General features: G+C 42.6%; 1 protein-coding gene across 9 annotated transcripts; it reads left to right on the top strand.

The window, feature by feature from the left end:
* Nucleotides 1–38456: 38456 nt before the first annotated feature.
* On the top strand, nucleotides 38457–140502 carry LOC144667943 (zinc finger protein 652-like). 9 transcript variants are annotated; one of them, XM_078529570.1, is made up of 7 exons: nucleotides 53263–53364; nucleotides 95980–96143; nucleotides 97259–98484; nucleotides 112629–112776; nucleotides 127387–127502; nucleotides 129624–129768; nucleotides 139343–140502. In XM_078529570.1, the coding sequence occupies exons 3-7, from the start codon at nucleotides 97333–97335 to the stop codon at nucleotides 139822–139824; spliced, it is 2043 nt and encodes a 680-aa protein (XP_078385696.1). In that variant the 5' UTR covers nucleotides 53263–53364; nucleotides 95980–96143; nucleotides 97259–97332; the 3' UTR covers nucleotides 139825–140502. The 9 variants fall into 9 exon arrangements, with proteins under 9 accessions (XP_078385700.1, XP_078385697.1, XP_078385702.1 ...); XM_078529574.1 differs by lacking the exons at nucleotides 53263–53364; nucleotides 95980–96143 and adding an exon at nucleotides 38457–38601; XM_078529571.1 differs by lacking the exons at nucleotides 53263–53364; nucleotides 95980–96143 and adding an exon at nucleotides 51155–51272.
* The last annotated feature ends 3677 nt before the right edge of the window (nucleotides 140503–144179 follow it).

Here is a 144179-nt window from a genome sequence, read left to right as displayed (position 1 = left end):
ATTTTTTCCGTCTTTAATTAGGTTGTTAAAAGTAACACTGATCTCCCTGAGGCAGCACTTTGCTGCAGGGAGATCTGTACGCTCTTTCACGCACATGCGCAAAAGAGTGCACTCCCAGCTCAGGGAATTCCCCCCACCCGCACAGGGAGCGCACAGCGCTTCCCAATGGACATCATGCTGGGCGGGCCTTAATTGGCGTAAAATGGTGGCGCGCCCCCAACTTGGGGTGTCGATCGGGAACCCGCCCACTCGCGTCCGCTCCCACATACCCACCCCCACAGGGGGGAAAACGCTGCCCATAGTGTCCAACATTAAAAGTGATTCCGCAATTAGACAACATTTGCTAAACAATCCTGATTATGCTAAGAATTACACTGACTACCAATTTAAGATTATCAGTTGGGCTCACAGTGTGGTGCGCTTACGTGTGCTAGAAGCTACATATATTCACACACAGGGTCCTGTCATTTGCTGACAGAAGGAGGATATCCATGCATTGTGTCTTTTTCAACTAAGCAAAAGCTTGGGGGACAGACATTCTCTGGTTCATTCCCATTGCTGTGCCTTGACCAAATGGAGTCGACCTGCCTGATTGGAATTTAAACAGAAGTGTGTCAGTTAACTGTTCCCTGGTGCACTCTTCATGGCAACACCTCTACCAATCAGAGTCCTCTTGCAAATCAATCAGCACTCTCTTCTCAAGCAGTATAAACTGTTGTTCCCTTTACATTTGGTATTCTTGCAAATCTGTCCTGATGAGTGCAAGACAAAAAGCTTTGACGGCATGTCTCTTTTTCATCAGTACTTTAGATAGTTTTGCAAACTGAAAATGCGGCTTATTCCAATGTACATCACTTGAATTTAGTGGCAAGTTAAGGTACATAATAACATTAATTAGCATGATCGTATCCATCCTCTCAACAAATGGAAACTCTCATGTTTTTCAAAGTCTAAGTGATTTGTTTTACTCACAGTTGTACAAACATGAAGTACCATTTTGTTACAGCATGTGTTCTCTCAATTTGTTTCATTAATTTTCATTAAATTCTTCCATAAAGTGTTGTCATTTTCAATTATGCACAGATGAATGAACAGAACATTATATTGGAGTTGTGACTCTCTGAATTAAACTGGAAAAGGAAAATTGACTTTAATGGAAGCAGATGACAGTATTTTTCTCCCCATCTCACATGTACAAGTATCATCCTGCAGAATGTTATGCAACTGGGCTGAGCGAACTTCCATCCTGGGGATGATTCCTTGAGTAACAAGTTCTCCCAAAGCTCAACAAGTAACTCATAGTTCTCTAAAGTAGAAGAAGGTGACACTTTTCTCTATTTTTCAAATGTAATGACTTACATTAACAATCCTACACAAGATAATTCCTTTTCTACAAGCCTCGTTTTGCCAGAAAATTCAATCATAAAGTGCATCATTGTTCAACTGAGTTCTGACTTCACCTGCCATTAGTAAACATGCACTTACCTGTGAGGGTTGTTGGATATTGAGCAAGAAAAGAAAAACCATTCAATAGGTCCTTTCCCTCACCCAGAGATAATGGCCTGAATCTTGTGGTTAAAAATAATGACGAGACTATCAGCACTTACCATTATTAAGGAATAAATTGGACAGCAACTTCTGCCATCCGCGCAAACACAGTTAAATACAGGACTCAGAAGGTTACTGCGCAAGTTATCCTGCTCCTTCAGCTTTCTTGAAACACTATCTCTCTAAGAGACACAGCATTGAAGCACACTCATTGGCGTGTTGTCACTGAACTTACCCATGAGGTGCCTACTAAACTCATCAGAAAAAGCTATAACTTGTCCATTCTAGTGTAAGTACTCTTAACATTGTGATAAGTCTTAATGACAATCAAACAACCTCTCTGTCACTGAAAATTAACTTTTATAAAAGTGGAATCTCATTCCTTCAGATTTAAATTATTGTTGGAAATTTTTAAAAATAAAAAAATGTATTATTTTTAAAATATCTATTTCTATCTCTTTATCTCTCTCTCTTAAACCCATTTTTCTTTCCCTCTGTTTATTTTGTTTTCTGTACATGATTTGGCATGAATTAAATATTCAAACTTACACTTACTAGCTTTGGAAGTCAGTCAGCAAGTGTGAGTGTGATGAATCACTGGTGACATTCATTTGCCGCTGAATGCAAAAACCGAGCCATTGAAGACAATTGTCACCTAAGAACCACCCCTTGCCCCATTCTCGCTTTCCATCACCACTTGAATTAGACAAATTAGTCAGGACTAATACTGAACCAAAGAAGTTTCACATCTCTGTGCACAGTACCACTTTTTTGTCTTGGGGACTTTAATTGTGTCTAATTATTGCCCCTATTTAATTTCATAAACAAAATTTATTCATGTGTTTGGTTACTTTTGGCCTCACTGAGAAGAAAGAAAATCTTCCATTTATACAGCACATTACATGACCTTAGGATGTCTCAAACTGCTTTATAGTCAATTAAATACTTTTGCAACACAGTCACTGTTGCAATGTAGGAAACACAGCTTAGAGCAGCTCCACAAACAGCAATGAGATGATGACTGGATAATCTATTTTAGTGATGTTGGTTGAGTGATAAATATTGACCGTGACACTGGGAAGAAGTCCCCTTCCCTCCTTTAAATAGTTCCATGTCTCATCTGGAAGACCACATCTCCAACTTTGCAGTGCACTGTACTCCTTCAGTACTGCACTGAAAGGTTAACATACATTATGTGCTCAAGACTCTGGAGTGTGTCTTGAACACACGGCTATCTGGCTCAGTGACTCAGGTCCTACCACTGAACCATGGCTGACACTTGCATCAGAAAGCAAACTAAATGTGAACACTTCTGTTTCTGAACAAGTCAGTGCATCACTTGGCATTCTAGGCCACACAGTGACTGTGCTAACATAATTTATGAACATGGTTGGATTCAACTGAAATCGGAAATATCACTTTGGGTTTTAAAATAGCAAAACATAATGTGCAAGTGAAAGTCCTGAATCTCCTTGAACTCCCTAAATATTACAAGTTTTTAAAAAATGTTAAAACAAAGGAGCTAACTAACTGCTATTGAGGATAGGCTGAACAATAGCACTATTGCTATTATTTTTAAATGCTTACCCTTGTTTACAAATACCTCCATGGCATTTCCTCCCTATGTCTGTAACCTATACCACTGCAGCCCTCCAAAATCCCTGCACTCTTCAAATGTTGGCCTCTTACCTAACCCTAATTATTTTACCAATCCCTAATTTTAAATGTAACACCAGTAGCAGCTGTGCTTTCAGCTGCCTAGGCGCGAAGGACCAGATTTCCCTCCTTAAACCTGACCACATCTTCCTTTAAGATGCTCCTTAAAACCTACCACTTTGACCAAGCTCCCTGTCTTAACATCTTAAGTAGCTCATTGCCAAATTCTGTTTCTCAACTATGCCGTGCAGAGCTTTGGAATGTTTCACCGCATTAAAGTGTTATATAAATGCAAGATGTTGTTGTATTGTAGTTAATCCTGTAAATGAATAAATAAAAAAAATTATTGGCCTTAGGATCTAGTCGAATCTGTTTTTTGTTTGGGGGGTGGGTTTTTTGTTTGGCTGGGGGTGCATTTATTGCCCATCCCTAGCTGCCCTTTAGGAAGTTGTGGTGAGCAGCCTTCTTGAACTGCTGCAGTCCAATTGGTGTATGTACACCCATAGTGCTGTTAGGAAGGGAGTTCCAGGCTTTTGACCCAGTGGCAGTGAAGGAAAGACGATATAGTCCCAAGTCAGGATGGTGAGTGGCTTGGAGGGGAACTTCCAGGTGGTGGTGTTCCCATGCATCTGCTGTCCTTGTCCTACTGGGCAGTAGAGTTCGCAGGGTTATAAGGTACTGTTGAAGGAGCCTTGGTGAGTTGCTCCAGTGCATCTTGTAGATAGTACATACTGCTGCCACTGTGCATTGGTGGTGAAGGGAATGAATGTTTATTGTGGTGGGTGGGGCTGCCAATCAAGTGGGTTGCTTTGTCCTGGATGGTGTTGAGCTTCTTGAGTGTTATTGGAGCCACACTCATCCAGGCAAGTGAAGGGTATTCCATCACACTCCTGACCTGTGCCTTACATCCTACAGTGGACAGGATCTGGGGAGTCAGGAGGTGAGTTACTCTCCACAGAATTCCCAGCCTCTGACCTGCTCCTGTAGCCACAGTATTTATATGGCTAGTCCAGTTCAGTTTCTGGTCAATGGTAAACACCAGGATTTTGATAGTGGGGGATTCAGCAATGGTAATGCCATTGATTGTCAAAGGGAGATGGTTAGATTCTCTCTTGTTGGAGATGGTCATTGCCTGGAACTTGTGTGGCGCGAATGTTACTTGCCACTTGTCAGCCCAAGCCTGGATGTTGTCCAGGTCTTGCTGCATTTGGACATGGACTGCTTCAGTATCTGAGGAGTTGTGAATGGTGCTGAACATTGTGCAATCTTCAGTGAACATCCCCACTTCTGACCTTATGGTGAAGGGAAGGTCATTGATGAAGCAGCTGAAGATGGTTGGACCTAGGACACTACCCTAAGGAACTCCTGCAGCCATGCCCTGGGACTGAGATGATTGACCTCAGACAACTACAACCATTTTCCTTTGTGCTGGGTATGACTCCAACCATGGAGAGCTTTCCCCTCCAGTTTTGCTAGAGCTTTTCAATGCCATACTCCGTCAAATACTGCCTTGATATCAAGGGAAGTCACTCTCAGCTCACCTTTTGAGTGGACGAAGGCTGTAATGAGGTCAGGAGCTGAGTGGCCCTGGTGGATCCCAAATTGAGTGTCAGTGAGCAAGTTATTGCTGGGTAAGTGCCTCTTGATAGCACTATCGATTACCCTCTTCCGTCACTTTGCTGATGATCAAGAGTAGACTGGTGGGGGCAATAATTAGCCAGGTTGGATATGTCATGCTTTTTGTGGACAGGCCATACATGGGCAATTTTCCACATTTCCAGGTAGATGCCAGTGTTGTAGCTGTACTGGAACAGCTGGTCTAGGGATACGGCTAGTTCTGGAGCACATCTTCAGCAATATTGCCGGAATGTTGTCAGAGCCCATAGCCTTTGCAATATCCAGTGCCTTCAGCTGTTTATTGATGTCACGTTGAGTGAATAAAATTGGCTGAAGACTGGCATCAGTGATGCTGGGGACCTCAGGAGGAGACTGAGATGGATCATCCACTCAGCACTTCTGGCTGAAGATTGTCGCAAATGCTTCAGCCCTGTCTTTTGCACTGATGTGCTGGGCTCCTCCATCATTGAGGTTGCATATATTTGTGAAGCCTCCTCCTCCTGTTAGTTGCTTAATTGTCCACCATCATTCACAACTGGGTGTGGTAGGACAGTAGAGCTTAGATCTGATCCATTGGTTGTGTGATTGCTTAGCTCTATCGCATGCTGCTTCTGCTTTTTGACAAGTAGTCCTGGCTGTAGCTTCATCAGGTTGACGCCTCATTTTTAGGTATGCCTGGTGCTGCTCCTGGCATGCCCTCCTGCACTCTTCATTGAACCAAGGTTTATCCCCCAGCTTGATGGTAATGGTAGAGTTGGGTTATTCCAGGCCATGAGGTTACAGATTGTGGATGAATACAATTCTGCTGTTTCTGATGGCCCGCAGTGCCTCATGGATACTCAGTTTTGAGGTGCTAGATCTGTTCAAAATCTATCCTATTTAGCACGGTGGTAGTGCCACACAACACGATGGAGGGTATCCTCAATGTGAAGATGGGATTTCGCCTCCTCAAGAACTGTGCGGTAGTCACTGCTACCAATACTGTCATGGGCAGATGCACCTGTGAAATGTAGTTTGGTGAGGAAGAGGTCAGGTACATGTTACTGTCTTGTTGGGTCCCTCACCACCTGCCGCAGACGCAGCCTATCATCAATGTCCTTTTGGATTCAACCAATTTGAGCTTCTCTTGCTGATGGACATTGAACACCCCACACAGTGTACATTCTGTGTCCTTGCCACACTCAGTGCTTCTTCAAAGTGGTGTTCAACATGGAGGAGTACTGGTTCATTAGCTAAAGGGGGAGGCGGGGGGGTGCAATGTTGGGGGAAGTGGTCACTGGTAATCAACAGGAGGTTTCCTTGCCCGTATTTGACCTGTCATGAGACTTCAAGACTTCATGGGGTCCAAAGTCAATGCTGGGGACTCCAAGGGCAACTCCCTCCTGTATAGCACTGTATAGCACCTTGATGCCACCTTTGGTGAGTCTGTCCTGGCGATGGGGCATACCCAGGGATAGTGATGGTGGTGTCTGGGACATTGGTCAGGATTTTCCAGCCCCGCAAACGGTGGGCATCAATTGACTTTTGGCCGCTCTCCAAATTTTCCCATCCCACCCGTGACGATGCCCGGCACAGGTGGGACCAGAAAATCCCACTCATTGGCTGCAAGGTATGATTATATCAGGCTGTTGTTTGAATAGACCGTGGGGCAGCTTGCCCAGTTTTGGCACAAGCCCCAAAATTTTATTATGCCATTTTGCAATGCCATCAAGTCTAGATGTGCCATTGTTGTTTCCAGTGTCTAGGTTGATGCTGGGTTGTCTGTCCAGTTTCATTCCTTATTGACTTTTCTGTAGCAGTTTGATAAAACTGAGCGGCTTGTTAGGCCATTTCAGAGGGCATTAAAGAGTCAACTACATTGCTGTGGTCCAGACCAGCTAAAGACGGCAGATTTCCTTCCCTAATAGACATTAGCGAACCAAATGGGTGTTTACAAAAATCAACAATGGTTTCAAGGTCACCATTACTGAGACTAGCTTTTATTTCCAGATTTATTAATTGAATTTAAATTCCACCAGCTGACAAGGTGTCCCCCTTGTCCCCAGAGCATTAACCTGGGCCTCTAGATTGCTAGTCCAGTGACATTACAACTACACCACCACCTCCTAAAAAGCTACAGTTATTTCAAGTTAACTTATGGAATCTAGGTGGAATCACTGTTTGTTTTAGAGTTCCAGAAAGTCCTTTCAAGTTCATTTGGTAAACAAAAGGTTTCTGGTGCAAATATTTCTTCTGAATTGTTTTTAATATTGAAGTATTAAAGCACAAAGATTAAATCAAATTCTCTCTTTTTTAATTAGTCTACTCTAAAAAAAAACCAGGAAGTGTTAAATGGGCCCAAACCCGAAGAAGGATGACAAAATAATTCTATACTTTTAACTTCTAACAAACATCTTTTCTCAATCAGAAGCAACTGAAGCTCATTTTGAATACAAAGTGCCAGTTAGTTTATCTGCAATTATAATTACCATTACACATATTTAACGTCAATGACAGTTGTCATATTTTTACACATGTGAATGAATGATCATCAGAAGGCAAGGTTTAACACACAGCTGCTACATTCCGCTAAGGGTACATCTATTACTGGTACTGTGTTACCTATTGCAGCTGCTACAGTTGGCAAGGAAAGTGAGGTTTAATTGTCTAATCCATCTTATCATCCTAATGACTGCATTTGGAGCACATACAAAACACAGTTGTATTACAAAGCTTGTTTCTAGCACAGATAGGTATTTTACTTCAGCTTCTCGTTGTTTCATTTAATACTTTGGATTTGCAATTTAGAAAGAGTAGAGGTTGTTCTCCTATGACTGATCCATATTAGATTGAGTAAGAGACAAATGTACCTCAACAACATGTAGCATTTCAGTTGCAAACATTCCAATTTATGACATTGTATAAACCATTGTTGCAGAGCAACATACTGATTTCCTTGAAACTTTTCAGTAAAAGAATCTTTAAACCGTTACAACAATATTTGGTTTGTAGAACAGAAATACCTGCCATTTCACCTCCCGCCAGAGTGTATTATAATTTGTGATTATTGTTAAGTTCAGTTGTGTTCAGGGCAGTTCTTTAATAGCACCAAACGTGACTACCTGGATCTCCTGTAATATTTACCACCGATTGCAATAATCATCACTAATTCATACTTTCCTTGTAACATTCAATTCAGTCCTAATGGAACACTGTACACCAATTCAGGTAATTGTTAAGTGGTGGAGATGACTAAAAAATTAACAACAGTATTTTCTGTTTTAGATAAATTCAAACTCTATGTAGGGTATTTAGTCAGAATTGAAGCTGGACTAAATAAGACTACTAAGACACTCAATGCTCTTAGTATGCCTGTGAGTTCAAAAATGTCTCACACGAGCGTTTTCATTGGACACTGAAGATTCACAGTAGTTGAAATGGGAAAGAACGGAAACTCTGTCATCATCTTTTTCTGAATACAGTGTCTACAAGTTACTGCTCTTGACTGAGTAGCTTGCGTGTCTATGTGATGTTTTTATTTTACCGAAGATTTTATCACTGATATTTGTCACAAGCTTAATGACTACCTGGATTCATCTTATCTAATGGTAACTGTGCTAATTGTTCTTATGTTCCCATCAATTTTATGTTATGGGTTCATTTCAGAAGGGGTGGGTCACAGCGCATTGCCCATGTTGCAATGTTCAGTTGTATCCAGCTCACAGGTGCTGTCATCGTATGGAAGGATTTGATTTGTATAACGCCTACAGACCAATGAGCAATAGTTGGCTAGCCAGCCATCTGTGCTATAAAGCAATTGTGAGCTTTCCATTGGTTCTGAGAGCAATGGACTATGCATATATAGGATTTGTAAGGGCTTGCCAAATTCAGAACCTGCTATCCATTACAGTAGCAGTGGGGGTGACGTTGCACTTGGTCTCAGTGTCTTCTAGCTAAAACAAAAGGGTAAACTAACTACGGTTCTACTTTAGATCACTACTTCATTAACTCTGCTGTAAAATATTCATGTCACCTCAAACAAAATCAGGATTGGGCTCAGCTGTGATGCCCACCACTATTTGCTCACATAGCCTGAGGGTGTGCTGCACTGCCAGAGCTGCCATCTTTTGGATGAGATGCAAGGTCCCTTCTGCCCTTTCAGATTGCCATTAAAGATCATACGCCATTATTCAAAGAAGAGCAAAGGGAGTTCTCCGCAATATCCTGGCCAATATTTTCCCTCAATCACCATAACTAAACCAGTTACCTGGTCATAATTAGATGGCTGTTTGTGCACAAGCAATGTTGATGTACTTAATTTGGCTGCCACGTTTCCTGAATTACAGAAGTGTGTCACTGAAAAAGTACTTAATTGGCTGTAAAGCACCTTGGGGCATCCTGAGGCCATGATGGGTATTATGTCAATGTTAAGTCCTTTCTTTTCCTTTTAAGCTATTGCCTCATGCACGAAGAATAGCCACTTTGTACCAGAGGACTACAGATATCATGAAGTATGGTAGCATCGTAGTTATCTTACTGGATTAGTAAAACATAGGCCTGGGCTGGGGCTTTCTGGCCTCATCGTGGTGGGACCCGCCACGAAGATTCAGCAGCCCAACCAAACCTCCATTGACTTTCAGCCGGACCAGACAATCCTGGTGACAGGGGGGCTGGAAAATCCCACCCCCTGGACTATTGATCTGGGGGCATGAGTACAAATCATACCAGCTTCCAAATCCTTCCAGCTAAGGAATTTAAATTCAATTGATTATGTAAATCTGGAATTAAAAAGCTAATGTTAGTAATGGTGACCAAACTACCAGATCTTCTAAAAATTCATCTGGTTCATTAATGCCCTCAAGGGACGGAAATATGCCATCCTTACCCGTGTTACCTACATGTAACCTACAATGTGGTTAACTCTTAATTGCCCACTGAAATCCCTAGCAAGCCTCTCAGTTGCATTCGAGGAGGCACCTCACCACCACCTCTCAAAGGTGATTATGGATGGGTTTTAAATGTTGTCCTTCCAATGTGCACACATCTAATAAATTAATTTTAAAAATTCCCCAGTTTGAGTCCCTAACTTCAGCATTGGAGTGAAATAAAGGGGAGAATTTGGCAAAGATGAACTAAAACATGGTATTGAAGCATATTTGAAATACAACTATTTGAGCCTGTGATTAACCACCTTCCATTAAAACTAATATTTTTGCTGCATTTATATCCCCTCCCACAGATGCCCTTGAATGAATTACAAGCTGGAACCTGTAAGGAATTCAGGTGAGTACATATATATATAGACTAACAGAGAGGGTTGAATAATCTCTCCGCTTCCACTGTTTAAGTTCCTCTGGCTCCAGGAATGCATTTTCACGCTAACTAATTATTAGTTTAAACTACCACAGCCCATCACATCTCTACCCTTTGCTCTTCACAGTGAGCACTGGAGCACATACTTGGTTTTCAAATTCCTGGATTTCTCTGAACATCAAGGGTACACTTCTGCATTGGACTGTGTAAGCCACAGCTGCTGTGTCTCAGTTGTTTGATTTGTAAATAACTTTGATCAGTTTATGGTCCTTCCCCCACTGCTGTTGTTAGATGAGCCTGTGACTAGCCACTGGTTTTACTGGTTTTTCAGCTTCAGCTGCAGTTGTAGCTAAAATTTCACACTCCTGGGCGAGGGTGCATTTTGCTGCTGCTTCTGGATCTTATTGACCCAACTTTGGCAACATTTTGTTTTTTTTCCCCACAACTGATTCAGCACATCACCTTCTTCATTCCCGCAGAGATAACCTACATGTGCAATAAGTAGCTTCTAAATTTCAATAACCACACCTGCCTCCAAACTTGGACAATAGTTTGTCAATGCTTTATGCTGACTCCACCCCATCTATGTCAATTTTATCCCACCATGGAACACCTGACTTTAATTTTGGACTCCTTCCAATCGTGAACTCTCTGTTTCTTATTTACTACCAGGATATATTGTCATATTTTTTCACAATATTATTGTAGGTTTATAGATGGTTCTGTCTGCGTGACTGATTTAATTAGACTAGAGACGCTTAGGCTATAAGGTTGAAATGATCATAAGGGTTGGGTGTAAAGAAGTTTTTTGAAATAGAGATGCATAATCTAGGATGAAGGTTCCACAGATAGGGCGTGAAGTAAATTTGTATTTTTAGATATGTGAAGGGGTTGTTTGATTTCCAAAGGGATGGTGTAATGTTTACAACTAACAAGATAATTGAGGCAAAGCAATACGCTTATTTTTCCCAAAAGTGCTGACCAAAATGATGACATGAAAGATTTTTGTATTAGGGAAAAGTAAATTATCCAAAGACATGTAGAACAATGGGACATTTACACATTAAATAACAAAGAACAAACACAGAACAAAGAAAAGTACAGCACAGGAACAGGCCCTTCGGCCCTCCAAGCCTGCGCCGATCATATAGCCCGTCAACTAAAACATTTTGCACTTCCGGGGACCGTATCCCTCTATTCCCATCCTATTTATGTATTTGTCAAGCTGCCTCTTAAACACCACTATCGTACCTGCTTTCACCACCTCCTCTGGCAGCGAATTCCAGGCACTCACTAACATCTGCGTAAAAAACTTGTCCCGCACATCTCCTCTATAGTTTTCTCCTCTCACCTTAAATCTATGTCCCCTAGTAATTGATTCTTCCACCCTGGGAAAAAGCTTCTGACTATCTATTCTGTCCATGCCACTCATAATTTTGTAAACTTCTATCAAGTCGCCCCTCAATCTCCGTCGCTCTAGTGAGAACAATCTGAGTTTCTCCAACCTCTCCTCATAGCTAATAACCTCCAGACCAGGCAGCATCCTGGTAAACCTCCTCTGCACCCTCTCCAATGCCTCCATATCCTTCTGGTAATGTGGCGACCAGAATTACGCGCAATATTCCAAGTGTGGCCTAACCAAGGTTCTATACAGCTGCAGCATGACTTCCCAGCTTTTATACTCAATACTCCTGCCAACGAAGGCAAGCATGCCATATGCCTTCCTAACTACCTTATCCACCTGCGTTGCCACTTTCAGTGACCTGTGGACCTGTACACCCAGATCCTTCTGCCCGTCAATGCATTTAAGGGTTCTGCCGTTTACTGTATAATTCCTGCCTGTATTAGACCTTCCAAAATGCATTACCTCACATTTATCCGGATTAAACTCCATCTGCCATTTCTCCGCCCAAGCCTCCAACCGATCTATATCCCGTTGTATCCTTTGACAATCCTCTTCACTATCTGCAACTCCTCCAGCCTTAGTGTCATCTGCAAACTTACTAATTAGCCCAGTTACATTTTCCTCCAAATCATTTATGTATACTACCAACAGCAAAGGTCCCAGCACTGATCCCTGCGGAACTCCACTAGTCACAGCTCTCCATTCAGAAAAGCACCCTTCCACTGCTACCCTCTGTCTTCTATGACCAAGCCAATTCTGTATCCATCTTGCCAGCTCACCTCTGATCCCGTGCGACTTTACCTACAAAATGGCTACAAATTGCACATGCTAGTTTAGCTACTGGGAGGGCTGTGGCGATGAGCATTTTTATTTAGGTGTTTAATTTACAGACCATTCGCATTGGAAGAAGCATTTAAAAGTTCTGTAACTGCAAAAGCAACTGAGTGTCAGGTATGACAACAACTTCAAAAATTGAGAAAATGTAGTGAAATGAAAGTAAAATCAGTACTACGTGGGGTTAGAATGCTTTCCTTTCATACCGAGATCCAAATTAAAATTCAGATCAGTATATCCATCTCCTCACTCAGCTCGTTCGAAGTCATGAGCCAATCCCTACCCAGCACATATCTGTTGCAGAAATAACTTATTAAATCTGCATGAAGGGTGCTACTAAAAGGAAAATAAAAGACATGTCACACTACCAGCAAGGTGACTCTTTTAATAGTAAAAACAAAGTGCTGGAAAAACTCAGGTCTGGTAGCACCTGTGAAGAGATGTCGAGTCCAATATGACTCTTCTTCTGAAGAGAGGCAGAAATGTGATGGGTTTCAAGCTTTTAAAAAAGGGGGAAGGGTCAGGTAGAACAAAAAGGAAGGTCAGGGGTAGGTTAGAGGGCACGAGACCGAGCAACAAAGATATCATGGGGAAAAAAGGCTGTGAGTGGCAATAACTGTAGTAAAGAAACAAGCATTGGTCCAGCACAAGTGTCAATAGCAGAACAAAGGGCAACAGCGCATGAAAGCAAAAACACGAAAACAAGATGCAGACCGGCACTTGGCAAAAAGAAATCAAAATGGAGGGCAGAGTTCACAGTCTGAACCTGCCGAACCCAATGCTGAGTCCAGAAGGATGCGAGGCGTCCAACCGGAAGATGAGGTGCTGTTCCTCAAGCCCGCAGCGGGCCCCACTGGAACACCGCAGCAAGCCAAAGGCAGAAATGTGAGCATGATAGCAAGGTGATGAGTTAAAATGGCAAGCAACCAGAAGGCCGGGGCGCTTGTGGACCAAGCGGAGCCTCCCCGCAAAGCGATCACCCAGCCCCTGCCCTGTCTCCCCAGTGCCGTGGAGACCACACTATGATCAGCGAACACAGTATCGCGAATCGAAACCAGTACGAGGAAAGCGCTGCTCCACCTGGACGGAGTGTTTGGGGTCATGGACAGTGAGGAGATCAAAGGGTGTCACACCTCCTGCAAGTGCATGGAAAGGAAGGGAAGTGTTGGATCTGGATCACGAGAAGGTGAGAAAAGGGTGGAAATTGGGAATAAAGTTGATGAGTTTTTCCAGTTCCGGACTAGCAAAGAAAACAGCACCGATACATTTATCTATGTACCGGAGAAAGGGCTGGGGGAGGCAGCCCGAGTAGGATTAGAACAAGGAATGCTTCACATACCCCAAATAAAAACAGGCATAGAGCCCATACAGGTACCCATAGCCACACCTCTTACCTGCAGGAAATGAGACCAGGTAAAGGAGAAATTGTTCAATAAGAGAACGGGTTCAGCCAGGTGGAGGGTGGTGGTGGTGGATGGGGACTGCTTGGGCCTCCATTCAAGCAAACAGAGAGCCAGCCGATTGTCCTGGTGGGGGATGGAGATACACAGAGATTGGACATCTATAGTGAAGAGGTGTTGGTTAGGGGCAGGAAGCTTACTTGTACTTCTTTCAATTTAGTCTACTGTATTCGCAGCTCAAAACGTGGTCTCCTCTACATCACGGAGACCAAACAGAATCCGGGTGACCATTTTGCACAACAACTCCGCTCAGTCCAGAAATGCGACCCCGGCCCTCCGGCTGCTTGCCACCCCAATTCACCACCCGGTTCTCGGCTTGCTTCAATGTTCCAGCGAAGCCCAATGCAAGAATGAGGAACAGCACCCCATCTCACAACCAGACACCCCACATCCTTCCGGGCCAACACTTGATTCCAACCAACCCAGAACATGAACTCCATCCCCACTCTATCTTTTTTGCCAAGTGCCAGTCCGCAACACGTTCCCATGCCCCTGCCCCCACACACAGCCGCCCTCCACTCTGCCACCAACACCCACCCAAGACCAACGCCTGCCCCCTTAACAAAAGCCACCACCATTTACTTTGCCTTTTTTCCCATGATATCCCTGCCATCCAATCTCTCCTGCCCTCTAATCTATCCCTCAGGTATATCACGCAAACTCATGAAGGCCGTCATTTTTGGCCCTGACAAAAGTGTCCAGCCTGCTTCAGATTACCCTCGAAGGGCAAGGTATCTCAAAGATTTGAGCAGCAACAGCAGCAGTAGCAACAAGAGTGGTATTCGCCACTAACAAGATGCTGCCGTCAAGTCAAAAAGACATTCTGCCTATCACACAAATGAGTAATGTGGTATATGAATTTCAGTGCCAGTGTGATGCTAGGTATGTAGGCCTCAGGACTGGTGGATTGCATCAAACAGCATGGCCTTTCTGCTGTTTGCAATGGGCAAGGTACAGATTGTACCCAACCAGCCTGTGCTTGCAAAACTCCAACTTTAGATATGATTCCACGATTGGACAACATTTACTAAATAATCCTCAGTGTGCTAAAAATTATGCTGACAACCAATTTAGGGTAGTCAGTCCGGCTCAGTGTGGCACAATTGCGTGTACTGGAAGCTACATAACATTAATACACAGGGCCCTGTTCTTTGCAGACAGAAAGAACATGTACACACATTGCGCCTGTTTCAGTTAAACAAAATAAGTGACAGCCATTCACTGGTTCATTCCTCAGGGCAATGCCTTGACCACAGTCAAGCTGCCTAGTTTAAATTTCAAACAATGCTTGGTAGTTAGCTGTCAGTCACCATTAACTGGCATTCTCCATGGCAACACCTCTACCAATCAGAGTGCGCTTGCCAACCAATCAGCACTCTTTTCTCATACAGTATAATGTTGTTGCTTCTCCTGACATTGGTATTCTTGAGATTGTCCTGATGAGTGCACGACGAAAAGCTTCAACAAAATGCCTTTTTTCAGCAATATTCAAACAAGCTCTCACTAATTTTATGCAATGCAGTTTGGAAAGTAAGAGCAAGTTGAGCTGTAAATTGAAGTTCATTAGCCAACATGCTGGGTTAGAAGGCACAATGGTACATGAGCAAATACCTGTTGACATCATGTTGCTCTCTGATGCAAACTCCATAAATGTATTATAATTTGGGAGGATGCTCTGGTCAGGCACGTCATCAACTCCACACCTAATATCAGCATCCTCACAGAGGTGCCGAAAACATGACATGGACACAAGGACAGCTTCAATGTCCGGACTCCACAGGAACGTGTAGAGCGCCACTTCCAGCTTTGTCTGTGCTTGACGACAAATGGGGATCCAGCTGCCAAGTGTGGCATTCTCCTTATTCTTCAGTAGATAGAGAGAAACATAGGCCTGAATTTTTCCCTCGTCGGGCGGGCTCAGCAAGAGCGGGTGAGGGCGGTCAGTGAGCCGACCGCCGCCCACGATCGGCTCCGCACCGCGATTTCACGCCTTGTGTGGATCGTGAGAGATAGTGCTGACCACTACCTGTGCAGTCGGGGGGTGGGGGGAAGAACTGGCCTGGTGTGCACTTCAGAGCGCTTCAGTCTCCCTGAGGCATGGAGCTGTCTCAGGGAGGTTGAAGCGCTTTTAAAAAAAATAAATAAAGACATGAAAAATTTAACGAAACATGTCCCCTCATGTGACTGTTAAATGAGATGGGACATGTTTTTATTTTCAAAATAAAGTTTTTATTTAATTTGTATTAGTTTTAGGAAACCTCGTCCCGCTCGTGGATGAGGTTTCCTAAAAAATGTAAAGGCCGCTTGGCCTTTTTGCCTGCCCGCCGACTGTTAGGTTGGACGGGCAGCGTAAATTTCAAGCTAATTAGCTTGTAAATGGCCTTAATAGGCCTTTCAATTATCAACGGGTGCGCAGCCAACTCTGGCGCGCAACCATTGAACGAAATGTCGCACGAGTGTGCGATGACGTCAGGACACATGCCTGACATCATCGCGTGTCATATTACATTCGGGCGTATCAGGCATATGCCCACACACCAAAGGTAAAATTCTGGCCATATATAAAGAAGGATAGAAGGCTATTTGGGGATATGGCCATGTAAAATCTTAAAAGGTACACAGTGTGAAACAGATTTGGGAAAAGCCTCTAGCCACTCTCTGAAGAATTGCTGCTCCAGTAACTAAAGTTGTGTTAAAAGCCTTTGGAATCCTTGTCCTTCCTGACCTGTCTTCAGCCTTTGACATGGTTAACCACACTATTCCCAGTAACATCTCTCCACTGTCATCCAGCTGGTTACGATTGCACTCACCTGGTTCCAATATTACCTACCCAGTAATAGCCAGAGAATCACCTCTAATGGCTCTCCTACCACTCCCACTCCATTACCTCTGGTGTCAGCCAAGGATCTATCTTTGGCCCTCTCCTATTTCTCATCTACATGCTGCCCTTTGACAACATTATCCAAAAACATAGTACAAGTTTCTGAATGTATACTGGCAACACACAACTCGCCTCACACCATCTCGCTCAACCCCTCCACTATTTCTAAATTGTCAGACTGCTTGTCCATACTGGAGAAGCAGAAATTTCCTCAAACAAAATATTTGGAAGACTGGAGACATTCACTTTGATACACATCACCTAGCCACCGACTCCCCCACTCTCCCTTGCACCTCTGTGAGACTGAGCCAAACCATTCACAACCTTGCTGTTGTATTTGACCCTGCAATGAACTTCCATCCTTGTCATCACTAAGACCACCTATTTCTACCACTGGGACATCAGCTGACGTTGCCCATGCCTCAGCTCATCTGCTGCTGAAACTTTCATACCTGGTTTTGTTACCACTAGACTTGACCATTCTAATGCACCCTGGCTAGCCTCTCCATTCTACTCTCCATAAATTTGAGGTTATTGAAAACTCTGCTGCCCGTGTCCTAACTTGCACCAAATCCTGTTCATGAATCACCCCTGGTTAAGCAATGCCTTGATTTTTAAATTCTCACCCTTGTTTTCAAACCCTTTCAAGGCCTCATTCCTCCCGCTTCTGGGATCTCCTCCAGCCCTATAACCCTCCTGATTGCCTGTGCACTTCCAATTCTGACTCTTGAACATTCTTCAATTGCTCCACCATCAGTGGCCATGCCTTTATTTGTGTTATGACTGCAGCTGATGTTATTTGCTGAGCGAGCCAAATCCCAGAGGGCAACTTGTCTTACTGAGCATAACTTTTTTTTGTACTTTGAAAACAAGGGGGAAACTATTAATCCCAGAAGCATAGAATCCCAGTAACACTTTTAGGATTTTAAAATTAAGATTTATTAACATGAAGAAAAAGAATTAAACACACATGTTTAAAATTAAACAGTTAAACAGTCTTACATAACCTTCCGCCCAAAAAACCCAATTGCTCAGACCACACAAATAAACTATTTGGCAATAGTTCCCTTACAGATTTTAACCATAAAAACCCAATCGTCTTACCCAAGGCAAAACTGCTGTCACTTTAGTAAAGTATACTACACGACTTCTCACTCTCCTCCATTCTGCTGTAGGAAACCCAGAAAGAAAGGTTCAGAAACAGACTGCATTCTGAAAACAAAGACTTCTCTGGCTTGAAATGGATGGCTGCTTTCAATTCACAATTTTTCTCAGCACCGAGTTGATCTCAGGACATCACCCCCATACGACCAACACAACTCACCGTCTTTCTTTAAATATCCTTTTCCCCTTTGATTTTAGATTCCATTGTCCAAAGCATCTCTTTGAACTCAGTTTTTCCAAAATATAAAAATCCTTCATGTCTTCCTATTGCCTCCGCTTTTGGATAAAATAAAATTGAATAACTTGCCCTTGTTTACTTGTGAAACCTTTGTAAGTTGTAAAAGTTCCTTGATGCTTCTAAACTCCCTTTGAAATTTAACAAGTCCTCACCTATCACCTAATGCAAATTTTAAAACCCAACCTATATATTTGTACATTCAACTTCACCATAGCCTCTATTACAAATGCATGAATCCTGCACTTATATCTTTCATCTTTCTACTCCCACAGACAAACTGTCTTTACTAACCTACCCCCAGTTTAATTATACACACACACACACACACACACACACCCTTCTTTAGAGAATACCACCATATTCCCAAAAGTATGAAAAAAAGTAACATCTATCATCACAATTTGTCAAGGCCTTAGTTCTGGAATTCCCTCCATAAACCTCTTCTCTCTACATGTCTTTCCTCCTTTATACACTGGTTAAAACCTATCTCTTTGACCAAGCTTTTGGTCATCTTCCCACATAGCTCTTTGTGTGGCTTAATGTCAGGTCATATTTGATAACATTCCTGTGAGGCACCTTGGGACATTTTACTTCAGTGAAGGTGGTATTAATGCAAGTTGTTGGTGTTGGTGTTGTTAGTAACAGTGTCAGCCCCAAATTCTGGCAGCAATACTGTTATATAAACAAGGCTTTACTAGAGCAGCACTGAACCTTACTTCATGGTGTGCCTCTTGCAGGCAGCAAATATGGGCAGAATTTTCTGCCTGTCGGGCGGACGGGCCCGACCCAATCTTCGGTGGGCAGGGAGCCGATCCCCCCTGGCGAAGCAGGCCGCACCACCATTTTACATGGGCAAGCTAATTAAGGCCTGCCCAATGTGACGTCTAGCGGGAAGCGCTATGCGCTCCTTGTGTGGGCGGGGGGGGATTCCCTAAAAGCGAGAGTGCGCTCTTGCGCTCTTGCTTACATGCGCACGAAAGAACGCATATCTCCCTGAGGCTAAGTGCAGCCTCAGGGAGATCGCTTCCACTTTCAAAACTAATAAAAATTGAGAAAATAAAAATCCCTAACATGTCCCCTCAATGTCACATGAGTTGGGACATGTTCATAATTTACAGAATAACTTAATTAAAATTTTTAAAACCCTGCATGAAACCTCATCCCGCTGCTGGATGAGGTTTCATGTTTTCTCTATTTGCCGCCGGGGCTCCTGGCCTACCCGTCAACCTTAAGGTTGGACGGGCAGGTCCTTTAATTGGTTAAATGATCCTGTCAATGGCCTCCATTGACCCTTGACAGGTCGGCGGGCCCGCAGCTGATTTTGCTGCGCCCCCACCTTCCTGAAAATTTAAATGGGGCGGGATGACGTCGGGAGTTCCGCCCGGTGACATCCCACGTCATTTTACATGTCGGAGAGCGGGCCCCGCCCCCTGCTCGCCGACGGCAAAATTCTGCCCTATGAGTGACCGCCATCAGTGTTTTCTAAGATACCTGGCACATTTGGTACATGGGGATATGGGAGAATCTTCACACCCAGAAAATTAAGATTGTGATCGTGACTTTCTGCAACTTGCACAAGCATGATTTTGTCTCCTTGCTTTTTCTTTGTCGGTACTGGGTAGCAATGTAAACTGGACAGATTCTCCAGCACTAAAAACCTCACAAAAAGCACTTCCATAGACAAAAAATGATAGCTTCCAGAAGATTCATTCCTGTGTGCTCTGCCCGAAGTCAGGTCCTTGGTTCATTACCTGTTTCATCCTGAGCCATTTTCTTGGCAGTTTTTGTCAGTGGTGGTTTCCCATTGCCTTCCACTCTCAGGGGCAGGGTGAGGAGGCAGTTCCCAAGTCTACCTTAGCTGGAATGGGCATCAAACCTGTGCTGTTGGTGTTATTCTGAACCACATGACAGCTCTCTAGCCAACAGGGCCAACTGGCCCATTCAGAAGTAAAGATCTTCCAATTCTGCAGTTAAAAAATCTAAGCTACTTACTTTATAGTGTTTGAACCTAAAGACAAGTCCTACAAGTCAATCAATAGCAAAAGGCACCTCAAACTAAGCTATGCCTAAGATAAAGGCGTTTGATCTGTTTAGCATCTTCATTACCCATTGACCAGGTCTGTCCATGAGTAATCAAAGATATCAATTACATTTTTTTCTTTCATTTCATTTTGTCAAGACAGTCCAGTATAATATTTCATATAAATCAAAGACATACATCGATAAAATAGCAATTTTAAAAACCCATGTTATTTTCCAAGGAAGAGTGGGGAGTTTGTACCTCACTAATACTTACACAAGACAAATGAACTAATTATTCATCTCCTTGCAATTTGTTGCATGCAAAATGGCTGTCCCATTTGTGTACTTAACCATGGTATTCAAAACTCTTTGGGATGTTTTGGTGATGTAATGTATAATGGGCCATGATTTGCTGCAGGAGTGCCATTCATGTGACTTGCGCTTGCATGTTAAAATTTTTATTTTCTTTGGATAGCAAGCTGCCAAAAGTGTGAGCTGATGGCATTGCAATGGGGGAAACCAGGCATCTAAAACCAGAGTGAACAGTTTCAAGGATTGTGAAATTAAGAATGCAAGGATGGAGACCAAAGAAAAAATTAGAGTGGATGAATTCTATGCTTTTCAGTTACAGAAAGAAAAATAGGGAGGGAAAGAAATATTAGATTCAAGAAAGAAAAGCTAAAGGAAAAAATGTAAATTTAAAATTTTACAGCTTTAAAATGTCCAACAACAATTAAAACCTGAAAGAATGAGACTGCACTCTTGTAATAGTTATTTTATAGTGCAAGAGAGGTTGATCAGCAGTAATTAACACTTAGCACATTTTTTAAAAATGATACTTTAACTGAAATGGCCAAGACTTAGCTTTTTGTGGCACATTTCATTTGTACCTGCTGAGCAACAATGGCAACTTGGCACTGCATTTCAACAGTGAATCAACAACAAGAAGTTAAGAAGTTAACAGCAGAGCCACCCATCTCAGACAAATGTTGAATTTCTGCATTTAAACAGGTATCAGTCTTCAGCTGAAGTTGCTGCAGCATTTGTACATAAATAACAGCAATTGCCATTAGCTTTACCATTATTTTGACAGCAAATTATGGGCCCAAAAGGCACTTTAATTGTGCAAGGTTTCCCTCTTTATTTCTATTTTTCTTTCAGTTTCTTTCTTTTCCAATTCAAACCAATAAAAACAAAGTGTGCATAACTTCGGTTCCTCCAAATTGACCTAGTATTACATTGCTTACATACGAGGTATTTAAATTCCCATTGCCAGGGTTTTGTCCTCGTCTGGCAGGCTCAGCGGGGGCGTGCGGGAGCAGTCGAGAAGCCGATCACCATCCAAGATCGGGCCGCAACCACAATTTCATGCTGGCAGGCCAATCAAGGCCTGCCCAGCGTGAAACACGTGCTGCAGCGCTCAGCACTGCCTGTGTGGGGGCGGGAGAGGGGTGAGCGGGGAACTTTGCACATGCGCGCAGGTGCGTACAGGAAAAGCTCCTGAGGCCTCAGGGAGATGAAGGTTTTTGAAAAATAAAAATAAAGAATTTTAAAATGTTAAAAAAAACACGTCCCCTCTTGCGACTCTGTCATGAGCGGGGACATATTATAAGTGACATTTAAACATTTTTACTTAATTTTTATTTGCTGTTGGAAACCTCATCCCACCCGGGGATGAGGTTTCCTAAAAAATCCAAAGGCCGCTTGGCCCTTTTCGCCTGCCTGCCAACCGCAAGATTGGATGGGCAGCGAAAAATTTAATTTAATTGGAACTTTGATGGCCTTAATAGGCCTGTTAATTGTCGGCGGACACACTGCCCACTCCTGCACGTGCGCGCCCACCCGCCAACCAAAATATCGCTCGAGTGCACAACGACATCGGGACGCTTGCCTGTTCAGGTCTGATGCACGCCCGCCTGACCAGCCAAAAATTCTGGCCCATGGTACAGACTGTATACATTTTATTGTAAAAAATGTATTCTGAATAGAAAATATTGAATATCACATAACATAAGTTACAAGCTCACATTTGAGAATGTGACACATAGTTAAATGAATGGTATAATTTTCGTGCATGTAGAACTTACTTGTCCTCAAATAACCTTTTGAAGTTCACTTTATTTTAAATGTATTCTTTGAAAATGCAGGTAAAATATATCAATATGTTTCTAAATCTGTAGGAATTGCTACTTACAACATCCTTTTACTCTTTTCAACTCATTTTTCACACTTTATTTCAACAACTTGTTAAATACATCAGCTATAAGTACTACCTACTAGATGACCACAATACTGACATAGACCCACATATAGGAGATATTTGGCGGTTACAGTCTCTAGATACTTTGCCTGAAAAATGCGGTCTCCTAATTTAGTTTCTTTTGTGGGTTTGTCTTTAAAAAGATTGTAGTTACATCACTGCTGTGGATGCTGTGCTTTTACAACATGGTTCCACAATTGTCTTGTTTGCATTTCCTCTGATACTTAGATGAAAGAAAAACTTAAATCATGGAAAGAGTTGCACCAACTTGTTTATCACACTTCAGTCACAACTGTGTTCTATAAACTTTAAATGTCTCAGATATCAAGTTACAGGAGGTGTTTTTTTCTGCTTTGGAAGCATAGTTGTTCTAAAAATAAACTCTACAGTTACTTATTCTCCACCTATACTAGGAAAGGTCTATTACCCATTGGAAGAAAATCACAAGGGCGCTACCCCCTTTAGCAGCATGCGTTTAAGAATTCTATCCTTCTCTTCTGAAGGCAGTGCCTTATACTGAGGCACAGTTCCTCTTTTGTGTCTTTCACAATTCTTCACATCTGAACCTATGCTGCTACTGGTGGCATAGTGACTACTTAATTGTTGGGCACATCATAGCCAAGCCCCACCTAAATCTCACCCGATTTCTAAATATTTACATTTTCTATTAGAGGCCTGGTAAATGATTGTAACTGGAGGATTGGCTGATTTTCTTTACCTTCCTTAGTTTGGGGACTCTGAGCCAAATTGCAACACCCCACTACTGCACTAACTAACCAGCACAGACCAAAACTGTCACTGGAATAGTAACCCAGAACTCCAGCCTATTGCCCTGGGGACATGGGTTCAAACGCCACCACAGCAGCCAGTGGGATTTAAATTCAATTAATAAATCTGGAATTGAAAGCTAGTCTCAATAATTGTGGCCATGAAACAATTGTTGTAAAAACCCAACTGGGTTCTCTTATGCCCTTTAGGGAAAGAAATCTGTTGTCCTTACCTGATCTGGCCTACATGTGACTCCAGGCCCACAGCAATGTGGTTGACTCTTAAATGCCCTCTGAAATGGGTTAGCAAGCCACTCAGTTCAAGGGCAATGAGGGCTGGGCAACAAACACTGGGCTTGCCAGAGACGCCCACATCCCATGAAAGAATTAAAAAAGATTTGAAATTCAGACCCTGTGCTGATTTGTATAAGTCAAAACCACAACATTGCATGTTGATAAGGAGCTAGACAGATACCTTGGGTTAAGAATTGATGGATGTTATAGGAATGAGTTGGTATCCATTATGTCCCATTGGTTCCCAACAGCAATTGCAAAATTAGGTGAAAATTAATTCTGCCTCATTTTGATCCACACAAATTTCTGGGTGGATCAAGGGTAGCCTTTGAAAAGCAAGCGGAAGCTACATTTCAATATTAGAAAGGGGACATACATGACCTCCATGCCATTTTCCAGCCATTGGGCATGCTGGATGACATCCAACGTACATCCAGGAACCAGGCATCGTGTTGGGACAATCAGACATTCAGGTGGGAAATCATTTAAAGAGCCATGAATTTAACCTTGATTGAATTTTTTTCAGGCTGCCCAAGAAATGATCTATGCACTCCCTCCAATACCTTGCGCATCCATTTCTGTAAAGGGAGTTGAGATTACAGTCCCTCATTTTGTCGGAAGAGGCACTCTTAGGAAGCTACAGCAGTACACCCTCAACAACATCACGATGATACGTGTGTACTTGACTAACAATTTTATTGCTTCTTCAGCATCACTTCAGTCACAGCATGCATTGGTTTACATGATATTGCATGAAATAATGCAATGCAGATTGGTCAAGAGACAGCTTTGATTGGCTGCAATCTGTCAGCAGTGAAGTCTGCAGGTTATAGGGCGCACCTACATGGCAACTAATCAGGGAATCTGCCTTTTCAGGGCCTGAATCACAAGTGAGGCAGATGTACTGATATACCATCTGCTGCAAGGACACGTGCAGCTACCACAGAGCATGGGGCTGGCACTTGCAGGGACAGTACCTAAAATGTGACTCCACTTCCTTTGCAGCTATTTTGCAATGCTGATCTACGATAATGTTGATGCAACCTTCCTTGCAAGCATTTGATGCAGCAATACCTCGAATTCAGCACTCATCAAACAAGGTCAAGAGAAGAGTTATTCAATTACTAGTCACAGGTACATACCTACCCCTATGATTCGCTTTCCTGTTATTTTTGCTTCTCAATTCCCAGCCTCTTCAGCTCCTGCTGGATTGAGTTAAGGCTTTTCAGTAGCTTTGTAGACATTTTTTCCCCCGTTGCAGGGACACTCCCCTTTAATTGTCTCCAACCCTTTAAATTTGACTTTGTGTGCAACCTTCCTTAGTGTCCCCCTGGACCTGTCTAAATGTGCACCTGGTGTTATTAATTATGCAAATTAGCTCACCAGGGAATTGAATGCTCTTTGCAGTTCACCTTACAGGTGTGTAATATGAGCCGCCTCAGGGACATGCCCTCCGTGCCATTTGGCACGGCGCGGAGGGGTTTTCTGTACGGACTGCTGCTGCACACCTTCCATTTTCTTGCCCGGACACGCCCTGGCGTGCCTTGTTGCTGTCCGGCGGCGGAGGCCCCCGATGGGAGGCCCTCTACGGAGGTGTTCTCCCGCTTTCTATCGGGGACCTGGGTTGGAGGGTGTTGCATGCAGCAGTCCCATACAACCGTAGAATGTGTAGGTTCACGGACTCCCAAGACACCTGCTCTTTTTGCGGTCTTGTGGAGTCCGTGGACCACGTTTATATAGGGTGTCTTAGGCTGCACTCCCTTTTTAGTTATTTAAAAAACCTCCTGTTGCTGTTTTGTTTGCACTTCAGTCCCACGCTCCTGATCTACGGACACCCGGTGCGGAAGGGGGTCGGGAAGGAGGAGGACCTCCTCGTGAACCTGCTCCTGGGCCTGGCCAGGTTGGCCATTAACAGGTCCAGGCAGCGGGCGATCGAGGGGGAAGTCCCGCCCGATTGTTTGTCCCTCTTCCGCGGCTACATTCGTGGCCGGGTGTCCCTGGAGAGGGAGCACGTGGTGTTTGCCGGCACCATCAAGGCCTTCCGTGCCTGGTGGGCACCGTGGGGACTGGGGTGTTTTGTTGACCCCTTTAATCACATCTTGGTTTAGTGTTTGTAAGTTTCCTTTAAACTTTGTCCTTGGTTTTACAGCTGACCTGAATTAGGGGTTGTGCTTGATTTATCCCTTGTTATTGTTAATTTAGTTAATTGTTTTGACTCGAAAAGAGTTACAGGTGTGATTGAGGTGTCAGCTGTGGCTCAGTTCATAGCACCCTCGCCTTTGAATCAGAGGGTTGTGGGTTCATGACCCACTCCCGGAAACCAAGAACTGTGAATGTACTCGAAAGAGTTACAGATGTGATTTACATCATCTCTCAACCATTTTGAACTGACTTAGACCTGAAAATGAAACTCCGCTCCTTTCACCTGAATATTAGCAGGGCGAGATTCCATAGGCTGGATTAGATTTTCAGATGGGAAACCCAGAAGTCTGGGTTTCCCCCAACAGTGTATGCCCTTTGGTCTTGACCATTTTCCCTGCCCAGAAATCAGCCTGACTGATGGTCACACGGGGAGCACTCCAGTGCAGCCAGAGGAGCAGGTAGGTCTCATCCACCACCCCAGTGGGAGGGTCCAATCCTAGTGGCTGGAGGTGGGGCAATTCTTGATCCTGGGATGGGGTGGTTGTCTGATCCAAGGGGTCAGGGGCTTTTATCCTGGAGGGGTAGAGGGCGTCAGATCCTGGGAGGAATTGTGGCAGCCCCGATTCTGATGTATGGCCCAATCCCTGATGCTGGGAGCCTTTGTATAGGAGGGGACCTGGTGGCTGGGAGCTTGTGAGGCACTGCAATAAGTATTCTTGCTTCTCCTGACCCACCAACAGTGCTGTAAAAGGCACTTAGCTATCCCCCTGAAGCTGACCTCACCTCACTTCACCTGTTGCGAAAGAATGAGAAACTTGGTTGCCCATTGCAAAACCTGCAAAGCTGATTAAATTGGAGGTTTCCAATCTCTTTAAAATATTTAAATTGCTAACTCATCTCCTGGTTGACTGCCACCCCCTTGTCCCACCTATATTAAACATCCCATGGATCTGTCTAAAGACAACAGAGAGATTGCCCAGTGTATTGGCCAAAATTCCTTCCTCAACCAACACTGCCAAAAAAACATCAACTGATTTTTGATATTTTTGTGTATTCCCCTGGAAGAGAGCATCATGTAGCACAGCAGAAGGATTCTCAGGCTGATTTACTGCCTGTTTCTGACAGTGTGACAAATTATAATATATACACTCCTTCTGTGGTTGTAGCCATCTTCATGTTAGCCAATAGGGTCCTTGACAGTGGGAGAGTTTTATGAACTCCCAAAACCCATGGAATGTCCGAGGCAAGGGCTGGATGTGAGTATTCTGCTGGATGTCAACCCAGAATTCAAAGCCAGTCCACAGGTCTCTACTCAACAAGCCTGTCTGGAGCAGGGTTTGAACCCTGTAACACTTGACTCAGAGGCAAGAGTGCTGCCACTGAGCCAAAAGGTCACACTATTTAACATGTAATTCATCTCATTATGAGATGTTGCTGTGCAAAATTGACTGCCTAAAAACAAAGAGGAAAGAGATATAGAGAGGTGAAGAAGTTTAATGGGGAAATTCCAGAGGTTAGGGCCTAGGCAGCTGTCAAATGAGGAACAATTAACATCGGGGATGTGCAAAAGGCCAGAATTAGAGGAGCACAGATATCTTGGAGCATTGCAGAGCTGGAAGAGGTTATCAAGATAGGGAGGGGCAAAGGCTTTGGAGGGATTTGAAAACAAAATTTTTAATATGAAAGTGCTGCCGGACCAGGAGCCAATCAATGTAGGTCAGCGAGCACAGGGGTGATGGGTAAAAACTTGGTGCAAGTTAGGAAATGAGCAGAAAGATTTGGATGAGCACAAGTTTATAAAGAAGGGTAGATTGGAGGCCAGCCAGGAGAGAATTGACATAGTTAAGTCTAGAGGCAACAAAGACATGAATGACGGATTCCGCAGCGGATGAGCTGAGGCAGAGCAGAGTCGGGTAACACAAGAGAAGCAGGTAACACAAAGAGACAGAGTTCTGTCATTCTTTCTCTCCTCTCAATAAATGTACGTTTTTGAAGCTTTCCATCTAGTATTGTGGATTTGATTTAACAGATCTCTTCACTGGTAGCAAGTGAACCTGTGTTCCACTTATATTGTGAAAAAAAATTGAACAGAATCAGTCCCATAATGTGATGGTACAATTAATGTAGGATCAGTTCCAGATAGGCTGTGGTTGAAACAGAAGATCTTACATGAATGCAATTCCTACCAAGTGCAACATTCTCATTCTAGCCACACATCCTTCTAAAGAAGATCCACGGAGACCAGCAATGCTAAAAGTGAAAAGGCTGAATTGAAATGGATGACAGTGCAAGTGCTGGTAGCAGCGGCCATTTATTGACGTCATCAGTCAACAAAGAGAAACTAAATCCAAATCAGAGTTTTCAAACTTCTGACAACACTGGCACTGGGCCATTTATGCTTCACAGTTGCCTATGACAACAACCCTGGGCCATTGGATGGCATTAGACAACAAGCATGATGCATTGAACACCAGCCAATGTTGACTATTAGCTCTACCCATGGCTTAATTTTCATAACATTTTCTATCAATTGTTTTATATTAGCAGTATTGTAACTTTACCCTCTATGCTCACAGTAACATTCCCCTTTTCATATAACCATGCTTGTGGTTTTAAAAGCTATTCTGATGAAAGCAAGACCCGGTGATGTTTGTTTTAGGCTGATCAGTGTTTCCTGGCTTACGAAAACTTTTCCAAGATTTTACATTAACCCACACATGGGCTACATTTTTAAGTACATTTTTTTGGCATACAATGCAAGAGTAAGTGCCAGTAAATGATCACGAGTTGGGACATGTATATTTAAATATAATCAAAAAAGGAAGATAACAGCCGTAATTCTGCTAATTTGGCCTCCGTAAAGGTTCTGTCAATCACATTAAACCTGCTTTTGAGGTATAAAAAAAGTTATCCAGGTGCACTATACATGCCATACACCTCATGCCAATCTGTATTACGCAATTAAACAGAAGATCCATGCAGTAAAGAGGAATTTGGTGCAATTCAGTGAGGGATAATATTGGAAATTGGAACTTGTCCCGTTTCAGACACCTAAGGCAGGATTTTGGCTCCAGATGCAAAACACAGGTTGGGACTGTTTCTGGGTCTGGGGTGAGGAAAGGCTGGGGTGGGGGAATGGGGAGAATTGAGGGGGGGGAGGTGCCCTTTCATCAGTTGACTGCAGCTGCTCCTGAACACAGCCAGGCGAGGAGTGACTCTAGGCCTGCCTGGAGTGCTGCCACCACCCCCCACCCCGGCTGGTCACATTGCTCCACGCCCATCTCCTTAAAATCCTATCCCCTGCTGTCTGCACCCTCATCTCCCACAACTACAAGAAACTCATGGACTTTTTCGTCACTAAGATTGAAACCATTCTTCTAGCTTTCTCTGCCACTTTCCTCCTTTCCCTCACCTACCAAGTCAAAACTGTCTGGAGGCCCTAAACAAAAACAGAAACAGAAATACCTGGAAAAACTCAGCAGGTCTGGCAGCATCGGCGGAGGAGAGCACAGTTGACGTTTCGAGTCCTCATGACCCTTCAACAGAAGGAGGCCCTACCTGCTCGAACTCTGGTGCTGAATTTTTCCTTCATCTTATCTCTCCTCATGCCCATGTGCAAACTCATCATATCCTTAAGATCTACCTCTTGCTTCCTCCAACCTATTCACAGTAAACTGCTGAAATTCAAGATCCCTTTTTGGCCCCATGCTAGCTGTGAATGATCAAACATCCCTCTCTCTTTCAAAAGGGCTGTTACCATGTCCATCCTCAGGAATGCCACCCTTGAACATTCAGTTCTTTCAATCTCCTGCCTCATCACTATCCTCACTTTCCTTTCCAGAATCCTTGAGTGTTATGCAATGCCTTGTTTGAATCTCTCCAATCAGCTGCTGCTCCATTATGATACCAAAACAGCCCCAATCAAAGTCAGAAATGACGTCTTCGGTGACTGTAATTGTGACTGTGGTTTATTTTCTTCCTCAGCCTCCTTGACCTCATTGCAATTTTTGACATGGTCAACCACAATATCCTCCTCCAACATCCCCCCTCTGTTGTCCTGTTCAGTCGTACTGCCCTCATTTGGTTGCAATCTTACCCATCCGGTCATAGCCACTACACCCTTCATTATCCTTGGTCTCTTCCTCATCTACACTCAAACCCTCGGTGACATAATCCAAACACACTGTGTTACACACTCAGTCTGGTAATGCCTTGATTGTAAAGTTATCATTCCCATTTGCAAGTCCCTGCATGGTTCTGGTTCCTTCCTATCTCTGGAACCTTCTCCAGCTCTACAACACACCAAAATCCCTACACTTCTCCCATTCTGGCCTCTTGAACATCCACAATTTTAACCTCTTCACCACTGGTAGATGCACCTTCAGCTGCCTAGGTCCTAAGCTCCATAATGCCCTCCATAAACCTCTCTACCTCTCTCCTCGTTTACAACACTTCATAAAATTTACCTTTTTGACCAGCAACTGGTCATCTATCTTAATATCTCCTTATGTGGTTCAGTGTCAAATTTTGTTTTTCCAGCATTTTCTGTTTTTATTTCAGATTTCCAGCATCCGCAGTATTTTGATTTTATTTTGCTACATAGTGCTTCTGAGAAAGTTTGCTATGTTAAAGGTGGTATATAAATTCAAGTTATTGTTGCTATCAGACTTACATTTTATTCAATGTCTTAATCAATATGTTGAAGGGACAGCCTCAATCAGCTCTGGTCTAGGTGTTTGTGAAAGAATAGTAACGTGTTTTTGGTGAGCTCACCTTGGAACCTAGCGTGCTTTACTCAACATCTTGTACAATGGTTAACTAATGGGATATGGTAGTGGGTCATCCCCCAAGTGCAGTAATCATACAGCACAAAAGAGAAATTTTAAAATTATTGATTAAAAGATAGAAGTCACATACGTCCTAGTTGTTCATCCACATCAGTAGCCGTGACTTTGAGACTCTCAAGCATTTGCAGATATATGGCTGGGATTTAACTAGGTAAACGCTCTGGTTACCATCACTGAAGAATCCTGACTCAGACACCATGAAGTAGACTCGTAGTCTTGACTATATTAACAGCAAGTCTTTCTTAACAACTCAGAACTATATACGTATATACAGTAGAGGGTACAAATATGGAGCTGACCCCATCCTAGGTCTTTACACATCTCTATCCATCTCTAGATTGACCCTGGCTCTGGGCCATGTTCCTTTTTACATCACTGTGTGGGCAGTACTATATTGAGTCCCACATTAACCCTGTATGTACCAGACCCTACTACTACAATCACTGATATTCTTGATGCCTTTCAAATCAGTGCCAGTCCTGCTGGACGTCAATCTAAGTGGGTCCACATTAGCCACAGTACTGTTAATAAGACAGCCTATGCTATTAGTGCTACCTGGAAGAGCAAGCCTTCCAATGGGAGTTGAGATTCTTCTCACTCAGTATCTGATAATCATGCAAGCCCTTGCCCCAACAAGTAGCGTGGCGCTGATTTGAAAGGCATGAAGAATATCAGTGATTGTAGTAGGAGGGTCTGGTACATACAGGGTTAATGTGGGACTCAATACAGTACTGCCCACAGAGTGATGTAAGAAGGCACATGACCCAGAGCCAGGGTCAGTCTAGAGATGGATAGAGATGTGTAAAGACCTAGGATGGAGTCAGCTCTGTGCCTGTACCCTCCACTGTATGGGCAGGATTTCTCGCTGAGCGGGCAGGCGCCCTCCAGACCCGCTCGAGCGTAAAATGACACGCAATGACGTCAGGATGCTCGCCCGACATCATCGCGCACTCGCGCGATATTTCAGTCGACAGGCGCGCGCAGCAGTTGGCAGCGCAGCCGCCAGTAATTAACAGGCCTATTGAGGCCATTAAAGTCACAGTTGAATGCAATTTTTCGCTGCCGTCCAACCTTACGGTTGGCGGGCAGGCGAATCAGCCAGGCAGCCTTTGGCTTTTTTTATGAAACCTCATCCATGGGTGGAATGAGGTTTCCAACAGGAATTAAAAATAAAAATGTTGAAATATCATTTATAACATGTCCCTGCTCATGTAACACACTCACGTGAGGAGACATATTTTTAACATTTGTAAAACCTTTATTTGCGTTTTTAAAAATCTTCAGCTCCCTGAGGCGGCTCTAAGCCTTCAGGGAACTTTCAGTGCGCGTACCCGTGCGCACGCGCAAACGTCTGCACTCGCCCTCCTCCCACCCCCACCCTGGCAGTGCTCCGCCTTGCAGCGCGCCTTTCACACTGGCTGGCTGTTCATTGGCCAGCTGCATGAAATCGATGTCGGGGCCCGAACTCGGGCGGCGGTCAGCTTCGCGGCCGCTCCTGGGCCTGCCTAACCTGCCCGCCCGACAAGGTAAAACTCCTGCTCTATAGTTATGAGTTGTTAATAAAGATGTGCTGTTAATATATTAACATACTCAAGACTACGAGTCTGCTTCATGGTGTCTGAGTCAGGATTCTTCAGTGATGGTAACCAGAGCATTTACCTTGTTAAATTCCAGCCATATCTCTGCAAGCACTTGAGAGTCTCAAAGTGATGGCTCTGACAACCTGTGCCTTTGCTTTCTGGATTTAGGTAAGTCAGGTATCTCTTTAAGAGGAGAGAGTATACACTCTGCATCAAAGATATGTACAGATAAAGGGGGCCAGTCAATCTAGTTGCCTCTTGAATGACTTCAAAATGTTTGTCTCCACTGCCCTACCCAGAAAAACATTCCAGGTATTAATTACTCTTTGCTAGAAAAAAGATTTTTTGTCATTAGTCCTGAACTTGTCTTTTACCTACAATTCCCATATCCCGCTGTCATGGTTTGATTTGAAATAATGCTTAGGTTTAACCTTTTCTATTCCACATAGTTCCTTAAAAACTTTTAAGTCCCAGGGATAAGGGACTTCAGTTATGTGGAGTGACTGGAGAAGCTGGGGGTTGTTCCTCTTCAAGCAGGGAAGGTTCAGAGGAGATTTGATAGAGTTGTTTAAAATCATGAATGGTTCTGATAGAATAAATTTGAGAAGCTGTTTCCAATGGCAGAAAGGTTGGTGGACAGAGATTTAAGATGATTGGCAAAAGAATCAGAGGTGATATGAGGAAACAATTTTTCACACAGTAAGCTGCGATCTGGAATGTGCAGACTGAAAGGATGGTGGAAGCAGATTCAGTAACATTCAAAAGACAGTTGCATAAATTCTTGAGAGGAAAAGAATTACAGGGCTATGGGGAAAGAGCAGGGGGGGTGGGATTAATTGGATAGCTCTAAAGAGCTGACAGAGGCATGAAGGGCCAAGGGAACCTCTTCTGTGCTGTATTATTTTATGATTATATGATATCCCCTCATTCTTCCCTTTCAAGGTTGGGATGCAGGTTTTTTCTATTCCTTTCTCTTACGCAATAATTTCACACTAGACAGCAGCCATGCCAGCATCATATCCAGACCTTGGATGTTTGTCTTGTGTCTCAGTGATCAGGCTGAATGCAATATTCCAGGGGCAGCCGGATCAGATACAATATCAGGATGACTGCCTCACATTTATGCTCCACTGAGTTTTGCCAATACAGTTCAGTTTACTGTGTGCTTTATTGACTGATGTGTTCCAATGATAACTGAGCTAAGTATGACTCTGAGAACTTTTTCAGCCTTTTCGCTGCCTGAATGCCTGACATTCATCTAGCATGTCTCTCACTTATTCTTCTATCAGAAACTAATACTCCACCTGTATGGAATTTTCATTAGCTTAGTTTGTAGAGCCTTAAACCTGATGGTAGATTTCCGCAGCATCCAAATGATCAAAATAAAACTGTTATACAATGAGGCTTGTATTAATGACTAGGGCAGCTATGAGGTGCAAACATTACTGCACTGCTTGTGATGTTATCAGTTGCTGTTTGCTGTCTTTCAGGTGGTTTCCTGGTACGTGTGGAACATCGCAGCTCCACAACTTCAGATTCTTTGTCAGGAACCTCCTTTTCCAGAGTTGCCTGACTATTAGGTGCTTCGGTTGGCACTTGAAGATACACTTCCTGTATCTTCAACTCTTACAGGACCATCAGACATGTCAGTCCTGGGTTGAGTATACTTAACAGCAAATGCAGACCCAGTCATAGTCACTGGCGGAACCAAATCTTGGTGATTTGTCTCTCTCTTCCTTAAATGGTCCATGTGTTTATGAATGATCCAGTCTTCCACTTCCACGTGGTAAGATAGAGGTCCAGTCACCACACTTATTTCACCCTCTTGGATCTCCACCAGATCCTCCTGCACATCTCGCTGGACATCCAGCATCTGCCGCCTAATGGATGACTCCAGAGGCTCATCATCTGCTTCGACTGAGCATCATCCTTGTCTCCAGCAGCCCTCCAACTGTTGGTGCCCTGGGCACTCTCTGCCACCACCTGCACTTCAAGTGAGTATCAAGTGCCCTCACCGCTGTGCAGCGACATTCTAGCCGAAGGTCTAACGCCCATCGAGGTGTTGGTATCTGTACTGGTGCCTGGTTCAGAGAGAGGGTGTGACGCAGGTGCATTTGGAGCCTGGCGGTCCTCTGACGTCAGGGGTGGGTCATCAGGATCCTGCGATTGGGTGCGTAGTGGCAAACCTAAGGGAGAGCAACAACATGTCATTAGTTTAAGTCATCACACTGTCATTGTGCATGCCAGACTCCTTGGTGAGACCATGGAGATCTGCATCATGGTGCTATCGTCTTTCAATGATCAATGGGGGATCCAGTTTTGAGGCTCCCATCAATGATGAGACTACAAAAGAATGTTTGCACCATCCAAAACTCTCTCCTCTGTGCACTGCACTCTTACCATTGTTTGACACCCCCAGTCTCTCCATGGCCGGTTGACCGAGGTGTGTTGTGCCTCTCCAGCTCCAAGGCATCCTGCTCGTATCTGGTTAGGATACTATGAAGGTTACCAGGGCCTCCACTGGTTTGTGACCTTTCAATATTGTTATGGGCTGTCTTCTCCTGAAAGAATAGATGAGCATTGATTAGTCCACTCTCTACCTGCAACGCCATTGCAGCCTGTTCAACTCTACCTGAGGAGCACCTTGCAGGGCAGATCCGAGTCGTGGCCCTCGAGCTGCAAGGCACTCAGTCCAAGCAGCCAGAGATCACCCCCTTGGTTAGCTCCAGCTTCATTGACAATTGGCACTCAGACTCTAACACCTCTGAGCTCCATGGGCGGGGCATGAACAGCCCTTAACACTTCAACACACTGAGCCATGCCAACCCAGTACTCACCCATCCTGAGCGCAGCGGGTCATTAAACCTCTTGCAGCACTGGATCCAGGTGCATCACACAACATCATGGCTGCTGACCAGCACTGTCAGCTCCTCCCAAACTCTTTTTGTAAGGTGCAGTGGCCTCCTCCTTCCATTCCTGGAGGCAAGGGTGTCCCTCCTGGCAGCCACCACCTCCAGGAGGACTGCAAGGCACTCATCAGAAAACCGGGGGGCCAAGGGCTCACCTGGCCTGCCTTCCTGGCGTCTGGAATACATAATTTTCAACCTCCTGCTGACAACACTGAAGAGGTCTTCCTCGCCGGCAGCCTTCCACGGCCTGACTATGCCGGTTTTAAACTGGCCGCCGAGTCGCCTTTGGACCCAGTGGCCGACAAGCCCCCACCCCACCACCCCTTCCCAAGCATTGGGGAGCCGCTGTCGGGGGCTGATTGCAGGCGGTGGGCCACTTCCCACCTGCTCCCAGGCCCACTGACCGCACCAGCCTGCCAAACTCAAAAATTCTGGCCTAGTTTATTGCATCGTAGCTTTGATAGAAAGGTCTGTTTCTGTTTGATTTTGTTCAGGTGGTGTTTGTGTCAGTTTGTTTTGAAGACTAGGTTGTTTTTGTAAGTTGTCTTTGTAGGTTTTTTTTCCCCCTGTTTTGTTGACATTCCAGAATGCTTAAGGGCAATCAGGGCAAGGAAGTTGCCACGGTTACAGCTGTGTGCTTGCTAATGCTGAGAGTGAGCCCAGGGCTGTTTTCCCTTTTTCTTTAATCTGTCGGTGGCTTCCAAGAAAATTGCTCTGCTTAAATCCTGAATAAATTCCATGGGCAGAATCTTACAGTCCCCCATCAGCAGGTTTGCAGGCAGCAGACCTGTAAAATTCCCAGGTGGCCTTCCCGCCGCCCTCCCACCTACCCACCCTAATGTAGTAATTATGGCTTTGTTAAATGTCGGACTGTACCTTTAAGAATAGTCCTGTGATGTAAGATCACATGATCTGCGTAAACCAATGTGTTAGCAGCACCGGCTACCTCCACAGTCAGTGTAGAGATAGAGATCAAGTTGAAAGCACGCGTGTAGTTGCTGCTGGCTGTATTGTAAATAAACCGAATGTTTCCACTTAGAAAGTTGTCTGCAGATCAACCCTATTACTAATAGGCGACAAGGCCACGCTACAACACCTGACCTGTCTGCAATTTTACATGGTGCGAGCGAGGCTTAGAATCACATGCCCGCTGACATCCCAATCGTTGTATGGACTACACGCTTGAGGTAATTAGACTGACTATCAGTTGGGCTCAAGTCTAAATTGTGAATCAAATCATTGATGTCAAGCTCTCTTGCCAACTTCAATATATGCCTGTACTGTACATATATTTCACATCTATGTATTGCATTTGAGATGTTATTGTGGACTTTTTTCATAATTGACAGGTGGCAGGCTCCTCATGCTTAAAATGACTGTAGTATAAGGGGTTAATTCGAACTGTGATTATTCTAATGAGACAGTATACATCATCACAGGAAGTGATGTAATGTCTCATGATCTTGCTCTCTCTTGTAGACCTCATGGCAAGATGAAGCCACAGTAAGATGTTTCTCAATTAAGTTAGTGTTTTCTTTACCTCAGCAGACTCTGTGAATATTCTGTATTAGCATAACCAAGAATATTATATGGTGGCAGCGAGTCAAAGAACAAGTATGGAAAAGTCTCTGCCATTACCGGAAAACTTTGAGCCAGTCACAGGTCTCAATCAGGCAGAAGCATAGCTGAAGATTTACCAGATATCACACTTTATCGGGCTTCATGGCGAAGTTGAGCAGTGAGCAGGTCAGTATGCTGTTATACACGATGGGTAGCTGTGCCAATGATATCCTATTCAGGCAAGGAATCGACAAAGAAAAAGCTAAGTATGATGAAGTAATAAAAGCACTCGATGCCGACTTCAATCTGTGAAAGAATACCATAGTCGAGTGAGTTAAATTTAACAAGCACGCCCAATGACAAGGGAAAGTATTTATGCATTTATCAACAATCTGCATAGACGTACTGAGAATTGTGAATATGATGGTTAAAAAGATGAACTAATCAGGGACAGAATTGTTGTCAGAGTTTTGGATGAAGCATTGTCTGACCACGTGCAGTCAGTGGATGATTTAACCTTAACAAAGGCAAAATCAACTGAGCAGACAAAATCAGGTCAGGGAGCAAAATCGATCAGTGATTCAGGGTGACAGGGAGAACCATATCTCAAAAATGACTGAATTAGTGAAGTATATTAAATTTAAAAGCTGAGAGGTGGCCATTAAAAGGCTGAGGGGGCAAAAAGAGCATTCATCAATCGCCCCAGCTAACTGTAATCAGGGTATTGGGAGAAAACACAGGCGCGAAAATTGTCCAATCAAAGGGCCCAAATGCCAATTTTACAGAAAGAAGGGTTACTTTCAGGTTATATTCACAGGAAGAAGCTTCTACAGAATCAGCAAAAAGAGAGGTCTTTGAACGGTGGGAAGATACATGAAATAGAATTTATCAATAATATTAAGGTGCCTTTCCTTGGAGGGATCCAGAAACCAAGTGGAAGCTACCAGAGTGCTGATATCTTAGTAGAGGGATACAAGACATGCTTTAAGTTAGGCACAAGTGCAGCATTTTTGGTTCTTTCTAATGTTGAACTGTGTTTGGAGAAAAGTTCTCTTCAGCCATGATGCAAAAAACAACATGGGCCAGGAAGTATAGAACTCAAGGTCATAGGACAACTGAGTGCAACCGTTCAAAATGGAGGGAAAAAACGTCACTGAAACCTTATACGTGACACTGAACAAGAGCTGTCCACTGTTAGGCAAGTAAGCCTGTACCGACTTACATACAATTTGCAGAGTAGAGGAACAGGAAAGTCGAGAAGATCAGCCTAAAAACTTCACAGCTGAATTTCCACAGCCATTCACAGGACTTAGGAATGCTGAAGACAGCGTACCACGGCACTGTACATCCTGAAATGAAGCTAGTGTGTCTGTTTACACCCTGAAAAAGTTCCTCATCCGTTTTTGTCAAAGGTTAAGAAGGAAATTGACTCTATATTGAAGCAAGAGGTTATTTCACCTGTGATGGAACCAATAAGCTGCTGCTTGGGGATGGTCCCAGTGCTAAAACCTGACGGATCGATCAGAATTTACCAAGATCTTACAAAGCTGAACAGAGAGGTTGAAAGCAAAGTTCATCCTATGTCATCTGTGGACCAGGGCTTAGCAAAGTTGGGAGAGTTCAAGCTTCACGAAACTAGATGCAAATAGTGGTTTTTGGCAACTACCCCTTGAATGAAGAGTCTAAGTTGCTCACAACCTTCATTACACCATTTGGGAGGTTTTGTTTCAACAGACTACCCTTCGGCATCACATCAGCACAGCTGTAATATGCCTTTAAGGGATATCAGCATAACATCACTAGAAGGAAAATGTGTCATATGTTCCAGTCTTAGTTTCACTTTTGCTTTAAGCAGAGCGCACACACAGCTCTGATGTCTTCAAACTTTATACCCATGTATAACTGTTCTCATGTGCTTACTCTTAATAAATGAACCCACATCATGTTTACCCAACCCCTTATGAGCAATTGGTGTCTCATATCATTATAGTAACACAACTTGGTGATCAGCGGTGGTAAGAGAGGTTGCAGGAAGATACTCACTAACCTGCCTGCTGCAATTGCATCTGTCCATCGGTAGGAGTGACCAATGCACAGTCCTTGTGGAGACAAAGCCTCATGTTCCGTGAGTATGACTGTTGCTTGACTAGTCTGTGGGACAGCTCTCCAAATTTTGGCACAAGCCTTCACATGTTAATAAGGAGGACTTTTCAGGGTCAACCGGGCTGAGTTTGCCATAGTCGTTCCGGTCCCTAGGTCAATGGCGGGTGGCCCATCCAGTTCCATTCCTTTTAGACATTTTTTAGCAGTTTGATACAACTGAGTGGCTTGCTAGGCCATTTCAGAGGAGCAGTTAAGAGTCAACCACATGCTGTGGGCCTGGAGTCACATGCACACCAGACCAGGTAAGAACAGCAGATTTGCTTCCTTTGCTAAAGGGGATTGGTGAACCAGATGTGTCTTTACAACAATCAACAATAGTTTCATGGTCATCATTAGAATTTTAATTCCTGATTTCTTTTATTGAATCCAAATTCAACCCTCTGCTGTGGTGGGATTTGAACCCAGGTCCCCAGAGCATTACCCTGGGTCTCTGGATTACTAGTCCAGCAACAATGCCACTACGCTGCCACCACCTTCCCCTCCCCTATCACACCTTACGAAGTGTTTGCCAAGATTCCAATTATATGTCTTAAGAAATTTGGTAACTATTTGTTATTGGTCAAGACTGACACAGCGGCAAGTGCCAACATACTACCTCTGCAAATTCTAAAAGACATGTATCCACAGACATGGAAGACCATGGGGAAACCTACTACTGTGAAACCTTCAGAGTACAACGTATCACTAACTCCATGTGTAGAATCCGTGGTCCTCGGTGGCCAGTACAATCAATCCTCCTGGGTGTCACAGAGGTTCTACATTGTGGAAGCTAAAGACCCAGCGATTGCAAGTGTCCTGGCATGCGGTGACCCCACACTAGTAATTATCCATGGAATCAGTCAGAGGACACAGGGCAGATCAACCCCAGAAACTATTCCTATCACCTCAGTTCACGACCTGACATCAAAATATCCAGACTGTTTCGACACAATTGGCAGTTTCAAGGGAGCTGCAATATTGCACTTTCAGGAGAATACAAGTCCATCAACTGACCCACCACGTAAGATCAGCATCCACATACAAGACAAATTGAAGGTCGAACTAGACAAAATGGAGAAAGGCAGCATCATTAGAAGAGTATAAGAAAGCACAGATTGGTGCAGTTCAATCACCTGTGTCATAAAGAAGGATGGATCATTAAGAGTTTGCCTCAATCCACGATGTTTAATTGCAGCTTTGAAACATGGTCCTTACAAAATATCCACATTAGAAGAGCTAAGTTTGAGATTTGCAGGTGCAAAATTCTTCTCGAATCTTGATGCTAATCATGGTTACTGGTCAGTGCATCTCGTGGAGAACTCCCAAGAGCTCAATACATTTCGTACCCCATTTGGACAATACTGTTTTCAACAGCTTCCTTTCAGGCTGTCCGTTAGCCAGGGCCTCTTTCAAGCTCAGATTGACCGCGTTGCATGCACTGTTGCAGGATGCATCTGTATTGCAGATGATATTGCCATTATGAGAAGAACAAAGCAAGAACATAACCATAATCTGCATCTATTAATGCCAGCAGCACGTAAAGATGTATTGGTGTTCATCAGTCTAAAATGTAACATTAAGGAGAGCATTGCAGTACTGGAGAAGGAGGATTTGTCAGAGGATTCAAGGACAGAATATACTTGTCTAGGGCTAAGGAATAAAAAGGGTGATACTACATTGCTCGGTGTAATATATTGACCACCAGCTGGTGGGAAGGATATAGAGGAACAAATCTGCAAAGAAATTACAGAAAGGTGTAAACATCATAGAGTAGTTATAATAGGGGACTTTAATTACCCGTGTATCGACTGGGATAGTGGTAGTGTAAGGGGCAGTGAGGGACAAGTGTTCCTAGATTGTGTTCAGGAGAATTTCCTACAGCAGTATGTGTCCAGTCCAACAAGAAAGGAGGCACTGCTAGACCTGGTTCTTGGGAATGAGGTGGGCCAAGTAGATCAAGTGACAGTGGGAGAACATTTAGGAGACAGTGATCATTGTATCATAAGGCTTAGGATGCCAGTGAAAAAGAACATTGGTCAATCCAGAGTAAGAATAATCAACTGGCAGAGAGCGGACTTCAATGGGGCAAGAACACAGCTGGGCCAGATAGACTGGAATCAAAGTTTGGCGGGAAAAACAGTAGTTGAACAATGGGCTACCTTCAAAGAGGAGATGGTTTGGGCACAGTCAAAAGGGAAGGCTGGACAAACAAATCCAGAGTTCCCTGGATGACAAAGGAGATAGAAATTAAGTTAAAGAAGAAAAAGTGTGCTTACGACAGGTGTCAGGTAGCAAATACAATTGACAGCCAAACTGAATACAGAAGGTTCAGAAGGGATGTGAAAAAGCAAATACTAGAAGCAAAGAGTGATTATGAAAAACAACTGGCAGCCAACGTAAAAGGAAATCCCAAAGTACTCTATAAGCACATCAATAGTAAAAGGAGGAGTAGGGCCAATTAAGGACAAAAAGCGAATTTACACATAGAGGCAAGAGGCATGGCTGAGGTGTTAAATGAATACCTTGCATCTGTCTTTACCTACGAGGTAGATGCTGCCCAGGTCATGGTGACAGAGGAGGAAACAGTCACTAGAAGGGTTTAAAATCGACAAGGAGGAGGTATTGAATAAGCTGTCGGTACTTAAAGTTGATAAGGCACCGGGATTGGATGAGATGCATCCAAGGATATTGAAGGAAGTGAGAGTGGAAATGTCAGAGGCACTGGCAATAATCTTTCAATGTTCCCTGGATTTGGGGGAGGACTGGAGAATTGCAAATGTTACCCCTTTGTTCAAAAAGGTTGTAAAGATCTGCCCTTCAATTTCAGACCAGTCAGTTTAACTTCGGTGGTGGGGAAACTTCTAGAAACAATTATTTGGGATAGAATTAATTGTCACATGGAAAAATGTAGATTGATTAGGAAGAGCCAGCATGGATTTGTTAAAGGAAAATCGTGTCTAACTAACCTGCTGGAGTTTTTAGAAGAGGTAACAGAGATGGTTGTTGAGGGAAAGGCCATTAATGTGGTATGTATGGACTTCCAAAAAGCATTCAATACACTGCCACACAACAGACTTGTGAGGAAATTTTTAGGCCATGAAATAAAAGGAACAGTAGCAACGTGGATACAAAATTAGCTGAGGGATAGGAAACAGACAGTAATGGTTAATGGGTATTTTTCAGGCTGGAAGAAGGTTTGTAGTGGAGCTCCCTAGGGATTGGGACCCTTGCTTTTCCTGATATATATATAAATTATCTAGATCTTGGTGAGCAGGGGACAATTTCAAAGTTTGTGGATGACACAAAACTTGGGAGAATTGTAAACTGTGAGGAGGACAGTGTAGAACTTCAAAAGGACATTGGCACATTTGGTGGAGTGAGCAGATATGTGGCAGATGAAGTTCAATGTGGAGAAGTGTGAGGTGATGCTTGTTGGTACAAAGAAAATGGAAAGACAGTATAAAATAAAGGATACTTTTCTAAAGGTGTGCAGGAGCAGAGAGACCTGGGTGTATATGTACATAAGTCATTAAAGGTGGCAGAACAGGTAGAGAAAGCTGTTTCTAAAGCATACAGTATTCTAGGCTTCATTAATAGGGGCATAGAGTATAAGAGCAGGGAGGTGATGAACTTCTATAAGACACTGGTTACACCTCAGCGGGAGTATTGTGTACAGTTCTGGGTGCCACACTATAGGAAGGATGTGAATGCATTGGAGAGAGTGCAGAAGAGGTTTACGAGAATGGTTCCAGGGATGAGACACTTCAGTTATGATGCAAGATTGGAGAAGTTGGGACTGTTTGCGTTGGAGAGGCGAAGGCTAAGAGGAGACATGATAGAAGTTTTCAAAATCATGAGGGGTCTGGATAGAGTAGATAGGGAGAAACTGTTCCCGCTCGTAAACGGATCAAGAACCAGAGGCCACAGTTTTAAAGTGTTTGCAAATGAAGCAAATGTGAGGTGAGAAAAAACTTTTTCACACAGCGAGTAGTTAGGTTTGGAACGCACTGCCTGGAAGCATGGTGGAGGCAGGTTCGATTGAGGCTTTCAAGAAGGCATTGGATGATTACTTAAATAGAAACAATGTGTAGGGTTACGGGGAAAAGGCAGGAGATTGGCACTAAGTTAAAATGCTCAGACAGCTAGTGCAGACATGATGGGCCAAATGGCTTCCTTCTGCACCGTAACAATTCTGAGATTCTTTGACTCTGTGATTGCACCAAGGACATTTGGACATCACAAAATGTTGAACTAGAACAAGACATTCTATTTGGTGGCCAGGTTTCTCAAAGTCATCGGAAAATATGATATCAAAGTGTATTACTTGTGCTATTTATTCTCAGGAGACAAGAGAACCATTGATGTCATCTTCCTTTCCATCATAATCATGGGATGGACCTCTTGGGATGAACCTCTTCAAACACAAGGTGAAATGTTCTTGATCATAGTAAACTACTCGTCCAGATGGATAGAAGTCAAGCAACTGCAGGATCACATTTCTGAAGCAGTGATTACATCATTGAAGGAGATTTTTGGAATCCCAGACATTAATCTCAGACAATAGGCCACAGTTTGTCAATGAATACTTTAAAGAGCTCATAGCATCATCTGGATTTGTCCATACAACCAGATCACCAAGATACCCTCAAACCAAAGGGAAAGAGGAGTGCAACAGTGAAAGCATTGCTAAAGAAGAACAATGACATCCAACTTACACTTTTGAGCTATCATTCAACTCCACTCCAAAATGGTCTAGCACCATATGAATTCCTCATTGGAAGAAGACTGAGAACTCAATTCACTGTACTTCCACACACACTCATGCCATGTGTACAAGTCAAAATGGTTTAGCACCGTGTGAACTCCTCATGAGAAGAAGACTGAGAACTCAACTCCCTATTCTCCCTCACACATTCATGCCATGTGTACACGCTGATGATGAGGGAGAAAGAGGATGAGTATTGTTCAGCCAAATGTGGACCTATGACAAGTGTTACAAAGCACAGAACCTGCCATACCTCCAATCAGGAGAGCCAGTTTGGATCGAAGACCAAGTTCGCTATGAACAAGTGGTTGAACAGGCACCGCATCCATGGGCCTACGCCATTCAAACCAAAAACGGCACAGTGAGACAGAACAGACGTGCACTAGTAGCCACACAGAAACAACCTCCTACACAGTTGAAGCAGTCATCTACCCAACTGAACAGACCAGAGATTCTGCTTTCATTGAGAGATCCAGGTGACAACCAGATTGGTGAACCTGAGTTGTCTACAAATTCTCTTTCTGCCCAGCAGTCTGAAAGATCAACCACAGGACTCAAATCCCCAATCTCCTCCAAAGGAGCAGAGGACCCAATCAGGTAGTCTCATGAAACCACCACAGCAGTTGTCTCTATAAACAAGAAATTGAAGTCAGAGACTCGTGGGGAAATGTACTATAATGGGGAGAATCAGAGACTTGGAGGGAGATGATGAGTTAATTCTAACTGCAAGGCATTCTAATGAGACACTATGTCATAACAGGAAGTGATGCATGATCTTGCTCTCTCTTGTAGACCTCATGGCAAGGTGATGCCACAATAAGATGTTTCTCAATAGAGTTTCCTTGCCTCAGCAGACTATGTGAATATTCTGTTTTAGCACGAGACCAAGAATATGATAGACACAATTAATTAAAATATCCAAATCCTTCATTGTGCAAATTTTCAACAAAATTGCACATTCTGGCATATTGTGTCACTTGTCTGTATGGGGTATTTGATCAATTTCAAAGATCTTTTATGTCAGGTGACTTCCTTTGGCAGTTATTAGCATCACAATATGTGCGTCTTATCACTAGGCAAACTTGCAGTGTGGACATCATCATCAGATCAATGACACAGTCAGCTTTTCACTAACTGACAGCAACTACTATCAACAGAAAAGTAAAATCTGGCTCAATAATAAATAAAATTCTGACTAACTTAATACTATATTATTATATAACAAAAGGGTATCCTCTGGAGTGAACCTACATAGTGCTACATCGTATACAGCAGAGAAACAGGCTAGTTGGTTCAACTGGTCTCTGTCAGTGTTTATGCTCCACATAAGCTGTCTCCCACCTTAATTCATCTCAGCCTATCAATATATCTATCTGCTCCTTGTTTTCTCATGTACTTACCTGGCTTTCCCTTAAAAGCATCTATGCTATTTGCCTCAAACACTCCATATGGTAATGAATTCTATATCCTAACCATTCTCTGAGCAAGGAGTCATAGGGTTGAGTCATTACAGCATAGACGGAGACCATTTGGGCCACCGAGTCCATGCCAGCTCTCCGTAGCGCAACCCAGTCAGTCCCATTGCCCCGCTCATTCCTGTTAGCACTGCAAGTATATTTCCCTCCAGTGCCCATCCAATTTCCTTTTGAAATCATTCATCATCTCTGCTTCTACCACCCTTGTAGACAGTGATTCCAGGTCATTGCCACTCACTGCATAAAAAAGTTCTCCCTACATACCCCCCTGCAACTCTTGCCCAGAAGCTTGAATCTATGAATCATAGGGTGGAATTTTCCCAAATTTACACTAAGTGCGGTAATGGGCGGGTAAAATGACATTTTACCTGCTGGCCGCAATGGCGGGTTTTCATGCCATATCGTCCGAACCCGTCTCGTTATTTAGACACTCCTGGGAAACACACCGTTTCCATGGCGGGTGGGCTTTCATTCGCCCGCCTGCCATCACCCCGCCACTGCATCACACCGGGCGCCATGTTTAAAGTCCAGCCACATGCACACATCTCATTGCTTCCTGCTCATCACTGCTGCACAGAAGAAACGGCCCTGAAACTGAAGAAGACTGCAGACCCCCAGTTTAATGACAAGTCTTTCGAGTGACTTTTGGATGCCAGGGAGGCCCGCTGGGATGTCCTGTACCCCTGCTCTAGCTGCAGGATGGGCAGCAACCTCCACCGCGCCTCCATGACAGGAGCATTCTCACAGAGGGTATGCGTGCTGCCATAAGCCAGACTGAAGTCAAACATTCACAAATGCGATGTGAGGAACTATGGGGTCACCTCACTGCATGTCGTCATTATCCTCTACAAATCTAACAGCTATGAGGGCCTCCGGAGCGCACATGTCTCATATAGCCAGAGTGAGGGCCTCATCCCCATCATCGTCGCTTCCGAGGATCTGTTCACTCTCGTCCCTGTCGGCATCCTCCTCATCAGGAGGAGGATGTGCAGCTCCTCCATCTCCTCCTCAGCCAGCTTGTCTCTCCATTGGAGCGCCAGGTTGTAAAGGGCGAAGCAGACAATGACGATGTGTGACACCCTCTGCAGACTATATTGCAGGGCTCCACAGACCAGTCCAGGCACCAGGACCTCATCTTCAGCATCCCAATGATCTGCTCCACTAAATTGTGAGTTGCAGCAGGAGCCTCATTATACCATCACCCTGCTGCAGTCTGAGGCCGCCACACGCATTTCATCAGCTGCAGCCTCTGTGGGTAGCCCTTGTTCCCAAGGAGCCATCCCTGCAGCTTCTGTGCAGGAAGACTCCAGGGCTCTGTGACCGACTGAGGATGTTGGCGTCCTGGAAACCTTGCGCACACCTGCAGGATGCAGTTCTGGTGGTCGCACATCAGCAGCATATTCAGCGAATGGAAGCCCTTGCAGCTGATGTAGTCCACCTTGTGTTGTGACGGAGATCTGAGCACCACATGAGTGCAGTCAATTGCACCCTGCACCTGTGGGAAACCCGAGATCTGGGCGAATCTAATTGCTCTTGCATCCTGGCTTTCCTGGTCCCAGGCGAAATGCACAAAGTTGTGTGTCCTCGCAAAGGTGGCATCTGTGACCTCATGGACGCATTTGTGGGTGGAGGCTTGTGAGATCCCAAAGAGGTCACCTGTGGAGCCCTGGTAGGAGCAACTGGCATAGAAATTGAGTGCCACGGTCTCTTTCATAGCCACTGGCATTGGATGCCCTCCATGTCCCTGTGGAGAACTTGGTGGCACTTTGATTCCTCTGCAATCCTTGAGCGGGCAGGTAAGTTTGGAGCCCAACCCCAATCATATCAATGTGGCTGCGCCTGAACTGTCTCAGTTGCAGAGGAATGGTCACTTTCTACAGGTTTCCCGAATGTGTGACCACTTCCCTCACCCACCCTACCCTCCCCTGCCCAAATGCTTGAGCGCAATATTCAACGGCAGGGCTGCCCTTGCCCCAACTCCCACCCCCCCACCACTTGTTGCCTCAGACGCAGGGCTGCCCTTAACCACCATCCCGCCCCCCCTACCAGTCGCCTCAACAGCAAGGCTGCACTTGCTCCCTGCTCCCCCTCACCCTCAAAAGTCGCCTCCAGGGCAGGGTGGCACTTAACCCCGACTCCTCAGCACCCCTGAAGCCTTAAAAGCAACAGGTGACCCTGGTGAGCTCCGCAGAACATTGCTGTGCACTCACCTCCAGTTCACCCAAAATGCAGGCTGCCGAGTGCACGTCGCTTATGTGCTGTTGTGAAACATGTCGGCGTGCTTTCCTGCCAATGTGGACGGACAATCAAGCAGGGGTGCAAGACCCTGATCGTGATATACTGACATATTTCAATGAGGTTCCCCACAACCGATGGTGGGAAATGTGGCTCGCCGTAAATGGGCTGAGCGGACAATCGCGATCTGCCTTCCCACCGTCATGAAATCGATCGCGCCATATTGCCCGCTCACACCACCTAACACACTTGCCACCACTGGGCGTGGAAAATTCCGCCCCTAGTCTTTGTAATGGGAACAGCTTTTCTTTGTCTACCATATATAACATTTCATAATTTCCCCTCAATCTCCTTTGTTCTGAGGAAAATAACCCCAGCTTCTCCAACCTAACACTGTAGCTGAAATCTCTCAATCCTGGAACATTTCTGATAAATCTTCTCTGCATCCTTTCAAGGACCCTCACATCCTCCCTAAAGTGTGGTGGCCAAATCTTGACCCAATGCTTAGGTCTGGCCTAACCAGGGCTTTCTGAAGGTTCAGCATAACTTCCCTGATTTTGCTCTCAATGCTTCTATTTATGAAACCCAAGATACCATATGCTTTGTTAATTCCACTCTCATTATGTCCTGCTGCCTTCAAAAATGTATGCACATGAACTCCCAGGTCCCTCTGTCCCTGCACACTCGTAGAAATATGCCATTAAGTTGATGTTGCCTTTCCATATTCCTTTTTCAAAAATGCATCATCTCACACTTATTGGGATTAAATTCCGTCAGTCACTTATATGCCCATTCTGCTAGCCTATCTATGTCCTGTTGCAGCCAATTAGTATCATCTTCACTACTTGCCATACCTCCAAGTTTGATATAATCAACAAATTTTGACATTTTCCTCAGTATTCCAATATCCAAGTCATTTATATATATCAAAAAAACAGCATTAACCCTTGGGAAACACCTCTGTCTACCATCCTCTGGCCTGAAAAACAACCACAACTTGCTGTTTTCTGTCCTTAAACCAATCCTTTTATCCAAGCTGGCACTGACCCTCTTATTCCAAGAGCCTCAATTTTGTTAACCAGCCTTTCATGTGGCACTTTAAACCATATACAACAGTGAAGGGGCATCTAGATTTGAACTAGGGACTATGTAATCTGTAGTCAAATACTCTACCACTGAACTATACCCCCAGGGCACCCAAATTGTCCTTATTGGATTTATTGTCAATTATGTTACATTTGTGGTCACTAAGTTTAAACTCTTACATAAGTGAAACATCTTCTCTATGTCTACTCTATCAAACTCCTTTGTAATTTTCAAGACCACTCTCAGGTCACATCTCAGCCTTTGCTTTACTAGAGAAAAAAGTGTCCCTGCCTGTTTGGTGCCTCATGATATTTAAAACCTTTCAGTTCTGGTATCATCCATGCCAATTAGATTTGAAACTTCTCCAGTGCCTTCATTTTCTATTTCTTAAGTGGAGAACAGAAATGAGCACATACTGTGTGAACTTATCACAGTATTCTAGTTCATTTTAATTTAGTTCTCTGATCCCATCTCAGCATTCAGATGATGATTATAAACTTTCCATGATATGTTCTGATAATTGATGACATCACCTGAACTCTTAAAAGATTTCTGACTTAAAATCACCTCCAGGTAGCCAAGATTCTCTGTTTAATTTATGAATACCATGGGTTCAACTGCATAAGAAGCTCATGAATGTGTTTGGAATGTTCAGGTAATATTACCTGAAATTGGGGTCAATTGACTTTCAATATATAGAAATGTTATTAGATTTCACAATATTTTTAGTGTTTTCAAAATATCTAGCCAGAAGTAAGGCCTTTCTCTATGTCTTATAGCCATTGTACAGCTACCTAAGAAGAATGTTCTTTTACATATGTCCAAATATGTGGATCATGCTCATAAAACAAAATCAACCCCCACCTGTCACCAGTACACTGTGGCTGCATTACCAATTGGATCCACTGCAGCAATTCGCCAAGATTACTTTGGCAGCAACTCTGTCCCCTCCAACCTCTACCTGCGAGTATGTCAAGAGTGCCAATATTGAGGGAACAGCATCAGATCCGAGTTATACTCCATTTCAGCTTGGGCAAATATCACTGCTGCTTCACCATTGCTGGGTCAATATCTTAGAAATCCATACCTAGTACCATTAAGGGAGCATCATGACCACAAGGACGACAGCAGTTCAGATGGTACACTACTTTATAAGGACAAGTAGTGATGGATTAATAATGAAGCCTTGTCTGCCGTGCTACAATCCTCCAAGAACTGCATTCTTTAAACTCTGACTTCTTCTATATACTCCATTTCCTTCACCCCGCCATGGTGGTATGCCTTCAGTCATCTAGGCTGCACGCTCTGCAATTCCCTCTCTAAACTGCCCCACCTCTCCCTTCTGGATTAACACATTCCTTAAAACCTATCTCTCTGACCAAATCTTTGGTCACTTTCCTAATATTTTCTTCTTTGGATCAATGCCAATGTTTGTCTGGTTTTTGCTTCTGTGAAATGCTTTGGTATGCTTAAAATGTTAATGGCACTATGTCAATACAAATTGTTATTCAATTGAACTTTAAATGGCTTATTTAAATCAATTATGATGTATCTTTCTATATTTTATTAGAAAGCATTACATAAAAAATGCCTTCGTTTTATTATTAAGGTTCTATATACTGCTTGGTCTATTATAGTCTAAAATGAAAAAAAATCCACACTGAATTTTTGGGATGCTAGAGACCTGTAATAATTCTGTAACTTGCAGTAGTGCATTCCACATTCATATTACTCTTTGGGTAAAGACGCTTCACCTGAATTTCCTATTAGATTTATTAGTGACCTTGTTATTTTTATGACCTTTAGTTTTGGACTGCCTCATAAGAGAAAGCCTTATATTTAGGTCTATCCTATCAAATCCTTTCATCATCTTAAGGACCTCTATCAAGTCACTATTCAGCCTCTATTTTATCTAAAGGAAAGGTCCCCAGCCTGATCACTTTTCCCACTAAGTAAATCCTCTCAGTTCTGTTGTCATCCTTATGAATCCTTTTACACACTCATCAATGTCTCTATATCCTTTACATAATATAGAGACCAGAACTGTGCACCACACTCCAAATTTGGAGACATCTATACCGAGATTACTTTGTGTATTGTGTCATAAGCAAAAATAAATATATTAAAGTGAAGCCTCCACATGAAGCACAGCTGTCTGTGACATTTTTTTTGCTGTCAAACCTGGATAAAGACAACTATTTTCACATTCCCTGTTTTTCCAAATTTTAGCAGCATTAATATCAAGCAACGCTAAAAATCAACAGTAACCAGAAAAAAATTGCACACACTGCATTTAAGGCAGAACTTGGGCCATCATGAAGCAAGTGAACAATGATGAATTTCAGGTGCTTTCATGTATGTGCTGGGTACCATTAACACAAAATGGTGTTCAGTGCTGTAATCAATATTAGGGCTCACACAAAATTTTCACAATATTAGATCCCTCACAGCATTGCTCATAGTGCCAGGCATAAGGAGATATGAATTCCTCTTATGGTAAATACCTGATATCAGGGAAGTTGTCAGTGGGATTGTGAGGTGTGGTGAGGAATGAGGAAGAAGTGAAAAAAATAGATGCAGGAAGGCAATGAGAGAAAAGCCAGCCCTGTTCTGTTCTCCTACATCTGTTAAGGTCAGGTTTTAGGACAACTTTGACAGAGATCTGAGAATAGTCACAATAGTGGACCTAAAAGAGGAAGAAAATAATTTAAAGTGAGAAAATGGCAGAAAGTTCCAAGCAATATTTTACAGCACAATCCTGTGAAATGGATACAGTTTTCTACAGAAAAAGTAATATGACAAGAATGGAACGGTAGCAGCTGAAATGATGCTTTTGTCATCTATCAGTTTGGCAGGTGGTGATAACACCTACAAGAATGGGCTGCAGAACCCATGGAAACCCCGTTTCATCACCGCCCATCCCTCATGAGTGATATAAATATAGCTTTTCTGGTTAGGCATGACTACGAGGTCAGCCCACATATGCGGAATATCAATCAATGTATGAAAACCATCACAAACCCTGGCTTCCTTCTGATAAATAAAGATCCGCTCAGAGTTTTTCAGAGATCCGCTCAGAGATCCTCAAACGAGGTAAAACTTTTGACTTTGTGACTTGTCAAAGATTATATAGGACAAAATATACGTCAAGTTCTGTATAATGCAGTAGTCCCAACTTTATCCTTCAGGGATGAACGTTGCCAACAATATGATAACTAAATTTATTGGCCAGGCTTGCAAGAAAAGATGTGCAGAGAATAAAGACAACTCTAACGCTAACTAATTGTAAGCGAGGTTTCCTGGAGCGCAATTTTTTAAACTTCCGCCGCTTTGTTAAAATGCATATGTCTTAGATTTTAAAATGCCACATTTGTTTTTAAACCCTAAATTTTAATGTCAAGGTGCATATGCTACAACTTTTTTTGTTTTCTCCAGTGGGATGGTCCTTTCTATACATTTGTGACAAACGTGCAAGGGACGGTTCCTAAATTACAAAATGCACAGGTTTGTGAAAAAGACCACGATTAAACAACACGGCTGTGTTTTGTTCACGGTTATCAGTGAGTATTTCTCTAAAAGTGGTTTTACATTGTTGGTTTGAGTCAAAAGTAAACAAACGCGTTTTAGCTCAGATTTTTAGATCAATATCGGCTCAGCTGTCTGAATGCGATACAGTAAGAGTGTAAAGTGCATTCTTTGATGACAAATATTATTTTTAAAGTAAAGCGGCAGGTTTCAAAATGGATAACAAATTCAACAAATCTTTGTTTTCAAAGGAAAACTGCACACGAATAGACGTGGTAAATGTAAAGAACATTTACATTTGTTTAGATAAATGGAAACGTTCAAATTGAACAAAACTGAGATGAGTTGCCAGATAACTGTGAGAAAAGGAGGCGCTTGGTTTAAAAAGCATATTAAGTTACAACGCGTTCAAATCGAGACCAGCAGTTTTAATGATTGTACGTGTCTTTTGTCGACTATGACACATGCTGCAATTTACTATTAAGTGCTTGCAGGGCTGAGCCACAAGTTTGAAAATACTGTACAGTATGAGTGCACTTGGAATGCACTTTCTGTAAAAATCGGAGTGCGTGTTCTGCATCCGTGAATTTTGAACCGCACTGGACTTACTCGATGCAATTAAGTAACAAGAGCACAGCACGCACAGCGAAGCCAAATTATTGTGGCTGGAAACAAGGTGTTCGGAGGAAGGGATAATGCGTACTTATTGCATGCATTTTATAACGTTGTGGGACGCATATCGCCTCGGGGTTGGGAATCTTATACTAAATGCAAGTGGGAAGTTATGATATTGGGAACTCGGCTGGCAGCGCATTGCATTTATTTTGCAATTGTAAAAGATTTAAAGTGTGCGAGTCCACGCAGCTTTGGGCAGCCAGACCTGGAGCAAAATGATGGACAACTTGACAGCTCTGAGAGGGGAGATACCGCGCATGCGCAAAGCAGCCAGCTCTTTAAATGCCGGCGCCTCGGTTCTGGAGCGTCGTAATTCCCAGAGCCGACCATCTTCTCATGGTATGAAGGCGGCTGCCCCCCGCACCCCCAAAAGTTCACGCTTAACGAGGTGGTGGTGGTGGTGGAAGTTTAGCGGGAGAAGATTTGGAAATGGAAGAAACCGATCCGCCGCGAGGGGAGGCAGGGGCCGAGCCTGCGCACTGCGCCCGTCCGTGGCGCCACTATTGGGCAAAGGTGTGCGCGGGGTGGGGGGAAGGAGCGAGTGCGCAGGCGCACGGCCGCCGCCGCCGCCGCAGCTTCCTACTGGAGAGCTCAGTATTTGGCAGCGGCCCCAGTTTTCCTCCCTCCCCCCTCCCCTCCAGCTTCGACCGGCACCGACAGAGACTGGGACTGGCCACGTCGGCCCGGCCTCAGCCAGTCAGCAGGGACAAGTGGGGGAGGGGGGGGGGGGATTAGAAAAGATAATTCTGGAAGGAAAGTGTTAAACACCACCCACCAACCCCCCCCTCCCTCCCGCCCCCCCCTCCCCAGACCCTGATTACGTGCACCCTTTCCCTCCCTCCCTCACCCCCCCCTCCGTTTTTTTAAAAATAGAGTAAACACTTCCAGTTTATTATTAATAATTATTTATTATTATTCCGCTGAGAGAAACCAAGTGAGGCGAGTGGCTGAGGAAGAGTCTGTGAGGCTGCTGCCGGCCCGGCGGGTGAGTGACCGACTGAGCCTCCCTTTCCCCTCTCCCCACTCTGGACAGGGTTTGTCCCTCAACTCGACGGCTTCCAGCTGCCGCCGGGCGGCGTCATGACAGCTCCCCTGACCCTGAGCTGCAGGCGGGTAACCCCCCTCAACCCCCACCCCATAGCGAGGCAGAGGGAGTGGGAGCTGCAAATAACGCCCCCCCCTCCCTCCATCCCATAGCGGGGCAGGGGGGAGAGGGGGGCAGATGCCACCCCCCCCAAGAAGGGGGAGAGGGGGGGCAGATGCCACCCCCCCCCAAGAAGGGGGACAGGGGGGCAGATGCCACCCCCCCCCCAAGAAGGGGGAGAGGGGGGCAGATGCCACCCCCCCAAGAAGGGGGAGAGGGGGGGGCAGATGCCACCCCCCCCAAGAAGGGGGAGAGGGGGGCAGATGCCACCCCCCCCCAAGAAGGGGGCAGATGCCACCCCCCCAAAAGAAGGGGGAGAAGGGGGCAGATGCCACCCCCCCCCCAAAGAAGGGGGAGAGGGGGGCAGATGCCACCCCCCCCAAAGAAGGGGGAGAGGGGGGCAGATGCCACCCCCCCAAAGAAGGGGGAGAGGGGGGCAGATGCCACCCCCCCAAAGAAGGGGGAGAGGGGGGCAGATGCCACCCCCCCCAAAGAAGGGGGAGAGGGGGGCAGATGCCACCCCCCCCAAAGAAGGGGGAGAGGGGGGCAGATGCCACCCCCCCCCCCAAGAAGGGGGAGAGGGGGGCAGATGCCACCCCCCCAGAAGGGGGGTGGGTGGGGCAGATGCCACCCCAGAGGGTGAGCAAGGGCAGATGCCCCTGCAGAGTGGGGCAGGTAGAGAGAGGAGGCAGATACCCACCTTAGTGAGGTGTTCCCACCCCCTTAGTGAGGAGCAGGGGCAGATGCACATCCCAGAGGTCTGAGGTCAGCAGGGCAGCTGTTGCCCCCCCAGAGAAGGTGCAGGAGCAAATGCCAGAGGGCTCGTGACATGTGCTGCCCAAGAGGGGGTCAGGGGCAGATGGGAGAGCAGGGGCAGATGCTTCACCAGAGGGAGGCAGGGCCAGAGACAGATATCACCCCAAGAGCAGGGCAGGGGCAGAGAACACTCTCACCCTCCCAGAGCAGGGCGAAGACCCCCTCACCTCCCAGAGCAGGGCGAAGACCCCCTCACCTCCCAGAGGGGGGCATAGACGCCCCCCGCAGAGGGGAGCATAGACCCCCTCCCCAGAGCAGGACATACACACACACACCCCCTCCCCAGAGTGGAGCAGATGGGGCAGAGCACCCCATCCCCAGAGGGGGGTGGAGAAGGCCCCCCCCCCAAATGGGGGCAGCAGCGATTCCCTTAGTGGGGGCAGGGGCAGATACCCTCCCCCCAGAGTAGGGTAAGGCGTGTAGATACCCTCCCCCCAGAGTAGGGTAAGGCGTGTAGATACCCTCCCTCCAGAGCAGTGCAGATATACCCCTTGGTCCAGGCAGATACGCACCAGAGTGGGGCAACAGGAGATGGGGGAGGTGCAGATATCACTCAAACCAGGACAGGAAGAGGGGGTGAATTCCCCGGAGCGGGACTGTTAGAGTGCAGCAGGTGGAGCGGGGCAGATTGGTTAGAATGGATGTGCAGGGGGAAGGATGCAGGTACCCCACCCCCCCCCCACCCCAGAACAGGGCAGTGTTAGAAGGTGCAGATACTCCCCCCAGTGCAGGAGAGATACCCCCAGAGTGGGCAGGGGCAAACGCCACCGCAGAGAAAGGAGGGCAGGGGCAGATGCCACCCACCCCCAAGGGCGGACAGATGCCACCCACCCCCGAGGGTGGACAGATGCCTCCCCCACCAGAGGGGGAGCAGGGGCAGATGGCCCTGCAGAGTGGGGCAGAGGGAGAGGGGACAGATACTTCTATAGCAAGGCAGGGGGCAGATACCCACCTTACCTAGGTAAATGCCTACATGCCACAGTGAGGGGCATGGGTAGATGCACATCCCACAGGTGGTGGTTGGCAGGGCATATGTTGCCCCCAGAAAGAGTGCAGGGGCGAATGCCTCCTGGGGGTTTGGGGCATGTGCTCCTCAAATGGGGGTCAGGGGCCGATGCCCCCCTCAGGGGCTGGGGCAGATGGGTGAGCAGGGGCAGATGCCCCACCCGTGGGGGGCAGAGGTGGATACTGCCCCCAGAGCAGGGCAGGGGCAGAGAGGGGAAGAGAACACTCCCACTCTCCCAGAGCGGGGCAAACACCCCCTCACCTCTGAGGGGACATAGACACCCGCCCAGAGAGTGGCAGAGGGGAGCATAGACCCCCTCCCCAGAGCGGGGCATACACCCCCTCCCCCCCACAGAGTGGAGCTGATGGGACAGAGCACCCCCTTCCCAGAGGGGGGCGGAGAACGCCCCCTCCGAGGGAGGCAGCAGTGTCGAACAGGGGCAGAGGGGTGCAGATACGCTCCCCCCAGAGTAGGGCAAGGGGCGTAGAAATCCTGTCCCCAGAGCAATGCAGGGGGTGCAGATACCCCTCCCCCGGGCCAGGCAGAGATGGGGCAGGGGGAGACGGGGGGGCAGATGTCCCCCAGACCAGGGCAGGGAGAGGGGGTGAATCCCCCTGGGGCGGGACTGTGAGAGTGCAGCAGGGGGAGGTGGGCAAATTGCTTGGATTGGGAGTGGGAGAGAAGGGTGCAGATACCCCCCGGAGTGGGGCGGGGAAGGGGGTGGGGACAGGAGGCAGATACCCCCACCCTGTAGGGGGCGGGGGGGAGGCTGATACCTTCCCCCTTCCCCAGAGCGGGGCAGAGGGAGAGGGCGGCGCAGACAGCCCCAGAGCTGGTGGGAGGGGGGAGTGGAGAATGGACAGTTACCTCCTCCAGTGTCTGGTAGGGGGAAGAGGGGGGCAGATACCTAACTATCCGGCTGACACTGCTCAGAAAACTCTTTCTCGAACATCCTCCCCCTCCCCAATTTTTTCCACGTACACTTCCTTTGGCACCCTCACACCTTATAATTGGGCATCCAAGTACCTCTTTATAATCGCAGCTGTCACCTATGGAGGGATCAAACCTTTCAGGGGCATAAAACAAATATGAGCGACATAAATACATATTTCGTCCTTCCTCTCTGCACAGCTCAACTTCAGATATGGCAGTTGTTTCTTGAGGGGAATCGAGGCTGGGTGAATTATTTCTTGTCCTTTTTTGAAAAACAAAATTGAACTGCTGTCAAAAAGCCTTACGGGCTTTCCAAGTCTTGATTTGCAAAGTGTACTGGGCAATGGCATTTTACTTTCATTCATAGTTAACGCCCCTGTACAAATGCCGAATGTATGTTAACCCTCTGGGTACTGCAGTGTTGTTTTGCAGCCTCGTACCGCCATCGCTCTCCACCGCCCCCCCCCCCCCCCCCCACCCCGCTAGTTTGTGAAATATATCTCGGATTCGACATTATGCCTTTTATTTGCCATCCTGATTTGATGGGGGAAACACGTTTGAGAAGTAGTTTAATATACGCCAATTTTGAATGTTGTACACACGAAACAGGTTAAAAGAATGCGAGTGGGTGGATTTTTGTGGTCCTGATACAGCAGTCAATTTACACTTCTCATTACGTGAGCTGTGATTGAAATGTTGTTTTACTCGAGTGATAATACAGAATAAATCGGGCGAATGCGTTGTCTGCATGCTAAAATATGGTCAAGCTCATGGTTTGACAGTTAAACGAATCCGTTGTTTCATAACGGAAGGACTCTAAGCTCGGTGCTGATCATGGTCATTTGTCGCTTCAAATCATGGTAAACAGTCGTGGGAATATACTTTTCTCGACCTAGTCATTCGTCTTCCATTGGTTGGTAGTACAACCCGGACAGCTGTTTCTAAATATTGTTGCTTCTTGTTGTTCTTTTGCCACTGCAGTTGTTTGTAAAAGTTGTGTATCGACTATGTGCCATTGTTGTGGAAGAAAGTAATGCACCTGTATACCAGGTTCAGGAACAGCGTAATGTTAGCTCAGTGCATTGCGAGAGCGGCTATAGCTAGTGTCGGCCATGCATCATTATGGAGGTTAACCTCAGGCCTTCATACAAGACTGTTCTTAATGCATTCCTGCACTTTTTGAAATAAAGCACACGCAGGAATGTCACTGTGCACTGTCTAACATTTGTACAATTTGACCTGCATGCTTGGAAAGTAGTTTGTGTTGAGTGAATAAGGGAAAAAGAATGCACTTGTTATTACCAAACTATTGTGGATGGTATAGTTAATGAAAAATGTTAACTGCTGAAAAGGCAGGTGAAGAGTTCAAGCCACTGATTAAGAACAAGTTTACTCTGTTTTGAATCTGCTTTGCTTCTAGTGCGTTATTTTAGTTTTCAACATTCAAGAAAATGATCACTGGCAATTATGCCTCCTGTGTAATTCTGGCTAAATCTTTGGCAGCCAGGGAAAATATTTGAACAGTAATCCAAGTAATGTGCTAGCAGTCTTGTATTGTTGGTATATAATTAAAACAAAACACTATAAATGTTCTTAATTGTGTTAGCAACAGCAGAGCAGCCAATGTTTCTATCATTGCACGTTTTAACAAAAGTGCAGTATCAATGAGAGGATTAATGAGCTATGTTTAGTGCTACTGAGCTTTTATTCTAAAAATGAATTAATGCAAATCAGCTTGCTATGCAGAAGCAAGTAATAAACCTTCTGCAAGCTTCTTGGACATTTTTTTAAAAGTCTTTTTTTTTTGCTTACATTTAGACTTGAGGCAGAGATCTGTTGTCTAGTTTAAAAGAATGGGCTGCAACCTTTAAACCTATCTGAGAGCTGCTTTGGTGCTGTGGGTCCCTGCAAAATTTTCATTCCAAGCAAGTAGCCTGGTTTCCTGTGGTTCTAGGTTGGCATTCTTGTCGGTTTGAATTTGTCTGCTCCACTATTTACTCTGGCGGGACTGTTTTAATTGATGTCACTGGAGCCATTGAGCAGAAAGAGATCATAATAAAACTAACTCTCAATGAAATAAATAATTTCCCTTTTTATATAGAGGGGAAGAGGGGGAGAGGTAGTAAGAGGTGTTTGATTGGCACCCCATCCACAAATTTCACTCCCTCCACCAGTGACTCAGTAGCAGTCGTGTGTACAAGATGCACTGCAGGAACTCACCAAGGCTCCTTGGACAGCACCTTCCAAACCCATGGCCACTACCATTTAGAGGGACAAGGGCAGCAGATAGTTGGGAACACCACCACCTAGAAGTTCCCCTCCTAGCCACACACCATCCTGACTTGGGAATATATTGCCGTTCCTTCACTGTCGCTGGGTCAAAATCCTGGAACTCCCTCCCTGACAGCACTGTGGGTGTACCTACACTGCATGGACTGCAGCGGTTCAAGAAGGCGGCTTACCACCACCTTCTCAAGGGTAGCTAAGGATAGGCAATAAATGCTGGTCTAGCCAGCAGTGCCCACATCCCATGAATGAATTAAAAAAGGAGGGAAAATAAAATTTCTCCACTGAATCCCCGCCATTGGTTTCTTTACCCCTCAATAATGAAATGGTGAAGCATTCTGCAGTTCCATAGCAAAATCAAGAAGTGAATAGCTTTTTTTTAGATTTGGCCTGAAGTTAATAAACTTTACAAAGGAGAAGATTTGAAAATGTCAGCATAGCAGTGACAAGTGAATAGTGTAGACAAGCTGGTTGGGCCAGGTGATTCAAGCAAACTTCCAAAATTAACAACTATTCTAGGTTGAAAAGCCAATCGTTTCTGTTACTAGCTCCTGTGTCATGCATTAGACTGATCTACAGCATCCTATTGTGACACCATCATCATATTACTGCTTGATGTGTTATTAAAATTTTATTCAAAACCAATATGTAATTTTTCAAATTCATTGTTCTGTGAAATGAGACTCCAAATCTTAATACATCTACAGCTTAATATTGCAGATATGAAATGTGCAAAGTTAGTCTGTGCAGGATTTAGAATTGTGCATTCATTTGTTATTGCCAATTGAATTTCACAAGAAGACATATTATACAGACTGAAGTTTGGATAAAAAGGATAGTACAGAGCTGAGTTGGACTAAAGAGACCCAGGCGAGAAGATCCTGCATATTCTCATCGCTCCTGTTCTTTCTAACCCTGGTCCCCGAATACCTCCAATTTAAAATTCTCTTTCTAATATCCAAATTATGTTTAAATGCCTAATGCACTTTACTATTGCTGTAACCTTCTCCAAACTTAGAACTTTCCCAGATCTCTCCATTCCTCAGATTCATGGCCTCTTGCGCATTCCTTCCTCCCTTTGTCCCTCCATTGGCAGCTGCTTCCAGCCATCTAGCCCTCATGTTTTGGAATTTCCTTCCTAAACCTCTCTGCTGTACCACCTCTCCTCATTAAGACCTAACATGACACCCACCTCTTTTTGGCCATGCTTTTATTAGGAGGGATAACCACTCTCCTCTGATTTGGCAGCCATTTTTATCTGATTATACTTCTGTGAAGCAGTTTTCCATGTTAAGGGTGCTATATAAATGCAAGTTATTATCAGTAAAGTATGTGGAGCATATGGTGTTATACAGATTATCCTCATGTTCCGATCCCTATATAGACTGATAACTATAAAAAAAAATCTGAGTTTCCAGTGACTGACTAGAAGGATCAAAGACAAGTTTTCAAGTTTAAAGACTTTTACTGTAATTAACTAAGAGCAATTTTGTCTAAACACTATTCAGTATGCAACTTGTACTGTAAACTACAGAAAAGATCCCCCATTTAAATTTTAAAATGACTGAAAATCCCCCTTCAAAGTTATGCTTTATCCCTTAAAGTGGTCACTTCAGTCTCCAGGAACTAGTCCAAAGCTATTCTCAGCTCCTGATAACTTCCTTTTTTCTTTTCCAGCCAGATAACTTCTAATCCATGAATTGACTTTCACGGCAAGGGTTACCCTGGAGATTCTGCCATCTAGCCAAAGTTTGGTGGATCTCTCAGCCTCGTTTAAATCCTCAGGAACTTGCTCTTTTCAATTGGAGCATGAGTTCCCACCCCATTCTGTGTGTTGAACAACGGAGACTGGCTGCCTCTATCTTTCTGCAGAGCACACTGGCCTGTCTCTGACATTCAAGGATATCTTAAGAAAAACCCCATAAGCTGATACTACAATGGCTTTCTATGGCCTGTTCCCCTCTCAAAGCCCATTTCTGTGGCAGTGTGAATCGCATGGGCCTTGTATCCAGGTAGAAATGCTGATTACCTATCTTCTAAACCCTGACTCCATTCTATCTTGGAGCTAAAAAGACATTTTAAAGTATAACTATTTATAACGCCTGACATTCCTAAAACTTCCTCATGAGACTTGGAGACTAACAGTTTAGCCAGAGTCATCACAGATGCCCTAAATTGTCCACATGTGTGAACATCTTGGACTTTATTCCCAGTAAATCAATTTGGGCCTATTGTCCCCATAGCAACCAAGCCACTGAGGCTTGTTGTCCAGGAGAATTCACTACTCAATTTTACTGTAAATTAAAGAGAGAGTCCCAGAACATGACAATCTTACAAACTTCATATTTGTAGCACTCAAGTCTAAACTAGTTTGATATACTTAGTGCTTAAAATTATTGCTGTTTTTAAATAAGGAATTTAAACAAAGAATTTGCCTAACTTCTGCGACAAAGATTTAAATATATCATTCAAATATAACATATAACTGAAGCCTTTTATTTTTCCTCAGCATGTTTTTTCTTAACCTATTTTATCACAGGATCACAGAATTCTCTGCAGAAAGAGGCCATTTGGCCCATTATGTGTGCACCAGCTCTTTGAATGAGCAACTCACCTTGTGCCATTCTCCCATCTTTTCCCAGTGACCTTGCACATTCTTCCTTTTCAGATAACAATCTAGTTCCCTTTTGACTGGCTCAATTGAATCTGCCTCCACTATACTCTCAGGTAGTGTATACCTGATCTTAACCACTTGTTGCATGAAAAAGTTCAACTTCACGCTGCCTTTGCCAATTACATAAAGACCGTGCCCTCTCCTCGATCCTTCCATGAGAAGGAACAGTTTTTCCCTGTCTGCCCTGTCCAGACCCGTCATGATTTTGAAAATTTATATCAAATTTCCTCTGTCTTCTCTTCTCCAAGGAAAACAGTCCCAACTTCTCCAGTCTGTCTTCGAAACTGAAATTCCACATCCCTGGGACCATTTCATGAATCTTTTCTGCACTCCCTCCAATGCATTCACATCTTTCCTAAAGTGCCACACCCAGAACTTGACGCAGTATTCCAGCTGAGACCAAACTATTGTCTTATACAAGTTCAGCATAATTTATGCCCTTATTAATGAAAGCCAGGATACTGTATGCTTTATTAACCACACTCTCAACCTGTTCTACCATCTCCAATGATTTGTGTACATATTCACCCAGGTCCCTCTGCTCCTGCACCCTTTTAGAGTTGTACCTTTTATTTTACATTGTCTCTCTATGTTCTTCCTACCAAAATGAATCACTTCACATTTCTCCACATTGAACTTCATCTGGCACTTATCCACCCATTCCACCAACTTGTCTATGTCCTTGTGAAGTTCTACATTATCGTCCTCACAGTTCACAATGCTTCCAAGTTTCATAACATCTGCAAATTTTGAAATTGTACTTTTGAGAACCAAGGCCTATGTATAAATATAAATATATATAAATATAAAATATATAAATATATATATATATAAAAAAATATATACATATGAATATAAATATATATATATATATATATATATATATATATATAATATGAGCAAGCAAGGGTGCCGACACTGACCCCTGGGGAACACTACTACAAACCTTTCTCCAGTCTGAAAAACATCAACTGCCATTACTCTGTTTCCTGTCACTCAGCCAATTTCATATAATTAGCTATAACTTTGCTCACAAGTCTGTTGTGCAGCACTGTTAGCAAATGACTTTTAGAAGTCCATGTATACCACATCAACAACATTATCCTCATCAACCCTCTGTTACCTCCTCAAAAATCAGTTATTAATTATCAGTTAAATTGTTACAGTTCAAATGACTTGCAGTAACAGAGTCATAGTAACTGATGAAAACTGAGTTCTAAAATGACTATTGTCTGGAAAAAGTGCTGAAGCAAATTTTGTTGACGTGATTGAAAATTTTCACTCGAGTAGAAAAGGTAATCGTAGTTTATTAATTATAGTAATTTTCCTTTGGGGTTACAATGGCTTCAGGAGCACCTATGTTGTTTCTTCGCTGTCGTAAAGCTTCTTAACACCAGTTAAATAGGTTTTTTGCAACCTGTCCTCGTAAAAGTAATGAGACATTTTGTGCAATACAAACAGTACTTAAATTAATACTGTTTGTGCTTAAGATATCTGTGCCTTTTTGGAACTAAAGGTAAGGAAGGGGATGATTTTTATCTGTGGAACATTTCATTAATTGATGGACCCAACGATGATGATATACCTGTCTGTTCCTGATGTTGTTTCAGTGTATGCCAGTAGTTCTTGACCCCTCTGTTTCAGCACTCAGATATTTAGATGGCATTTGTTCCCCTCAACCATTTCTGGCTCCTACTGTTTATTTTTAAGTTGTAACTGTCAGATATGGTTGTTGTTGATTTTAAAATCAGACGCCCTGCAGGCTTGGTCCAAGGAGATGAAATTTAAGGTCAGCACTGAGAGGTCTGGGCTGAAGTTGGAAAGGAGATTATATTTTATATACCTCAGCATTGGAGAAATACAATGCATTCCTGTCAACTGTTAATCTGTTCGTCCAGCACTAAGATACTTAAATGGCAAATGTTGTTTCTGACTACTGACTTGAGTCCTGGCTTCCACTGCTGATTTTTAAAATTGGGCATAGCTCAGCAGGGTACATAAACCAACTTGCTTTCATCTGTCACCTGCTAATGCAAAATATCTTGGCACTTCTCACAGGTGTAAGGAACAGAATGGATAATAGACCAAAATAGACAACTCAAAGAAGGTGGGAAGACTAATAGTTTGGTCAGAGGTATATTCAGCATTTAAATTGTCCCCACTTATCTCATACAGCCAAATGTCCCGAGCCATTTGTCAATTACGAAGGCACTGGTTAAACCCTATTAAGCGCACCTACCATTTCAAGCAGTTAATCGCATCTCATTGAAGTGCAATATTTTCAGGCCTGCCTTCAGTCATCCCGCTACTACCTGTGGTTGCGGCTTAACGGCTTAGAAAGAGTGGTGAGACAGAAGATTTAGGGGAAGGAATTTCAGTGTTAAGTCTAGATGGTTGCAGTGAGAATTGCTGATGGTGAGGTGAAGGAACTGTGCTTACTTAAGAGGCTGGGGTCAGGCGCATGGAGGACTTTGGTTGGGTTGTAGCACCCTGTAGATTAAGGATTTAAAAAAAAGAACGATGAGGCTATGGAGGATTTAAACACATGCATGATAATTTTTAAATTAGAGGCAGAGGGGGGCCCAGAAAACAATTGGGTAAGTAAACACAAGGATGATGTGTAAGGAAAGGCTGATGTGGAACAGGCTGGGGCTGCAGAATTGTGGATAAATTAAAACATGGAGGATAGGAAACTGGCCAGTAGGGCATTAGAATAGTCAAACCTAGGTGTAACAAAAGCTTGGATGTGGCTTTCACCAGCAAAGGGTGGAAGTATGGGGCAGAGGCAGTGATATTACAACGGTGAAAGTAGGCTATCTTCAAGACTTAGTGGATATAAGGCTGGTGGTTAATAATATCATTAAATATAGGAGCAGGAGTAGCCCATTCACCCTCTCGAGCCCACTCCACCATTCAAAAGAATATGGCTGATCTGATTGTGCCCTTAACTCTGTTTACTGCCTGCCCCCATAACCCTTGATTCCCTTGTAGATCAAAGATCCATCTAACTCAGTATATTGAATTACATTGAAAATTATACCTCAAGTAGAAAAGGCGATTTGTGTTCACTAATTAGTCATTTGCCTTTGTTGTCACAATAGTTTCAGAGTGAAGCTTCTTAAAACCAGTAAATAGTTTTTTTGAGGGTATGTCCTAGTTGTATATGTAATGAGCATTTTGTGCAATGCAAAGAGCACATAAGTTAATATTATTTGTACTTGAAATGTGTGTCCCTTTTTGAAGCTATAAGTAAGGAGATGGTCTTATCTGTGGAACATAGCATCAATCAATTTTCAGAATACAATTCGGAATATATTCAATGAATAGTCATTTGGTAGTAGAGAACTTGAGTATTGCTGAAAAAGAAGAGACTTTTTTGTCGTAGCTTTTCATCTTGCACTCATCAGGCAATCCACAAGAAAATACCAATGTCAGGAGAAACAACAAATTTATACTGTATGAGAAGAGAGTGCTGATTGGTTGGCAGGTGGGCTCTGACTGGTAGAGGCATTGCCATGGAGAATGCAGGAAAAGCTTTGACAAAAAAAGTCTTTTTTTTTCAGCAATACTCACATTCAATGACCTAGCCTCTACAACTCTCTGAGGAAGAGAATTCCAAAGATTAACAACCCTCAGAGAAGAAATTCCTCCTCATTTCTGTGTTAAATGACAGAATCCTTATTTTGAAACTGTGCCCCCCGGTTCTAGATTATCCCAGAGGGGAAACGTCCTCTCAGCATCTACCCTATCAAGCCCCCTCAGAATTGTATGTTTCAATAAGATCACCTCTCATTCTTCTAAACTCCAATGAGCGTAGTCTCAGCCTTTTGTCATAAGACAACCCCATTATCAGCCTAGTGAATCCACTCTGAGCTACTTCCAATGCAAGTATATTCCTTCTTAAGTAAGGAGACCAGACCTGTACGTGGTACCCTAGGTGTGATCTTATCTATGCCCTGCACAATTGTAGTAAGACTTCCATACTTTTATACTTCATTCCCTTGCAGTAAAGGGATTTGCCTTCCCAATTACTTGCTTTTCCTGTATACTAACTTTTTGTCATTCATGTACAAGTACAGCTAAGCTTGAGTTTGAATATGATGAGATTGCAAACAGTCTGGCTCTGACTGAGACAGTGACTGAACAGGGGAATTGGTCTAGCATGAGGTTAGTGAGCTAAAGTTGATCACTTTGGCTTTGTACTCCAGAGGAAATTACTGCTCATCTGAAGCCACATGTTGAACAAGCAGTATGATAGCACTAAGGGAGGTAGTGGAGAGGTACCTATGTATATCCATCTGCAACCTTCTTATGTCCTCTTCACAACATACTTTCACACCTATCTTTGTGTCATCTGCAAATTTAGCTACCATGCCTTCACTTCACTCATCTAAGTCATTGTTATAAATTGTAAAAAGTCATTGATACAAATTAACTCCACTCATCACATCCTGCTAATTGGAAGAAGACCCATTTATGCATACTCTCTGTTTCCTTCTAGCCCATCTTCTATCCATGCTAATATGTTACCCCTTACACAGTGAGCTTTTATTTTCCGCAATAACCTTTAATGTGGCACCTTATCAAATTTCTCCTGGAAATCTAATTGCAGCACGTCTACAGGCTCCCATTTTTCCACAGCGCATGTTACTCTTTCAAAGAACTCCAATAAATTGGATGAACATGATTTCCCTTTCACAAAACCATGCTGACTCTTCCTGATTGAGTTTCTCTTAAGTGCCCAGATATAATGATCGATTCTAACACCATCCCACGCCAAATGTCAAGCTAACTGGCCTATGGTTTCCTGTTTTCTGCCTCCCTCCCTTCTTGAGTAGAGGGGTTATATTTGCTACTTTCCAGTCTGATGGAACCTTTCCAGAATCTAGGGAATTTTGGAAAATTAACACCAATGCACCGACTATCTCATTAGCCACCTCTTTTAAGACCCTAGAATGAAGTCCATCAGGATCCAGAGACTTGTCAGCCCACAGCTCCATCAGTTTGCTCAGTACCACTTCCCTAGTGATTGTAATTTCACCAAGTTCCCCTCTCTCTTGCACTTCCTGCTCTACAGCTATTACTGGAAAGTTTTTTGTATCCTCTATAATGAAGACAGAAGCAAAATATTTGTTCATTTCATTCGCCATTTCTTTATTATCTGTTATTAACGCCCCACTGTCACTCTGTAGAGGACTGACATTCACTTTACTCACTCCTTTTAAACACCCGTAGAAACTCTTGCTATCCATTTTTACATTTCTAGCTAATTTCCTCTCATACTCTAATTTCTTTGTCCTGATTAACCTTTTAGTCATTCTGTGCCGTTCTTTATATTCTGACCAATCATCTGACCTACCACTCATCTTTGCACACTTATATGCTTTTTCCTTAAGTTTGGTGCTTTCCTTAACTCCTTTAGTTAACCACAGATGGTGGACCCTCCCCTTAGAATTTTTCTGTAGTAGGAAATATACTTATTCTGAGTATTCTGAAATATCCCCTTAAATGTTCTCTATTGAGCTATCTCCTAGCCTAGTGTCCCAGTTCACTTTAGCTAGCTCAGCTTTCATGTCCACATAGTTGCCCTTATTTAAGTTTTAAAATTCTAGTCTTAGACCCATTCTTTTCCCTTTCAAACTGGATGTAAAATTCAATCATATTGTCGCTGCTACCTAGGGGTGCCTTCGCTCGGAGGTCATTAATCTTGTCACAATACACTATACCAAGTCTGATATAACCTGCTCTCGTGTTGATTGCAGAACATGCTGCTGTAAAAAGAAACTATCTCGAAAGCATTCTATGAACTCCTCATGCAGGCTACTAATGCTAATCTGATTTTTCTACTTTATATGTAGATTAAAATGACCTGTGATTATTGCTGTCCTTTTATTTCAAACACCCAATATTTCTTCTTGTGTACTTTGTCCTTCATTGTAGTTACTGTTAGGGGACCTGTAGACCACACCCACTAGTGACTTCTTTCCCCTACTATTCTTCACCTCCACCCAAACCGATTCTACATCCTTATCTCCTGAACCAAGGTCATCTCTAACTATTTTGCCAATGCCATCCCTGATCAACAGTGCTACTCAACCTTTACCTAGCTTCCTATTCTTCTTGAATATCATATACGCCTCAATATTCAGGACTCAGTCCTTGTCATCCTGCAGCCACATCTCCGTAATGGCTATCAGATCGTATTTATTTACTTCAATGTGCTCTATCAATTCATTTACTTTGTTATGAATACTTCGCACATTCAGATATAGAGCCTTTATTTTTGTCTTTTCGTTATCTTTGTAACATCTAGTCTTCCCTATTGGTGTATTCTTAGATTTTATATCTCTGTCCCTTCCTGCTCTTCTATGACCCTCATTTCCCATATTACTATCATAGTCTCCTACCTTTAATCTAGTCCTTGATTTGCCACATCTACCCAAGCTTGATCCCCTTGTTTAATTTAAAGCCCTCTCTGCTTCCCTAGTTATGCAATGTGTAAGAACGCACGTCCCAACACGGTTCAGGTGTAGACCGTCCCAACGGTTCAGCCCCCACTTTCCCCAGCACTGGTGCCAGTGCCCCACGAAGGATGACCCAATTCTCGCACACCATATTTAAGGGAATTCGACTACTGGAATCAGGACTGAAATTGGGGGAGAGAGTTTTAATTTTAAATATTGCAGCACTGGAGGAACAATGCAGTAATCAAGAGGAATATGCCTATTGAAAAGAAAAAAAATATATAAGTGGGTGCTGAAGGTGAGAATTTTGGTACATAAGTTTTGCAATATTGACCTGAGTTTATTTAAAACATCATCTTGTATGCAGATTATCTGAGATTCTACCTAATGAGGAATGCAGCTTACAAGTTATGAAATCATACCCGCGCACTCCCATTCAACCCCCCCAACGGGGAGAAAATTCTCCCCAAAGTTCCTGTTATAGCCTGTTTTCAAAAACAGTTGAGTAACTGCAATTCTAAATGTATTATATACTGAAAATGTTTCATTCTTAGTAGGAATTGCTCGTTTAGTACATACGAACAAGGAACAGGAGTAGGCCATTCGGCCCCTCGAGCCTGCTCTGCCATTTAATAAGATCATGAGTGATCTGATAGTAACCTCAAATCTGCATCCCGCCTACCCCCGATAACTTATCGGCCCCATGTTTACCGAAAATCTATCCATCTCTGCCTTAAAAATATTCAAAGACTGCTTCCGCCGCCTCTTCAGGAAGAGTTCCAAAGACTCACGACCCTCTAAGAGAAAATTTCACCTCATCTCCATTTTAAATGGGCGACCCCTTATTTTAAAACAGTGACCCCTAGTTCTAGATTCTCCCACAAGAGAAAACATCCTCTCCACATCCACCTTGTCAAGACTCCTCAGGATCTTATATGTTTCAATCAAGTCGTCTCTTATACTTCTAAACTCCAGCGGATAACAGCCTAACCTGTCCAACCTTTCCTCATAAGACAAACCGCCCATTCCAGGTATTAGTCTGGTAAACCTCTGAACTGCTTCCAATTCATTTACATCCTTCCTTAAATAAGATGACCAATACTGTACACAGTACTCCAGATGTCAACTCGCTAGTGCTCTGTATAGCTGAAGCATAACCTCCCTACTTTTGTATTCAATTCCCTCACAATAAATGATAACATTCTATTAGCTTTCTTAATTACTTGCTGTATCTGCATACTAGCCTTTTGCAATTCATGCACTAAGATACCCAGATCCCTCTGCATCTCAGAACTCGGCAATCTTTCACCATTTAAATAATATGCCTTTCTTTTATTCTTCCTGCCAAAATGGACAATTTCAAGTTTTCCCACATTATACTCCATTTGCCAGATCTTTGTCCACTCACTTAACCTATCTGTATCTTTTTGTAGCCTCCTTTTGTCCTCTTCACAAATTACTTTCCCACCTATCTTTGTGTCATCAGCAAATTTGGCAATGATCCCATCCATCCCTTCATCCAAGTCATTTATATAAATTGTAAACAGTTGAGGTCCCAGCACTGATCCCTGTGGCACACCACTCATTACATCTTGCCAACCTGAAAATGACCCATTTATGCCTACTCTCTGCTTCCTGTTAGCCAGCCAATCTTCTATCCATGCTAGTACGTTACCCCCTAGACCATGAGCTTTTATTTTCCACAATAACCTTTAATGTGGCACTTTATCAAAGTGTAGTTCCTGCAGTTAATTTGTATCACCAGGTTACTTACCTTGAACAACCCCTTTGAGACATTTTATAACTGTTTTTTGGAAGTTAATTAAATGAATGTTAAATCAGACTGTAAACAAGAATACCACAAATATGTCATGGGGTAGAAATATTCTTTGACAGCTGTAATAAATAATTGTTACTGTCAGGTGCTTATTTTACCATTTGTTCATGATTTCTACTTGAATTACCATATCAAATTGTGAGTATTTTATGAGCTCACATCCATTTGAAAGTGTCATTCTTTTGAGCAGTTGTATGAGGGAGGCTCCTTAAAAGTACGTTTGCATCTTTTAGTTGTAACTGTGTTTCCTGTAGAGATTCAGAAATATATGTTTTCCTGTCAGGATGGGAGACAAAATTTCACATGCCAACCTAGCAGCTCTTCCTATGTGCTTGAAACTTAAATGTTTCCAACTGTATAAACAGCACCAAAGCAAGATCTCACCTGTTCACTGAACAAATGAGCAGTTGTGTGGGATTTAATGTGTTCTGTCTTGCATTGCAATAGCTTTTCACCAGCATGTTAATTTTATTTGTTATTGTGTTTCGTCCTGTATACTGAGTAGTAGCATTTTATAGTGAGAATAGTGTTATTTAGGACACTGATGTATTTTAAGTAAAACAATTAATCAGACTCTTCTTTATGTAAGGCCATGTTACAAATAAGACCGTTATCCACCACAGACAAAGCATTATACCTCATTATTCAGAAATGTACTCTTCCTGTCACCTGATTATTATAACTGTAATCTGACACCTAAATTGTTTAAGGCCGCCCTCTTCCTGTCATGCGATGCAGAGATATGGCAAAATTGTGTAGCCACAACACTATTAAGGGAAAATTGGAAGATAGAAACTTCTGCAGAGCAGGAAAAAATAGAAATAGTAGAAAGAGTAAGGCTACACTTATATTTAAATCATGTTAATTGGGAAAGATTGATAACTTGATCAAGTTTTGCTATTGTGAATTAATAAATTACCTGAACCCATTGGACAGAGTCTAACTTTGTAACAAACTCCTGGATGTTTGTGCAGTACAACTGGCTTGTCTGTCACACTGCCTTGTGTGAAAGATAGCTTGTCTTGAGCTCTTTATTTAATATTTTAAATGCACCATTATTCCAGACAGTGTTATTTCCATTAAGAAATTTCAGTACTGAGCATACACTGCAAATTCACAGACCAGATAGATATGGACATAATTAGACGTGCTGAATAAGTGGTTTAGAAGCATGGGTTGAAAGTGATGAGTTTGTGGATAGTAGTGCTACTGTGTGATGAATAAATGTGTGTTCAAATTGTGAGCTGCATTTTAATGAGGTCAGCAATTTTTTGGCAGTACTATTACTGGTTAGACTGTAACAGAATTGCTGTTTATCCAGTCATCTGTGGCCAGCACTAATTTTGTTTCTTGTCTACTTGAGCATCTTGATGGCGAGGTATTCTTAAAGTCTTCTCAAAATGTTGTAGTTCCAATTATAAGAAATAGTAGTAACTTAAGTTCAGCAAAGTAATAGGGAAATACAAAATTTATCTGAATTCTTATAGTCAGTAGAAAAAAATGGATAATGTAAATGAAATCCACTGAGGAAATGGCAAAGCTTAATTTTAATATTATCAACTAATACAAATGACATGGACTCGATGGGCCTAAAGACCTCTTTCTGTGCCATAATGACTCTTTGACTCTAAATTAATATTATGAGACTACTTAATAAGAAATTAACACTAGCTTCTGTAGTTCTGCTCTCTCGCTAGCGGTCATGCAGAAATAGTGGCAGGACGTTTCTTTGAAAACAGTCACCCATCAATAGTTAAAATTGGAAGTCTTTAAAATCCTCAGTAATAGTATCTCCAGTTTGTCATTCACAATTCCTTGTGATTTTATAAATGACAACCTGGAGTTCAGTGCTATAAGGCCTGGAACTTAGCTCATTGTACTATATTACTTTTTAAAAAAATATTAAAAACTTTTATCTCTCTGAATAGTACTGATGACAGGAACCTCAGCATGACAATATGTAACCCCTTTATATCTTCTGAGTGGTCCTTTCAGTCATTTGATGGTTATATGTCTCAGTTGCTACTAGAGAGCAATGCACTCAAACTGATACCTCAGCCCTGACCAAGGTACCACAGACTTGCCTGGGCTTGTCAGTTTTTGTTTTTAGGTGCAGCATTTGCAGTAAAAATAGAAACTATTGACATTGAGGTTTTAAGATGTGCATTTTCTTGATAGGCTTATTTAAAGTCAGCAAAGAAACCCACATGAATTCTGTGATTTTTTTTTTAAACGACTGTAAAATGTTATACCATCTGTTGTCAGCGGTAGCACTTGACTTCCTGAAATGAGTGAACTTCTATTCACCTCCCATCCAAAATTGGATGAAGCCAAGGCACAGATACAAGTTTCTATTTGAGGTCTTAAAAGATATGCATTTGTAATATTTTCATTTGCTTTCATAATATCTAGTAATTGCTGGTACAGTTGATGAAATAGTTACTCTTTACATGTCGAGGTCAAGTGCTGCCTATTTGTATCATTAAAGAATTCCTTATCCAGTGAAATTTAGAGATTTTTAGTCACATTATTCATTACAAACTTATAGATTCAATGTCACAGAAACATGCATACAGTATCGTTAAAATGGTTTTGAAAACTTACTGCTAAAATGTGTAAAATGTTTTTGGTAATTCCCGTTTGTATCTTGAAGTAGAGCAAATCTTTTGATCATGCGATTACGATTTTAGACATTCTTAACAGCAATTGTCTTCTTAGTAATATGCTTTAAACTATAATTCATAATTTAATTTCATGCACGTATACTGCTTGGCATTCTGTATAATGCTCATAAAAATCTGTTAGCACAAAACATAGCTACAGATACACCTGGGCCTGCATTTTTCGATCGGCAAGCGGGGGCGGGGCTCGCTCGCTAACGCGTAAAATGACATGGGGTGAAGTTGGGCGGGTGTCCCAACGTCACCACGCATCGTTTAGATTGTCAGTTCAGCCACTTAAAGCCTTTTTAAAAAAAAGTAATTAAGGTAATTAATGGACCTACCCGTCCAACCTTAAGGATGGCGGGCAAGCAAGGAGGCCAGCCGGCCTTCAGAAAAAACATGAAACCTCATCCACGGATGGGATGAAGTTTCATGAAGGATTTAAAATGTTCATGAAATATTGAAATGAAAGAAATTGACATGTCCCAGCTCATGTGACGGTGGCACATGAGTGGACATGTCAATAAGTTTTTACCCTTATTTATTGGAACTTTCAAGCCTGAGCCGATCTCCATGAGGCAGCACTTTGCCTCAGGGAGATCTGTGCGCTCTTTCGCGTGCATGCCCACCCATGTAAAATGGTGGCGCCCCCTCGAACGGGGGTGCTGATCGGGAACCCGCCCTCTCGCCACAGCTCTTGCACAACCCCCCCAATGGGGGGGAAGATCCTGCCCCAGATCTGAGACATGGGCCAAGGATAAATGAAAATTTACCCAATGACTTTCAGAAAGCAGTGTATTGCTGTAAGCTTCATATGGTAACTTTAATTTTTATTTGGAAGCATTTATTTGAAACCATGATTAGAAAATTAATAATAGAATTTTTTCCTGTCATTGAAGATGTATAAGTGTTTCTGCTGTAACTTGTGAAATATACTCTGATATTTGAAGAGTGTCATTTTCAATATCAGCTGGCCTTAACAATGTCAAAACTCTAAGCCAAGAGGGTAGAATTTTTCAAAAGCGAAAGAGTTAATTCAGTTGTCCTTATTGGAAGTTGGTAACTTGTTAATGATGTACTAATTGTAAATTAAAATCACATCTTTTAGAAATCCAATGCTTTTTTTAAGCTGCAAAGGAAACTTGTTACATTCAGTAAAAAAAGAAAATGGTAACTTTTTTCAGAACATGTACCTTTTTAATGCACAAATTCACACATTCATTTTTCTGCTGTATATTTTAATTTGGGACATATTGGGCAAGATTTTGCCCTGGACGGGGAGGTGCTCAGCAGGGGCGGGTGGGATGTTGACCGCCCCCCGCGATCAGCTCCGCACCGCGATTTTACGCAGGCAGGCCAGCCAAATAAGGCCCGTCCTGTGTGGATCGCGAGTAGCAGCACTGAGCACTGGCTGTGCAGGCGGGGGGAGGAGGGAGAACTGGGCCTAGTGTACAGTTCGCACATGCGCGTGAAAGAGCACTTCAATCTCCCTGAGACACGGAACTGCCTCAGGGAGATTGAAGCACTTTTGTAAAAAAATTAATAAAGACAATAAAAATTTAATAAAATATGTCCCCTCATGTGACTCTGTCACATGAAATGGGACATGTTTTTAATTCCAAAATAAAGTTTTTATTTAATGTTTATTTGTTTTAGGAAACCTCATCCCGCTCGTGGATGAGGTTTCCTAAAGAATGTAAAGGCCGCTTGGCCTTTTCGCCTGCCCGCCAACCATAAGGTTGGATGGGCAACGTAAATTTGAATTTAATTAGCTTGTTAATGGCCTTAATAGGCCTTTTAATTATTGGTGGGCGTGCAGCCGACTCCGGCGTGTGTCCGCCAAACGAAATATCACGCGAGTGCACGATGACATCGGGATGCATGCCTGATGTCATTGCGCGTCATTTTACACTTGGGCGTGTCGGACACGTGCTTGCACGCCAAGCGTAAAATTCTGCCCATTATCTTCACAAGTAGCAGTAGAAACTTCTTTTGAAAAATACTTTTCTGTGCAGAGAATACTTGGAAAATGGCTAGAGTGCATTACATAGTGTAACATAATTTTAGATCATACTTTTCCCTAATATGAAACTTAACATACTTGGAATGTAGATCAGAGCATTGGGTTTGGGGATCATTTTCTAAAATGCTTGTAACAATACTTTTTATTGGAGGCTTGTACCTTTATGCCAGAGGCCTGTACCTGTGTTACTAAAGTCTCAGCTTGATGTTTGTGGAGATCCCAGATCCATAACTCATGGCTGAACAGACTTTACATGATTTTAAGGTATAGATCACAGCCTACATTTGCCCATTCATAGAGCATTATTTATTTAATTTTAATTTGTTCCTGGAACGTGGGCGTCGCTGACTATTATTGCCCTTGAGAAGATGGTTGTGTGCTGCCTTCTTAAGTGCTGCAGTCCATGGTGGTGTAGGAACACCCACAGTGCTGTTAGGAAGGGAGTTCCAGGATTTTGACCCAGTGACAGTGAAGGAACAGCGATATATTTCCAAGTCAGGATAGTGCGTGACTTGGAAGGGAGCTTGCAGGTGATGGTGTTGCCATGCCTCTGCTGTCCTTGTACTTCTAGGTTGTAGACATTGCAAGTTTGGAAAGTGCTGTCGAAGGGGCCTTGGTGAGTTGCTGCAGTGTATCTTGTAAAATGCACACACTGCTGTCGCTGTGCGTTGGTGGTGAATGTTGAAGGTGGTGGATGGGGTGCCAATCAAACGGGCTGCTTTGTCCTGGATGGTGTCGAGCTTCTTGAGTGTTGTTGGAGCTGCATTCATTCAGGCAAATGAAGAGTCATTCCATACCACGTCTTTCTGTTTGCAATCTCCGCTCCTTTCTATCAAACAACACAAAATCTCAGGGAAGCCACTATAGAAATATTTAAGTTAGCATAAAACATCAAAAGCATGGTAAAAATTCAATATTTTCTGAGGTTATTGGAAAACGGAGAAGTGCATAGTGTATATTTATTAGTGTGTCTTTATACTTTTGTGACTGATACTTCTCATTTGAAAATGTACTAAGAGCAAGTGGTGAGATTATCCCCTGAAAATTTTGTAAATCAGGTTTGACACGCACTTGGTTTACACTGCATGCTTTGACAATCCGAAGTGGGGTGAGAGTCTATCCTTCAGGGAGTTTCATACTCTACAATGGAAAAGGAAAAATCCCTAAGGGAAGCAGGCAGTGATGATAGGAGGAGATAAATAGCAAGTGGAGAAGTACTCTGGTTGCATTTGCTTGGAGCAGGACTTTTGTTATTGATGTTTGCTATTAAAAATTCATCCCAAATAAATAAACAGTTAAAATAAAGAGCTACAGTTACATTTTCAAGGTATATTTTGTCTAAGGTCTCTCAAGATGGTAATCGGAGGCAGAATCATCTTTACGGTGTGCAGGGGCAGACCCCACACACCAACGCATAAAATGACGTCACTGCACGTCATTCCAATCTTTAGTTCGCCAGGCGCGCACCAGAGTTGGCTGCGCGCCAGCCGAACTGTCAAAGGCCTGTTAAGGCCATTAATAAACTAATTAAAGTGACTGTCAGGGCTGCCCGTCCAACCTTAAGGTTGGCGGGCAGCCGAAGAGCCCAGACGGCCTTCGCATTTTTCACGAAACCTCATCCATTTGCGGGGTGAGGTTTCATGAAGGGTTTATTAATGAAACAAAGATTTTTCTCAAAATTCATAAACATGTCCCAGCTCATGTGCCACTGTCACATGAGGGGACATATCTGAATAATTTTATTTTTTTGATTGTTTCATTATGAACTTAATCTCCCTAAGGCAACTCCGTGCGAAAGAGCACAGGCCCCGACTCTCCCTCTCCCCAACCCGCGCCAGCACACACAGCACTGAGCGCTACTGGGCGGGCCTTAATTGGCCTGCCCACGTAAAACAGCGGTGTGCAGCTGATCACGGGTGGCGATCGGCTCTGCGCCCACCTTCACCTGCTCCAGACCCGCCCGCCCGACGAAGAGAAAATTCTTCCCCATCTTTCCAAATTCACCAGTGATGTGTCCGTATTTCTCATCTTTCAGCAGGATAACCTCCGAATCTATCAGCTATGCAATTGAAAGATTTAGTAGCATGAAAATTTCACATGAATACTAAAATTGGTCACAACACTGTCATGTACTAACATGCTGCACACACTATAGCATCTTAAATCCATAATTGTTAACTTGTTTCTTGCTGGCCCACATTAAGAAAATCATTTATTGGCTACTATTGATGTTTTGCATTACCTAACCTAACAATGCTACAATTTGGGAATAAACTGGGAATGTGAAAATAGTTGTCTTTAAGCTAGTATTGACTGCAAGCAAAATGTGTAATGTGGGTCATGGATTGTGCTACTTTATGTGGAGACTTCACTTGAAAAGTATTTACTTTTGCTTATTATACAGTACACAGAAAAGAAAATCTAGGGGCTGGATTTTCAGTTTGGCGTGTGGACGTGCGCCCGATACACACAAGTGAGAAATAGCGCGCGATATTTTGGTTGGCGGGCGCATGCGGAATTTGGCAGCGTGCCTGCTGACAATTAATGTACAGCATGTTTAAACCCATTAATAAATTAAACTGAATTTTTCCCTGCCCGTCTAACCTTACAGTTGGCGGGGGGGGGGGGGCAAAAAAGCCAAGCGACCTTTGGATTTTTGAGGAAACCTCACACACAGGTGGGATGAGGTTTTTGATGTTAATTAAAAATAAAATAAAAAATTTTGAATCTCATTTTTAATGTGACAGAGTCACTTGAGGGGACGTGTTAACCTTAATTTTAAATGTTTTATTTTGAATGTTAGAAATCTTCAACTCCCCGAGGAAGTTCTCTGCCTTCTGTGCTCACCCTCCTCCTCCCCCCCGCACCCCGCGCCCCCACCCAAGCAGCCTGAGCATTAGAGTGCCTGGTTCACGCTGGCTGGTCATTAATTGGCCAGCCAGCGTGAAATCGAGGTCGGGGCCCAATCGCAGTCAGTTTTGCAGCCACTCCCGGGCCCACCCGACGAAGTAAAAACCCTACCCGGGGTGTAAGAGTACTGCCGCAGTTCCGATCTCCCTGTTATGAAAAATATATAGAGACATTGGTGAAGATGTAAGAAAGATTCACAAGGATGTGAGAGGATCTACTTAGCAGGAAAAGCTGAACAGGCTGGTATTTTTCCGTTAGAAAAGAGAAGGCTGAGGGGGTGACCAGTTGGAGGCCCTTAAGACAATGAAAGTGCTTGATAAGATAGTTGTAAAAAAAATGTTGCCATTTGTGGGGCAGTCCAAAACTAGACAATAAAAATATAAGAAAGTCACTAATAAATCCAATAGGGAATTCAGGCGAATCTTCTTTACCCAAAAGAGCAATATAAATATGAAACGTCCTATTTAAGGGGAAGCTAAATAGGCACATGAAAAAAATAGGGTTAGAAGGATGTGCTGATTGGCTGAGATGAAGTAAGGTGGGAGGAGACTTGTGTGGAGCATAAATGCTCAAATGGATAGAATGGGCTGTTCCTGTGCTGTACATTCATTGTTAATTTTGGATATATTGCAAGAGCTTCGTGCTATTAAGTGGTAGAGAAGGGTGGGGCTTTGGAGAAAGCTAGTGGTTGATTTGCTAGATAAGCTTATAAATCAACCAAAGGCTCTCCACAGTAATTTTTGCATAATTTTAGTAGTTGTTTCCACATAGTCAAAATCTAATCATAGCAACTATTTTTAAATTATTCGTTATCTTTTTGCATGAACTGTACGGGTTGAAAAAGCAATTGACAGGTTACAAGATTACAACATCCAATACAATTGAGGTTTTCTTCAATCATAATTAGGGTAGCAAATATTTATTCTGCACTTGATGTAAGCCTGTGAAATTCAGACAACTATTTTGTATTCATTAATTCTGATTCTCCTGATTTGTCTGTTAAATGCCATTTTGTGTACGTTTTAACCATACCCCCTCAAAATATTTGAATGTCTCATGTCACTCAATTACTGAGTGCAGTTATCACATAAATTGAGCAGACAAGTTCTTTTGTGTGTCGGAGGATTGATGACAGGATTGTCATCTTAATTTCCCATTCCTAGCTTTGTTAATGTTAAATACAGGAGACTTGTTGAACAGATAAGTGAAAGACATCTTAGAATTATTTTAATAATAGTACATCCAGGATCAGAAATGGACCATTATGTGCAGAATAGTATTATTCCACTGATTTAAGTTGAGAAGCATGTTTTGGGTTCATTTCTTTTATGTATTTTTCCAAGTCCATCTGCCCTCCTCTATTTTAGTCTTTCTATTTTTCCCTTCTTGCTGACCTATTTTTCTCCACCTCCTTGCTGTTATCCTTTCATTTTTGTTTCTTTAATATTTACATTGATGTATAACAGCCTTGTTCAGAAACCCTCCTGTTTCTGAAAGATACATGAAATGGGAGAAGGCTTTTAACACCAGCACAAACTAGTTGAACTGAATGGCCTGTTTCTATGATGTATTTTCTGTGATTCTACTTCTCCCCAAAAGCAAGAAAATAAAATAAGCAGACTGAATGCCAAACTGTTCATTCATTGATCTGTTGACTATCTTAAAGAAAAGCTTTTCCTGTTTGTCTGGGTATTGTATTAATGAGTTGTAATGCATTTTGAATTTACTTTATTTCAGCGCTGTAATTGAGTAGTAAGTTTTCTGTATTTGATTGAATTTAAGAAGATGTAAATGTAGTTTGTCATTACATTTTTGTCACGTTCAATTCTGGAAAAAGGGGTCTGTTAAGCTGCACTGTTCTTTTGGTGCACTTTGTGATACCTTGCTGCTTAAGCATCATTCAATTACATTCACTCATCATGACTCTTTTTTTGCTGAATGCAGTCAGGTAATGAGAAATCTCCATTCTTCACTGAAATTGGCCATGATGGTTGAGTAGGCCAAGCATTCTAGATTATAACCATTTCAAACTGTAACTCTAAGTCACCCCACCCTAATCTTGAACATGCATTTTTCTCTAGCTTCCCTTCCATGCCCTCTCCAAGCTCAAATCGTCCATTGGATTCACCTCCTGCTCCCTCAACCCTATTCCTATTAAATTGTTGACCACCTGAGCTCCCTCCTGAGGCTCATGCGAGATGAAATTGTTCTCAGGTACTGTTGTTCTCAGCCTTGACCCTCTGTCCTTGCAGATTATCACCCTCTTCTCCAACCTCCTTTCTTCAAAGTCCTTGAATATGTTGTCTCCTCCCAAATCCAAGTCCATCTTTCTTGCAATTCCCTGATTAAATCACTCCAATCAGATTTCTACCCCTGCCACAGCACTGAACTGGCACTAATAAAAGTCATACGTAACATCCTCTGTCGCTGTGGTGCACAATCCCTATTCATCCTTCTCTATCTCTCTGCAATCATTGACATGGTTGATCACATCATCTTCCCCCAATGCATCTCCCCTGTTATCCAACTGAGTGGCACCCCCCTTCACCTGGTTCCACTGTTGCCTCTCCCATGGCATGGAGAATCTCCTGCATTGGCTTCTCTTACTCTGCAACATTACCTCTGGAATTCCACAAGAGTTTGTCCTTGCCACCCCTCCTATTTCTCATCTACACGCAGCTCCTCAGTACCCGTCCAAAGATATGACATCAGGTTTTACATTTACAAAACCTAGCTCTATCTCACCACCACTTCTCTTAATTCCTTCACCTGCATCTGTATTGTCAAACTGCTCCAACATAGTCCTGAGCCATAGTTTTCTCCAGTTAATTACTGGAAAGTCTGAGGGTGGCAGCTGCCACAAAATCAATTTCCCCACCACTGATTCCATCTCCCCCCCTCACCATTGTCTCAGATGGAACCAGACTTTTTGCAACTTTGGCATCCTATTTAACCCTGGGTTGAGCTTCCGACCTCACATTCTCCCCATCACAAAGACCATTTACTTTCACTTCTTTAATATCATCTAGCTTTGCATCTGCCTCAAGCACTACATCTGCTGAAACCCTCATCCATGCTTTTCTTTTAAGAAAAAACTCCAATCTCTACTATTCCAATGCTCTTTTGGCTGGTCATACATCTTCCAGGCTCCATAAACTTCAGCTCATCCAAAGCTCTGCTGCCTATGTCCTAACCTGCAACAGGCTGTTGTGCTCACCAACCCACATCAGCTCCTGGTCCACCAATGGCTTGACTTTTAAAAAAATTCTCAAATGGGTGTTCAGATCCCTCCACTGCCTTGCCCAACCCCATCTCTGAAACTCCTCTAGCTCTATAATCACCCAAACACTCTGTTGCTGCAACCAATCTGCATCGTCCACATCCTTTGCGTCACCATTGGTGAATTTAAGGATAGTATTAGATCCAAAGAGGAAGCATATAAAGTTGCTAGAAAAAGTAGCAAGCGTGAGGACTGGGAGCAGAATTCACCAAGAGATTGATTAAGAAGGGAAGAATAGAGTACGAAAGTAAACTTGCAAGGAACATAAAAGAGGACTGTAAAAGCTTCTATTAGTATGTTGGAAGAAAAAGACTGGTGAAGACAAATGTAGGTCCCTTACAGTTCAAAATGGAAGAATTTATAATAGAAGTAAATGGCTGAGCAATTAAACAACTATTTTAGTTCTGTCTTCACGGAAGAAGACACAAATAACTTCCCAGAAATGCTAGGGAATCGAGGGTCTAGTGAGAAGGAGGAATTGAAGGAAATTAGTATTACTAAAAAAACAATGCTGGAGAAATTAATGGTACTGAAAGCCGATAAATTCCCAGGGCTTGGTAATCTACATCCCAGGTGGCCATGGAAATAGTGGATGCATTGGTTGTCATCTTCCAAAATTCTGTAGATCCTGGAACAGTCCTGGCAGATTGGACAGTGGCAAATGTCATCCCACTATTTAAAAAAGGAGGGAGGGAGAAAACAGGGAATTACAGACCAGTTAGCCTAACCTTAGTCATAGGGAAAATGCTGGTGTCTGTTATAAAGGATGTGATAACAGTACACTTAGAAAATATCAATGGGATGAGACAAAGTCAACATGGATTTTTGAAAGGGAAGACATGTTTGACAAACCTACTGGAGTTTTTTGAGGATGTAACCAGCAGAATAGATAAGGGAGAACCAGTGGATGTGATGTATTTGGATTTTCAGGAAGCTGTTATTAAAGCCCTGCATAAGAGGTTAGTGTGCAAAATTAAAGCACATGGAATTGGGGGTAATATATTGGCATGGATTGAGAATTGGTTAGCAGACAGGAAACAGAGAGTAGGAATAAATGTGTCCTTTTCATAATGCCAGGTGGTGATTAGTGGGGTATCGCAGGAATCAGTGCTTGGGCCCCATGTATTCACAGTATATATCAATGAAATGTAATGTTTCTAAGTTTGCTGACAACACAAAACTAGGTGGGGATGTGAGTGGTGAGGACGAAGTTAAGAGGCTTCAAGGTGATTTAGACAAGTTGAGCAAGTGGGCAAATACATGGTAGATGCAGTATAGCATGGATAAGTGAGACATTATCCACTTAGGTAGGAAAAACAGAATGGCAGAGTATTATTTAAATGGTGATAGATTGGGAAAAGTTGATGTACAAAGGGACCAAGGTGTCCTTGTACACCAATCACTGAAAGCAAGCATGCTGGTGCAGCAAGCAGTTAAGAACGCAAATGGTATGTTGGCCTTCATTGCACGAGGATTTGAGTACAGGAACAAGGATGTCTTACTGCAGCTGTACTGGGTCATGGTCACCTGGAGTATTGAGTGCAGTTTTGGTCTCCTTGCCGAAGAAAGGATTTACTTGCCAGAGAGGGAGTGCAGCAAAGGTTCACCTGATTGATTCCTGGGAAGGCAGGATTGTTGTATGAGGAGAGATTGGGCCGATTAGATCTGTATTCACTGGAGTTTAGAGGAATGAGAGGTGATCTCATTAAAACGTATAAAATTCTGACAGGGCTGGATAGACTGGATGCAAGGATGATGTTTCCTCTGTCTGCGGTGGGGGGCGTCTAGAACAAGGGGTCACAATTTCAAGATATGGGTAGGCAGTTTAGGACTGAGATGAGAAAATTCTTCACTCAGAGGGTGATAAATCTGTGGGATTCTCTACCAGAGAGGGCTGTGGAGGCCAAGTCACTAAATATATTTAAGAAGGAAATAGATAGATTTCTAGACTGTAAAGGTGTCAAAGAGTATGGGAAGGGAGCAGGAGTATGGCGTTGAGGTAAAGGGTCAGCCATGACCATATTGAATGGCTGAGCAGGCTCGAAGGGTCGAATGACCGACTCCGGCTTCTATATTTTATGTTTCTATGGTGGCTGTGCCTTCAGTTGTCTAGGCCCTAAAAACCTTTCTACCTCTCCAGCTCTCTCTCCTCCTTTAAGACCCTCCTTAAGAACTACCTCTTTGACCAAACCTTTAGTCACCTGTCCTAATTCTCCTCCTTTGGCTTAGTGTTAAAATTTGTCTGATTATATTCCTGTGAAGCACCTTGAGCTGTATATCTTCGTTAAAGGCATTAGGCCTATGTGGTTGTTGATTTCAGATAGGTAGACTTTTGTAACTTCAAAGGAGGTTGGGTTGTATTTATGTGGGAAGCTTATTTTAACTGAGAATCAATTCACAGTCAGAGATTAACTTCAGTGCCTCCTTGTCCTTTTTAAGTGTTGGGTCAATCATCAAAATAGCTCAGTTTCATTTCGAATGGTAGCCTGTTCCACAGGGTAAGAGGTGATGCTGTGTTTTAAGTCTGTCTTTATAGCGGAAGGAAGAGGAAGTTTTTTATTTTATATACAGTTTACTATTTTGTACTGTTTATTGTTCATCTACCTTTACTTAAAGCCACTTGTTGGCTCAAAATTGAGTCTGGGAGCAGTACCGTGTCTGGTTTTGAAGAGAGAAAAATCAAGATGATACATTGCGCATTCCAGTAGCCTGTGCACAGAGCAAAAGTTTTCTATTACAATCTTTGGTTCTTGCTATCATTTATATAGAATACTTGGCATAAAAATCCATACCTTGTATCATAGGGAATGTGAGGCAACTTATAGATATGGCCAGTGATGCTGAACTGAGGATATATTGTGAATAAAAAAACCACAAATATGATGATTCTGTTTAATTTGATATCAAATTGATTGTTTTCAAACTAAATATTGGGGAAGATAGAAACAAATACAAACATTTTATATAAAAAGCAAAGTTGAATTTGGAAAAGGTGATGATTGCTCAGTTACATACAGGGAATATATGTTAAAGGGAGTAAAACATTTGGAAATGTTTGCTCTGCGATGAAGGTGTATCTTTTTAATAAGAACGTAATAAATTAGAAGTTTAAATCTGGGAACACTGAAGTAGTGTTTTGTTCTCATACATTCCCCTTGACCTCCAAAGTTGTTTTTGCTATCTGTTCCTCAGATATGCATCGAATGGCATTTTGTTAGATTAGAAGAATTTGATCCACAAATGGTATTGGCAAAGAGTGGAGAGTTTTCCTTTGGATATTAATTGAGTACTATAGTGAACTTCCTGAATCAATATCTGTCAAATATTGTTTGTTGTGAACATAGCATGGCTCATCAGGTTTAGGTTTGAGAACTGAGTTGTAACTCCTAATTGGCTTTCAGGAAGGAAATGTATGGCATTTTGGAATAAAGTAATCAGGGCCCACAATCTGCTTCCTTCACTCTTGCTGGCTGAAATATCCTGCATTTACAGTTAGTAAATAATAAAAGTTAGACGTGCTTGATTTAGGATGTGAGATCTGCTTGTAATTGACGTCAGGAGCCTTATGAAGAACCTTTGTCCAACAGAGTGAACTTACAGCATATAGCAATTATCTGACTGTGATTAGATGCAACTCTAGTTGCGATTATAAAAATTAAGATTTAAGTTAAGCTGTTCCTTTGCCATACCAAAATTTTAGCAGGTAGTCACATGAGCTAGAAGTTTTGTCTTTGGCTCTGTGTCATATAATGCATGGATCAAAAATGGCAACCAATGACTTTATAGCATTTTCACATTTTACCTGGAAACATTTGATTCTTCAAATTTGCGTGGAATTATTTTGCATCAACAAAACATTTTTGTACCCAGGTTTTTTTTTAATTTGATGCTGGACACTAAATGCCAGTGAATTAAAAATCCATTGATTGAAAACTGGAGATCTGATAATATTATGAAATTGGGTGTTAGTTATATACAAGTGTAATAACCACTGTGGTGGAGGTGCGGCATATCCTGAGATACCCAGAGGGGATTGTATGAGACTAAAAGCTGGACCTTGGCTAAAACAAAGGCCTGATTCTTTTGGATATTGGGGAGAATTTTTAGGCTGGCGAGCGGGGGTGAGGCCTGCTCGCCGACACGTAAAATGACGTGCAGTAACATCGGGCATGCGTCCTGACGTCACCCCGCGTCATTTAGATTTTCAGGCCAGCGGGCGTGCAGCCAACTCTGCTGCATGCCCGCCGACCTGTCAACGGCCACTCAAGGCCCTTAATTAAAACACTTAATGGACCTGCCCATCCAACCTTAAGGTTGGCGGGCGGGCGAAGAGCCCAGGCAGCCTTCAGAAAAAACATGAAACCTCATCCACAGACAGGATGAGGTTTCATGAGGGATTTAAAATGTTCCAGAAATTTTTAAATGAAAGCAATGGACATGTCCCAGCTCATGTGACAGTGTTACATGAGGGGACATGTCAATAATTATTTTTCTCATCTTCATTCAATGTTTGAAACCTCCCTGAGGCAGCACTTCGCCTCAAGGAGATCTGTGCATTCTGTTGCGCACATGCGTGAAAGAGCGTACTCCCGGCTCAGGGAATCGCCCGCACAGGGAGCGCATAGCGCTTTCTGGCGCACGTCACACTGCATGGGCCTTAATTGGCCCGCCCACATAAAATGGCGGCATGTCCCCAACCGGGAACCCGCCCGCTCCCGCACAACCCCCCCCCCCCAAGCAATGTGGGGAGGATCCTGCCCATGGAGTTGTGGTTGGGGGTGGTGAGCATGGTGATTAAGTAATGAGAATGGCTTGCATGATATAAGATTTTGATGGGTTGATTATGTAATATGTGGCAAACAAAACTATTCTGAGTGATTGATCACACTTGGGGAAAACATCAGATGAAAAGCCAAACTTGATGGTTGAACTGTGTAAGGAAAGACTTAGAAACATTAGTGATAACAGGCATGTGGCTGTGGCAGCTCGCAGAGGGAATAGTAAGATTATTTTAACTTGGCCATGTACATAATATCCTGGTGAAGTGAATTTCCGACCTGTTATGGACCCAATTGGACAGGTTGCAAAACGGGTGGATGATATGCTCCGACAGGATGTAGCCAGGCAGTGATGTTGAAAATGATCCCAATGGTGTCAGCAATGAACCAGGCTATAATGACTGATTGCAAAGCAAAGATTGGCACCCTTTTATTAAACTAAGGGATGTCACTGCAAAACATTTGAACACTTTGGGTATCTTTTGCCTGCATCAAAATTGGGTAGTACAACAACTTACATTTATATAGCATCTTGAACGAAGTAAAGCGTTCCAAGGTGTTTCACAGGAGCTTTGTCAAACAAAATTTGACACCGAGCTACATAAGGTGGTATTAAGATATGTGACCAAAAGCTGCTTCAAAAGGCTTTGTTTTAAGAAGCGTCTTGAGGGCGGCGAAAGAAACAGAAAAGTTTATGGAAGGAATTTCGGGTCTAGGTGGGTAAAGACACGGCCGACAAAGAAGCCAGAATTGGAGAAGCACAGACATCTCTGAGGGTTGTCGGGCTGAAAGCAGTTGCAGAGATGGGGTGTGGTGAGGCCATGGAGCAGTTTGAAAACAAAACTAAATATTTGCCTGGGAACAAGATTAAAGCTAATAAATGAAAATTGCAGATTGAAATATCAAGAACCCTGCAGAACCTATTTTTCGCTGTTTGGGTTATTGAAATAATACACTTGCATCGTTACATTAATATTGTTTAATCTATATAGTATAATTTAGTTTATATGTATTTGGGTGAGTAAAAGGGAAAGTTTGATTTCCAGTTTATTTCACATTGTTCCCATTTCTGCATTCTCACGCAGTTACTTAACTGGGACAGATTTACCTTGGGTCCCTATAGCAGAATGATTTCTACAATATGGAACTACTTGCCCCAGGAAAGTGTCTCTATCTTGATTGCTTGTCATTTGGTGGTCTCTCAGTGGTGTTTCCACCACTGCTAGTTTGCCTGTCTTAGGTGTGGGAGAGGAAATAGTTGTGGTGTCAGGTATAGTGCAGCATAGCCAGTGTCCTTGGCAGCAGACTGAAAATAAAACAAAGTGTAACCTTCACACCTTGCCTAGTGCTATTGATTGCATGCTGCAAGGCAGTCCAATTTTGAATTCTGTCTCCTGTCGTTTTAGAAACCCTGACACAGAAGCATACTGATATTCCTAAAAGAAACAAAGAACTTGAATTGCCATCCAGACGTCTCTAAGTGTTTTACACCAAATGAGGGACTTTTGATGTGTAATCACTCTTGTAATGTAGGATACACAGAAACAAAATTGTAGATTGTAGGCTGTAACAAACAAGACTGTGATAATAATCTGTTTGTGATTAAAAACAGAAAATGCTGGAAATACTCAGCACATCCGTGGAGAGAGACAGCATGTATCAGGTGGATAAGCCATCATCAGAACTGGGAATAGGTTTTAAGCAAGTGAAGGTCAGGGTTGAACAGGGGCTGGTGGAGTGGGGGAAGAGAGAAAAAGAACAAAAGGGAAGGTCTGGGATAAATCAGGTGAAATTAAATGACAAAAGGCTTGGTGATGCAAGGCCAAAGAGAATGGTAATGGGAAAAGTCACAGAATCACAGAATTGTTACAGTGACGGAGGGAGGCCATTCGGCCCATGGTGTCTGCACCAGCTCTCCAAATGAGCATTATGACTTAGTGCCATTCTCATGCTTTTTCCCCATAACCTTCTACATTGTTTCTATTCCTCTTGAATGCCTTGATTGAACCTGCTTCCACCACACTTCCAGGCAGTGCATTTCAGACTCAAACCACTCTCTGTGTGAAGAAGTTTTCTCACATCACATTTATTTCTTTTGCAAATCACTTGAAATCTGTTCCCTCTCGTTCTCGATCCTTTTACTAGTGGGAACAGTTTCTCCCTATCTACTCTCTCCAGCCCCCTCATGATTTTGAGCACCTCTATAACATCTTCTCTTAGCCTTCTCCTCTCAGTCCCAACCTCTCCAATCTATCTTCAAAACTCAAGTTTCTCATCCCTGGAACCATTCTTGTAAACCTTTTCTGCACCGTTTCCAATGCGATCGCTTCCTTCCTATAGTGTGATACCCAGAACTGTACTCCAGCTGAGGTCTAACTAGTGTCTTATATAAGCTCAGCATAACCTCCCTGCAGTTGTATTCTATGCCCCTATTAATAAAGCCCAGGATACAGTATGCTTTATTAACTGCTCTCTGCACCTGTCCTGCCACCTTCAATGCACATGTACACCCAGGTCCCTCTGCTCCTGCAGACCCTTAAGAATTGTACCCCTTATTTTATATTGTCTCTCCTGTTCTTCCTACCAAAATGAATCACCTCACATTTCTCTGCTTTGAACTTCTGCCACCTGTCTGCCACTCCACCAACTTGTCTATGTCCTTTTGAAGTTCTACACTGTCCTCCTCACAGTTTACAATGCTTCCAAGTTTCATATCATCCGCAAACTTTGAAATTGTCCCCTGCACACCAAAATCTAGATCATTAATATATATCAGGAAAAGCAAGGGTCCCAATACCAACCCTTGGGGTACTCCACTACTAACATCCCTACAGCCCAAAAAATATCCATTGACCATACCCTCTGTCTCCTATTACTCAGCCAATTTTGTATCCACGTTGCTACTGTCCCTTTTATTCCTTGAGCAATAACTTTTCTCAAGTCTGTTGTGTGGCATTGTATTGAAAGCCTTTTGAATGTCCATGTACACCTCATCAACAACATTACCCTCATCTACCCTCTCTGTTACCTCTTCAGATAACTCCAAGTTAGTTAAACACCATTTCCCCTTTAGAAATCCATGCTGGCTCTTCCTAATCAACCCACATTTTTTCCATGTGACTACTAATTCTATCCCGAATAATGGTCTCTAGCAGCTTCCTCACCACTAAAATTAAACTGACTGGTCAGGCTTATCTTTGCAACCTTTTTTGAACAAGGGCATAATGTTTGCAATTCTCCAGTCCTCTGGCACCTCCCCTGAGTCTAGGGCAGACTGAAAGATTATGGCCAATGCCCCTGCAATTTCCAGGCTTACTTCCTTCAATATGCTTGGATGCATCTCATCCAGTCCCGGTGCCTTGTTAACTTTAAGTACTGACAGTCTATCCAACACTTCCTCCTTATCAATTTTGTATTCTTCTAGTGACAGTTTCCTTCTCCGTCACCATGGCCTTAGTAGCATCTGCTTCCTTGGCAAAGTAAACAAAAGGTGTATCTAGACTAGGTGAGAAAGGCAGACTGATGAACAGCTGCAGTCCGAAAGCAAGATAAAGAGAAAAACAAGAAGGTAAAACCAAAACCAGCCAAGAGAAAGGAAACAAAATGATGGCAGAGATTATGGTCTGGAATTGTTAAACTCAACACTGAGTCTGTAAAGGCTGTAAAGTGCATAATCAAATGATGAGGTGCTGTTCTTCGAGCTCGATGCAAGAGAGTTCTACCAACTGAGCCATAACTGACATCAATGCAAATGACTGGAAATCGTTCTGAAAAGACAGCTGTTAGCCCATGGCTGAATCTCAGTCACAACCTACGATCAGTTTACTCCTTGACATGTTTGAGTGATAAGTTATAAGTTCCCTTCTAAAGAACTGTAGTGACTCCATGCTCACCAATACTTGAAAGGTTGACACCAGGAACAAACTAGCTTTCTGTCAATGAATTTGTAGACGTTTCCTGTGCACATATCATTCCTATCCATTTCAACACCAAATTGCAGTTCCTATCTTGATAAAAGTAGGTTAGTTCCTGGGCAACTGATTTATGATAATCACAGGTAATTATATATAATTACAGTTAGCCAAATGCTTTTTCCCAATATTTTAGCAAGTAACCATTGTACAAAGTTAATTTCTAATTAGGTCCCATGTCTTTGCCCTACTTTTAAGCTGTTTTGCTTTAGAAGAGTTTGCAACTGTCATGGGGAGGTGATGGCATAGTGTTATTGTCACTGGACAAATAACCCAGAGACCCAGGGTAATGCTCTGGGGAAAAGTCTAATGATGACCATGAAACGATTGTTGTAAAAACCCATCTGGTTCACTAATGTCCTTGAGGGAAGGAAATCTTCCATCCTTACCTGGACTGGCCTACATGTGACTCCAGACCCACAGCAATGTGGTTGACTCTTAAATGCTTTCTGAAATGGCCTAGCAAACCACTCAGTTGTATCACAATCACTAGAACGCCTATAGGGAATGAAACCGGACAGAACACCCAGCATCCACATAGGCACCGGAAATGACAGTGGCAGACTCAACCCTGACGACCCTGAAAAGTTGTCCTCATTAACATCTGGGGACTTGTGCCAAAATTGGAAGAGCTGTCCCACAGATTAGTCAAGCAACAGCCCGACATAGTCATACTTGCAGAATCATACCTTACAGATAATGTCACAGGCACCACCATTACCATCCCTGGATATGTCCTGTCTCACCGGCAGGACAGACCCAGCAGGGGTGGTGACACAGTGATATACAGTAGGGAGGGAGTTGCCCTGGGAGTCCTCAACATCGAGTCCGGACCCCATGAAGTCTCATGGCATCAAGTCAAACATCGGCAAGGTAACCTCCTGCTGGTTACCATGTACTGTCCCCACCCCCCCTTCATTTGATGACTCAGTGCTTCTTCATATTGAACAGCACTTGGAGGAAGCATTGGGGGTGGCAACGGTGCAGAATGTACTCTGGGTGGGGAACTTCAATGTCAGTGTACCACTACTGACTGGTCTTACCGAGCCCTAAAGGACATAGCTGCTAGACTGGGTCTGCGGAGGTGGTGAGGGAAGCAACAAGAGGGAAAAACATACTTGACCTCATCCTCACCATTTGCCTGTCGCAGATGACGGTATTGATAGGAATGACCGCTGGCAGCAAAGTCCAGCCTTCACATTGAGGATATCCTCCATCGTGTTGTGTGGCTCTACCACTGTGCTGAATGGGATAGATTTTGAACAGATCTAGCAACTCAAGACTGGGCATCCATGAGGCGCTGTGGGCCATCAGCAGCAGCAGAATTGTATCCAATTGCAATCTGTAACCTCATGGCCTGGCATATCCCCCACTCTACCATTACCATCGAGCCAGGGGATCAACCCCTGGTTCAATGAACAGTGCAGGAGGGCATGCCAGGACCAGCCCAAATGAGGTGTCAACCTGCAGAAGCTACAACACAGGACTAGTTGTGTGCCAAACAGCGTAAGCAGCATGAGATAGACAGAGCTAACTGATCTCGCAACTAACGGATCAGGTTTAAGCTTTGCAGTCCTGCCACATCCAGACGTGAATGGTGGTGGACGACTAACTGGAGGAGGAGGCTCCACCAATATCCCTATCCTCAATGATGGGGGAGCCCAGCACATCAGCACAAAAGCATTTGCTACAGTCTTCAGCCAGGAGTAGAGAGTGGATGATCCATCTCTGCCTCCTCTGGAGGTCCTGAGCACCATGGATGCCAATCTTCAGCCAATTAGATTCACTCCACATGATATTAAGAGACAGCTGAAGGAACTGAATACTGCAAAGGCTATGGGCCCTGACAATATTCCAGCAATAGTACTGAAGACTTGTGCTTCAGAACTTTCCACGCACCTAGCCAAGCTATTCCAGTACAGCTACAACACTGGCATCCACCCAACAATGTTGAAAATTGCCCAGGTATGTCCTGTTTTTTCAAAAAAGGACAAATCCAACCCGGCCAATTACTGCTCCATCAGTCCTCTCTCGATCATCAGTAAAGTGAAAGAAGGGGTCATCAACAATGCTACCAAACAGCACTTGCTTAAAAATAATCTGCTCACTGATGCTCAGTTTGGGTTCCTCCAGAATCACTCAGCTCCTGACCTCATTACAGTCTTGATTCAAACATAGACAAAAGAGCTGAACTCTAGAGGTGAGGCGAGAGTGACTGCCCTTGACATCAAGGCAGCATTTGACTGAGTGTAGCGTTAAGGCACCCTAGCAAAACTGGAGTCAATGGGAATCAGGGGGAAAATTCTCCACTAGTTGGAGTCATACGTAGCACAAAGGAAGATAGTTGTGGTTGTTGGAAGTCAATCGTCTCAGTTTCAATACACCACTGCAGTGGTTCCTCAGGGTAATGTCCTAGACCCAGCCATTTTCAGCTGTTTCGTTAATGACCTTCCTTCCATCATAAGGTTAGAAGTGGGGATGTTCACTGATGATTGCACAATTTTCAGCACCATTCATGACTTCTCAGATACTGAAGCAATCCATGTCTAAATGCAGCAAGACCTGGACAACTTCCAGGCTTAGGCTGACAAGTGGCAAGAACATTCGCCCATACAAGTGCCAGGCAATGACCATCTCCAACAAGAGAGAATCGAACTATTTCCCCTTGACCTTCATTGGCATTGATGAATCCCCTACTATCGACCTCCTGGGGGTTTACCATTGATGAGAAACCGAACTGGACTAGCCATATAAATACTGTGGCTGCAGGTCAGAGGCTAGGAATCTTGCAGTGAGTAACTCGCCTCCTGACTCCCCGAAGCCTGTACACCAAATACAAGACACAAGTCAGGAGTCCACTTGCTTGGATGAGTGCAGCTCCATCAACAATCAAGAAGCTGGGTACCATCTAGGACAAAGCAGCCCACTGGATTGGCATCCCATCCACAAGCATTCACTCCCTCCACCACCGATGCACAGTTGCAGCAGTGTGCACCGTTTACAAGATGTGCTGCAGCAGCTCACCAAGACTCCTCAGATAGCACCTTCCAAACCCACAACCGCTTCCATCTAGAAGGACAAGGGGCAGCAAATACATGGGAACACCACCACGTTTTAGTTCCCTTCCAAGCCACACACCATCCTGACTTGGAAATATATCGCCGTTTCTTCACTGTCGCTGGGTCAAAATCTTGGCAATTAGGGGCAATAAATGCTGGCCTAGCCCATGATGCCCACATCCCATGAACAAATATATTTTAAAAATTATTTCACTACCTTAATTTACTGGTGAGTTTGTACTGAATTTTTTTTTATTCGTTCATGGAATGTGGGAGTCACTGGCTAAGCCAGCATTTATTGCCCATCCTTATTAACCCTTGAGGAGGTTGTGGTTAGCTACCTTCTTGAAACACTGCAGTCCATCTGGTATAGGTACACACACACACTGCTATTAGAGGCCGGCGGGGGGGAGGAGTTCCAGGATTTTGACTCAGTAACACTGAAGGAATGGCGATATAGTTTCAAGTCAGGATGGTGTGTGACTTAATTTCAGGTAGGGTTGGAGGGGAACTTGCAGGTGGTGGTGTTCCCATGTATCTGCTACCCTTGTCCTTCTAGGTGGTAGAGGTCACAGGTTTGGAAGGTGCTGTTGAAGGACTCTTTGTGAGTTGCTGCAGTGCATCTTGTAGATGGTATACACTGCTGCCACTTTGCGTCAATGGTGGAGGGAATGAATGTTGAAGGAGGTGGATGGGGTGCCAATCAAGCGGGCTGCATTGTCCTGGATGGTGATGAGCTTTGTGAGTGTTGTTACAGTTGCACTCATTGAGGCAAGCGGACAGTATTCCATCGCACTCCTGACTTGTGCCTTGTGAGATGGTGGACAGGATTTGGGGACTTAAGAGGTGAGTTACTGGCTGTAGAATTCTCAACCTCTGACCTGCCCCTTGTAGCCATAGTATTTTTATGGATGGTCCAATTCCGTTTCTGGTCAATGGTAAACCCCATTATGTTGTTAGATGGGGATTCAGTGATGGTAATGCCATTGAATGTCAACGGGAGATGGTTGGTTTCTCTCTTGTTGGAAATGGTCATTGTCTAGCACTTGTGTGGTGCGAATGTACCTGGTCACTTAGCAGCCCAAGCCCAAGCCTGAATGTTGTCCAGGTCTTGCTGCACAAGGAAACTGACTGCCTCAGTATCTGAGGAGTCGCGAATGGTGCTGAACATTGTGCAGTCATCAGCGAACATCCCCACTTCTGACTTTATGATAGTTGGAACTTCATTGATGAAGCAGCTAAAGATGGTTGAGCCTAGGACACTACCCTGAGGAGCTCCTGCAGTGAAGTCCTAGGACTGAGATGATTGACCTCCAAAAACCACAACCATCTTCCTTTGTGCTAGATATGAATCCAACCAACAGAGTTTTCCATCTGATTCCTATTGAATCCAGTTTTGCCAATCCTCCTTGATGCCACGCTCAGTCAAATGCTGCCTTGATGTCAAGGGCAGTCACTCTTACCTCACCTCTGGAATTCAGCTCTTTTGTCCAGTTTTGAACTAAGGTTCTACTGAGGTCAGGAGCTGAGTAGTCCTGGTTGAACCCAAACTGTGTCAGTGAGTAGGTTATTTCCAATGCTTTGCTGTTGATCAAGAGTAATTGGTACAGTAATTGGCCAGGTTGGATTTGTCCTTTTTGTGTACAGGACATACCTGGGCAATTTTCCACATTGCCCAGTATATGTGTGTTGTAGCTGTACTGGAACAGCTTGGCTAAGGGCGTGGAAAGTTCTGGAGCATAATGTTGTCAGGGCCCATAGCCTTTTGAGTACCATTGCCTTCAGCTGTTTCTTGATATCATGTGGAGTGAATCGAATTGGTTGAAGACTGGCATCTATGATGCTGTGGACCTCCTAAGGATGCCGAGATGAATTATCCCCTCGGTACTTCTGGCTGCAGGTGGTTGCTAATGCTTCAGCCTTGTCTTTTGCACTGATGTGTTGGGCTCCCCCTTCATTGAGGATGGGGATATTTGTGGAGCCTCCTCCTCCAATGAGTTGCTTAATTGTCCACCACCATTCACAACTGGATGTGGCAGGACAGCAGAGCTTAGGTCTGATCCATTGGTTGTGGGTTGGCTTAGCTCTGTCTATCGCATGCTGCTTCCGCTGTATAGCATGCAATTATTCCTGTGTTGTAAATTCACCAGGTTGACACCTTCTTAGGTATGCCTGATGCTGCTCCTGGCATGTCCTCCTGCACTTTTCATTTGAACCAGGGTTGATCCCCTGGCTTGAAGGTAATGATCAAGCGAGGGGTATGCTGGGCAATGAGATTACAGATTATGGTTGTATAGAATTCTGCTGCTGCTGATGGTCCACAGCGCCTCATGGATGCTCAGTTTTGTGTTGACAGTTATGTTCGAAATCTATCCCATATTGCATGATGGAAGAGCCAGACAACACAATGGAGGGTATCCTCAATGTGAAGACGGGTCTTCGTGACCCGGATTGTGCAGTGGTCACCCCTGCCAATACTGTCATGGAATATGCACCTGCAACAGGCAAATTGGTAAGGGTGTTGGGTCCCTCACCACTTGCTGCAGACCCAGTTGTCAGGAAGATATAATAATTTTCATAATGTTATTGGAATTTATTGTAAGGTAGAAATTGTGTGTGTGTGTGTGTTGGATTTAATTGAGTTAGAGACAGCTGGTCTGAAGGCTTTGATGTATCAAGAAGAGAAGCCAGATTTGAAATGTTAAATAGGTAAACATGGCTGGAGTTTTAGAATGTGAGGTGTAAAGGAAACATTTGCATTTTTAGATAAACTAGAGTAGTGAATTTCAAAGAAGTGGTAAGGTGTTATACCTAGCCAACAGAGGCTAAGCCAAACAGTGTGTTTATTTTTCCTAAACCTTACTGATAAAATTAGTGCTATGATAGATTGTTATTATTATAAAAGTAGAGTTGAAAAGACATATCGAAACAATGGGATTTATATTGAAAAGGAGATGAGGTATGTGTAAGGGGGCATGCATTTTAAGACCTAACACAAGTGTGAAAAGCCTCAAGTTGCTGCCTATAAGGAACTGAAGCTAAGGAAATCTCTCTTTGAATTCGACTGTCCAGGGTGTGTGCTTTGCCTAGGTCTGTTTAAATCTATGTGTTTTACTGTTGCCTTAAAGGAAGTGTGTCTGGCAGTCAGATTAATTAGGGGATTTAGGAGTTGCAACATTAATAATTCGTAGACATATGTATGTGCTTAAAATCTTTTTCATTTATTAATAAATGTTTAATTTAGTTTTGTAAAAAAAACTTCTACGCCTCAGTGGCATCTTTTTACTGAACTCAAAGCCCGCATCTCGAAAGAAATACAAATTGCAAATAGTTGTGGCAGTTGCTTCAAGTTTCCCTCTGGAATTTGAGCAGCTTGGCATTTACCATCCACCTGTCATAACACCAGTCTAGCAGCTATGTCCTTTAGGACTCGGCCAGCTCGGTGCTACCAAGTCACTGATGGTGATGGACATTGAAGACCCCACGCAGAGTACATTCTGTGCCCTTGCCACCATTATTGCTTCTTCCAAATGGTGTTCAACATGGAGGAGTACTGATTTCAGGTGAGGGGGGCACATTAGATGGTAACCAGCAGGAAGACAGTTAAAAGACAGCAACCCTGGTGTTGGATTGGATTTTGCATTTTGGCAAGACTGAGTGAAATTTATAGCAGGTTGCCTAAGGACATTCTAGAACTAATTGGACCAGTGGTTGACCAATTTGAATAGCTGTGTTTTTAATGAAATCAAATCTCAGACTGCCATGGTGGGATTTGAACTCTCCAGCCTCTGTGGGGTGGTTGTGTCTGACCTTTGGCTTGGACTTGACTCTGAGAAGGGGAAATTGCGTGGAGATCCTTTGGGCTGAGTGACATTTTGGATACCTGGCAATGCATCTTTTGCACTGGAGGTACATTACTTGTAAGCACCTGATTAAGGGATTTCACAACTTTAGAGAAATATCTTGCAATTCAGTGCATTTTTGTACTTCTATTTACAAAATTTCCAGTTTCACAGGCTTTAGAAAATGTATTTTTTGAAATGTACAAAATATATTCCAAACTCTGCTCCCTATTTCTACATTAGGATTTTCTTCTGTGGTTAAGGATATCAAAATGCAACTTTTTATTTTATATAGGAAAAGATGTAGGCCATTCAACTCCTCAAATCTGTACCCCATTCACTAATACTACTAATCTGTATCTTAATTCCATGTACCCCACCTTGGTTTTGTAACCATTAATACCCTGACAAAAATTCTCCTCATTTTGCTTAAAGAATGCATTTGTCAGAATTTTAACTTTGGTGACAACTTAACTTTCATATGGGTATATTTTTGTACAATTACTAATGCAAATGGACAAAGTCAGCACTAGAATAATTATCCCCTACATTTGTTTACTTATGTTAAAGTTTAGTTCATGCAAAAATACTTGATAATCCTTGCAATTTTTGAAATACATTGAGTTAACGAGCTGTTGAATACCAGAGGAAAATTCTGTGTACGATCTAGCCAACCAGCCACACAGTCAAGAGCTGACCAGTGTTAATATGAGATCCATAACCGTAATTGTATTTATTAGGATCTAAACTCCAGGTTTTAGTGGTGCAAGATAAATGTGCTTATCCTTTAATATTCTAAAGAATTGTTCATATAATTTCAGTTTATCTAAGGAATCTAAGTGATTTGTTACTGCGCTGGATTAATTGTTAATGTAATCAATGTTAAATTGGGAAACTAGAATGACGGTGGAATCATACCCATTGTTCTGTAGATAGTATATCTTGTCATAAATGATTATAAGTAAATTAATTCAACTGAATTACAGGAAAGGTTTGGTGATTCTGATCATGAAACAAGCTGAAGATTTGGGCTATGCATCTTTAAAAGAGGCATGCTGTACTTTCAATTATTTATTCACTTGTACGTTGTACTAATTATGTTGCTTTTATGCTTTCTTGGTTGTTGTCAAACTTCCAGATGTATTAAGCTTGTGATTTGCAGGTAATAAGATATTTGTTTCTTCTTCTTACAGCTAAAGATTGAAAAGATTTCCATCTACCTTGTGTTGGAGAATCCTATACAGGAGAATGCCTGCTTCCATTGCACATGTTTGATGAACAAAGTGAACAGTGCATGTTTGAGCCTCACTTCTGTGATGACAACATTGTTGTGATAAAACGGAAGCTCTTGTTTGTCGCTAACAAAATAGCATTGACTGCTTTTAGCTGGTTCTTTCTATTACTCTTCGTACAGACCAAGTGTTTGCAGCAATTTGAACTCATTACTGAGATCCTAACATTGCAAAGTTTCAATCAGATACTATGCTTTTTTTATGCATCTAGACTTAATGTGATTGCAAATGATGTACAGGAGGTGGTAAATATAGTCAGGGTCCTTCAGATGAGTCATATTGCCACCACTTGCAAGAATCTAATTGACAGCTGTGCTTTGCACATTTCTGGGATGGCCCAGGAGGGAAAACAGTGCTCTCAGATCTCACCTCCGTTTTATTGTAATGCTGACAAAGAACTTGATTTATCCACCAAGATTTATCCAAGAGAAGGGAATAAACCATATTTGGTGAAAATAGAGGATACAATGGCAAAACGGCATTTGAAAACAAGAGACCAAGCATATTATGAAGAAAATAAGCAAGTTGAAGATGTTTGTGGAATGGAAGGAGATGCAGAAGACTCTAATGACTCAGATGACCAACGATCCTATAACCGAGAACAAATCATAGTTGAGGTAAATCTTAATAACCAGACTTTAAATGTTTCAAAAGGGACAGAGGGTGTGTCTTCACAGTCTGAGAAAACTGCCATGGTTGACTCCAGTGATGGCGATAATGAAGAAGAAGATGATGATGAGGATGATGACATTGACACTGAAGATGATGGACAGGATGAAGAAGAAATAGAAGATGACATCAAACACCGAAAAACCAAGGAAACCAGCAGAATGGGGGCAGCAGAAGCAACTCCTTCAAGGGAAAGTGCAAAGATTAATTTGTCTAAACAGCGAAAGAGAAAAAGTAAAAATCCCAAAGCTACAACACAGAAAGAAAAACAGATTGAAGAAAAACAGAATCTCACTTGTGAGAAATGTCCCAGAGTCTTCAATAATCGCTGGTATCTTGAAAAGCACATGAATGTCACTCACAGTCGAATGCAGATCTGTGATAAGTGTGGGAAAAAATTTGTGCTAGAAAGTGAACTCGTCCTTCATCAACAAACTGAGTGTGAAAAAAATATTCAGGTAGGCTACAATTTTTTGTTGTATTAATTGGTAAAGTACATTTTGTACTTTTCTAGTTTAATCATGAAGTAGGTCTTCTGGTAGAAACAAGACAATTTCTTCCAGGCTGTTTCCCTTTGAAGGCATGTGCTCACCTTTTGTAATTTCAAGCCTGCAGGATTTTCCCTGCCTGACAGCAAAGTTAAGTAGCCTGCTCCCAGGCCATCTATGTGGTGGTGTTAGTTAATCACTCCATAAGGTGGGCAAAATGTTCAACAGTGGTGTGATGACCATTCGATTTCTTTTTCCTCACGATGATACCCAGCTGCCATGAACCAATTAGTCCCATAGCTGAGAAGAAGTGAAGATCTCAGTGGAATGGAGACTATAACTGCATTATTCCTTTCTGTTTTATTGTGGCTTAGTGGATGCAAGTGATTTCAATACATCACGACAGTTACTGGTCCTAAAGCCTGTTTTATATGTGTTTGTTTTAATGAGTACTTTTTCAATAGTGGAGAGATTTTGGTAGGTGTAAAGGACGTTAGAATTGTTTTACCTTATAGAATATTCACGATGGATATAACTGAGATAACACTGTGCGCATTGAAGCAATATTCTCTTTGTGATGATTTAGTTACACTCTAGTTTTCATCAAAGGTGGACACCAATATGTAACTTTTAAAAGTGAATTGCAGTGCAATTAAGATATTCATTAGAAGACAGCTGAAATAAGCAGTCTGATAAGAAAACAACGTGATCAGCCAGTAACCCTGAAAAAAGAAATGGATGTATCACAAAAGACTGGCAAGGTACAAGTCTACCAAAATCATGCAGCAGAATTTTACGCTGATTGGGCGGACGCGCACCTGACCCGCTTGGACGTGAAATCACGTGCAGGGTGTCTGAGCCGCGCCCACCATCAATTAAGAGGCCAGTTAAGACAATTAAAAAGGCAACCGACCAAGATTTCATGTTGCCTTTGCGATTTTGCACTGGCAAAATGGGCAGGCGGGCAGCCGACAATTTGCAAAACCTCATCCAAGGGCAGGATGAAAAGGGTCAGCAGCATTGCCAGTGTGAGTAGTGAGGAGTTTTGGAGATTGATTGCTGCTGGTTGCTTATTGGTACTTGGCACCTTCATCTCTGTTCAGGGCTTCATTCTTAGCATTTCCAGGCTTCAGGACTCATTGGTGTCTCCAAGGACCCTGGAGAATTCAGACCATGTGGACCCTTCCAGGTATCAGACACTTCCACAAGTGCGGTGATAGAGAGAGCCATAGGTCTTCTGAAGTTGTGCTTCCGATGCCTTTACCATTCAGGGGAAGCACTACAATACCCCCCAGGGCGGGTGTCACTGATCGTGGTTGCATGCTGCGCTCTCCACAATCTGGCACTGGCAAGGGGGGACCCAGTGGAGTAAGAGGATCTTGACGCAGCCACAGAGGATGAATCCAGTAGTGAATTAGAAGAGGAGCATGGTGAGAAGAATGCTGAGGGCGTGGAAGCAGTCTACTGTAACCTCCAGAGAGGCAGGGGCACCAGGGACCATTAATCCAATGCTCCTTCAGCTAGGCTGCCAAATAACCGCTCCCACCCCGTGCCCGGGCTGCCACCTCCATCCAGCTTGTCCGAAATGCCCCTGTCATGTGAACCTAAAGTCCACTCAGTGCCTGTGCAACAAAGTTTAGAGCTACTCATTACGTACTGGCGTACCCTGAACCAAAAATAAAAGGTGAAGCATACTCCGGCCAGCACAACAAAAGCAAATTTAATGTTATTCTCACATTGAAATCACATTGACATGACTATTGCCAGTGCTGACATCCACACCAGTAGGCATATAAATCAAACACAACTGAACAGAAGATCACCCGTGAAAAGTCCCTCTTGTGCTTATGTTGCCTTAAACTTAGTTTGCGAGTTCTACGTCTTGCTGCCAGTGAAGGGGGGGCACCAGCATTGGAGGCAGCCTGCTGACTGTGCTGTCTTGTTGGCCTTGATGACATTGGCAGTCGTCCTCTGGCCAGTGGACCCTGTGCTGGCCCTGCCTGGGAGGGAGCAGCTAGTACCACGGCTGGCATCTCCCCAGTCATCGCAGTTTCATCAGATGCCACGGTCACTGGCGGAGGGGTGGAGGAGCTGCTGCCGTCATCCAGAGTGCCTTGAGAGGAGCCTGCAGAGACGACAAGCGGGCCATGCGCCAACATGAGGTCACTCTAGACCTCCCTGCTTACCATTGATGGACGGACACCTAGCTGGGATACTGGGTGCCTCTTCTATCTCCCACACTGGCACTGACCACCTGAGGTAATTGCCTGTGTGAGGGCTTGCAGGTCCAAGCACAACCCCAGGAACCCCTGAATCTGTCCCTGGAGCTGCCTGTCCATGAGAGTCGCCATTCTCTCAATGGAGGAGGCAGTGCGCTCGGCTGTGAGGGTCGACACAGTGCTCATGCTCCGCATAGACTCCTTCACAACGGAGACCATGGCACGCAGACCCTCAGGGATCTCCGCCAGATCGTCCCACACATCCCACTGGACGTCCAGCATCTGCCGCTTAATGGATGACTCCAGAGGCTCATCATCTGCCTTCGACCTAGCATCGTCCTGGTCCCCAGCAGCCCTCCAACTGCCGGTGCCCTGGGCACTCTGTCTCCGCCTGCACCTCAAGCGAGTGTGAAGTGCCCTCACCAATGTGTACTAACAATGTAGCCGTCGATCTAACACCCACTGAGGTGCTGGTATCTGCGCTGGTGCCTGGTTCAGAGTGCGGGTGTGACACAGGTACAGATGAAGCTCAGCGATCCTCAGGCATCAGGGATTCGTGCGTGCTGGCAAACCTAAGGGAGAACAAAGACATGTCATTAGTTAGAGTCTTCACACTGTCACTGCATGCCGGGCACCTTGGTCAGACAATGGACATCTGCGTCACAGTGCCATCGTCTTTCAATGATCAATGGGGACTCCAGGTTTGAGGCTCCCATCAATTAAGAGACTACACTGGAATGGGTGCACAATCCGGAACACTCACTTCTGTGCACAATTCTTACCTTCAACTGACACCCCAGTTTCTCCATGACCGGTTGCACGAGGACCATGCTGGCTCTCCAGCTCAAGGGTGCCCTGCTCAAATCTGGTCCGTCATTTCTCCAATTGGTTATGGCTCATTTTCTCCTGAAACAACAGAGGAGTATTGATTAGTCCACTCTCTACCTGCAGCGCCGTTGCAGCCTGGCCAGCCCCACCTGAGGAATACCTTGCAGGGCACGTCCAAGTCACGACTGTCAAGCCGCAAGGCACTCAGTCCAAGCAGCCAGGGCTCACCCCCTTGACCAGCTCTAGTGTCATTGACAGTTGGCACTCAGACTCTAACACCCATGAGTTCCACCGGGGGGCAGCCAGCCCTTAACGCTTCTGCACACTGATCCATGCCAACACGGCACTCATCCTTCCTGAGCGCAGCAGGTCATTGAACCTCTTGCGGCACTGTACCCATGTGCACCACACCACGTCATGGCTGCTGACATGTGCTGCCACCTCCTCCCATGCTTTCTTCGTGAGGTGTGGTGGTCTCCTCCTCCCATCTCAGGGGGCAAGGGTGTCCTTACTGGCAGCCACCTCCTCCAGGAGCATGGCGAGGCACTCATCCGAATAGTGGGGGGCCAAGTGCGCACCCAACCTGCCCTCCCGCCTGGCATCTCCAGCCACACTTGATTCCATAACTTTTCTGTTGAAAACGCAGAAGATACGTTCTTCCGTGGCAGCTTTCAAGGGACTGCCTGTGCTATTTTAAACTGGCTGCCGGCTTGCCATTGGACTCGGTGGCTGACAGGCCCCTGCCCCTACCCGACCTTTGGAGAGCCGCATTTCACGCTGGGCAGGCCTTAATTGGCCCACTAGTGTGAAATCGCAGTCGTGAGCCGATCGTGGGCGGTGGCCCATTTCCCGGGGCCTGCCGATCGCTCACCGACCTGAAAGTTCTGCCCATGGTAACAGTTGTCACAGTTGGTTCCTAGAGCATAACAACAGTTATCAGGATCGGCTAGAAGTGAAAATGAATTGCCAACTGTTCCTGTTTATTTTCGTTTTGAACTACTGGTCATCCTTTTGATGGCATTTCCATTCAGATGATTACAATGGAGTATGATTAAAATTCACTCCACTTCATACTTTTGCATGGTCTGAACATTTCTGGTGTGTAATTCTAACATTTTTATTGCAAATTTTGAGGTCAGTTTATGGCAATGTTTTTTTCTAAATGGAAAATCCGGCACGGTTCTCTCTCAAGCTCTCTCTCCCTATCTCCCGCTGTTCTCTTCAGGCTCTCTCAGGCTGTCTCTCCTTATCTCCCACTGTTTTTATGAGAGCGTTAAAGAGTTAAATACAGCTCTTGATTCTAATAAATTTAAATTTTGATCATCTTTGTCACATTATTGTATGCCAGTATTGTGAAAGTATTCATATTCATTACTGTCAGGAGAAAGAAACACAGCATATATTCATCATCTAACCTTAAGTTAAAATTCAAAAGGCTCAGAACCCTTTTATATGCATTGGATATCTGCATTTTTATAACAAGCTTTACACATGCTAATTGTCTAAATAAATCAGTTTTCTAAGTTTATTTCCTGTACAATTGTTATTTTTAATTACTAAATATACAGTTGTTCATGTTATGCTTTCATTTCCATCCAAGTTGTAAAATCAGTTCATTGATTTTAGATTCTTAGTATGTTATTTAGCCTTTTTGGTAACTGATTTGGAATCTTAATTTTGGGAAACAGAAGTGAATGCAGATTTTTTTTTAGGCATGGTTAAAAGTATAGGCTAAAAACATTTTACAAGGAGCAATAACAATGTTGAGGGAACTAAATACACAAAGCAACTTCATTAGCCCAGTTTATTTCATAAATTTAAATACTGATCATTATACAACAACATAATATTTTGATTTTTAACCATTAAAGAAGCCAATATTTAATAAATCTTAATTGCTTTGGTATTGAGTAAGGATAGCTGAGAGTATCTGCTTTATTTTATGTACTTAACTTGGATTAGTGCCGAGATTATTGTGCAAAATAACTATTCCTGTATTGGCCAATTCAGGCTAGTTTGACAATGTCATAGTTCACTTGCTGTTTGACTTTTCGAAGTTGACACATTGGTTGGTAATGGTTATGGAGATTTTTTCCTTATGTTCGATATGTTCATTCTAACAAATTATACCAATTATTGTTAACTAAAATATTGCTGAGCAATATGTAATGATAGACTGTTGCATTTGCCATCAGCATTCCTAAGCTAAGTAGGAGTAAAAAAGTCAGCTAGATTTTTATATTTTTATCATTATCCAACAATCCTCACTGTTTATTAGGGGGAATGGGGGGGCAGTGAACTCTGGGCAAGAAAATTCTTTCATAAAAGCTGCCTGCTGTTATGGAACGGTGATAAAATATGTACAAACATATGAAATACGAGCATATGAAATCGGAGTGGAAGTAAGCCATTCGCCCCTCAAGCCTGCTCCATCTTTCAATAAGATCATGGCTGATCTGTTTGTGTTTCAAGTTCTACATTCCCATCTACCCTCAATAACCTTTGATTCCCTTGCTTAACAAGAATCTAGCTACCTCTGCTTTAAAAATATTCAGTGACTCCACTTCCACTGCCCCTGAGGCAGAGTTCCAAAATCTCTCAACCCTCTGAGAGAAAAAAAATTCTCTTAATCTCTGTCCTAGAAGGGTGACCCCTAATTTTAAAACAGTGCCCCCTAGTTCTGCATGAGGAAACATCCTTTCCACATTCACCTCGTCAAGACCACTCAGGATCTTATATATTTAAATCAACTCATCCCTCACTCTTCTAACCTCCAGTGGAAACAAGCCAACCCTGTCCAAACTATCCTCATAAATCAATCCACTCATTCCAGGTATCAATCTAGTCAACCCCCTCTGAACGGCCTCCAGCGCATTTACGTCCTCCTTTAAATAAGGAGACCAAAACGGCACACTGTATTTGAGATGCAGTCTCATCGATGTCCTATAGAGCTGAAGCATAGTATACTCACTTTTATGCTCAATTCCTCTCGTAATAAAGGATAGCATTCCATTAGCCTTCTTGATTACATGCTGTACCTGCATACTAACTTTCTGTGACTCATGCATGAGAACACATAGATCCCCCTGCACCTCAGAATTCTGCAGTTATTCCTGCTTTTTTATTCTTCCTGCCAAAATGAACAACCTCACAATTTCCAAGATTATACTCCATATGCCAGAATTTTGCCCACTCACTCAACTTTTCTATATTCGTCTGCAAGCTCCAGTCTAGTGTGGACTGGTCAAATGTGTGAATTTTTGTTGCAGTAAATAGATGGGACTTTTGTTGCAGTTTTAATCCCTCATCAAGTCCAGTGTTCCTATGAACAGTGGCTATTTAGAATATTGTGACTCTTGGGAATCTTTTGGTTATCTTTAATTAACTTGCTGAGTTATTTTTTGTAAAATTCAATCTTCTATATGACACATTCAGGGGAGCTGTTCTTTTCAGGAGATCAAGATGACAAATGATTAGTAAACTGCCCATTGTCTCTGGGACCAGGGATTACTAAAAATGAGTTTGGATTGTTTCAATCCAATTTCCAGTGGTTGCAGTACACTACCAAATCAGCACTGCGCAGGAAAGAGGTTTAAATTGTATATTTGGTACAGAGTGTTTGGTGCTTTGCTATGTATCAAGCTGTATTATGTCCAATCTTTTTGATTGCTTTTTGCTGACTGGGTCACAAAAATTGAAAAAATTATGGGAATAGAATTGACGCAGCAAGTTTACCACAAAAAAACTAATTATTTAGGCAGCTAACATACCTAAATGTAGTTTTGTGACCCTAAGCTTGAATATTGCTTTTTTGAAAACAAAAAGCCCGATTCATCATTTTTACATGGTTTCATAATGGGGTCAACATCTTAAATTGACTAAATCAGAAAGATGATTAAGATGATTACTCCTATTAAAAGTTAACCAGGAAAAGGAATGGAAATTCTCATTATACCTATATATGCCAGGAAGGTTCCAAATTGAATTCCTGGTATATGTTTAACCTCAGGTGGCAGCATGGGTTTTGCAGTTGATTTCAACACACTGAGTTAGGTAGAAGAAAAACCCAGAGCTGGATACGTGGGACACTGATTGAGCGCAGGATTGGCCTTAGCTCTGAGGGGCCTGCAGTAAAATTGCCTGCCAACACTTGCTGTTGGTGCTCATAAATGAAATAAAAGCAAAATATTGCAGATGCTGGAAATCTGAAACAAAAACAAAAGTTGCTGGAAAAGCTCAGCAGGTCTGACAGCATCTGTGGAGAGGAAGACAGAGTTAACGTTTCGAGTCCATATGACTCTTCATCAGAATAAATGAATCCCAAAAATGAAATATTTGAGTGGGGCCAGAGGGGAACAGATACTCATTGAACTCCTGTCAGCCATGACTCATTTAGTAGAATCACAGGGTTTTGTGTTCAAATCCACAAAAGTTAAGTCTGCCATTCTAATGCAGTACCAAGGGAGTGTTGCACTGTTGGAGGTATCATCTTTCAAATGAGGTGTCAAAGCAAGGCCCCATCTGCCTGCTAGGGTTGATGTAAACGATCCCATAGTGCTATTTCAAAGAGGGAGTTTTCACAAGTGTCCTGGCCAATATTTACCCCCAATCACCATCACAAAAACAGATTATCTGCTCGTTATCACATTGCTGTTTGTGGTAGATTGCTGTGTGCAAATTGGCTGCTGTGTTTGCTACGTTACAACAGTGACTAAAAGTGCTTCATGGGCTGTATAAGAGAGAGAAACCTAGCGGTCGTGAAAACTGTGACATAAATGCAATGCTTTCATTTTTCTTTGAGGATCAGGGTGATCTGAATTTTTGGATGCTCTGAGACTGGTTAAATATAAAATCTCAAAGTAAAATTCAGAAATAATGCTGACTGAAATTTGAGATTTAGGGAAATTTGAATTAATCATAGCCAGTCAGCATGGACTTCAAAGGGCAGGTAGTGCTTGATGAAGGTACATTTGAAAGAAATTCAGGCAATAGATAAATAGTCATTTGACAGTACAGAACTTGAGTACTGCTGAAAAAAGACATTTTGTCAAAGCTTTTCATCTTGCCAATCAGGAATACATTCAGAAATGTATACAAGAATACGTTGGTACAAAGGAATACATTGGTATTCTTGCGAATATCTTGATGAGTGCAAGATGAAAATCTTCTACAAAATGTCTTTTTTCAGATGCTTAAGTAATAGATAAAAGTAATCTAATGTAGTTTATATATGTGGCACAGTAATGTGTAGTTTTCTGAACCAGTCATTTAGCGTCATGAGCTAACGTTTCAAAGATTGTGATCTTAAATCTTGCTATTGCAATTTGAGAATTTAAATTTAGTTTAAAATAAAAATCTAGAAATACAGAGCTGGTACCAGTAAAATTGACCATGAAGTTGCCTGATTATTATTTAAAAACCCACCCAGTTAACTCATGTCATTCAAGGGAGAAAATCTGCAAGTATGGTGGATAATGATTGTGTTACTGGACTAGTATTCCAGAGGGCAGGACTAATGACTCAAAGAATCTTGAACTCACTCAGTGCCCCATGCATCCAATTCTGACCATGAACACTCTCCTCTATCTTCACCCTTATTTAATCTTTTTTTAAAAAAATTATTTTTATTTTATTTTATTTTTAAAATATTATTTATTTATTTACTTATTTTTATTCATTCATTCATTCATTTATTCCTTTTTAAAATCCCTTTTTTATCCCCCTTCCCCCACTGCCCCCAAAAAGGCCATCTGTAACTGGTTCAATGATGTTTTTTCACAAGAGTGCTGACCCTTGTTCTGCTATTCCCCCCTCGCCAACTCTCTTCCCCCCCCTCCCTCGCCGACTCTCTTTCCCCCCCCACCTCGCCGACTCTCCCTCTCCCCCTCTCGCCAACTCTCCCTCTCCCCCTCTCGCCAACTCTCTCTCTCCCCCTCTCGCCAACTCTCTCCCCCCCCCCCTCGCCGACTCTCTCTCCCCCCCCCCCCTCGCCGACTCTCTCTCCCCCCCCCCTCGCCGACTCTCTCTCCCCCCCCCCTCGCCGACTCTCTCTCCCCCCCCCCTCGCCGACTCTCTCTCCCCCCCCCTCGCCGACTCTCTCTCCCCCCCCCCCTCGCCGACTCTCTCTCCCCCCCCCCTTCGCCGACTCTCTCTCTCCCCCCCCTCGCCGACTCTCTCTCCCCCCCCCCTCGCCGACTCTCTCTCCCCCCCCCCTCGCCGACTCTCTCTCTCCCCCCCCCCCTCGCCGACTCTCTCTCTCCCCCCCCCCCCCCTCGCCGACTCTCTCTCCCCCCCCCCCCCCTCGCCGACTCTCTCTCCCCCCCCCCCACCCTCGCCGACTCTCTCTCTCCCCCCCCCCCTCGCCGACTCCCTCCCCCCCGCCTCACTGACTTTCTCTGCTTTGCTGTGGGCGAGGGCTCAGAAGAAGGAGGGAGCAAAAGGAGTTACAATTGAGAGAGTCGGACAGGGAAGTGGCAAGTAGGAGAGGGTTGGCGAGAGAGAGTGAATCTCCAGGAGCCAGAGGAATTTGGGGGACTGGGAGAGGCCACTCCAAATGGCACCAGTCGGGTCACACGTGCTCCATCAGCCCCAGTGTGAACGCCACTAAAGCGAAGTTCCCTTTGCTAAGTGTGCTTACGGTCCCCATTATATCCGCAACACTAAAGCAAAACAACACTGATGAGGCAACTTAAAATGGGAACTTAAAGTAACTAGCAACAGTTTACATACTGTCTTCCTCCCGATAAGAACTACAGTTTCTTTAAGAGATGTAAAATTCATATCTAAACAAACGTAATTAAGGCCCTTGATTTACAATTTTTGAAAATGTGGACCGTTATATTATTTGAACCTAAATGTACTGTTAAAATGCCCATGAACTTAAAAAAATTGAAAATTAATTTTTATTACAACCAGCATAAATCGGTATCCCTCAGATTTACCTTGTATAGCAAAAGACAGTGAGATTGTCAGTGTGTTAAGAAAATTGTAAGCGTGAAATTTAATTTCATGAGATATAAGTTTTACTGATTCGTTGATTTTTAAAAAAAATTTTGTTTGTTTTGAATCCATGTGCTAAATATCCTTTGTACCACCTATTGATGTGTTTTTGTAGGTTTTTGGAATGACTTGAGTCAAACGCTAGAAGATATTTCACAGTACTTTAAATTGCCTAATCCTAACATTTTGCTGACTATTAATATGTCCAACCAAAAGTTGAAATGACCAGAAAAAAAATGTCGCCACAGCAGTTTAGCAATAGCACACTTAGATCTGATCCCATCCAAGCTAAAAGAATGAAATCCTATCTGTTTTCCATGTCTCAACGGTAACTGAAACGAGTTTGGGTGCTCTAAAACTGGTTCTCACAATGTAGACCAACACCACAAAATTGACGATTTGGCTCAACTTTGAAATTACGCACACATAAACATTACAAATGCGGGACTTTGCAAGACTGTTAGGTTTTAGAATGCCTCTTAATTTAAGGTGAAACAGAATGTTTTGGAATGGGGGATGGTGAGATCATTCTAAACTGTCCAGAGACAGGCCCATGTGATATGGGTGTCATGGGGTGGGAGGCACACAGGAAATCAAGTGCCAGCTTTCACACCTTGACACCAAAGAGAGAAAGCTGTTTTTTTCTGAACACATACTCAAGAGACTTGGAGAGAGAGGCGCTGCTGGGTGAAGAAACAGGCAAGCTACTGCTCAGAGCAGGATGCTTATTATAGTCAATTTTCTGTTCAGAAAGTAGATAGGACAGACAGGATGAAAGCAAAATACTGTGAATGCTGGAAATCTGAAATAAAAACAGAAAATACTAGAAAAACTCAGCATGTCTGGCAGCATCTGTGGAAAGAGAAACAGGTACGGACTCGAAACGTTAATTTTATTTCTCTCTCCACAGATGCTGCCAGACCTAGTGAGTTTTTCCAGCATTTTCTGTTTAGAACAGACAGGATTTTGGCAATTTAAGAACTAAGGAGTCGTGAGTGTGGACCTTGCAGCTGGAAGTCAATTTGAGGATACCAAGAAAACTTGAGTGACACGATTTTCAAATGACACTGGAAGACTCACTCTGGTGAGGTAGGGAGAAGGGAGCCTGCTGCAAAAGCCAGGAGGAGTTTGGACTTGAATCTACGAGGCCACATACCTGCTGAGAGCATGATGTAATTGTACAAATGGGATGGGAAGTATTTTTGAATGTGTAAATTAGTTAATGGAGAGGTACCTTTTCTGTAATTTGGTATATCAGTTGCCTTTTAAGCAATGTTTAGTCTGTTGATTTCCGTTTGTTGCAGTAAAAGCCTTAAAACGTAAACTCCTGTCATGTGATTCTTTCTATTAGTCGCTGGGAAATTCATATCTCTTTTTAAAAGTTATCTGTCTCTACGCGTTTCACAGCACAGGACATCAGGATGGAAGACCGAGAAATGTTAAGACTACAGAAAGATCCCAAATTAGATGAAAAACTAGGTTACCTATTTTTGTTGGTAATGGCTGGGGAAGGAGCATTGGCCAGAACACCAGAAGAGCTTCCTGCTGTTCTTCAGTAATATTATAGGCTCTCTAATGACCACAGAATAGACAGACAAACCCTTGATCATACATCTCTCAACAATGCAGGTTCTCTTAGGATTTCAGTGGAGTATCAGGCTAGATGATGTGTTCACAGAATTATAAGCACAGATAAAAGTAAATACATCTTTGTAGAATAGCTGTTTTAGTTTTGAATAACTGCATAATTTTCAAGAGAAATTTTTAAATACTGTTATTTTGCAAATTATTACTCTGGATTAGTCTTCACAGCAGAATAGAATATCACAATACGAAGATAAATTTAAATTTTGGCAAGTATTATACTTAACAACAATATTGTTTTTGAATGTGGGAAGCTACTATATTAAGTTCCATTTTGACCAAAATGAACTGTATATTTTTAAACTGTTAAATGGATCTCTAAAGCTTGTGTACTTCAATTTTCTCATTCATGCACTTAAAATGTGATAGAACATTTTGCCTTGTTCACCGCTGCATTTACTGCACATTTCCTGTAGATGGCACAGGAATCCAACTTACAGTATTAATTTGCAGACTTTAATGTGAAATACCTCCCTTTGCATGCGGTTTCACACATTTGTGCTTAGTTATATTCACAACTTTAATATTCTCGTGTAAGAAAATGATACTTTATAAAATGCTTATATGTCTTTTCTGAATAATGAAAAACCTGATGTGGATGTCAGTTTCCATTAGTAAATGGTGTGTATATGCTGCAGTCAGAAGATAGTGAGCATGCACTCACATTGGTGAATTGTGGTGTTCACCCATTTTGTTCATGATGAGCTTTTGGTACCTGCTGTCCCTGTTTCAGTTGTCCAATGGCTGACTAGTGACTGTCCTCCTGGCAGGGTCGAGTGGCTCCAAGATGACACGCCTGACGATGGGAAGTTCCGAACCAAGTCAATCCTGCACGGAAAACTTGGTAATTTGATACCTGAGCCAGACTAGTCCACAGAACTCCACGTTACTGCTTGGCTGACAAATGGGAAACTGTTGCTGAAGGCTGGGGTCCATTTGGCTCCAAATAACCGCTTCCTATTGAGTAGGGTGACCAAAGCTGGGCTAGCAGCAGGAAACTTACCTGTGATATGCAGTTTTAGCTGGTTTAACTCCAGCAGTAGCTTTGGCCATACTTGGGGATCCTAAATCTTGGCAACCTGCACCTAAACTATCTAGAACTATGTAAGTGGGAAGAAGTTGTTCACTGTATATTGTTCAAATGGATACTTTGCAGGTGGGTATCGACTTCTCAGTAGCTTGGTTTGGAGACTGAAATAAAGCATAGGGTTTCAATGTATGTCAGAGACCCAATTGATCAAAAGCAAAGATATCAAATATGATTTGTGTCAACAGTGAATTCAGGTTTACACAGGACTCAAAATACATGTCATATGTTTATATGGATCTAGTACCTTTCTTAAATGATCCACAGAAATATATTCTCTATTGTATAACTTGGTCATTAACCCATATTACCCATTTAGTGAAAATGAAGGTTCACTTCAGACCATAGGAACAGGAATAGGTCATTCAATCCTTTGAGCCTGTTCTGCCATTCAATTAGATCATCTCCATTTACCCATCATCCACAGCTTTTTAAGAGGCGAGACCATCCCTCGATCTCCTAAATCCAAGGGAATACAAGCAATGTATATACATCCTGACCTCATAATTTAATCCTTCTGCCCTGGTATCACTCTGGTGAACGTGCATTGTTTCCCTTCCAAGGCCAAATATATCCTTCATGAGGTGCAGTGTATGCTCAAATCTGAACACAGTTCTGTAGATGGGATTTGACCAAGGCCCTGTAAAACTGGTGCATAATTCCCTCCCCTTTGTATTCCAATTTCCTTGACGTATGGTCCAAAATTCCATTTGCTTTAATAAATTAATTTTTGTACCTGTATACTAGCTTTTAGTGCTTGTATTTGTTGCCTAGGTACTCAATTTGCTCAACAGTTCCTGGTCTCTCACCATTAAAGAAATATTCTGATTTGTCTTTCTTGGATCTAAAGTTGATGACCCCACATTTGCTTAGAAAGGACATTATTCCACTGAATGTCCAGAATTAAATTTGGTTGTATATTAAATATGTCAGTGGCAAAGTATAATCAGTTTATACTGTTGAGTTCTGGATTTTAAATGAGCTGTCTGAGAGTGGGAGTAGTAACGAAGTGAATTATTTCTCTGCCTCTACTATTGGCTAGCTTTAGGGTAACATTGAAAGCATTTCTTGATTTGGATCAAGTGCATATAAGTTATCACAGCCTATCACTTCTGTCTGGCTCAAAATATATTTGAGGAGTAGCTAAGTAACCTCAGTGGTCATTTGGATGAAGTGCCAGAGGGATGACAATGTCTGTGGTATGTATCCCAGGATGGGCTTTTTTTTAGGAAAGGAAGAGAGAAATAGTGTTCGATACAGAACATTCCAAGTGTTTCAGCTAACCAGACATGCCCTGTCGTAAGTAGAATTTCTAAAACGTTCCTGTTTTCCCCCAGTGTGTATCCTGTGGAAAATCTTTCAAGAAGCTGTGGTCTCTGCATGAGCACATCAAAGTTGTTCATGGCTTTGCTGAAAAGAAATTCTCCTGTGAGATTTGTGAGAAGAAATTCTACACAATGGCTCATGTTCGAAAACACATGGTCGGTGAGTTGAAAATATGATTATATTACCTTTTGATTGAGGAAGAGTAGAGTGCTTCTTAATATCCCTAAATCATGAAAGAGGATGAAAATCTCTTTACGTTCTTATCATAAAGAAGTAATTTAAAAAGAAAAATATGAGTTCCGGTATCTGGGGACCCTGTGTATTGTCGTGCACAGTCATATGTAACAGCTATTCAAAATCATGATAATTACAGATGAAAAAGATCATTTGACCACCATATTTGTTCATCCATCAAGACTATTTGGTGACTACCTAGGACAAGAGGAATCCCAGCCATTTCCCATTTTTTTCGAAGGTCCCATAATTGCTAAATCCACCATGGTCAACATCTCGGGTGGGGGTGGGGAGGTCACCCACAGATCCAAAGTGTCTCTATAATCAGACATATCAACACTAGTGACAAGAGCAAGGCAAAGGGTGGGTGCTCTGCAGTAAGTAGCTCACCTGGTAATCCTTCAAAGCCCATCCTTTGTCTGTAATGCTCTAGTCAGGAGTGAAAGGGAATGCTCACCATTAGCTTGGATGAGTGTAACCCCACCAACATTCAAGAAATTCGATGCCATCTAGAACAGAGCGGAACTCAGTATCCAGACCCTCCATCGCTGATGCAGTGTCTGTAGTATGTACAGTTACAAGATGCACTGTGGCAATAAAATTATTATAGGGTTATAGTCCAGAAGGAGGCCATTCGGCCTGTTGTGTCTGCCAGCTCTGCTCAAGAGCACTCTGTTAGTGTCGCTCCCTCACCCTTTCCCTGTAGCCCTAAATTTTTTTCTCTTGAGGTTACTTGAGCAGCATCTCTCTCCCATAAAACATCATCAAATAGATCAAGAGCAGCAATTTTGTGGGAATATAAATGTCTCCAAGTTCCTCAACCTTACTTGGAAATATATCACCTCCTTCATAGTTGCTGAGTCAATATTCTGAAATTCTCTATCTAATACCTTTTTATGAGAGCAATACAAGGACTGCAGCAGTTAAGAAGTGTAACTAAGGATAGGCAATAAATGCAAACATTTTTTAAACATTGTACTTTCATTACTGCATCTAGCTGTTTCTGGAATGTATCCAGGGTTTTCCCATCTGCCACATTCTGTCCAAAAGTCCATTGCGCTTTGTGCTTGAAGAAAAAACTTCTTTATCTATTCTAAGGTTAGCTTTTATTAGTTTGAACCTTTGTCCTTGTCCTGTAAACCCACAATCTAATTTAAAGTAATATTCCAGGTTTACCTTTTTCATACTGTTTAATATTTGATGAACATCTTCCTTGTGTGTCACTGACCAGAACTGATGCAGTACTCAAGGTGTAATCTGATTAAAGCACAATACATTTTGAACAAGACTGTTTGGCTATGTTGTTCAATGTTCTTTTGACTTATTAATTGCTACTTTGGGTTAATGGGGAATGTTTAACGTAGAGTAAGTTAAGACTCCTAAGTCTCTTTCCACATCATTCTTACCTATTTCAATACTACTTATTTGGTACACATGTTGCTTATTTATCTATCTTATACAGGAAGTCCCATTTAATGTTGCCCCATACTACGTTGTTTTGCTTTAATGTCGGTCATTTAATGGGGCCTGTTTTCTTGTTTAGCGTCACGAGTTTCGTTTTAAAGTCGTTTCGTGCTGGTCTGACATAGGGCCATGTGACCTGATTGGTGCCATTTTGGAGTGGCTCCTGCTGCTTCCTGACTTTTTCTTGCTGCTGATCCTTTAGCTCGTGGCCTCTGCCACTCCCTAGCCCACCCTCTCGCTGCCGACCCTCCGGCTCATGGCCTCTGCTGCATCCTAACCCATCTTCTCACTGCTAACCCGTTGGCTCGCAGCCTCTGCCACTTCCTAACCCACCCTCTCACTGCCGAACTTCTGATTTGAAGTTTCTGCCACTCCCTAACCCACCTTCTCAATGCCAATCCTCTGACTTGAGACCTCTCCCGCTCCCTAATCTAACCTCTCACTGACAACCATCCGACTGCAGCCTCTGCCGCTCCCTAACCCACCCTCTCGCTGCCAACCCTCCAGTTCATGACTTCCCTGCTGCAAGTGGAAGCTGTTCCTCCTGCCTCTCGCTTCTCATCTTTCAAGCTGTCACTCACACAGAGGGTTCAGGAGAGGGAAGTAGGGAGCAGGAGATTTGGCAAGAGGGAGGGTCAGGGAGCAGCAGAGGCCACAGTTCAGAGGGCCGGCAGTGAGAAGGTGGGTTAGGGAGCAGGAAAGGGCGCGAACTGGATGGTCAGCAGCAATCGGGTAGGTTAGGGTGGGAGAGGGCGTGAGCCCGGAGGGTTGTCAGTGAGAGGGAGGGCCAGGGAGCGGCAGAGGCAAAGCAGATGGTCACAGCGAGAAGGAGGGTCGGGGAGCAGGAGATTTGGGAAGCAGGATCGGCAGTGAGTGGGAGGTAAGTGGAGAGTTAGCATATTTCTTTTATATTTTTTATTTTATTCTATAAGTTATTTCATTTACCAATACAGGAATTTAGCAATGTAAAGTATTTCAACTTACAGGGTATAATGAGTTCTTTTTTCTGATGAGAAAGGTCCCACAGAACCGAACCACAGCTTCTACATTGGTTTAAATGGGGAAATCTGATTCGCTTAAAGTTGTTTCACTTAAAATTATTTCACTTAAAGTCACACTTTTCAGGAACGCAACTACAACTTCTTAAGTGAGGACTTACTGTACACAGTATTTTGCATTTATCGATATTAAATTTTGTTGGCACTAAAACTTATTTTGTCCAGCTCATTCTCATTTTTAAGCTGCTTCCTCTGATTTTCTACCCTCAGCAGTTTGGTATCATCAGCAATTTGACAGCTTTGAGTTTTGGTGACTAGGTCATTTTTTTAGGAAATAGTGATAGTTTAAGTAAGTTATATTGGTATCTGTGGGTGTTAGGAATGAGTTTAGCTTTAATGTTTAAGTTTGATTTGTATTTCTGCATCTGTGTGTTAAGAAAAGGTCAAGTTGAGTTTTCGTTTCACTTTAAAAGGTGCCTGGATTTCTAATGAGAGTTTACGACTGTAAGAGAAGTTAAGCAAACACAAGAGTAGAAAAACTGGGTTGCTGCCAAGCAACAAGGGTCCAGAGAGGCAGGTCCCTCCCACAGACACACACAGAAGAAACTGGAAACAGCAGTTTTTGAGTTCAGTTTTGAAGACAGCTGCTAGACAGAAGCAGCCTAGAAGGCTCAGATAGCCAGTTCCAAGCTAAAGTTGGTTAAAAGTAGCTGCCAGGGAAAGACTGGAGCAAAGCAGACAGATAGCCAGTCCCAAGCTAAAGAAGAAAGCCCCCAAAAATCCAGGGGAGTGGAACAGGAGAAAGTCCCAAGCAGATCTTTTAGTCAAAGGAAAGACAGGAACCTGGAAAACAGCCTAAGTGAAGTTAAGAGTGACAGACAGAGAAAGGCTCCAAGTTTCAATCTTAAAGCTCCAAGCTGCAGGAAGCAGAGTCATAGTGATATAAAGGTTTGTGGGAAGTCAGAAGGTCCAAAGAGGCAACTTAAGGCAACTTAACTCTTTGCTATGGATATGTGAAGCACAGTTTACTGTTGACAGCTGAGTCGATGAGGGAGAGTGCATGGAAGAAAGCTTGAATGCATGTGGTGACCCAGGGGAGAGAAACATCGGAAGGAAAGTTCGAAACCCTGGAGGTGAACCCTTGTGGAAGGCATCTGAGAGAACGCCAGTTTGGGAGAAGATTCCAAGGCGAGTTCTTGGAAATTGGAGATTGGAAACCCTCGTGTGAAAGACCGAGTTCATTGAGACTGGTTGGCTCATGGTGTAACAAGCACCTGGGGAGAGTTGAGGAGAGATCCATAGCATCTATCTGGGGTGACATCTGTCACTTGGTTTCAGAGTGTGGTGTGTCTGACCACAGATTGTCAATTGGTTTACATGGATTGTACTTACTGTGAACATTAGAATATAAGATAGCTTTTGAAACTTGTGTTATCCTTACAAATCTGCATATATCTGTAAAGGTATAGTTGTGGATGAAGGAGTATTATAATGTAGTTCATCTTTTCTTGTTTAATAAATATTTTATGCTTTTGTTAAAAGTTCATTAGCTGACTCGGTGACTCTGTTCAGTCGCCCCTCTCCGCATATCTAAACAAACAAATAAAAGTTAGGATCTTTCAAGCTGGGTTTCACCCTGGTATCAGGCTTGTCCATGGTAACATCAGCTGGGAATCATAACAATTGACACAACCGAGAAATAACAGTGTTCCCAATACTGAACCTGGGGCGCTCTGCTCAGCACTCTGCTCCCCAACCCCAACATGTTGCTTGCTACCATTGAACCAGTTTCTCAGCTATTCCCAGGATTTGCTGAATCTCCATATTCTGAGCTTAAGTTAAAGCCTACCATGAGGGACTTGGTTAAAAGCGTTTTGTAAATCTAGGTACACTATGTTATAGGGCTTTTCACAGTCTACTTGGGATGCTGCTTCCTCAGATAACATGATCTGTTTTGTAATGGTGTTGCTGTACAAGTTGAGAGCCTAAAGCTCAGGAGTGCCTTTTAATCTCACATGTTCTGTGGCTGTCACACTGGCCTTTTTCACTTGATCAAGCAATCTTTTAATTCAACATTTTGAGGATTTAAGGCCTAGAAATTATGGATGCACTTTCACATTAAAATAAAGAAAATTCACATTAATTTTAAGGCCCAAATATTTGTGTAACGACTATGCTACCACCCTTTCTATCTGTTTAGTTATAGCATTAATCTGATATACATAGCAAGATCAACTTCCAAAGATATAAGGAATTCTAATCATTTAGCTAAATTTGCATCACTCTCCATTCTTCATTTTTCAACCTTCGCACCTACTGGGAAGATAATATACCTGAGGGTAAAAACAAATTGTAACTTTGCAGGTAGGTGATGCCACACATGATTTCCATCTCCTGCAGTACAGGGCTGCCATGAACCTGCACCATTATGTTAGCTCATTTTCTCCCAGCTATTTGCTCGTTAAGCAGGTCTCTTGTTGTGAACATCAGTGACTGATCTATGCTCCATAGCAACACTTTTTAATTTTCCCTGTGTGGAAGATCCCTGCAAATATTGAGTCTTTTTCAAAATCATAGAAAAGAACAAAGTGCAGTTTGTGATCCAATGTCCTCCAGTAATTATGGTCTAAATTGAAGTGGAACTTGCATAATGCCAGTGAATTAAGTATACTAAGTGCACGATTCCCACTTCCAGCTTTCAAAACTACAGACAGCAAATTCATGATCACTTCATTGCAGACTTTGATAATGGACCAATCTGAAGTTCAAGGCGCTGAATTGTAAGGAACTGGGGATTTGCAAAGAGAAATGTTGCCACATACCTGGACGAGCCTGTCCTGAGGCACTGAGAACTATTTCTTATGTATAACACATTATAAGAGATAGAAACCTCCCAGTGCTGAATGGAGCCATTCAAACACTCTTGAATATCCAATTCCTGCTAACTCTCTTTTCCTAATTGTTCAAGGTGTGATTTGTATTCATTTCCCCCTTTCCCCTGCCCAGTACTGATTTGTGTCTCATTTTGTGCTAACACTCACTCTCTCTCACTGGCTCTCACTCTCTCTCTCTCTCTCTCTCTCTCACATGCTCCAGGAATCCATGGGCCTTGATCTCCCTCTTCTCCACGAGTCCAGCTACCACTGATGCCTTCCTGGCACTGCTGGATTGGCTGGCAGCTCCAGAGGGCAAGACATCCACACCAATGAGGGGCAGAGTTTCCACTCAACCCTCATTAATGAGCCCCGCAGCAATTTATGGCTCCACACCGGCATTGTTTCCTTTGGGGGGCAGGTGGCGGGTGGCGTGTCATCGACCACCACCACTCCCCGCACACTCCACCCCCCCACCATATTATTCTTATTCTGCCCTGCATCTCAGTTGGCTGTAATCATAGGTAGAATGGTTTCCTCCTGTGTTGTATCATTCTATCAAGTCTGTGCTGATTCTTTAGAAAATTAGTCCAATTAAATGTTGCTGAAAAGAGAGACATGTTGCAGAAGCTTTTAAGACCATAAGACATAGGAGCAGAAATTAGGTCATTCGGCCCATTGAGTCTGCTCCGCCATTCAATCATGGCTGATAAGTTTCTCAACCCCATTCTCCCGCTTTCTCCCCGTAGCCTTTGATCCCCTTACCAATCAAGAACCTGTCTATCTCAGTCTTAAATACACTCAATGACCTGGCCTCCACGGCCTTCTGTGGCAATGAATTCCATAGATTCACCACTCTGGCTAAAGAAGTTTCTCCTCATCTCTGTTCTAAAAGGTCTTCCCTTTACTCTGAGGCTGTGCCCTCGGGTCCTAGTCTCTCCTACTAATGGAAACATCTTCCCCACATCCACTCTATCCAGGCCTTTCAGTATTCTGTAAGTTTCAATCAGATCCCCCCTCATCCTTCTAAACTCCATCGAGTATAGACCCAGAGTCCTCAAACGTTCCTCATATGTTAAGCCTTTCATTCCTGGGATCATTCACGTGAACCTCCTCTGGACCCTCTCCAGGGCCAGAACATCCTTCCTGAGATACCGGGCCCAAAATTGCTCACAATATTCTAAATGTGGTCTGACCAGAGCCTTATAAAGCCTCAGCAGCACATCCCTGCTTTTATATTCTAATCCTCTCGAAATAAATGCCAACATTGCATTTGCCTTCCTAACTACCGCGTCAACCTGCAAGTTAACCTTAAGAGAATCCTGGACTAGGACTCCCAAGTCCCTTTGCACTCCAGATTTCTGAATTCTCTCCCCGTTTAGAAAATAGTCTATTCTTCCTACCAAAGTGCATGACCTCACACTCACCCACGTTGTATTCCATCTGCCACTACTTTGCCCATTCTCCTAACCTGTCCAAATCCTTCTGCAGCCTCCCCGCCTCCTCAATACTGCCTGTCCCTCCACCTATCTTTGTATCATCTGCAAATTTAGTCAGGATGCCCTCAGTTCCTTCATCTAGATCATTAATGTATAAAGTGAAAAGTTGTGGTCCCAACACTGACCCCTGCGGAACTCCACTAGTCACCGGCCGCCATCCTGAGAAGGACCCCCTTATCCCCACTCTCTGCCTCCTGCCAGACAGCCAATCTTCTATCCATGCTAGTATCTTGCCTCTAACACCATGGGCTCTTATCTTACTGAGCAGCCTCCTGTGCGGCACCTTGTCAAAGGCCTTCTGGAAGTCCAAGTAGATAACATCCATTGGCTCTCCTTTGTCCAACCTACTCGTTACCTCCTCCAAGAATTCTAACAGATTTGTCAGGCATGACCTCCCCTTGATGAAACCATGCAGACTTTGCCCTATTTTACCATGCACTTCCAAGTATTCTGAAATCTCATCCTTAATAATGGACTCTAAAATCTTACCAACGACCGAGGTCAGGCTAATCGGCCTGTAATTTCCCATCTTTTGCCTCACTCCCTTCTTAAACAGGGGGGTTACATGAGCGATTTTTCCAGTCCTCTGGGACCCTCCCTGACTCCAGTGATTCCTGAAAGATCACCACTAACGCCTCCGCTATCTCTTCAGCTATCTTGTTCAAAACACTGGGGTGTAATCCACCTGGTCCAGGTGATTTATCCACCTTCAGACCTTTCAGTTTTCCTAGCACCTTCTCCTTGGTAATGGCCACCATACTCACCTCTGCCCCCCAACTCTCTTGAACTTTGGGGATGTTACTCGTGTCTTCCACCGTGAAGACTGACGCAAAGTACCTATTCAGTTCCTCCACCATTTCTTTGTTCCCCACTACTACTTCTCCAGCGGCCCAATGTCTACTTGTGCCTCTCTCTTACCCTTTATATATCTAAAAAAAAAACTCTTGCAATCTTCTTTTATTACTGGTTAGTTTACCCTCATATTTAATCTTCTCCCTTCTTATTTCTTTTTCAGTTGTCCTATGTTGGTCTTTGTATGCTTCCCAATCCCCTGGTTTCCCACTGCTTTTCGCCGCATTGTATGCTTTCTCTTTAGCTTTTATGCTGTCCCTGACTTCCCTTGTCAGCCATGGTTGCCTCGTCCTCCCTTTAGTATGCTGTTTCTTCCTAGGGATGAATTTTTGCAGTGTCTCCCAAATTACTCCCAGAAACTCCTGCCATTGCTGTTCCACTGTCTTTCCTGCTCGGCTCATCTCCCAGTCAATTCTGGCCAGCTCCTCCCTCATGCCTCTGTAGTTGCCTTTATTCAACTGTAATACCGTTACATCTGATTCCAGCTTTTTCCTCTCAAATTGCAGGGTAAATTCTATCATATTATGGTCACTTCCTCCTAAGGGTTCCTTCACCTTAAGCTCCCTTATCAAATTTGCCTCATTACACATCAGTAAATCTAGAATTGCCTGTTCCCGAGTGGGCTCCACCACAAGCTGCTCCAAAAAGCCATCTCGTAGACATTCCACAAATTCCTTTTCTTGGGATCCACTACCAACCTGATTTTCCCAGTCTACCTGCATATTGAAATCCGCCATGATCACTGTAACCTTGCCTTTCTTACACGCCTTTTCTATCTCCTGGTGTATCTTGTGCCCTACATCCTGACTACTGTTCGGAGGCCTGTACATAACTCCCATTATGGTTTTTTTACCTTTGCGGTTCCTCAACTCTACCCACACAGATTCTGGCCCCATGTCGTTTCTTGCTATCGATTTAATTTCATTTCTTACTAACAAAGCAACCCCACCCCCTCTGCCAACCTGCCTATCTTTTCGATAGGATGTATATCCTTGGATATTTAGCTCCCAGTCCTGATGCCCTTGCAGCCATGTCTCAGTGATGCCCACCACATCATACCTGCCAATTTCAATCTGCGCCACAAGCTCATTTACCTTATTTCGTATACTGCGTGCATTCAGATACAACACCTTCAGTCCTGTATTTCCCGTCCCCTTTCTCATTGTTGTCCCTTTACCTGATGTGCTTGAAGTTAGATTCCTAGCCCTTTCCAAACGCTCTGTCCTATTTTGTGTTCTGGAGACTTTAATAGCCTCTCCTGGGCTCTCCTTTCTTTTCAGTTTTTTCATAATTTTCCATGAAGTTGAATCCACCCCCCCACATGCTAACCTACTGCTTTGTTTCCCATTAGTCATACTTCTTGGAGTTTTACCCTTCCCTTCCCCCCCACTTTCTAATTTAAAGTCCTGTTGACCACCCTATTTACCCTTTTCGCTAGAACATTGGTCCCAGATCGGTTCAGGTGGAGACCGTCCCAACGGTACAGATCCCTCCTGTTCCAATACTGATGCCAGTGCCCCACGAAATGGAACCCCTCTTTCCCACACCACTCCTTTAGCCATGTGTTTACTTCCCTTATTCTCGCGCCCCTATGCCAATTTGCACATGGCTCGGGTAATAATCCAGAGATTATAACCCTTGAGGACCTGTTCTTTAATTTAGTTCCTAGTTCCTGATAATCCCCAAACAGGTCCTCTTTCCCAGTCTTACCTATGTTATTTGTCCCGACATGGACCACAACAACTGGATCCTCCCCCTCTCCAATATCCTTTCAAGTCGGTCAGAGATGTCCCTCACCCTGACACTGGGCAGGCAACATACCATGCGGGACTCTCGATCTTGCTGCTTTTCATCTTGCACTCATCAGGACAAACACAATGACAAATTTCAAATGACCACCACATTTTATACTACAAGAGAAAAGAGTGCTGATTTGGTTGGCAAGTGGACTCTGAATGGCTGAGGTGTTGCCATGGGGAAGACAAGAAGGAACTATAGGCTCCCCAAGTTCCCAAGTAATTCAGAAAAGGCACAAGCTTGAATATATTTCTTTTGTTTGCAGAGAACGGGCCCCTGCATATGAACATATGTTGCTTATAGCAAGCATAAATGTTATAAGCTCGACTGATTATCTTAAACTGGTTGTTAGTGTGGCTATTAGCTTGGTCCATTTGTATCACAAATAATGTGAGCAAGATTATCATTAAGTATATTTTCATTTTTGAGCAACTTTTAGTTGCAATGGGCCACCTGTGGTATTTGTGGTGTCCTTTTGAGGCAGTATTTGGAGCAATGTTGTTTAGTTGGCATCAATGCCACCCAATTGGTTTATTTCAAAATTTTCTGTAATCTCGGTCTATTTTATGGATAAATATCTATAACTTCATTATGTTAGCTCAGGCCTTTCCTCATGTGACCTCCAGTTCTTTTGCCAATCACCTCTGGTTATTGACCCTTTCAACCATTGGAAACAGTTTATCTTTATTTACTCTGATACTGTATCTCCTTTGGTACTGACCCATATAAACTAACATCTTGACTACTGTTCGGAGGCTTGTACATAACTCCCATTATGGTTTTTTTTACCTTTGTGGTTCCTCAACTCTACCCACACAGATTCTACATCATCTGACCCTACGTCGCTTCTTGCTATCGATTTAATTTCATTTCTTACTAACAAAGCAACCCCACCCCCTCTGCCAACCTGCCTATCTTTTCGATAGGATGTACATCCTTGGATATTTAGCTCCCAGTCCTGATGCCCTTGCAGCCATGTCTCCGTGATGCCCACCACATCATACCTGCCAATTTCAATCTGCGCCACAAGCTCATTTACCTTATTTCGTATACTGCGTGCATTCAGATACAACACCTTCAGTCCTGTATTTCCCGTCCCCTTTCTCATTGTCGTCCCTATATCTGATGTGCTTGAAGTTAGATTCCTAGCCCTTTCCAAACGCTCTGTCCTATTTTGTGTTCTGGAGACTTTAATAGCCTCTCCTGGGCTCTCCTTTCTTTTCAGTTTTTTCATAATTTTCCATGAAGTTGAATCCACCACCCCCCACATGCTAACTTGCTGCTTTGTTTTCCATTAATCATACTTCTTGGAGTTTTACCCTTCCCTTCCCCCCCACTTTCTAGTTTAAAGTCCTGTTGACCACCCTAATTACCCTTTTCGCTAGAACGTTGGTCCCAAATCGGTTCAGGTGGAGACCGTCCCAACGGTACAGATCCCTCCTGTTCCAATACTGATGCCAGTGCCCCACGAAATGGAACCCCTCTTTCCCACACCACTCCTTTAGCCATGTATTTACTTCCCTTATTCTCGCGTCCCTATGCCAATTTGCACGTGGCTCGGGTAATAATCCAGAGATTATAACCCTTAAGGACCTGTTCTTTAATTTAGTTCCTAGTTCCTGATAATCCCCAAACAGGTCCTCTTTCCTAGTCTTACCTATGTTATTTGTCCCACAACAACTGGATCCTTCCCCCTCTCCAATATCCTTTCAAGCCGGTCAGAGATGTCCCTCACCCTGACACCGGGCAGGCAACATACCATGCGGGACTCTCGATCCTGCTGCCTTTCATTTTGCACTCATCAGGACAAACACAATGACAAATTTCAAATGACCACCACATTTTATACTACAAGAGAAAAGAGTGCTGATTTGGTTGGCAAGTGGACTCTGAATGGCTGAGGTGTTGCCATGGGGAAGGCAAGAAAGAACTATAGGCTCCCCAAGTTCCCAAGTAATTCAGAAAAGGCACAAGGCTTGAATATATTTCTTTTGTTTGCAGAGAACGGGCCCCTGCATATGAACATATGTTGCTTATAGCAAGCATAGATGTTATAAGCTCAACTGATTATCTTAAACTGGTTGTTAGTGTGGCTATTAGCTTGGTCCATTTGTATCACAAATAATGTGGGCAAGATTATCATTAAGTATGTTTTCAATTTTGAGCAACTTTTAGTTGCAATGGGCCACCTGTGGTATTTGTGGTGTCCTTCTTTTGAGGCAGTATTTGGAGCAATGTTGTTTAGTTGCCACCCAATTGGTTTATTTCAAAATTTCCTGTAATCTCGGTCTATTTTATGGATAAATGTCTATAACTTCATTATATTAGCTCAGGCCTTTCCTCATTTGACCTCCAGTTCTTCTGCCAATCACCTCTGGTTATTGACCCTTTCAACCATTGGAAACAGTTTATCTTTATTTACTCTGATACTGTATCTCCTTTGGTACTGACCCATATAAACTATCAGCTGCGCCAAAATAAATTAAGTGCCTACATGGTTGTATCTACTAAAGGCTGTAGGTGCTGTGGAAAATTCCATAGCTCATTCAAACTCATTCATATAATCCTGCAATATTGGTACAAAATTCTATGTAAATGTGAAGCATATTACATTGTATTCCTCCAAGAAGGTAACTGTCAATCTGTTGAAAGATAGGGAACTTTCAGTTCAAATAGCCAGGGAAATCAATTATCTAAAGTACTCAGTGCTCCATGACGCAGCTTACACCTTCAGACAATACTCCCTCAGGTGTTCTCAAAACAAAGCACGTAAATATCTATTTAGGGAGCATTGCAAGCCTTCCAAACAATTACCAGACAAAGTATTTTGAAATAAGCTTCAGTTCTCCACGATGTACGAATATGATCCTTATCCATACCATTTTCATTGCAACCTCCTGACATCTGTAGAGGAGAGTTTCAGGAAACTGAGGCAATTCTGCCACCCATCTATAGATAATATGGTGGGGAACCACACACATGATGACTGACATTCTTTGAATAAAAGCACTGATAACCTAACTGAATCAATGAGAATCAGATGACTGTAGTTGGGAAAATGGGACCATTCCCAAAACTTGCATAGATCCCAGCGCCTGCCTTATGACATCACATCTACCCTTAGGTGGTTTGGAACAAAACTTCTTTGAAGTTAAGGAGGTGCAAGAACTATGTTAAATTGTCACAGTGCATCATTGGATGAAAGCTTCAAATGCAATGATGCATTTAACATGAACGTCACCGAAAGGTTCAATGTACTGTTTCCAGTGGTTTTTAGCTCTGGATTGGAACCCGTTCTCCTGATCTTGCATAAACGAATTAAGCAGTTTTACAGTTTCCTCATGTCCACATCATAATTGCCTAAAAGCAAAAAGGCCTGAGCTAACATATTGAGGCCAGGAACATATATCCTTAAAATAGACTAAGCATTCGGATTATTTTGGAATAGGCCAATAGGGTGGCACTGTCACTCAGAGTACACAAACAACTTTGACAGAGTATGGGGACAAGTAAAGAATTTTTTCAGACTGCCCTCCATGATCTTCAGAGCAACCCCACTAGGATACCCTTGACATGCCTTGATCTCAACTCAATTGTTATTAAATCAAAAATACATGACAAGTGTTCTGTATTCTGGTTTGAGGGCAACGATCTAGATTTGAGATGTTATTTAGTATCGTTACAGGGTAAGGTACACCACTTTATTTCCATTGAGCCAAGGTAAAAACAACAGTAGATATTGGGGCTAACCCAAAGAGCATGTAGGCAATATGCTTGTCTAAATTACTCAGCCAAAAATAACAATGTATTTAATGCCCCGTCAAGAGAATGTGGTTTAGTAATATACTAGGACTGTCACCGCTGTGGAATCAATTTGCATTATGGATGGATTCTGTAGCACCATTGGCAGCACAAAAACAACTTCAGTTGGTGCATAGACAGTTTGAATTTTGTAATCACACCTTTTATCTATTTATGTCAACAATATGAAACCATAATATATCAACATCACTGCCTTTTACAAAGGAACTGTCCCTTGAGCTGATGGCAGCAGCTATGCCTAATTTACATGACAGTGCAGCTACCAAAGTGAAGATTACTTAAATGTATTGAAGGCATTAGCTTTATTCAAACTTCTCATTACATCAATTTTGGAATTTGAAAATTCCTTTAGGTAAAAATCCAGAAAAGGATTCAAGTTTTTGATCAAAGCTTTTAGTATCTTGACCCTCAGAGAATCCACAAATCCTTATTGTCCTCCTAATAATGGCAAATATTATCAAGGCAGTATATTTGGAGCAGATTTTATTTGGAATTATTTATTTTAAATAAAGATACAGAGAACCTGGAGAATAACAAAGTCTGAAGAAATATACCAAGAGTCCAATTAAATAGAAAGAGTGGAACAGGTTTGAGAAGAGAATAATCCTAGTAAAAGAGGTACCGAAAGGTATTTTTTCCTGTGATCCAGAAACCTGCACAGGTTTTTCCTTCTGCTCCCTCATCTGAGCCAGAGCAGAATATTCTCTTCTCAAACCTGTTCCACTCTTTCTATTTAATTGGACTCTTGGTATATTTCTTCAGACTTTGTTATTCTCCAGGTTCTCTGTATCTTTATTTAAAATAAATAATTCCAAATAAAATCTGCTCCAGATATACTGCCTTGATAATGTTTGTCATTATTAAAAACTCAGCAATTATTAAAAAAACTTTAGTCAGCAGGTTCTGCTAGTAGTAGGTGCTGCTGAGATATATTAAAAATCACCATACTAAGTGCAGGTGTTAGGTAACTTCAGTCACGACTACAATCATGGTAATTTGCAGTCTAGAAATTTAGTGCTGGTTTAAAGAACTGTGACAGCAAAAGTTTAATCCATGTTTAATTTTAGAACTCATGGATTTGATTTTTTCATTTGCATTCTGGAGTTCACCAAATTGTTGGGGTTTTTTTTACATTGAAAAATAGTATGTGCTACTTGAAAGATGATACAAAGGTGCCAATGAATTGTGTTTTTATAGTGCTCTGTAGCATTTGGACATTTGTTGTTTCAGCACATACTAAAGATATGCCATTCACCTGTGAAACATGTGGGAAATCTTTCAAGCGCAGTATGTCATTGAAGGTTCATTCTCTTCAACATTCAGGAGAGAAGCCTTTCAAATGTGAGGTAAGTTAATATATTAATACTGGTTTTTTTTATAACTAAAATGTTATGAACTGATACCTAATAACGTTTACGTTTATTATGGGCAGAATATTGCTGTCGGCGTGCGGGGGAGGGCCTGACACGCCAATGCTTAAAATGACGCAAGATGATGTCGGGCATGCGTCCCAACGTCATCACGCGTCATTCCGATATTTCGTTTGGCAGGCGTGCGCTGGAGGCGGCTGCGCGCCCACTGAACTGTCAACGGCCTATTAAGGCCATTAAGGAAGTAATTTAGCTTATTAACAATGCTGCCTGTCCAACCTTAAGGTTGGCGGGCAGGCGAAGAGCCTAAGCAGCCTTCGCGTTTTTCATGAAACCTCATCCATGGGCGGGATGAGGCTTCCTGAAGGTTTTATAAAATAATTAAATAAATTTTGCAAACTTCACAAACATGTCCCAGCTCATGTGACACTGCCACATGAGGTGAGATGTTTAAATAATTTTTTACTTTATTTTTAAAAAAGTTTTATTATCTACTTAATCTCCCTGAGGCAGCTCTGTGCCTCAGGGAGATTGCTGCGCTCTTTCGCCGCATGCACAAAAGAGCGCAGGCCCCAATGCTCCCTCCCCCCCCCCCCCCCCCCGCTCGCATAGGTAGCGCTAAGCGCTGCTGGTCATGCGTTACGCTGGGAGGGCCTTAATTGGTCTGCCCGCATAAAATGGCAGCGTGCAGCTGATCGCGGGCGGCAGTCGGCTCCGCACCCGCTCCCACCCAGCCCACCTGCCATAGGAAAAATTCTCCCCTATATGTTCTTTGACCTTCAGTACAAAAAAAAAATTGGTTTTGGGCATGGATTCTAAAGTCTTTGTGTTCTCTTGTGGAAATATATTACTTTCAAAATTATAAACTTGTTTACCTGATGGAACAGATTTATTGCCTGTGATGTGAAAATTCAATGTTGCGCTTTCATAATTTAATGTCTTGTTCTTCTTAATATATAAATGAGTAAATTAAATTTGTAATTTAATTTTGTAACAAAAATAACTTGGCCTGTTTAATACTAGCAGCTGAACATTAAGTGTATTCATATAATTGTTCTGTTCAAATGACAAGTCCTCATTTCTACCTTCCCAGGGAGTTAGGGAGTTGCAACTAAAGTCAGAAATGTGCGGTATGAATTTTGCAGGTACACGTGCTAAGCCAGTGAGAACCCTGTAGAAATTAAAGTTAAGAATGTATTAGGAGCTTCATGATTTATTTAAAGGTAATATGTAAAACTTCATGATGTAGTGAGATAATTTAATAATTTATGCTCTATTATTGTTTAAAATCTGATCAATATCATGTTTAATAATCCAAAGGAAACCATATGGATCACTGATTGTAGTGTGTTGCCTGCAGCACAGTCAAATTAAAAGAGAAATACCCAACCCTAACTAAAATGGTTATTAATCTGGCTGGATATTCTGTGTTGTGTCTAGTTTTTAGTCATGTACTCATACTATGATCTATTAGGTATCAAACAACTTAGAAGAATTAAATAGGCTGTGTGTATATTAGCATGACTGAACTGGATACTAAAAATTGATCCCAGAATGCAACTAGATATTGTGCTTAATTTCACTGGAATCAATTTTCTGAGTAAGGCCTTTGCAGGATTACAGCTGAACTGTAAAATGAGAAATTGTGTTGTCTGAGCATCTTGAACTGCTTCTCTCCCGCAATACCAGTTCACTGCTGGATTGCTGATCTGTTGCTGCTCTTGGACCCGGTGCTAACACAAAGTAATGGTGAGCTAATTGAGACTGCTTCCTTTACTCAATCGAACAACAAAAAAGCTAAGGTTAATGTGCTAATGGCAAACTATTTTGTTCATTAAAGATGCATAAATAGATAACTAAAACAAGTGTTTGTCTTTAAAATTTACTAAAAGGTTTGTAAATTGCAACAAGTGGTAATTTACATGAAGCTGAGTTTCCTTAAAAAATTATTTTGTGATTTTCTAAATTGTACACTCTTTACATCAGAAAGTTATCATTTTTGAAGGGGCCGTTAAAACTCAAATAATTTATCAATTATACAGTGCAAAATAATTTAATTATTAATTTAATTAAGGAAGATTACTCCTTTCATTTCAGAACTGTGATGAACGATTTCAGTACAAGTACCAACTTCGCTCTCACATGAGTATTCATATTGGCCATAAACAGTTCATGTGCCAGTGGTGTGGCAAGGACTTCAACATGAAACAGTATTTTGATGAGCATATGAAAACTCACACCGGTAAGAACATGGTTCTGTGACTAGATTTTTAATTCTAACCAAAATTAATCTTTCACTGTGCGCTTACTGAAATTTGCAATAGATAACACGAACATTAAGTGAATTTTTCATAGGCAAGCCAGTGTCTCTTAAACATAACCACCTTGGTAAACTGACACCTGATTCATGTCATGAAATAGAATACAATTTTGTTTCTATTGTATATATTCTGGCGAATGTCATCTCTCATACTGTCGGTATGTTCTAACTTTATCTTTCGGTTTCGTTTGCGAGTTAAAATTCTATGCATTTGGACACAAGTAGAACGTGCTGATGCACTGTGACCAAAAATGCATTGCAAACAAAATAAATTGATATCCTTTTTCGATAGAGAAATTTAAACCCGGTTCTATAGCTGTATTTTTTGCTTAAGGAGTTCTGCTCTTCTTGGGGCAAGAAAATATATTGGTGCAAACTGGATTTTATTTTAAAATGTGCTAAAACCATGTGCCAGTAAAAAACAATCTTAGAGAGATCAGTGAGCAGTCAGAGAAAATAAATGGATACTGAATAGTTCATTTTCCATCTTGACAGGTTGCAAAATATTTTTGATTCAAACTGGGTAGCCTCTGATAAAAAGATTCTCTGTAAATTGGTTAAGGAGGGCACTGGAACGTATTAAAGTGCATGCACCAGTTAATTTCACCTTGCAGCACATCAAGGATAATCATGGTTTCCTGGAACCTAATTTGATTTGCCTCCTCGGATCTCAGGGTATTTTCTTAGAAATTTTCCTGAAGTTGGCCTTTTTTTTTTAATATATGATTCCCCCAAGAGCTGGCATCACTATCAGTGGCCGGAGTCATACCTAGCTCATCCAGGATATATTTGAAATTCCTTGATTGGTTTGGAGTTGGTGAATCTTAAGGTTACGAGTAGGAGAGGCACTTTGAATTCAGGTGTTGGTGTGAGGTATTTTTTAAGTGGTGAGACTGCAATAATAGCTGTATCCATGGCTAAAACATTTTTGGAAGTAGAAGATATAACTGAATGGGTTACAAGAAGTATCTAAGGGTAAGTTAACAGAGTTGGCAGATAAGTTGCAGTTGAGGTTACCTGTAGGGGCAAAGAAAGCAGACATAGTTGAAGTGATAGCACAGCATTTAAAGTTGGAAGTGATACCTGACACTAGTGAGTCACATTTGGAGGTAGTGAGACTTCAGTTAGAAATGAAGAGGCTTCAATTTGAACAAGCAAAGGAAATGAAAAAAACTGGAACTAGAGGCAGCAGAAAAAGGAAAGAGAAAGAGCATTCCAAAGGGAACTGGCGGAAAGGCAGGAGAGAAAAAAAAGACAAGAAAGGGAATTTGAGATGGTGAAGTTAGAAAAGGAAGAGAGAATGAAAGAAAGAGGCAGAGAGTACCGGCTTAAAAAGCTGGACTTTACAAAGGAGACATCAGATGCTGAGGAAAGTCCTGATGATGAGAAAGCCTTTTACCCAAAACCTAGTGGGGAGATGTTTAAATTTGAGCAAGCTCTTCCAAAGTTTGAGGAAAGAGATGTGGAGGCGTTCTTTATTTCATTTGAGAAGATAGCTAAACAGATGAAATGGCCACAAGAAAACTGGACATTGTTGTTACAATCTAGGTTGGTGGGTAGAGCACATGATGTTTATGCTTCGCTGTCAGAAGAAATGTCGGTTGACTACAATGTGGTTTAAAAAAAGGCTATTTTGAGTGCAGATGAGTTGGTTCCTGAGGCATACAGGCAGAAATTTAGGAATATGAGAAAACACCCTGGGCAAACTTATATTGAGTTTGAGAGAGTAAAACAAAATAATTTTGACCAGTGAATATGGGCATTAAAATAGAGATGACATATACAGACCTTAGAGAAGTAATTCTTTTGGAAGAATTTAAAGATTCAATTCCTTCAATATTAAGAACTGATGTGGAGGAACAGAAGGTTAAAACGGTAAGACAGGCAGCAGAGATAGCTGATATAGTTCATAGACCTAAACCTTTTTTTCATCACCCTTTAAATCAGAGAAGGATGAAAGTGGGAAGGTGAAAGGAAGGCGGGTAGCCAGGGAGGAGAAGGAGTAGGTGGAAATTCCCAGGAAGTTTTTTCTCAGACTAAAAGGGAAGGTGCTAAGGGTAGAAGTTGAGGTGTTTTCATTGGACGCACGAAGTACTGCGGGTTCTGAGATTCAGGCATAGGAAAAAGCAGTGGTTTGTGTGCAGGTAAAACAGGAAGAATCAGTGATAGGTAAAGAAGTGGGAATGTGTTCACAATTTACCCAAAGGAGTTCTGAGGAGCAGGTTGCAGAAATGTTTAAAGATTTTGTATGTGAAGGGGAAGTCTTTCCATGTGTACAGAGTGGAGTATCACAGAATCACAGTGCAAAAGAGGCCCTTCGACCCATCGAGTCTGTACCGACACGTGAGAAACACCTGACCTACCTACCTAATCCCATTTACCAGCACTTGGCCCATAGCCTTGAATGTTATGACGTGCCAAGTGCTTATCCAGGTACTTTTTAAAGGATGTGAGGCAACCCGCCTCCACCACCCTCCCAGGCAGCGCATTCCAGACTGTCACCACCCTCTGGGTAAAAAAGTTTTTCATCACATCCCCCTAAACCTCCTGCCCCTCACCTTGAACTTATGCCCCCTTGTGACTGACCCTTCAATTAAGGGGAACAGCTGCTCCCTATCCACCCTGTCCATGCCCCTCATAATCTTGTACACCTCGATCAGGTCACCCCTCAGTGTTCTCTGCTCCAACGAAAACAACCCAAGTCTATCCAACCTCTCTTCACAACTTAAAGGTTTCATCCCAGGCAACATCCTGGTGAATCTCCTCTGCACCCCCTCCAGTGTAATCACATCCTTCCTATAATGTGGCGACCAGAACTGCACACAGTACTCCAGCTGTGAGCCTCACCAAGGTTCTATACAACTCCAACATGACCTCCCTACTTTTGTAATCTATGCCTCGATTGATAAAGGCAAGTGTCCCATATGCCTTTTTCACCACCCCACTAACATGCCCCTCCACCTTCAGAGATCTATGGACACACGCCAAGGTCCCTTTGTTCCTCAGAAGTAGTAGGTAAAGATATTAAAATTTTAAGGGACACAGGGGTTAGTCAATCCTCAATGTTGTGGGATAGTGATATTTGTTGTTCAGAGGGAGTATTGCAGGAACAGGTGATAATAAGCGGAGTTCATGGAGATGCTAAACCTATTCCATTGTGGAAGGTAAATTTAAAGAGTAAGTGGAAAACAAGTGAGGTGATTGTTGGAGTAGTGGAAAAACTGCCCACTGCAAGGGTTCAGTTTATTTTAGGTAATGATATAGCTGGGTCACATATGTGGGTGATGCCTATAGTAGTTGAGCAGCCTGTAGAGGTGTTTCCAACAGAAGTGTTGCAGAAAGAGCATCCTGGATTGTTTCCAGTTTGTGTAGCAATAAGGTCACAAGCTCACAGGATGAAATAGGAAGAACAGGAAGTTAAAAGACAGGGAGAAAGTGTGGAAGTTCAATTAGTTGACACTGTTTTGATAAGATTGTTCTGGAAGAAAGAATGGAGGATAATGCAGCTGCGGTGTTTAGCTCAAGGCAGTTGGTAGAGTTACAGAAAAAGGATACGCAAATAGGACAGTTATACCGGATAGCTTACTCAGAAACAGAGGCAGAATGTTATTACCTTAAGGGTAGTGTTTTAATGAGAAAGTGGTGGCCGTATCATGTTTCAACAGATGAAAACTGGAGGGAAGTACATCAGATTGTTATACCATTTGGATATAGAAATGAGATCCTGATTCTAGCTCATGAAATTCCAATGGGGGGACACTTAGGAATTAGAAAGGCACAGGCAAAAATACAAAAACATTTTTATTGGCCTGGATTGCATAGAGATGTTGTCAAATTCTGTAGAACATGTCACACATGTCAGGCAATAGAGAAACCACAAGCAGTGATTAAGCCGGCGCCTTTAATTCCAATTCAAGCATTTGAAGATCCTTTTACTAGGGTCATGATTTATTGTGTAGGACCCCTCCCTAAGACTAACAGTGGAATTCAGTACTTACTGACAATAGTAGATGTGCCTGCAAGCTTCCCTGAAGCGATGCCTTTGAGAAAAATTACAACAAAGAAAATTGTGGAAGAGTTAACTAAATTGGTTTACCAAAAGATATGGTTTACCAAAAGAAATACAATCAGATCAGGGTTCAAATTTCATGTCACAGCTGTTTGAGGAAGTAATGAACAGTTTGGGGATATAACAGTTTAAATCAACAGCTTACCATCCTGAATCACAAGGGGCTTTGGAAAGATGGCATCAAACTTTAAAAACTATGATGAGGGCGTATTGTCAGGATTATCCACAGGATTGGGATAGGGGAATTTCATTCTCGTTATTTGCTATTAGGGATGTTCCTAATACATCGACTGGATTTAGCCCTTTCGAATTAGTCTTTGTTCATGAGGTAAAGGGACTACTGAAATTGATTCATGAGAAATTGGTGGGTCAAAGTTCAGAAACTACTCTCCTGGATTATGTATCAAGCTTCAGAGAAAGATTGGACAAAGCATGTGAGTTAGCTAGGGAACATTTAAAGATATCACAGCAAGTGATGAAAGTGAAGGCAGACGGGAAAGCTACAGCTCATAGTTTTGTTGCTGGGGGAAAAGTGTTAATTTTGTTACCAGTGCTGGATGACTTGTTAAAAGGCAAGGTTTAGTGGGCCTTACAGGATTGAAAAGAAACTGAGTGAAGTAAATTATTTCATAAATACTCCAGATAGAAGGAAGAAGCAGAGGGTGTGTCATGTAAATATGCTTAAAAAGTACTTTAACAGGGAAGAGGACCAAAAGGAGGTATTAGTGGCGGTAGATAAGGAGAAAGAGGTAGAAATAAAGGATTCTGAAATTGATTTCCCTCTAATAAAATTGGATAATCAGGGGCTACTTGAAAATTTAAATGTGATATTGAGTTACCATCCAGACAAATGTCAAAGTGATTTGGAGGAGCTATTGCAGTCACACAGTGATTTGTGGGAATAAGCTGGGGAGGACAAATTTAGATATACATGATGTGTGTGTAGAAGTTTCATCTTCGATAAGGCAACATCATTATAGATTAAATACGGCAAAGTTATCACAAGTACAAAAAGAAATTGAATCCATGCTTCAAAATTACATCATTGAGTCTAGTTGCAGTAACTGGAGTTTGCCTGTTGTGATGGTACTGAAATGGGATGGAACACAAAGACTGTGTGTGGACTATCGAAAGGTGAATGCAGTGACAAAAGCGGATTCATATGGTATACCATGGTTGGAAGATTGCATTGAGAAAGTGGGACAATCAAAATTTATCACAAAGATTGACTTACTGAAAAGAGATTGGCAAGGACCATTTTCGGAGAGAGCATTTGTGATGTCAAATAGACTATATCAGTTTAAAGTCATGCCATTTGGTATGAAAAATGTAACTGCAACATTTCAAAGACTGACAAACAAAGTAATTGCAGGACTGAGCAATTGTGCTATTTATATTGACGACTTGATAGTTTTCATCAAACATGGAGGAGCATTTACAACATCTGGAAGAATTATTCAGTTGACTACAAGGAGCTAATTCGGTGCTGAACTTGGCTAAAACTAAATTTGCAAAAGTGCAAGTTACATATCTACATACCATTGGACATGGTAAGGTGGCTCCAAGAGATGTGAAAATCAAGGCTATCATGGATTTCCCCGTACCTACAACAAAATGAGAAGTTTTGAGATTTCTGGGCATGAGTGGGTTTTACAGGAAATCTATACCAAAGTTTAGCAGTCTGGTTGCTCCATTGACTGAACTATTAAAAAAAAACCAAGAAGTTTCAATGGACACAGGTGTGTCAGAAGGCATTTGACAGTTTGAAAACTGTATTGACTATGACACCAGTTTTGGCAGTACCCAATTATGCCAAGCAATTTAAGTTGGCTGTTGACGCGAGTGATATAGGCATTGGGGCCGTACTGTTACAAGAAGATGAAACTAGAAGTCAGAAACCGATAGGGTATTTTTCACAGCAGTTGAATGTACAGCAGAGAAGATATTCAACGATGGAAAAGGAGACTCTGGGTCTGGTGTTAGCATTGCAGCATTTTGAGATTTACGTTGCAAGCAATGCGTCAGAAGCAATTGTTTATATAGACCACAATCCTTTAAAGTTTCTGGACAAATTTCGAGACAGAAGTGCAAGACTATGCAGATGGAGTTTATTACTGCAACCATGTAATCTTAATGTTAATGCGTGCATCTGGTAATGTAATAGTGTGAGGATATAGATAAATGTAGGAGGTAGTGTAAGATGGGGGTAAGAAAATGAAGCCGTCTTTTTAAATTATGATGGTTCATTTTCCCATAAGGAGGGGAGTGTCATCAAAATATAATTCTCATAATATTATGGTGATTTATTATAAAAGTAGGCTAATAGTGGGGTTTGGATGGTTTCTGTGTGTGTGGGATTTAATTGAATTGGAGACAGCTGGACTGGAGGCTTTGAGTCATCAAAAAGAAACTAGGTTTGAAATACTAAATACATAAGCATGGCTGAAGTTTTAGAATGTGAGGTGTAAGGAAAATTTGCATTTTTAGATAAACCGGAGTAGTTTGAATTTCAAAGAGATGGTAAGATGTTACACCTAGCCAGAAGAAGCTAAGCCAAACTGTGTGTTTCTTTTTCCCAAAGATTATTGATAATATGAGCACTATGAAAAGATTTATACTATGAGAAAGATAAAGCTCCAAAGACATACCAGAACAATGGAATTTACATTAAAAGGGGGAAACCATGTATAAAGGAGTATGAGGCTATGTCTCAAGGAGGAGAAGGAATTCTAAGATCTAACAAGTGTGAAAAGCCTCCAGCCTCTGCATCAAGTCGCTGTTTAGAGGAACCAAAGCTGAGAAAACTCACTTTGAATTCTCCTATCCAGGGTATTGTGTTGCTTTGCCTGGATCTGTTTAAATCTATTTGTTTTTTTACTGTTGCCTTAATGGAGGTGTAACTGGGAGCCAGATCAGTTAGGGATTTTAGGAGTTATTATAGTAGTAATTTGTAGACCTATGTATGTGCTTGAAATCTTTTCTTTTGTTAATAAATGTTTAGTTTAGTTTTCTAAAAAACTCTGAAGTCGTGGTATTCTTACTACTTCTGAATTCAGGGCACGCACCTCGAAATAAAATACAAATTGCATAACAGTTGTGACCACGTGATCAGGTTTCCCTCGTGGATTTGATCCGTCTGGCACACATCATCTATCACATCATAACAGAATATGGTTGTGGATTTTGGAAGTCAATCATCTCAGTCCCAGGACATCACTGCAGGTGTTCCCCAGGGTGGTGTCCTTGGCCCACAATCTTCAGCTGCTTCATCCTTCCCTCCATCACAAGGTCAGAAGTGGGGATGTTCGCTGATGATTATGCAATCATAAAGCCATCTCCTGAGAATGAGATGATTGACCTCCAAACAACACAACCATCCCACTTTGTGCTAGGCATGACTCCAATCAGTGTAGAGTTTGCCCCCGAATCCCATTGACTTCAGTTTTGATAGGGCTCCTTGATGCCACACTGAGTCAAATGTTGCCTTGTCAAGGGCAATCATTGACCTCACCTCCAGAATTCAACTCTTTTGTCCATATGTGGACCAAAGCTGCAATGTGGTCAGGAGCTGAGTGAACCCAAAACTGAATGTCAGTGAGCAGGTTATTGCTAAGTAAGTGCCGCTCAATCGCGCTGTTGACGACACCTTCCGTCACTTTACTGATAATCAAGAGTAGACTGATGGGCAGTAATTGGCCCGATTGGATTTGTCATGCTTTTTGTTGACAGGAGATGCTGGAGCAATTTTTTACATTATTGGGTAAATGCCAGTGTTGTGGTTGTACTGGAACAGCTTGACTAAGGCTGCAGCTGGTTCTGGAGCACAAGTCTTCAGTACTATTGTTGGAATGTTATCAGGCCCATAGCCTTTTCAGTATCCAGTGCCTTCAGCCATTTCTTGATATCACAGAGGAGAATCGAATTGGCTGAAGACTGACATTTGTGATGCTGGGGATCTCGGATGAAGACCGGAATGAATCATCCACCCTGTTCTTCTCGCTGACAATGGTTGCAAATGCTTCAGCCTTTTTTTTTTGCACTGATGTGCTGGTCTCGCCTATCATTGAGGATGGGGATATTTGTGGAGCCTCCTCCCCTGTTGGTTGTTTAATTGCCCACCACCATTCATGACTGGATGTGGCAGGGCTGCAAAGCTTAGATCTGAACCGTTGGTTGTGGAATCGCTTAGCTCTATCTATCACATGCTGCCTCCACTGCATGGCATGCAAGTAGTCCTGTATTGTAGCGTCACCAGGTTGACACCTCATTTTTAGGTATGTCTGGTGCTACTCCTGGCATGCCTTCCTTCATTCTTCATTGAACAAGGGTTGATCCCCCCCCAGCTTGATTGTAATGGTAGAGTGGGGGATGTGCCAGGCCATGAGGTTACAGATTATGGTCAAATTCAATTCTGCTGCAGAATTTATGGTCAAAAGCCTGCTTCTGTGGATAAATTCAAGTTACAATAAGCTTAAAGATGCTATTGCATTCCATTAGGAGAAAGCAAAGACATTTTGTAATAACCAGAGTTGTGAACAGAATCAAATTTAGACTAGGGTGTAACCTGAATTATTTTGGGAATTCCTTTTAATCTTATTTTTTAAAAAGTCAATTAAGATAAAACTTTGCTCATGTAGAGATGGAAAAATGTTGACTAAACGCCTACACTGCTACTCATCTGTATTTCACTTTCATAGTAGATGAAAGGCAAGTAATTTTTTTTTTTGGCCAGGGTCTCAATAGCGAAGTAGCAAGCTGGGAATGATAGCATAGTGTTTCATGCCTTTCCAGCCTCTGTTAACCTAATGACAATTATTTGCCTATTTTTCCAGATATTATAATGAAGGTGCCCAGTCCCTTAAAAAATAACGTTGGGTTTATTGCAGATTATATTTGCAGGTTAATCTCCCTTGGGAGGGGAAAGAGTAGTCAACACTAGTTCCTGGTGATGCAAAGCTAAACAATGTCTGTCACAACAGCCATTGCAAATTAGGTTTTCAATTTGAGAAATATCATATGTTGCAATCTTCAAAACCATATTGTATAGAATCCTGACGTCATTATAAGCTACAAAAAGTAGAGGAAATAAAATTATAAATTCAAGACAACATAGTATATGCCCTACAAAATGTTTCTATCCAGGTAGGTAAACATCACATGCTTATCTGTTGCAATATTTGTTCTGCTGTGACAAGTATTGCTTGTATTAAGAGGATTCTGTTAGGTCCGCTGATGTTTCACTGTTATAATTTGCTACTGTAATCCCCATAAAGCCTTATATCCATTGAAGTGAATGTCGCCTTGTTATTATTTGGGAAACAGTACACTGTACAGATTTTAAAAGATACTTTAGTAAGTCAAAAATTAATTGTAAATTGTCTATTTATATGTTGCTTATTTTTGTAAAATCTATATTTATTTTTCCAGGGGAAAAGCCATTTATCTGTGAAATCTGTGGCAAAAGTTTCACAAGCCGACCAAACATGAAGCGCCATCGCAGAACTCACACTGGGGAGAAACCATATCCCTGTGATGTTTGTGGTCAACGATTCCGGTTCTCCAACATGTTGAAAGCCCACAAGGAGAAGTGTTTCCGGGTCACCAGCCCCGTCAACTTCCCACCTACTACCACCACTGTCTCTTTTGCCACCACACCCACATCCCCACCTCCACCAGTCACCATAAGCTCTCTCAGCTCACTTCCTCCTCGACCAATGCCACACCCACTTTCCCATCTACATCTTCACCCCCATCATCATACGCTATCAATTCCAACTATTGCACGCCTTCCACCACCACCGGCCCTTTTCAATGCTGAAGCAGTGAACCATAGATGCCAAAATGAGAGCACCTTCCTGCACCATATTTCTGAAAAAAACACTGCAGCAAGTGGAAGCCACCATCACTGAAACTTGGATATTTGAATTTTACTTTAAGTTGTGCCGAATGTTTAGTGATACTCCTATTAACTGTGCACTAAGCAGCAAAACAAAGACCGAGCAATCATGGTGAACTACAAATATTATTTTACTAAACTTCAGTGTACTTATTGCGGTTGTAGAACTAGCAAAATAATTTTTATCTAATCTATTGTGTAAGACAACTAAGCTGTGTGTACAGTGAACTAAGGTTTTATCATTTTTAAGGAATTCAGATGTATCCAGTTTTGTCATTTCATATCTGTTGATAAGATATGCTTTTTTATATTGGACTATTCCTTTTGCATTAAGAAAGTATGCTTATTTCTATTGCATTGATAAAATATTCTGGGAAAATTTAATGTACTAAATTAAATAATTTCATTTTTATTGTGAGACATAAGAGCATTACATATTATCACTGTGCTACAAGGATTTTTCTGAAGCTAATAGTTAAGACTAGATCATGTTCTAGCCTAACCTGTCCATATGAAGCATTATGAAGTCCTGTTAATACAAATGTCTTTCACTTAACTAAAAAAAAGTTTTTAAATGTCTGTGTAGCATATTTAGAAATAATTCTAAGATATAAATGTATGTCATTAAACGTTGTAATAATTATATTTTTGTTCTTGTAGCTGTTACATACATAAAGCTCAGTTTTACAAATATTGAGCACATTTATTCCAAGAAGTCTCAGTGGAGAAGATGTAATATTTTGCATATAAGCCCCAATTTTAAAAATAGGTACTACTGCAGATGACCTGTGGCATATATCTGTTCATTCTTCATTATTGGCATCCTCTGTAATTCAAGGGTACAGAGTTTCTTGCAAAGCAAATTGTAAAAAAGATGTAAATGACGCATTTTAATGTCACTGATATCATAGCAGAGCTACTTTTATTTCATATATGCACACCTTGTTCCCATTACAAGGACCCAAATTTGTGTTTCTCAGATCTACAAAAAAATCTTATTTATGGATTAGTTTTAGTAGTTTTTGTTTAAGAGAAAATGCAGACAAGGCTACCAGTTTTAAACATTGTATAAAATATGTTAACTTCTCAATTTTGGACATCCATGATTTTCCAATAGTGGATGTGTAAGCTGGCCTAGATTTTAGATTTTATTTTGGTAGAATTTATTTTGCCTGCTTAACTTGACCAGTTTTAGAGGCTTTTACAACACATGTATTCTGCAATAGGCTAACAAAGTTAAGTTTCCATTTTGTACTAACACATTATCTAAAAAACGATTTAAACACCTGCTGCCAAATTATAATTTCAGTACACTAATCACTAGTATTGTAAAGTAGCAACTGACCAGCAACAGATGATTATTGGAGGAATAATTAATAATCATGTAGTTAATAAGTTTTGGATTCTATTTATTTCTGTTTTTCTACTAATGTTTGAACATGCTGTGTCTGTGGGAAGCAATTGCATTATTCCATCTGGGACCCTATTAAAACAAACTCAACTTGATTAGTCTGGTAAAGTGCCCATAATGAATGAGGAGTCTGTCCAGTTTAAGATAAAGAATACATCTGAAATAATCCATTCTCTTATGTTTAAGGTAATGTGTACAAATGGCCAGATCCAGTTAAATTAACCCTTACAACATTATTGATCAATTGGTTATTAACAACTTTGGATCAACTTGTGGAGCAATGCCAGAATTAGGTATAAAAGAGGGTTTTGGGAATCATCTTGCTTGTGTACACCAAGTGAAAGGGAAACTGGTTGCGTTGTTTGTTCTCGGGGGCAGAGTTAGAATTCCAGTCACCTTGAGGACTGTATAGTGCCGTATATTAGTGAAGCACTGTTCCTGGGGGAAGAGGCAAAATTCCTGTCAGCGCAGAAACCGCATCGTACTGTGTGCTTTCGGGGGCAGAGGCAGAATTCCTATCGGCACAAAGATCGTGAAGTCATGAAACCTATTGTATATTCTTAATCAGTATATTTTCATTATTTTTCTCTCTTATTCAATAAACTTTGATATTCTAATATCATTTAATATCATTATATTAAAAAGCATACAATTGCACTTAGATGGGTAGCAGATCAGAAAATTGAGCAGACTATAAAAATCAGCAAAGGATGACCAAAAGATTGATAAGGAAGGAAAAATTAGAGTACAAGAGAAAGCTAGCTAGAAATATAAAGGCAGATAGCAAGAGTTTCTATAGATTTTTTTTAAGAGTTAACAAAGTTTGCATTGGTCCTATAGAAAGTGAGTCTGGAGAATTAATAATGGAAAATAAGGAGGTGACAGATAAATAGAACAGATATTTTACATCGGTCTTCACTATTGAAGATACAAGTAACATCCCAGAAATAGCTGTAAATCAGGAAATGGAAGGGAGGGAAGAACTCTGGAAAATTACAATCACCAGAGAAGTGGTACTGAGCAAATTGTTGGGGCTGCAGGCTGACAAGTCCCCAGGTCCGGATGGACTTCATCCTAACTTCTTAAAAGAAGTTGCTAGTGAGACAGTTGATGCGTTGGTTTTAATTTTCCAAAATTTACTAGATTCGGAGAAGATTCCATTAGATTGGAAAATAGTGAATGTAACTCCTTTATTCCAAAAGGGAGGGAGACAGAAAGCAGGAAAATACAGGCCAGTTAGCTTAACATCTATTATAGGAAAAATGTTAGAAGCTATTATTAAAGATGTCATAGCAGGGCACTTGGAAAAATTCAGGGTAATCAGGCAGAGTCAACATGGTTTTGTGAAGGGGAAATTGTGCTTAAACAATTTATTGAAATTCTTTGAAGATGTGGATAAATGGGAACAGGTACTATATTTAGATTTCCCGAAGGCATTTGATTAGGTGCCACATCAAATGTTATTGTGAAAAATAAAAGCTCATGGACCAGGATTTTCCAGTCATCAGGCGGGCTCGGCGGGCGGGCCTGGGAGCGGTCAGGAAGCCAACCACCGCCCACGATCAGATCCCGACTGCAATTTCACGCTGGCTGGCCAATTAATGACCAGACAGCATGAATCACGCAATGCAGCGCCCAGCCTGCCGGGTGCAAGGGGTAGAGAAGGGCGAGTGTGAACAGTAAAAGCCCGGTGAGGCACAAAGCTGCCTTAGGGAGCTGAAGATTTTTATAATAAAAAATAAAGATGCGTGCAGGGACATGTTAAATATGAACGTTAAAAGGTTTATTTTTAATCACTGGCCAAAACCTCATCTCACCCATGGATGATGTTTAGCCAAAAATGCAAAGGCCGCTTGGCCTTTTCGTCCGCCCGCCAGCCAAGTGGTTAGACAGGCAGCAAAAAATTCTAGTCAATTAATTGATTAAGGGCCTTAATAGGCCACTTAATTGTTGGCGGGCCACTGCTGACTCCTGCACGCGCCTGCCGAGCGAAATATCGTGCGAGTGTGTGATGGCGTAGGGATGCTCGCCCCACGAGAGAAAAATTCTGCCCATGGTAAAGGGGTAACATACTGGAATGGATCGAAGATTGGCTGGCTAGCAGGAAACGAAGGGTGGGCATAAATGGGTCTTTCTCTGGCTGGCAAGATGCAATGAGTGGTATGTCACAGAATCAGTGCTGGGCCCTCAACTTTTTACAATTTACATAAATGACGGATGAAGGGACTGATGGTATGGTTGCTAAATTTGCTGATGGCACAAAGATAGATATGATAGTAAGATGTGAAGAGGACACAAAGGAATATAGATGGATTAAGTGAGTGGGCAAAGACCTGGCAGATAGAGTATAATGTGGGAAAGTGTGAAATTGTCCATTTTGGCAGGAAAAATAAAAAAGCATGCTATCTAAATTGTGAGAGATTGCAGAATGCTGAGATGCAGAGGGTTCTAGGTATCCTAGTGTATGAATTGCAAAAGGCTAGCATGTAGCTACAGCAAGTAAATAGGAGAGCTAATAGAATGTTATCACTTATTGCAAGGGCAATTGAATACAAATGTAGGGAGACCATGCTTCAGTTATACAGGGCATTGGGGAGACCACACCTGGAGTACTGTGTACAGTATTGGTCTCCTTATTTAAGGAAGGATGTAAATGTGTTGAAGGCAATTCAGAGAAAGTTTATCACTTTAATACCTGGAATGGTCGGGCTGTCTTATGAGAAAAGGTTAGACAGGCTAGGCTTGTATCTGCTGAAGTTCAGATGAATAAGAGGCGACTTGATTGAAACATATAAAATCCTGAGGGGTCTTGACAGGGTCGATGTGGAGAGGATCTTTCGTCTTGTGGGAGAATCTAGTATTAGGGGCCATTGTTTAAAAATAAGGGGTCGCCCATTTAGGACAGAGATGAGAAATTTTTTCTGACGGTCGTAAGTCTTTGGAACTCTCTTCCTCAA

Source organism: Cetorhinus maximus, chromosome 25 (genome assembly GCF_964194155.1).
Source record: "Cetorhinus maximus chromosome 25, sCetMax3.hap1.1, whole genome shotgun sequence".
Taxonomy (NCBI): domain Eukaryota; kingdom Metazoa; phylum Chordata; class Chondrichthyes; order Lamniformes; family Cetorhinidae; genus Cetorhinus; species Cetorhinus maximus.
The sequence above is the reverse complement of the archived record's forward strand: the minus strand, read 5'-3'. Positions and strand labels throughout refer to the sequence as shown.

Bases quoted from the DNA above. Each gene is read 5' to 3' on its own strand.
- LOC144667943 (XM_078529574.1), top strand. From the start codon at position 97,333: ATGTTTGATGAACAAAGTGAACAGTGCATGTTTGAGCCTCACTTCTGT. The intron at 98,485-112,628 runs GTAGGCTACAAT...GTTTTCCCCCAG, and splicing joins AGTGTGAAAAAAATATTCAG to TGTGTATCCTGTGGAAAATC. The intron at 127,503-129,623 runs GTAAGTTAATAT...CTTTCATTTCAG, and splicing joins AGAAGCCTTTCAAATGTGAG to AACTGTGATGAACGATTTCA.